This window comes from Canis lupus, chromosome 14 (genome assembly GCF_011100685.1).
Source record: "Canis lupus familiaris isolate Mischka breed German Shepherd chromosome 14, alternate assembly UU_Cfam_GSD_1.0, whole genome shotgun sequence".
Classification (NCBI taxonomy): domain Eukaryota; kingdom Metazoa; phylum Chordata; class Mammalia; order Carnivora; family Canidae; genus Canis; species Canis lupus.
This window is the reverse complement of record NC_049235.1, coordinates 28,497,608-28,641,786: the sequence shown is the minus strand read 5'-3', so window position 1 is coordinate 28,641,786 and position 144,179 is coordinate 28,497,608. Positions and strand designations below refer to the sequence as shown.

The 144,179-nt window shown below is 34.5% G+C and overlaps 1 long non-coding RNA gene across 1 annotated transcript; it reads right to left on the bottom strand.

The window, feature by feature from the left end:
- Window positions 1-61,798: 61,798 nt before the first annotated feature.
- LOC119867546 lies at window positions 61,799-129,850 on the bottom strand. The gene is made up of 7 exons (XR_005369183.1): window positions 129,556-129,850; window positions 113,465-113,547; window positions 76,912-77,107; window positions 75,730-75,794; window positions 63,031-63,273; window positions 62,531-62,603; window positions 61,799-61,931 (listed from the first exon to the last, which is right to left on the bottom strand). It is a non-coding gene; the product is annotated as an uncharacterized LOC119867546 (long non-coding RNA).
- Between the last annotated feature and the right edge of the window lie 14,329 nt (window positions 129,851-144,179).

Genomic DNA, 144,179 nt, shown 5'->3' with positions numbered 1-144,179 from the left:
GCACCTTTGTCAGACACCATTTAGTTGTTCTGCTCTATGTCTTTGCTCTCATTGTTAAGACGATTTTCTCCTTCTCCACCCTTGACCTAGCTAATTCTTATGAACTCACTTACGTGTCACTTTTCTTTCAGAAGCCTTTCACTGCAAACTATCTCCTGTTTTCCACAGGGTATAGCAAGTATTCAGTAAATGTTTGTTGAATGAATTACTCCACTTCGTTTTGTTGATCTAAGTATTGGACAATCTGAAAACATATCAACATAGTAATAGAACTACTGTTCGGGTCAATGTAAAATTTGTGTTCCTGTACTGATTTCTTCCATGGGGGCCTATAACAGTGAGTTTGAGCTCTTTTCTCCCTTTGGAATAATTGTTTTCCCAAAATTTGTGTAATTTGTCCCTCTTTATAGTTGTTGTAAGTTACCGTCATGTACTATTATGTGAGTAGGTGGAAAATATATAAAATTTCTAGAAAGGGTACAAATTAAATACACATATCTGTTTAAATTTGGGCAAAGATTAAATTCCTGCTGAAAGCTATAATCTAAACTGTTTTTTAGTCATGTTAGGCAAGGTAATAGCATTTTTAGTAGTCTCCATCTTGGAATGAAATTATGTGTTACTGAGATAGTGCAATAAAGTCACAGAGACACCAGTAACTCTTTTCATTTATTCCCAATTACATTGATTGGTCCAGAAGTTTATTTTCTTACTATATAAGTCAATATTGATGGGGCATTTGAGTTATAATTTACCTTATTTTATTTTGAAGTTTGCTATTTAGATTGTACCCTTAAAAGTCTCAAGTCTCACAGACTGAAAAGTTTATGGATTATGATTCTTCTAAGAAAAAAAAAAACCTTCTCCTTTATAGATACTATGTCCACTTCAGCTAGGAAAATTATTCTGAAGATATTCTCTTGATTTGTTTCTATCATTTTAATTAATTCAGTGAGTTAAAAGAGTCAAATCACTGCCTTTCAAAGTATATACTTTTTACATTTGCTTTTTTCCTTGCTTTTATTATGAAATACTTGATACATAAAAGAAGATATGTAATATATGTATGTAAGTCATGGAGCTTATTATTAAAGTGACTATCCATGATGGTAATTCTCAATGGCAACACAACTCCCTTAGTACCAGTCCTAATTCCACAGAGGCAGTACACGGAGCCACGTAGATTTTTATTGGACCTGCTGAAAAGGCTTAATGAGAGAAACAAGGAAGTTCACCATTTCTTCATTGATCTTTGATATTTTTGTTACTTAGCATGAGTTAATGCTAAACTGAGAGAGGGAAATGTATATACTATCAATGATGCAATTATTATTTAATTTTTTTTCTCCTTGTCCTACTGTACAAAAAATTTCTGTAGTATGAGATTGTTTTCAATATTTCCAACTAGTCATCCATCTGTCCATCATGATCTTTTTCTTCTGGGAGGAAAATGTCTTTTGTGTTGGGGAGAAGATTGGTTGTTGGCACTGAAGGCAGTTTACTCATTATCAGTGCAATACCGGAAAAGGACAGTAAGAAGAGGTATCCCTGTGTCTCATGGCCATCCCTTTAGCTCATTCTGATTTAAAATATAAAATAGGTAAAGTGCTGACCTGCTTCAGAATGAAGCATGAAGTGGCAGATGGTGGGATTGTATTGGAACCAGATTGTTCATGCCCAATCTCATGCCCTTGTGCATTTCAGCTGCTATTTTTCATTTGTTATAAAAATGCCATTATCTTGACCAGTAATGCAGTTTCTCAGATATTTTGAAATCCTTAAAGGCTTATTTTTTGGAGAGCTTGTGCTGGAACACCACCGACTGTGCCTCGTGTGCATCGTATTAGGCTAATGTAGGGTGGAAATAGCAAATTGACTTTGATAACGGATTTTCAAGTGCGCTCTTTGTGGATGAAATGCTGTTTCACTTATTATGATTTTTTCAGGCAGTAATTTATTTGTAAATGTCTTGACTGCACTTTAATGCCACTCTGTCTCTGGGGGTGAGTCTGCGTTACAACCAGTTACAGAGATAACAAGGTTAGGAATACATCCTCACATGGTCTTTGTCTAGAGCCTGAAACTTTTTTTGTTGTTGTGACAGCCTGACAGGAACAAATGATGCAACAAGATTTAGCAGCATAAGGGTAGAGGGGTTACAAATTAGCATATAGTTGCCCAAAGGCATTACATATATAGGTTCTTTTCATAAGGAAGTCAGAAGCTGACATTCAGCATAAAGAGGCCATCTTCATATCTTTTCTGCTAATGCTGATTAGAACTCTTGGTGGTGGTGGATGGGGGTATTGCTTCCAAATGACAGGGGATTTATATCTATGGGAACTGATTTCTTTCTAAAAGGTAAAGAAAATGAGTCAAATATGTAGGATACACTGATTGTAGAGGTTTTCATGGAATTCTTGGCTTGGGTGAAAGTTTATATTCAAATGTAGATCATAAGAGCAATTGTGTTCTACACTAGGGCTCAGCAAACCTTCCTTGTGTAGGGTCAGATAGTAAATATTTCAGGCTTTGTGGATCATAGACTCTCTGTCATAACTGCTCATTTCTGCTGATGTTGTGCAAAAGCAGCCATAGACAATGAACGATTACATGAGCACAGCTGTGTTCCAATAAAACTTTATTTAAAAAAAAAGGCAGGGTCTGCCGCATAGTCCTAACTTGCAATCCTTTTCTAGGTTAAGTGGAGAAGGGCTTTGCAGATGCTTGCCCCATTGCACTTGCCATCCTTTTAAAAGAGCAATGAGGATCCCTTAGTCCTTGTAATTCAAGTTCTTCTGCCCTAAGCCCCTTCTCCACAGTTTTGAGAAAGTTACAAATTGAACACACTTGTCACTGTCCTCCTCTATTATTGTCCCTTAACAGTGATTTGAATTTAAGGCATTTCTTGAAGGACATCAGAATAATCTTTCAGTGTTGACAGCAATCAGATCATGAAAGTTCTTCGGAGAGAAAGTTATTACAGTCTTGGGCTAAAGGTTTGGGGTGGAGGTTGAGAGTATTTTCAAATACTAGCCTTCAAGGGTTGAAGGTTTTATTTTCCTAGTAGGATATGACTTATTTTGCTCTCTCTCTCTTTGCCTTTTCCTCTCCTTGTCCCTCCCCCCCTTAATTTCTTGCTCTCCTCCTTTCTCCCTTCACCACTTGACTGTATCATACTGGGTTACTGGTTGCTGAGGCGCTGCGTCACCTTCTGCAATGTTGCTTGATCTTTGATTTCCTGTGAAGCACAATGAATCTTACATTAGACTCTTCTGAGTCAGGTGGTGCACCATCTGTTCCAGGCCTGAAAAACAGGAGCAACAGAAAGCAACAGCTATCCTAGTTTTCAGCAGAATATTCATATTCACACAGTGAGAGAGAGGCAGACAATTCTGATTTTAGACGGGGTAAAATTTTATTTTCCTCACAATCACCTAATCAGTTTGATGTAAAACCTTTATTAAAATCATTTGACACATTAGTTCAACTCGTGGAGGGGGATAGATTTGAACCGACTTGCCTTTGTTGTTCTGGGATAATGTTAGATTTAAGTAGTTGGGAATGGCTGTGTAATTGTACATAATAGCTGCGTTGCATGATGCTCCACAGAACACGTGAGAGCAGCTGGCAAACCTGGATATTGAAGCTGATAGCAGGTAGCATATAACAAATTGAAAGCATAGAGGCCAACCAGAGATCTCCTGGCTGCCAACTTTTGATAGCATTTAAAAGCCTGATCTAACCTTCTGTTAAGAAAATGAGAAACCCATTTCCCACACAGCTTTAAATCCCTCAGCTAAATAATTAACTACAGATAAAACTCTTCTAACTGTACATTGCTCTGGTAGTAATGTATTCAAATTAAAAGCAAATTGCTTTTATAATATACCCATCAGTTTAAAGGCACAGTCTATAGGAAAGTTGCTAAGACCTATGTCTGTAATGCATTAAAGGTCCACCCCCATTAAGGTACAGATGCCTTAAAAATGCTGTAACAACTTCCCTAAATATCATGTAGATTACAGAAGAAGAATAAAAAAAAAAAACAAACAGGATATTTTTAGAAACTATTTAAAAAAGTTCATTGATCGTCCTGTACTTTTTTCATTTTTACCAGGTATTTTTGAGAATTGGCATTCACTAGAAATCTAAAATACTGCCAAAAAATCCTGCTGAAAGTGAAGAACCTATAAAAATAAATGAGACAGAAAGCTACTTGGGCTAACTCTAAACACTGCTAGCCATCTCCCTCAAATTCTTGGAAAACAGAACAGAAAAGTTCTGGTATATTCAGTGGCTGGAGGTTCTTCCTTTCAGTATTGACCCTGGCACACCTGGTGTCATAGTTTAATACCAGACGCAACAGTTTCAGTTCCTATTGGAAAGGGGGTGGGGCGATGACAGTTTATCAAATTGCAGGAGATTATGATGGCGGGGGTGGGGGGGAGACTCTGTTTTAAATATAAGTAAATAGGCATCTGGTCATCAGAAACAGTTTTGCAAAGATTTTCTTGGCTGTAAGAAGAGATATTTTTTTATTCTATTTTTTTAAGAAGAGATATTTTGAGGCAAAAATGGTTCTGTTGGAGGCAGTGTGGGGATAACATGTGATGTCACATTAGGGAAAAGGGGCATGGGTAGTTAATGCAGCCTTGCTACCTTAAAAAATAATTTTAGTAGATCAGATTAGAACCTTACCATATTTTTCTACTTCATCTTTGCATAACTGGAATTGAAGCAGAGGCAGTCCCACCCCAGGAAAAAAAAGTCTGATAATGAGATCAGCTCTGCTTCTGGAGCCCCAAATGTTATCTTGACACATTTATAATCACCTTTAGAAAATAAAGAACAACAACTCGCTGTTGCTATAAGCAGTATGTTGTTTATTTTCAGAAGTAAAAGTTGAGTGTGGAAACTTTTATAATCTATTCTGCTTGCATTAAGGGTATTTTTAGATTTCCAAAATTCATGTTATAATTTTATGTGATTTAAAAAAAATCTGAGTACTTTCATTTCTACCTATTCACTAGTATGTGATCCTTGCGAGGGGTTTCCTAACTGAAAGCCTTTCACTTTTCTCTATGCGGCCTTTATGTCAAAATCTATGTGGTTCTTGGACCAGGAAATTTTTCACAACATTAAAATAAAAATAGGCATCCAACCTTTGATCTACACCCTGGTCTACACAGCTGCGTTTTACATGCATCCAAGATCCACATGGCCAGTTGGGGCAGCCTGTCAGGCAATTCCAAACCATTCCAGAGAACACACCGCAGGTTTCTCTTCCTGATTTCATTCCTGTTTCCATTTACTTGCCAGTAGTGGAATTCAAGGACTCTAAAATGTATATAAAATTCACAAAGCTTCTGCATATACATTAAGAAATGAAGAATTAAAGCAATTATACAAGCGGGTCAAACAGTGAGATCACTGTGGTCTCAAAATTTGTCCCCTGGCACATGCCACAATTGTTTTTTACTTTCCTTTTTGTATGTCCCTACTGGTTTTCTGAATTTCTTTTCATCTGCTTTAGTGTTGAGATGAAGAATCCACTATTTCCTCCTAATAAGTACCAAATGAACATACTGCAGAACTAGTACTTAACGTGCTGCTTTCCAGTCCATTTTCTCATTGATGACTTTGCTTTAAGCTCCGTTGCCTTATGTTGTGGAATCGCTCATTCCCTATCTGTATGTCTACACTTGGAGAACCAGAATTTTTTCTGCTGTGTGAAATTATCTTTAATGTCCTTTACGCATTCTCCTAGGGATTTATTGCTACTACTTGGATTTATTTATTTATTCATTTAATAATTTCCCAATTAGAATAATTGGACTAACTCACATAGTAGGTAGGAAATCTCTAATGCTACCTGGTCAGTGGCTCCTGCCTAGTGATGCCTCTGTCTCCCCACATTTGTAACCCTACCCCTTCTTCATTAACCCATGGTTGGGTTTGGAGTCTATCATCCACTCTCTTGTACCTTTGCCTTTTCATATCATCCAGCCAAATCATCAACTCTGGTTGAGCTTTACTGACCTCTTTCTCTATGCTAGTACAGCATAGATAAATACAATAATACAATATAGCAGACTACTATGGTATTGTTAAACCTCATTATATTCTTCATGGCATCCATCCACTGACATGTTCCGTCAGTTTAACATGGCAATTATCTCTCCGATCTACTTATGTTCACTTGTGTACACTCTCATTATTCTAGTTCAAACTACCATAATTTCCTTCTAGATTCCTACAATTATCACTTGAGTGGTATTCCAGTATCTACTCTTGACCATCTCTGGTTCTTTTTCTCCAGTGATCTTTTAAAACTTCAGTCCCTCCCCTGCATATAAACTTGGAAAGCTGCCAATGGCTCTTAGGACCAAAACCAACATTTTTGACACGTGCTGTATGGTTCTGTGATTGCCTGTCTGCTTCTCTGCACCATAGTGTCACCGTCTTCTTGTACTTGCCAATCACTGACCTCTTTCCTTACCTTGAACATTCTTGGTCCTTTTATTTTCCAGGGTAAATAACATACAACCTTCAGATCTCGACTTGGAGATTCCAAAAGAAGCGTGCCCCTGCCCATCACCCTGACTGTACCTGGCAGCCTTTTGCCAATGACAGACCAGGGTTACAAAGAGCATGCCTTCTCACCTTAATGTGAGACCATCTCATTGGAGCTGTTTATGCTCCAGAAATCTCTGTGGGCTCCAGTTCAAGCTAGTCTCCAGCTTAGCCCACATTTTTGCTTAATTGTCTTCACTGCTCATCCTGCTTCCCTCATTCCAGTTTTCCTGAGAGTACTCCCTCAATACTTGAACAAGAATCTTAATTTTGGGCTCTGTCTCTAGGGAACTCACCACATGACAACACTTTATATTTTTTCTTTATTACACTATGCAAGCCTTTATTTGTCTACTTGGGTCTTTAATTTTTGTCTTTGTCACTAGATCATAAGCTCGTAAAGGCAGGGATCATGTGTGTTTTGCCATCCATTGTATATACAGTACCTTGCAGAGTACTAGGCATGTAAATGTATTATGTATAATACTGATAAGTTTCTCAGATTTGGCAATTAACATTTGAAAATAAAGTTTTGTATTTTCCTTAAATCATATTCCTTGAATATAATCCTATTTAATTTTCTATGTATGATTCCATACGTAAAGGTGAGAACATTAAAGTTAGCCCTTTGTTAATATAAATAAATTTCTCTCAATAAGGGTTCTTTCTTTTCTTTTCTTTTCTTTTCTTTTCTTTTCTTTTCTTTTCTTTTCTTTCTTTTCTTTTCTTTCTTTCTTTCTATCTTTTTTTCTTTCTATTAGAGAAAGAGTTTGGGGGAAGGGGTACGGGGAGAGGGAGAAAGAGAATCTTAAGCAGGCTTCACACTGGGCACACTCCAGCTCTACAACCCTGAGATCATGACCTGAGCCAAAATTAAGAGTCCCATGCTTAACCTACTGAGCTACCCAGGCCCCCTAAGGACTTTTTAAAAAAGTATTAAATAAAGAACTGTGAGAGGAGTGTTATGTATTTTTTCTTTTAGTAAATTAGAGTTTCTGGATCACCATTCATAGTTCCCTGGTAAAGTTTCTTTTAACAGTGTAATTTCTCACTAGATTAAATTATTGGGTTTTGACTGAAGGACTGCTTGTCAGAAGTCATAATCTGGTACCTATGAAAAAAATTTACATGAGAAAATGTTTATAATAATTATATGAAAGATATTTTTTCTTAAATATGTCTCCAATCTTTGTTTTGGGCTTGGTTATACCATTGAAAACAAACAAACAAACAAACAAAGTTTCCAAAGGACCAGGGAATTTGGCAAATAAAATTGAGTAAATTTTAGATTCTGACGCATATGCATTACATTCAACCAGTGCTTCACCTCTACTTATCACTTTTAAAAGCTAATTATACATGGTTTTGGAAGGAAGATTTCATATTCAGCCGTTGAAAGGAAAGGAAAAATGCACTCTGAATGAATCTGTGTTTTAGAGGCTCCTAATTGCAGTTATCCTTATGTGATGGGTGCCACTGTGTGATAATTGATCTTTACTCCGCCCTTGCTCATGTCGTGATCAATTAGCAGCCAAAGGTGGAAGCTGCTGCTTAATTTCTGAAAAAAAACAAAACAAACAAAAAACAAAAAAACAAAAAAAAAAAACTTCATGAATTTCTGGGTTTTAATTATTAGAAGGTGGTTAGGACTAGTATAAATTTTAACCATCCTATAATCATTTGGAACTGCTTTTGCAAAATTAAGTATATTTTGTTAACAGGGAAAAGTAAATAGAAAAGTGTTATTAGGGAAAATTAGTAATATTTATTTTAAAAACCTAAAAGCTGCATTTGATTCAGCTTCAACTTTGAATAATTCTTAACTGAAATGTGATTGAGTAGTCATTAGGTGAACAAAATCTTATAAATATTCTCAGTAAATGGTCAATGGCTCTAATAGCTATTTTGTCTCATCATGCAAAATGAATAATAAATCACAAAACTGGTTTTAGTTATAGGGAGGAAAATATAGTTTTAACATTTTATCTCTAAAGATGAGCCACAAAAAGTTTCAAATATTACTTTTTAAAAAATATTTTATTTATTCATAAGACACACAGTGACAGAGATATAGGCAGAGGGAGAATCAGGCTCCCTATTGGAAGCCCGATGTGGGACTCGATCTCAGGACCCCGGGACCATGACCATGCTCAACCACTGAGCCACCCAGGTGGCCCTCAAATATGTTTTAATTAAAATGATACTAGAGAAGGAAGAGCTCTATTGTTGAAAAAGGACGAAACTTATTTAACACAGTGCACTGCTACATCTAGTACTTTATTAGGAAAATCATTATGTAAATAAAATGCTCACTCGTGTTGGTTAAATATAGAACTCATATCCTTTCTAGGAGCTAGTAGACCGTGGACTTGTCCTATCCATATTTTGTAATTGAATTTGTTTTTTTCCCCACTAGGTGGTAAAATTTCACTTCCATTCCTTTCCTACATTCTTTTCCTTTTCTTTTTGTTAGCATCTGTTATAAAATATTTTGACTTCATGCTTTTTATAAATTATTAGATGTAATATTCATAATTTTTAAACCATTAAACTTGAAGTTTTGAGGCACACTCATGAAACATAATTCTAAAAATAAGCATAACTAAATTAGAAGAGTTACAGGAAATTGCTTAAAAAATTGAAAACAATTCTTTAATAAGAACCTGAATTAATTTTAAATTAGTGCTGTTTTTACAAATAATTTTTACTAATTGACTATTTTTCTCTTTTCACTAAGGATTCAAAACAAAACAGTTTGTCCCTAAAGAAATGTATTGCACCCTGTCTCTATTCTAAATAGAGCTCAGAATCGATTATTTTAAAAGATTACTACATTGTTACATGATTGGGGCACTCACAATATCCTTGTCCTGTGTTTTTCTCTTGATGTTCTCCTGGATATGGAAGTGGAAGGTTATTATTGTAAAAGACCAAGCCTAGTAAGGGAGAAGGAGTACAGACCACAGAGGAACTTGAAAGCCAGGCAGAATGAGTTGTTGGGACTTGTGTTAAGGAATGAGGGTGGGCACTTGAGGACAGTAGAACAGTAGTGTGAAAAAGAACTTGGACAGAATGCGTGCCAAGAGACAGAGTAGCTACCATGAAACTGGATGTAACCTATGTAAGTAGTTTAGGTGTAAGGTGATAAATAGTTTGATAACAATAATGACTATTAGAATGAAGTCGAAGAAATACATGCAATTTTTTTGTTTGTTTTTTTAATTTTTTTTTTTTTTTTAATGAAAAAGTAATGTGACTTAGAAACACCTTTATATAACAGTGAAGACTCGAAGAAGGTTTTCCAGGTTTTTGGTTAAAAAGATTCATGGAAATGAAATGGTTGGAGCGGAGACACTTTGGTAAGAAGAGAAGATTAGACTTTGAATATATGGAACTTAAAATTGAAAAGGGATAACTGTTTGCTATTTTTTGTCTAATATCAGCTAATTTGTTGTAATATTTCCACAGTTAAGAAATTATAAAATTTAAGGATAGAATATTGACAAGGTGAAAAAAATAGTTGGAGATAATTCCCAGATAAAATGAATATTGAGCAATAGCTTTGTACCTATATTGTTTTATAATTTATATCTTGATAACTGAGAAACTTAAATTATTTTTATTATTTAAATATTTATTTATTCATTTATTCATGAGAGACACACACAGAGAGAGAGAGAGAGAGGCAGACACACAAGCAGAGGGAGAAGCAGGCTCCATGCAGGGAGCCCGATGTGGGACTTGATCCCAGGACCCCAGGATCATGCCCTGGGCCAAAGGCAGGCGCTCAACCACTGAGTCACCCAGGCATCCCCAGAAACTTTACATTATTACAGAAAGTTAAAATCATGCCATATCTTGATTCATTATTAAAATAATCAGTATCGATTACATTTCTGGCAAGATATCTTCCTTGGTACACTGAGATTTTACTTTGGTATTAGGGCATTCAGTTTCTTGGATGAAATCCTTGGGGCATAAGTAAGAATCAGCATGGTTCCATTTCAGAAAAATAGCTAGATTTGTCTAACTTATTTCATAAATCATAGCAAAAGTCATACCAGGTGATCATTTTATAAAGAACAACCAATGTGTATGTTAATCTATGGTGAAGAATAAGGCTTTTAGTATTGAACAGGGAAATGAAGCATAACATTTGTAGCAAATTCATTTGTCAGTGAATTAATTAGCATCAAAATAACAACTACAAACCTTTAAAACTGGCATAGGGGTACCTGGGTGGCTCAGTCCACTGAGCATCTGATTCTTGATTTTGGCTCAGGTCATGATCTCAGCGTCGTGGGATTGAGTCCTACATCAGGTCCATGCTCAGCATGGGGTTTGCTTGGGATTCTCCCCCTCTCCCTCTGCCCTTCCCTACCCTCAGCTCTTGAGCACACGCTCTCTCTCTTTTTCTCACACACACACAAAGTAAAATAAAAATAAAAACCATTTGGGGTATTAGATCTATTTTTTACTTTCTATTTTTAGGTCTTTCTTTCCAATAGTAAAAGAAGTATCTGCTGTTTACCATTAGTCAAGTGATGAGGTTCAGGACATGCTCCCCCAAAATACAATATCTTGGCATACTGGATATGAAAGTTTGAGAAAATGGCAGAAACAGGAAGATGACTCTACTCTGAGCTTCCCCCGGTCCTTCTACCTTTGACAGGTCATAAAACCCTCCTGAGAGAGGTGCTCTCCCTACACTTAGAGGACAGGACAGGGGCATCCTTATTTCCAAAGGCAAAGGAGATGCCAAGAAGAATCCTAGCAAAGAGGCCTTACTATTTTCCCCCAATTTATAGTCTTACCTGATACTCCTTAACCTATCATATGTCCATACAGCTGCCCACTCATCATCACATCACACCTAGCATAAATAGACTCAGATCTGACTGTTGCTTTGGGTTATTTCCTTATGAAGGTTCCTGTCTCACATAAAAGTAATATTAAATATTAAATACATTTGCATGCTTTCTTCTATTAATCTCTTTGTCAGTTTAATTTTCAGACCCAGCCAGGAAACGTAAAAGGGTCCAGAGTAAGTTTTTCTTCCTGTTCACAAAGGATGTACTAGAATGAAAGACCAAGAAACTCCTCTGAACTCAATTCTATTTGCCACCCTCTGTGACACCCAGGAGCTAATGATACTGTTATGAGTTAGTCTTTTCACAATTTGATTGAAGCTCATATGAACTTTAATGAACAAATATTTAAATATATTGCTTCCCTTCTTTTATTTTTATTTTTATTTTTTATTTTTATTTTTATTTTTATTTTTTTTTAAATTTTTATTTATTTATGATAGTTACAGAGAGAGAGAGAGAGGCAGAGACACAGGCAGAGGGAGAAGCAGGCTCCATGCACCGGGAGCCCGATGTGGGATTCGATCCCGGGTCTCCAGGATCGCGCCCTGGGCCAAAGGCAGGCGCCAAACCGCTGCGCCACCCAGGGATCCCTCCTTCTTTTATTTTTAATGCAATTATACTGCTACTTTTTCCCACCTAAACCCAAATATATGTATTTATCAATATATGTCAATCTAAGTAATTCTCTTAAAATAGCAAAAGAACCCTAAATATGTTACCCTAAAATAAGCTACTTTAGCATATTTATCAATTTTGAATTAAAGGCATTTAGATAACAGCAGGTACATGAAGGACACTTTGACTCCCTTTACTCCCTGAAAGCAAAGCTAGAGCTCCCATGTGAAAGGTGCCCTGCCTTTCAAGGAGGAAAGCATTATTATCACTAGAGATAAGAAATGTGGGGTTGAGAAATCACTACAAACAAACTTCGTTAAACTTACCCATATCTTCCTAGTTCCTTCTTCATCATTTACTACTGCTAGCACCAAACTCCTTTGTCTTGATTATTCACACATTCTTTGTCTCTTTGTCTAAAAGGTAGAAAAGTTTCCTACTCTGGTCATTTCTTTGGATCTCAATTCTCTTGTGAAAGCTCCCCTGTACATATAAGAAAAATTAATAAAAATTTGCATGCTTTTCTTCTCTAACCATATCTTATGTCAGTTTAATTCTTTGGCCCAGTCAGAGACCCGAAGACAGTAGAGGAGAATCTTTCCTCTCCTGTAAATAGCTTTCTGATATTCTATAGAATTAATGTACCAAAATGTGGTCAACTGTTTTGTTTGATGACTATCCTGTTTGTGTCTCTATTATTTTAAAAACGGTTGGGAAAATGAAAGAAATAATATACAACAGATACATGATATGACTAAAAAGAAAAGTATAAATCACTTATAAATTGGCATGTTTATGTCTGTGTGATAAATCCTCAAGAGGAGGTATATTTGTTAAAAGTATGTATCTTTGTAACTTAGCAGATTTTCAAAAAGTTGTGGAAATTTATAATCTTACCCCCAGACTACAAGTGCCTATTTTTACAGGTAGCCGATAGTGCTTTCTTTCTGTTACTGTAAATCAGATGTGTGCCAAGTAGTATGTCATTTCCCTGACAACTAGCTACAGTAAGCATCCTTTCATGTTTATTGGTCACTTGCCATTCCTCTTTTGTGCAATGACTGCTCATATCCTGTGTTTATTTTTCTGTTGGGTAATTTGTCTTTTCCTCATCTTATGAATATTAATTTTTTTTCAAAGTTTTGCAGAACAATTTTCTTCCAGTCTCTCTTGTCTTTTGACTTTAATAATTGTCTTTTTAAATACAATTTTTTAAAAGAGTTGTCAAATATGATTTTTTTCTATTTCGGTTTTGAGTTTGATGCCTAGTAAAAGTTTTACCATTGCCTGAAGTTTACAGGAATAGTTTCCAAAATTTTCTTAATTTTTCAATTAACTTTTTTTTTCAGCACTTAGAACTTCATTTCATATAGACTATGTTAGTATATATCATGAGGCAGTGATCTGTATAGTTTATATTGGGGTAGATAGCTACAGTACATGAACCAATTAGCAAGTTAAAGATCTTTTCTTTATTCAAATAAAATACCACATTTATAATGTATTAATATTTCAAATATATTTAAATCTATTTCTAGACCCTTGAATTTGTTTACTAATTTAGCTCTCTTTTCTTGGGTCAGTTTCATACAGCTTTGAATAAAGAATTTTAATAAACTTTATCTTACTATAGAGTTAATCTGTCATTGTTTTTTTCAAAACTTTTAAAGAGACACTTATTTGTAAGAATCTTAAAATCAATTTTAAAAATCCTCCCCTCCCCACCAAATCCTGTGAATTTTGTTTGGAAGTGCATTAAGTTTATGTAATAATTAGAAAACAACACATTTTACTTACCTTAAGTGGTCCCACCTAAGTGTCTTTATAAGTTTCTCTATGTATTGCACCTAGCTTATTAAGTTTAATCTTAAAAATTTCTGGTTTTGATCTTGAGACGCAAAACCACTAATAGTTACAGATTAACAGGATTAGGAATAGCAATCTACATCAAGATGACTATAGTATTTGATTATCTACATTAACAGAACATTAATATTCCAGGAAATTTTTGTTCAGGATAATAACATTGAACACAATTGCAGTGTTTGTTTCAGGATTTTCAAAAAATTCATTTGTTCAAAGAAAAGACTACTCAACTTGCTCTTAGCAGGATAAACATCCCCCTTCTCAGAAAAATTAGTTGGTTGCTTGAGGTTTCCTCTTTAAACATGCTTCAAAAATCCTCATTTTGCTATATCATCAATTCTAAACTATTATATTATCACTTTGTTCCATCAGTCAGGACTTGCACTCTGCATGGGAAGAACTACCTTAAATCAAAATCTTCAAACTTTATAAATACCTATCCTTTTGCTTTCTCCTGCTAAGATTCTACCCAGACTCTATAGAGGTGATGTTTTCCCATAATGGAAAACAATTAATTTGGCCTAGCTTGATAAACAGATTATTTTGATGGTCCTTTTAGAGAGTTGGTAGTCAGCAGTTGACTGCCCATGGAAATAATAAAAATGATTGAGTTTTGCAAATTTATTCAGCTACAGTGTAAGTTTCCTTTATTAAGTATAAACTTTTTCAGAAGGATCTTTTGGACTTTCTTTTCCAAAACCAATCATATAATCAAAAAGTGAAAATACTGATTTCTCTCAATTTCAGATATTTATGCTACTTAAAAAAATATTTCCCCTTATTTTATTAAAAGCAAGTTGAATAGGGGCACCTGAGTGCCTGGACTCAGTGGGTTAAATGTCTGCTCTGGACTCAGGTTCTGATTCCAGGGTCCTTGGATGGAATCCCATGTTAAGCTCCCTGACCAGTGGTGGTCTACTTCTTCTGCCTCTGTCCCTCCACTGCCTCTGTCTCTCCCCCAGCTTGTGCTCCCTCTCCCAAATAAATAAATAAAATCTTAAAAAAAAAAAGCAAATTGAATAAATATTGTGATAGTGGTCATCTTAATGTATTTCTGGTTTTCTTTGGACTGTGTTTAATATTTCATAATTTTAACAAATTTTTGATATTGAATTTTATAAATACTTTTTGTACCTTAGTGTTTTATTCCCCTAGTACTTTTTCTTAGAAGTTTTGTTAGAATTTTAGCAAACGTGTTTTGATATTACTAGTAAAATTTTATGCATTTTTTTCTTTTATCGAATTATATTAACTATTTCTCAATGTTGAAACATTTTTGCTTTACTAGAACTATAATGCAATGATGTGTGTGATTTACTTTTTAAAGATTTTTAGTAGTTACATGTTGACATTTTTGAAATTGCCAATATTTGACTATCCTTGACCTAAAAATGACAATCTTATGGGTTTAATCTAAATAGTGTGTGCAGTAACCATTAGGTATGATTAGTCTCTTTTCCTGCTTTTGTCTTTGAATTGTCCTCTGTCTCATATTAATTTAGCCACTCTGCTTTCTTTTTGTTTGTAATTCCATGATTTGCTCATTCCTTTGTTTGCAACTTGTGGATACTTTGTTTTATATGCATTATTTGGAAATGGCATCTCTGAATTTCCTTATTTTATTTGATATGATAGTATTTACCTTTGAGTAAATACATTCAACCCTTCATATTTATTGTGATTAAGAATATATTTTTAAAAATATTTTATTTATTCATGAGAGAGAGGCAGAGACATAGGCAGAGGGAGAAGCAGACTCCCTGTGGGGAGCCTAATGCAGGACACGATCCCAGGACCCTGGGATGATGCTCTGAGCTAAAGGCAGATGCTCAACCACTGAGCGACTCAGGTGTCCCTGATTAAAAATATTTTAAAATATTTTCACATTTTATGTTAATTATTGAGTACATTTCGTTTCCTCCCCCCCCCCAGTTCCTCCTTGTTTTTCCTAATCCGACTTGATTAAGTTTCTTTTGATTCTCTTCTGCTCCCTAGTTTAAATTGGAAATAGTCTAGTATTTCCTGTTGGATTACTGCTTACATTCCCACTGTAATCATCTTTGTAAGCATATAGCTATCATCAGAGCAATGTTAAATAATGACTAAATCTGTGTAAGACATTTCACATGACTAATTTCCCAAAATCTACTGAGGTGAGATGTTTGGAATGCATTTACTTCCCGAACTCCTGGGTTTAAGTAGTTTGGAATTGGAATTTCTATTTTGGACCTATAGTAGTATCTATGTTTTGAGAGTCATAACTCAATTCTTTTATTACAATTCCTAGTTACAGAAGTTCAAGTTTATGCATATTTACATATATTTAAAAACTCAATGTTCACCACTCATACTGAATTTTGTTTCCCCTTATTTTGTGAACTATGTTCTCATCAAGTTGTCTTTTGGTAGGAGTATGCCTAGTATTTTCTTCAAAGAGGATATAGATGAGGATAGAAGGTATACACATTATTTCCTGCATGACAGAAAATGTCTTTCTTTTGCTTCAGGAGGTACTGGGTAAAATAAACTGCTGTAAATAGGCTTTCAGTGTTGTGATGGTGAGGTGGAGGGGAAGGGGACGTGTTCTATAGTTTTATGATTAGGTGTCACTATTTTGTGAGCCGGTGTTTAGCGGTGAGCTTTGGTGCTTCTCAGCTTTCTTTTGTTTTTCTTTCTCTCCTTAGGATAGAAAGGCAAGAGTGGGCTGAGTTGGGTATTTCCCTTCTCCCTCTTGGAAGTCCAAAGGGGGCTGGCGTGAGATATTCCCTTCTCCTGAGTCAATTTGGTCCCATTATACTGCAGCAGGTTAGGCCCTGGTTCACTAGTTTCCCCTGAGTGCTGACTTGACCTTGTTCTGGCTTATTTAAAAGTGGTTTCTTGCCCCCTTCCTCCACTATTTCTCCCAACACAGGAGGGAAGTTTTCTCCGCTATTCAGTGACGGGACATGATGGAGTTTCTGGAGGTAAATTTGTCAATATTGGAGGTTCCCCCATGACTGGATCCTCCTGGAATTTTAACTCTCTGATTTGTCCACGTTGAGCCTCCAGCATTTCATCACTTACCATTGAGATTTTCCTTCCCTGGTACTGGTTCCCCCCGGGGTGATTTCTGCTCCTGAGTCTCTGGCCAGTAGACAGGGACTCCCTCCATTTCCCTGTCTTTCCGAACTTGTGGGCGATGCTTTATCCTGTGATCTCCTGTCTTTTACAAATCCAAGAAGAGCTTTTGATTCTTCCAGTTTGTTCAGCTTTTTACTTGTTAGGGCAGAGTGTCATTTTCTGAGCTCCTTATTTGTGGAACAGAAAACCAGAAGTCCATTGGCTTTCATTTGAGAATTTTATCTTTGCTAAGAGGAGGATTTTGAAACCACAGTTCTTTCCTTTTAATAGATTAGAAAGTTGAAGATTAGAAATCTGTTTCTAGTCTCTCTTTTTTTTTTTACTCTATTTTTTTCTGAAACCTTGTAAAATTTTGTCTTTACCTTTAGAATTCAATTATTTCATAATTTATATCTAGATGATCTTTTTTATTGTAAGTGGGATTTCATGATTTTTTTTCCCCCAAATTGCTGTTTGAGTTGTTATTCAGCTAACCTGAGGTCTTGTATATCCTCCTTACGTTAAATAACATTTTAGGCATGTAGAAATACAGAAAAAAAATCATCAAATATCTATGAGTTCACAACTGAAATTATAATTTTGCCTTATTTTCTTTTCCTTTTTTTTTTGGTTTGTTTTATGAATAAAACATTAGATTTGGTAGTGAATCTCTGAATTCACCAAGTTTTCTCCTCATGTTTTCTTTTCTCCTTTTACAGAAGTAATCAACCCTCAATTTGTTGTTATTCCTATGCAGATTTAAAAATCTCTGTATTTGCATAATTTAGTACTTTATGCTTTATAAAATTTATGTATGTAGTATCATAATGTATAATCCATGTACTTGTACTTTTTTCATGTAATTTTCAGTTTTGGATTTATTCATGTGTTTCTATTTAAATCATTGTAATTTAGTATTTACATGAAAAAATGATTTCAAAAAAGGATTCTCATTTTTTTTTCTTTAATTCTGAAATGCATATTTCTGTATAGGTCTCCCTGTATACATGTACAAGAATTTTCCCTGGTGCTTCTGTATTGCTTTTTCATATTCCTTGACACTGTTTTCTATTGGGTGATTTAACATTTTCTTTCTGATTTGCAAATGTTCTTTACATATTTTAGATACTAGATTTTTGTTATATAGGATGTAAATAATCTTTCAGTCAATGTCTTAATGGTGTCTATATTGATGGTTTGTAATTTTCTTTTTTTTCTGCTCATAGGTATCCATAACCAGAGTCCAGCACAGAGAGATCTAGGGACCGCTCACATTCTGTGACAATCCTGGAGAACCATGTACAGGATAGGTAAGGCAAAAACAACTGAGTAATCAACTGAGGAATAGGGAGAAGGTCCTATCAATTCAACGCTCTGGAGGACCAAGCAGAAGAAAAATGACCCCCTTTGACTAATGGACCATAAATAATTCCACTTAGGAGTGTATCTTCTTCCAGATATCTCTTATTAGCTAAATGGGCCACACCTTGAAGAACGCTAAGAAAGAAACCTCCTTCCCTAGCCCCAAAACAGAGTCTACCAGTATTTGCCACCAAACTCCTCTGTAGCCTTAACCCTAAGCTCTGTTGGTCCATTGATTCTCTCCTGGGCATTATTAAGAATGAAATATGTAACTTGTCTTTCCTTGGGATTTTTTACCATCACAGTTAATTATTTACGCCTCTTTAACAAGGAGATGAGAGGAGAACAAGGGGCCAGGAATGTAAGCTCAGGCAGCCATTTTCCCAGAATCTTCTTTCCATTGCAGATACTGATTTTAACTTCTTCAGAAATAAATATGTATTAAAGATGCTTAGAAATATATTATCTCATTATCTTCAAGCTCATTATCTGCCTTCCTCCGACTTCCTAGCTTTCCCAATTTGCGATAATGAGATGGAAATTAATCCCCAACTAGCCATCTTTGTTTTTTCTTCTCCACACCACCCCCCCAACCATTAAAAGGTTAGAATTTTAATAAGGTTGCCACACTTGACACATTCATATTTGATTTACCTGTGGATTCCTGTTACCTATAGTGACACTTAATCCCTTTGCCAGGCAGATTAAAAATGAACTCTAAAGAGATGTTTCTTAAAGAATGAGAGTAGGAAAACTTAAACTATTTCAGTGCCTCTCCAGTATTTAGTACACAGTAATCAGATACAAACTTTTTATCTCCAATAACCATTTGTTCAATGAATGAATGCATTTGTGTTGTAGATGTACCATTACATTGTAAAGGTGGTAGAGTACACTGGTGACAGAAACAAAGTATTTAACTCTGATATGGAATTGTTCAGCATTTGCTTGAACATTTTTGTGATGGGCATTCTGTTAATTTGTACACGTCTTTTTGACTAAGGATCATAATCATTATATTATGATACACTGAAAAATCCATGCAAAAATGGATTATTATTTACCAGTAGGAGAGTTTACCACTGGGCATCCATTGACAATGTAGTGACCAAACCTGAAATCTTGCAAATATCAGACAGCAGGATAATTCTGAACTATAGAATTGATGGAGGAGCATGATGTCACCCCCTGGTCAAGTTCTCAAATGGATTAATAAACAATCACCTTCGTGAATCCTTATGAAAAAATGCAGTGGTCATAGAATAAGTTTATAGGAAGTAATGCCAGACCAGAATGCTTTCCTTTTTAGGTAATGTTTGTTGGACTGGAAGATCTGGGGAATGCTCTATTACAGACCTATTATAGCCTGACTTTGGAATGAAAAGGCATTTGACAGTTTCTTATCTATATGTTTAAAGACAAGATGAAAGTAGGATTATGGGAAGGACAGTGACTTGTTAGCCCTTTGGTGGAGATCTATGATTTGGAATACTAAGTGTCTAAAATCTTTTCCATTTTGAATGACCTCATGGTTCTTTAGTATTTCTACAGTTAAACCTTAAATAAGTTCCTCCATCTCTGCTTCCTCCTTCTTCTCCTCCCTCTTTCATTCCCTTGTTCCCCTTCAAGTTCTTCTACTCAAACTTCCATGTAATCCTGTTTGGAATTACTTCTCTTCAGATCTTCTCCATTGGCTCACATTGGTTAAATACGGAATAGGAAAAATAGGATTCCCTCCTTGGTACATTGGAAATTAGAGCCTTTCAAAGGCATTCTAAGGTAAGTTCTGTAGTTTTGAAAAAGTTGAATTGAACAATTGCACTCAGTGCTCTTAAATTAGCCAAAATAAACAAAAAAAGGAAACATTTTTGAGGATTCTTTGTGATAACCAGTAAATTATTTGAACTAAAGTAAATACATAAAAATATATCAGCATATTAATTTTCACAATTATATTTCCACACAGAATTCTGTTCTCTTGCCCTCCATAAGCAGAGTTAACTGCACATACGTGATTTATAGTTCAAGAAAGCCTAATTTACCAGAAAGTTGGAGATTGCTAGTGTGAGAGTTCTATTCTTATACTACTAATGCATCTGAATTTCCATTTTTAATCTTTCTTTTTTATGTGTAAACCTTCAAGAATATTTTAACTTTGTGTTGTTGTAAGAAAGATACTTTGTACCATTTTAAATTAAAGTATAATCAACATATTACAAGTGTACATTAGTGTTATATCAGTTTCAGGTATACAATATAATGGTTTAACATTCTATACATTTACCAGTGCTCATCAAGGTAATTGTATTTTTAATTCCTTTTATTTTCCCCATTGCCCCAACCCACCTCCTCTGTGTCAAAGTTCTGTAAATTTAAGAGTCTCTTGGCCTCTTTCTTGTTTGTTCATTTGTTTCGTTTCTTAAATTCCATATATGAGTGAAATCATATGGTATTTGTCTTTTTCTGACTGGCTTATTTTGCTTAGTATTATACCCATTAGGTCCATCCATATTATTGAAAGTGGTGAGATTTCATTCTTTTTTATTGCCAAATAATATTCCTTCATGTATGTGCAGGCATCAAATATTTATCATATCAAATCACATATTTATTCATTCATCTATCAATGGATCCTTGGGTTGCTTCCATTCCTTGGCTATTGTAAATAGACAAAGGGCTGCATGTATCTTTTTGAATTAGTGTTTTTGCTTTCTTTGGATAAATTCTCAGTAGTAGAATTAGTGGATTGTATAGTAATTGCTTTTTCCATTTTTTTAAAAGGAACTTCTATGCTGTTTTCCACAGTGGCTGTACCAGTTTACATCCCCACAAACATTGCACAAAATTCCTTTTTCTCCATGAACACTTGGTGTTTCTTGTGTTTTTTATTTTAGTCATTCTGACAGGTGTAAAGTACTGTCTCATTGTGGTTTTATTTATTATTTTAAAGATTTTACTTATTCATGAGAGACACAGAGAGACAGACAGAGACATCAGCAGAGAGCAATACAGGGAACCCAATTCAGGATTTGATCCCAGGACCCCCAGATAACACCCTGAGCCAAAAGCAGATGCTCAACCACTGAGCCACCCAGGTGTCCCTGACTGTGGTTTTAATTTGCATTTCCCTAATAGTTAGCAATGTGGAGCAACTTTTCATGTTATGTCTGTTGACCATTTATATGTCTTTGGAAAAAAGTGGCTATTCAGGTCTTGCACACATTTTAATTGAATTGTTTGTGGCATTTTTGTTTTGTTTTGTTTTTCTTTTTTCTCTTTTTTTGGTTTTGAGTTATGTAAGTCCTTTGCATATCCTGGATACAAATCCCTTATTGGATATATCCTATGCAAATATCATCTCCCATTCAGCAGGTTGCCTTTTTATTTAGTTGACGATTTCCTTTGCTTTGGAAAACTTTTTACTTTGATGTAGTCTTTCCTTTAAGAAAGATACTTCATATCATTTTGAAAAGATAGCTAACAATCACTAGAACTAAAATAAAAATGGATTTTGAATTCATTCTTCTCTGTTTTGTCACTTCTCACTGATCATTTGACCTTAACCTATAATACCATGGACAGAGCTAGGCAGCTTCCCTTGTAGTTATACAAACATATTTGTTAACATCAACCGCCTGCTAACCTTTTCTTTGGTCCCCAGTAATTCATCCATATCTTGAGGCAGATCTATAACACTCTGGTTAAGCATTCTCACTAGAGCCCAACAGATCTGGAGTCATGCCTCATCTATATCACCTGCTATTTATTTGATTAAGGCAAGTAATTCTTCAGTTTTTTTTTTTTTTTTTTTTTTCACCAGTAAACACCTCGCATATCATCCAGGATCTGACTAGCACTCTGCTGATACTTTAGGACTAAAGCACCTGTGTCCCAACTCCTAGGGATGTTGGAGCTTATGACTCAGAGTTGAAAGCACTTCTGGAGCTTGCCCTCTACCCCTTTCCAAGGCTTCAACACTTCCAGTGACAGCTCACATCCAATGTCTGGTCACTGAGGGTATAAACATCTAACTTCTTTGCCCCAACTCATGGAACTCTACAGGGCTATCTGTGTTTCAGAGACTCTTGGGGAGTCTTGGGGGGAATGGTGAACCATATGTTGTGGCTGCACCACAGCACAACTCTTCCTATGCCTAATCTCATTGCCTTTCCTTTGCTTTAGAGGTCAGTCCAGAGGTGTTTTACCCAATAAACTTACTGCATTCTAATCTCTTTTTTGTCTACTTCTCAGGGAAACTGAATGGGTGACAGTACCTCCCTCAGAGGCATAATTGGGAGGTTTAAATGAAATAATTTCTTAATTAATGTTAGCTATCACTGTCCCTTTGAATAAGGATGTACTGAACCATACTTGACAGCCTAAATGCTTTTATAGTTATACCAAATCCTGGAAGGAGGAAGGTGGGATTTAAAATATGCCTCCATCATTTATTGGCCATGTGGCAGATTGCTTAGCTTCCCTGTGTCTATGTTTCCTTATTAGGAAATGAGTAAAAATAATCTCATATCATTTGTGGATTAAAATGAGATAAATATGTATAAAGGATTTAAATATGAATCATAATAAGCTCAATACATGTTAATAATTCTTAAAATTATAACTCATATGATCATTATTATCCACTTAACCTCAATGATGTGATGTCTCTATTACAGTACTTGTTACAGGAACACCTAGATTTTGAGACCAACATGGACACCAGAAACTACTCTAGGTAGATGATTCCTGATTGATAGTAAAATTCAATCTATAAGGAGAGATATGACTATGCAGGAAAAGTGAGAATTTGAGAAAAATAGAATTAGAGATTTCTCAATCCACCAGTTTCTAAGTTTTTTTTAAAAACCATTCATTTGATAATTTTAAGCAAGTAGTTTAACTTTTATTCCAGATAAATCTGACTTTAACTGAATGAATAATATGGATAAGATAGGGAAATTCAGTCTGAATGGATTATGAGGCTGAGGACAAAATGGTATCCTAGGGTGGTAACTAAGGAAATAGAACTAGAAGATGTAGGTTCCAAAGTTGACTTTGTCAGGCACCCATGTGTCTCCAGGAGTGTGTGTGTATACACACAACCATACATCTACACATCTAGGCTCATATATACATATATATAAATTATATATATTTACATATATATAAATTATTATAAATAAATATATATATAGTTCCCCTAAATCTGTTCCATCTGAGTGTTCACTACTTGCTGCATAGTGAAAGAGAAAAATGGAATGCACTCATTACTTGTGACCTAAGCAAACGCTATTGACCTACTCTTGGTTTGTAAAATGACTGGTGCTCGCTTATACTACTCAAACTGTACTTCAATGTGTAGGCAATCTAATATAATGATGCCTTATATTGAGGCAAAAGCTCCTATTCTTTCTGTTGGAGTAGATAAAAGCATGCACTCAATATTAAAAGCTATGTGTATGGAGTGTAAGGCTTGAAAGACTGATTTTTTTAAAAAGGGAATGGATTTTTTTTGTTTATATTAATAAATACAGTGGCTTGTGTGACCTAGTACTTTGTAAAAATGCTACCTCAGTCCTGCTGTTGTGTAACTTGTGGTTGGTTCCCCTTTCAAAGGGAAACATGCCTAAGATAAAACCTACATGCAGGGGACAATGACTGTGAAATAAATATTGACTGATTGAATTAAAAAAAAAAGCAAAGAACAGATGTTAAGACATTTCTTAGCCTACAGAACTAAAAGGCCATTGTTTTCCAAATTCTCAGGATGTTTTAGGAGGCAAAAAACCCAGCTGGGGTGGATAGAGTTTGGACTCATTCTCTCTCATTCCTACTCATCTAAACTTGAAGAAACTACTTTTTCTGGGTCTTGGCTTAATAATTATAATACAGTTGGACAAGATTAGTGATTTTCACAATTTCCTAAAATAAATTGTCAGGAGAGCTCTTTTTATGAAATAAAAACTTACCTGAAATAAAAGCCCTATATTTAACATATATGTGGTCCACTAGAAGTAGAGCAAAGTGTTGGACTTTCTTTTACGATAGCCTTCATAGCTTTTCCTGTAAACCAAGACACCCTCAAACAAGTTTTTAAACCACTGAAAGTAAAATTTACGAACAGCACATTCAGTTACAGAATTTTATCATCCGTCAACTAGGCTAGTAATAGGGGTTATGATCCTCTGCTGTGCTACGTCAGTTGGGTTACTGATCATATTTGTCAGCAAAAGAAAATTTAGCTGTTGAATCAGCTTCATAATCTCAGTTGGATTAATGCAATGTATATGTTCTCACTTGGTGCTTATCCAGCTATCCTAAAACTCAGTGGCTTACATATGCACTTGTTATTTCTCACAATTCTCTGAGTCAGCTGGGCAGTTAATATGGTCTGGAGAAATAAGGCTGATTTCTGCAGTGAGTTGGGTAAGAAGGTAAAAAACAGGATCCTCTATAAGAAGGACAAGACAAGACCATTAACATCAACATTACTTGTAAATTATTAATAGACAATGATTAGCAATTTGTCCTAAATGTTGGGATTCAGACATTCAGGCCTTCCCTAGCAGTCCATCTCCTTTTGGACTTCTTTTGTTTGTTTGGACTTCTGTTCTCTATTCTCTCTTTTCTTCTTTTTTCATTATATTTTAAAGACATTGGCCAGAGAAATGACCAAGAACTCCACTAGGAAAATATCAACTACATTGTTGAGAGTAATCATTGGACTTCATTTTAAGAGGTACAGAATTAACTGAGAAAAATTGACACAATTATTAAGTCAAACAAAGTACCAATCAGATTGGATCTCCTCGACTATAAGATCTAATTTTGAAGGTGGATAGGATTATCATTTTCAGTAAGTTCTAGAAAACATGACAGTATAATTATTTTTGAGATAGAGTTGTCATATAACATTGTGTCAGTTTAAGGCATAAAATGTATTGGTTTGATATATTTATTGCAAAATGACCACCACTGTAGCATTAGCCGACACCTCTATTACCTCACATATTCTCATTTCTTATAGTGAGAATAATTAAGATCTAGTCTCTCAGAACCTTTGAAATTATAATAGTATTGTTGACTATAATCACCTGTGCTATATGTTTTGTTTCCTGAACTTATTTATTAGTTGCAAGTTTGTACCCTTAAACAACATCTTCCAAATTCCTGCATCATCTAGCTTCTGGTAACCACTATTCTACATCATTGCTAGGTGTTTGACCTTTTTAGACTCTACATAAAAGTGATAAATTAGACAGAGAAAGACCAATACCATAAAGTTATCTCGCTTTGTAGAATGCCCTCCAGGCTCATCCTTGCTGTGGTAAATGGCATTTGTGGATCTTCTACAGGAAAAATGTCATTTCCAACATACCCACTTTTTAATTGCATTATTAGGGGTTTTCGTTTTTAGTGTTTAAGTTGTATGAATTCTTTATTTTGAATATTAATTATTTTAAAGTTGGTTTGCAAATACTTTATATTGACCTATAGGTTAAATTTTAATTTTGTTGATTGTTTATTGTGCAGAAGCTTTTCAGTCTGGTGTACTCCCACTTATTGATTTTGCTTTTGTTGCTTCTGCTTTTGGTATCATACAAAAAAAAAAAATTGCCAAGGCCATTGTGAAGGAAATTTTACCCTATGTTTTCCTTTAGGAGTTTTATGGTTGCAGATCTTATGTTTAACCCTAATCTATCTCAAGTTAATTTTTGTGAGTGGTATAAGATAACAGGTTCAATTTCAATTTTCTGTATGTGGTTATCCAGTTTCCCCAGCATGATTTATTGAAGGGACTCTCCTTACCCTATTGTATAGTCTTGGCTCTCTTGTCAAATAATAGTTGACCATATTTAGAGAGGTTTACTTCTGGACTATATTCTGTCCCATTAGTCTGTCTATTTTAATGCTGAAACTATACTGGGTTAATTACTATAGCTTTGTAGTATAGTTTGAAATCAGGAGGCTGATACCTCTGGCTTTGTCCTTCTTTCCAGAGTTGTTTCAATTCTTTGGGGTGTGTTGTGGTTCCATGCAAACTTCAAGATTTTTTTTTTTTAATTTCTGTGTAAAATAATCCAAGTTTACATAGGGATTACATTGGATCTATGGATGGCTTTGGGTACTATGCAATTTTTAATAATACAATTTTTCTAATTTATGAACATGGTATATCTTTCCATTTGTTTGCATCTTCTTCTTAGATAAAAGAGTTGTAGTATGCATTGTACAGATCTTTCACATCCTTGGTTAAATTTATTCCTAAGTATCTTACTGATCTTGATGCTACTGTGATTGGAATTGTTTTTTTTTCTTTTTCAGATATTTTATTGTTTGTATATAGAAACACAACTGATTTTTGCATGTTGAATAGATATCCTGCAACTTCATTGAATTTGCTGATTTTTTTTTCCAACAATTTTTTGATTGGCTTTAGGGTTTTCTCTATTTAAGATCATGTAATCTACAATAATTACAATTTTTCTTTTTTTACAGCCTGGATGCCTTTTATTTCTTTTGCTTTTCAGATTGATCCAGCTAGGACTTGCAAGTATATGTTGGAAAAAAGAATATTGAGTATGGGTAACCATGTCTTGGTCCTGATGTTAGAGGAAAAGATTTCAGTCTTTCACTATTGAATATTTTATTATTCAGTAGGATCTGGTGTATATGGCCTTTATTATGTTGATGTGTATTCATTCTTTAATTTGTTGAAGGTTGTTATGAAAGGATATTATGTTTTGCCAAATGCTTTTTCCTGCATCTCTTGAGAGGTTCATAAGACTTTTACTTTTCATTCTTTGAATGTGGTGTATCACACGTATTAATTTCCATATGTCGAACCACCCTTATATTCCAATATAAATCCTAGTTGATCAAGGAGTGTGATCTTTTTTTAAAAAAATATTTATTTGTTCATGAGAGATACAGAGTGAGACAGATAGAGACATAGGCAGAGGGAGAAGCAGGCTCCATGCAGGGAGCCTGATGTGGGACTCAATTCCAGAACTCTGAGATCACATCCTGAGCTGAAGGCAGATGCTCAACTGCTGAGCCATCCAGGTGTCCTAAGGTTGTGATCCTTTTAATATGCTGTTGAATTAGGTTGCTGGTGTTTTGCTGAGATTTTTTTCTTCTATACTAATCAGGGATATCCACCTGCAATTTTCTGGCTATGTCTTTATTTTGTTTTGGTATCAGGATAATGCTGACCTTGAAAAGTCAGTTTGGGAGTCTTCTATCCTCTTATTTTTTTTGGAAGAGGTTAAGAAAGATGGGTGTTAATTCTTCCTTACAAGTTTGGTGAAATTTATTAAAGCTCATTTGGCCCTGACCTCTGTGTTGATATGTTTTTACTGCTGATTTAATCTCCTCACTCATTGGTTTGTTTGGATTTTCTATTGCTTCATGATTCAGTCTTGGTAGATTGTATGTTTCTAGGCATTTATCCATTTATTCTAGGGTGTCCAAATTGTCAACATATTCATAGTAGTGTCTCACAGTCATTTGTATTTCTGTGGTAACAGTTATAATGTCTCCTTTCATTTCATTTGATTTTGAGTTGTCTTTGTTTAGCTAAACTTTTAATCAATTTTATCTTTTAAAACAATAGTTACTAATTTTGAACTTTTTTTATTTGATCAAAATTTCTGGTCTCTGTGTGACTTCTTTTTTTTTTAAGATTTTATTTATTTATTCTTGAGAAACAAACACAGAGAGGCAGAGACACAGGCGGAGGGAGAAGCAGGCTCCTTGCGAGGAGCCCAATGCAGGACTCAATCCTGGATCCTAGGATCACGCCCTGAGCTGAAGGCAGACACTCAAATGCTGAGCCACCCAGGTGTCCCTCTGTGTGACTTCTATCTCATTTATTTGTTATCACCTTCTCACTTTGGACTATGTTTCCTCTTTTTCTAGTTCTTAGAGGTGTAATGCTAGGTTTCTTATTTTAGAATTAGTTTCTTAGTGTAGATGTGTATAGCTATGAACTTCACTCTCAGAACTGCTTTTGCAGGATCATATAGGTTTTGTGTATTACTGCCCATTTTTGTTTTGAAACTTAAATTTTTTTTCTGTCTTCCTTGAGATCAAAAGGAAAATAAAAAGATTGTATTGGAACGTGTTTAATTTCTACATGCTTATAAATTTCCAGCTTTCTCTTGTTGAATTCTAGTTTAATACTATTGTGGGTGGAAAAAAAAAATACTTGTTAAGATTTCAATCTTTTTGAATTTGCAAATACTTGTTTTGTGGCCAGTCATATGATCTTTCCTGGATTATGTTCTGTGTGCATGTGAGAAGAATGTGTGCTCTACTGTTGGATGGAATGTTCAATAAATGTCTGTTAAGTCCATTTGATTTAATGTGTGATTTAAGTCCAGCGCTTTATTAATGATTTTGTTTTGGATCTATCCATTGCTAAAAGTAGGGTGTTAAAGTCTGCTACTATTCTTGTACTGTTGCCTATTTCTTCCTTTGGTCCTGCTAGTATTTGCTTACTATATTCACATGGTCAAATGCTGGGTGTGTATATATATATATATATATATATGATAAATAAATCATATTTATGATTCATACATATATAAATATAAAATAATATATTTATATATAAATATTATATAAAATATAAAACATATATTTATATATAAATATATAAATATAAATATATTTATATTATAAAATATACATATATATTTATATATAAATATTATATATAAATATAAAATATATATATTTATGATTGTTATATCTTCTTGATGAAGTGACTCCTTTATCATTCTATGAACTTCTCTGTCTCTTTAACATTTTTTGCTTTAAAGTTCATTTTGCCTGATATAAGTATAGCTAACTTTACTTTTTGGGTTTCCCTTGCATGGAGTCTTTTTCCATCCCTCTCCTTTAGAGCTGTTCTTAAAGAACACTCTTTAGAGTGTTCTTAAAGCTGAAGTGTCTCTAGTAAGCAGCATATAATTGAGTCGTGTTTTTTGTTTTTTTTTTTTAGAGTCGTGTTTTTTATTAATCCAGTCATTCTGTGCCTTTTGGTGGGTGAATTCAATCCATTTACTTTTAGAATAATTACTAATATATAAGGATTATTAATGTTGTCTTATAATTGCTTTCTGTTTTGTATTTTCAGTATTTTTCTTCCTCTTCCTACTCTTGTGAACTGATCATTTTCCATGAATGTATGCCCTAATTCCTCTGTTTTATCTTTTGTGACTCCACTCTAGGTTTTATTTTGCAGTTACTCTAAGGCTTAACTAAAAACATCTTGTAGATAAAACAGTCCATTTAAAGCTGATAGTGACTTGAATTGTATGTAAAACTCTTTATTACTTTTTTCCCTCCTTCGATGTATTTTTTTTTGTCACAACTTCCTGTTACTTTGTGTCTTCATTAACAAATTATAGTGGGTATAGTTTAAATCTTTTCCATGAACTTTTATACAAGGGTTAATGGTTAACATGCTTTCATTTTAAGAATTAGAGTTTTCTAAATATATATATTTACTTTAAATAGCTTATTATATTTTCATATTTATGGTGCTAATTAGGCTCTTTACATTTCTACTTGAACTCCTTTCAGCTTTTTTTGTAAGGCAGGTTTAGTGGTGATTAACCTACTCAGCTTTTGTTTGCCTAGGATATTCATGATTTTTTCTTGAAATATGAAGGATAACTTTGTTAGAGTATTCTCAGCTGATGGTGATTTTTTTCTTTCAACACTTTGAATAAGTCATCCTATTTTTTTCCTGCTGAGAAATTGCTCATAAATGAATGGGGACTGCTCCGTAAGTTACATTTCATTTTTCTTTTAGAATTCTTTTTGTCTTTGATTTCTGAGAGTTCCATTGTCATGTGTTTGGAGAAGGTTTTTGTTTGCATTGAGATGAGAGAGTGATTTATTAGCTTTATGAACTTGGATCTCCATGTCTCTCCTCAGATTTAGGATGTTCTCTGTTGCTACTTTTTTAAACAAACTTTGTGTCCCCTTCTCTGTCTTTTCTCCTTCTGGAACTCCAGTTAATCTAATATCTGTACAGTTGTTGGTGTCCCATAGATCACATAGACTGTCTGCTCCTTTTCATTATTATTATTTTTTTTTTGACTTCTTCTGACTTAGTTCCTGTCCTCTGATCAGTGACTCTGTCTTCTATTTGATCTCTCGTGGTATAAATGCTCACTACTAAATTTTTCTTTTTGTTGATTGAATTCTTCAGATATAGAATTTCTTTTCTTTTTTATGATTTCTATCTCTTTGTTAAATTTTTCATTTTGTTCATAAATCATTTTCCTGATTTGATTGAGTTCGTGTTTCCTTGTAGCTGAGTTTCCTTAAAACAGATATTTTGGATTCTTTATCACCAAAATCATAAAACTGCCTGCTCTTGAATTTAATTATTGGAGGATTATTGTTATCTTTTGGTGATATGTTTCCTTGATTCTTCATGTTCCTTGGAACTTTGCTTTGATGTTTACATGTATGAAGCAGCAGATACCACCTCACCTTTTTACTTGTCTCCTTGTGGGTTATACTCTTCTTTAGTTCTTCTATTTGGTACTTTACTCCAACCTTGTATGGATACATGACCATGCTTCTTGCTCCTTTTGGTGTCAGAATTTTTATCCCTGCAGGTTTTCTCTGGTTCTTACAACTCAACCAGTTGGGCTATTAGAAACTATTTTTTTTTTTTGCATTCCAGAAGGTGGCATTATAGGTAAAGGTGGTTGTTGGTGGTTTCTCCCTTGCCCACAGTCTCCAGACTTACTTTGGGAGTGGGGAAGGACACTATTACCTGGAGCTTGACCTTGGAGATCACTTGGGATTGCATACAAGGAGCCAGTTATTCAGTGGGGAGAAGTGTGAGTTTAATACTTGGTGCATTGGGGGTGCCCAAGGGGTAGCTGTGGTGATCTTTGGTGAGGTTCCCCAGTGGCTCATAGGTAAGATTCCTGCTGGAATCCTCAAAGAAGTCAGCAGGAATTGTATCTTTTTAATGTTCTTTATATTCTTATCTGCCTCCTTCCCATCTTTTCCCTCTGGCCATTCAAGGAGGTACTTAGTACAATGGATACCTCAGTTAGAAAAGGGTTTATTCAGCGGGGTCTTGCACAAGTTAGGTAGCTGGGCACTCACAGCTCTCTTTCCACTGCAGAAATGGTCTCTACCAGCTTGTTCAACCCCATGCTTGCCATGTTGGGTTGTGTGGGGCTAACAAATTTCCTCTTAGCCTCTCCAAAGCATCTAGACTTTTTTTATTTTTTATTTTCTTTTTTAAATGCTTAAACAGAGTGCTGGGATTTCTCCTTGGGAAGGCTGGACTTATACATAGTCACTCTTGTCCATGAGTGTCTGTCAACATCATTACTCTTCTGATTTTCCATGATGGAGGTCAAAAGAGGCTGTGATAGGTTTGTAAGCCTTTGCCAGTTCCACAGCCTATATTGTGCTCTGTCTTCCAATTACTCAATGCACACTTGGGCTCCTCTTGATTCCCTTCATATATGTTGCTAGATCCCACAACTCCTACAGAGATCTTTTTGTTCATGAATAGATGCCAAAGTAATTGAAGCATGGGAAAACAAAAAGGAGGAATCTCTTATGCCACCATGATGTGACCTCAGTCCCCAAATCTATTAAATAGGTTCGATGTGTACATGTGTATTCATGCACTTGTGTATATTAAGTGTAAAGTAGTGCTAACTTTTATTTTACAAGGTAATATTAGAAAGATTTCTAGGTCCTTCTGGTGAAGCCTAGATGCACACATACGTATGCATGTGTTCACTGAATACATACTATATAGTATATGCACTGAATACATACTAAATATCACATCCATATCTATATATTTTTAGTGTATATATTAAATAATACAAAATAAAATGAATATGTGTATTTATGTATTTTTTTATGCACACACATTTCTAGTAATTTTCATTGAAAAGACATTCATTGGTTATTTTGTGGAATAAAAGTTGGCTCCACTTTGCATTTGGAGAAATTTGAGTCATTATGTTAACCTTCCTCCTAAAAAAAAAAAAATAAAAAATAAAAAAATAAAAAAAAGTAGCTATGTAAGTTATACTTTTATTAAACTAAATTTCTTTAGAATAGAAACCATAAATGATTGGTATATTTTTAAGACCTTTTTTTCCCAATAACATGCCCTGCATTTCCCATGAAATCAGACTTTCGGGATTTTCCTATCATTGCTTCAGTTTTAAGAGGGGAACCATATACCTGACTGTTGCTCTTCCTGATTTCTGAAGTAGGAAAAATAAAACTAAAATATATTTTTGCTATTTTGTTGTGTGTTAGAATTGAGCACAGCAAAATTATCAAATTTTATGACTTCTCAAATGATAAAGTCTAGTTTCAGAAGGGAAGAAGAAACTACTCTGAAAGGATTCTTTCCCCATTTACTGAAAGAAAATTCAGAAGCTGAGGTTGAAAATCCTAGTGATAGGCAAAAATGCACAGGCTCATTTGATAGCCTTAATTAGTGATCTTGTAATTGGGTATCATGTCAGTTGTCATGTAGCTGGCCGTGTTCACTGAGAACACATCTAAATCCCTATTCTTTCACTCCCTCTCAAACGTTGTCATTCATTTGGGTGACAATTCATGCATAATATAATAGCCCTGGGGTGCAATTAATTTTAGCAGTTGCACAACTTAGTAAGAAAAAAAAAAAAAGAATCACTGGTATCATGTGTGCCATGAAGGTCAGATGATGCCACAATTTGCACCTTTGTTGCGAGACATGAAAATTAGCAATTAACATAAATATATTGATTAACATATGGATAGTTTAGCCTGATGTACTAATGAAGTTAATCATATTTCACCAGCTGTAAGCATTCTATCTTCTACAATGAGACATAGTATGATTATTTAAAAGTAAGAGTTGAGATAAATTTTGGGCTGAAGATAATTGTTGTTCAAGTGTATACAAGAGAAAAATGAGATGGATCCCTGCTCTATAAAGTTAAAAAAAAATGGTATAGTTTATTTGGTACTGCTCATGTCCCATCAGTGATAGGCTTGTGTAGTTTCTCTTTCACTTGTCTGTCTCATGCTTTACATAATAATTGTTACTCCCTGCATTTAGGCCCTGAATTTTTTTCTTTTGACTATTGACATAATTTCCTATCTGGAACAATTTCAATTCTTCCTTCAAATACTGCAAAAGGGATCTAATTGAATCACTGGAGTTGTGAATCTCTTTTGCAACTTAAGAATATAGGCATAAAATGTGGTTCTTGGTTAAGGTGGTACTAATGATTAAGTTGTTGATAAACACCAATCATTTAATAAATTACTCTTCTCTTACCCTAATTGATTACAGATATCTCTGGGTGACTACAGTACATGAAGTTTTTAAAGTAGTATTATTGAGGTATTAATAACCAACATGTATTGAGCACTTCCTGTATCCCAATCATTGTTTAAAGAACATTACATGTATTATTTAATTCTCCATAGTTCTCTTAGTAGATTACCATAGTTGTCATTTCCATCTTATAAAGAACTCGAGGAAAAAAGGACAATTTTGCCAAAGACTAAGAAGTTATTAAGTAATGGAGCTAAGTAATTTGTACTTACACATACCAAATAAAAAATGTATTACTTTTCCACTAAGTCTGAGAGAAGGAAAGCAAGTAATAGAAAAATCTCGAAGCCACCATTTGGTGCCTTGTTCTCTGTAAACATACGTAATGCCAGACATTTGTGGACTAACTCTTGCTTCAGTGTTTGGCTAATTTGGAAAATGTGGATTTTCCTTGTTGAATCAGAGTGTGTTTATTTTTCAGTGTTAGTTGAAAAGTGAAGGGCGTTATCTGATATAAACCAACATAAGTACAGGTCACTTTGTAGTCAAAGGGAATGACAAAGGTAATTTATGGGCTAACGTCAGTCACTGTTGTGTACTGTGTAACAGAGATGTTTATATGCACCATTTAACTTCTCTAAGTAAGTAGATACTGTAGACTTTGCCTTTTCAAGGTTATCTGTAAGAATATTGTCTCTGACAGTGAAATCTGCAGCTAAACTGAGTAGATATGGAAATATTCCTTTTAAAAACAGGATTGTCAAGTAGTATTCAGTAGTTAAAGGTTTCTTTTATCTATTTTTTTATTTATTTTTTATTTTTATTTTTTTTTTTGGTTTCTTTTAAAGTAGTGTACATTTCCAATTATTACCCTTGCTAATTGAAAGTCGCATGATGCTGCGTAGACCATGAATTTGGGTTGCATTTATTGTGTTCAGTTGATCTGTCCAGTGGTGATGTCAAAGAAAACATCTGGCTATTTAGAGAACTAATTGGAAGACATTAAAATTACACAATTTCTGTTGATGAGGCACAACTGCTGGGATTGGACTGTGCCAGGGGAGTAAGGTGACATCCCATGTATTAGCCTCATCTGGAAGTGGAGCGGAAGGGAAGAGTTGGGAGAAGAGTGGGAAAAGAATAAGAAAGGTGGAATAGATGTGTCAATAATGAATAGAATGTGGGAAGGTCATGCTGTTGCTGGTTATTAATCTTACTGAGCACTGTTTTAAGTGCTCTTACTCCTTACTCATAAAGAATGGGGCAAGAATTTGGGCTTACACAGTGAAATCCAAGGCTTGAGGTATTTATTATAATGCTCCTTTCTGGTTTCTGAGATAAATGCTAGGTGTTACACATGTATGATGTCATTTAACTCTTGTAACTGCATTTCAATTTTATTACCATTATATAGATGAGTAAATTAAAATGATACAGCCCTCAAGGATTTAACAGATTTGGTAACTTGCCCAATCTGTTGCAACTACATATTTTCAAAGCCAACAATAACGTTTCAAAGGTTTATCAAAGCTATGTCCTTATACTACTACTAGCAGGGTATTTGAAAGACTTCTATTTTAGATAATTGATTTGGTGGAATTCTGGACTCCAGAACCCTGGTATGGAAATCAGCCCAACTCCTATGTCCTAGAACATAGTTGAGTTCAACTCTGGCAACTTTTTTTGACTGTTAAATCTTTTACCATTGCCTACTGCCTGTGTCTAGATTATTAGGAAATTGAGAAGCAAAATAAAACAAAAGACCAAGAGCAAATAGCTTTTAGGTAGGCCCAAACTACTTAAAAATTTTAGTTTAGTCACTGAGTAACCAACACAAATATTGGAGATTTAAAAATGTTTTTCTTTGCACTTTATTTCAGTAATAGCAGATTATTTTATTACCTGTCTCCAAACATTTAGAACATCGTCTTACCTCTTTTAGTTGTAATTCTTGGTTGATTCTATCTAGGAAACACAACAGATCATATTCATTTGCTTCTTTAACCATGTTGTGAATAGTAAACTGATTTTACTGTATTTTAACCTTACAGTATCGATCAACAATAAAAAGACCGCATAAAGGACCGCAGTTACCTGAACAGAATGAATGTCCATAAATCCCAGGTGTTTCACATCAGCATATATATGGCATTAGATACTTCTGAAGCAGTATACACATTGGAAACCACTTTAATTTACATGCCATAATGCCATATATATTTTTTCTAACTATCTCCAGAAGTGTTCAGGCAATAGATGTGCCCCTATAAAAACCACTAAAGGTGAAATATTAACAGGGAAGATGGTAATTATGGAATGAAATACTTAAGTAAACACTGAGAACATTATGTACCCATTTAAGCATTTGGATAACACCTTTGACTGTGTACCTATGGTAGCTGCTTTATGGGGATGTTAGATTAGTACAAACAGTTGGGTAATTGGGAAAATATAACTTTGGCTTTGAACCAAAACTAGTTTCAATATTCCCTGTTAATCTTTAAAGTTTTTATTATTTTCTAATCTCAATAGATGTGTAATGTTTCCATTATGTTTTGTATATTACTTCAATGATTAAAACATTAATAGAGGAATTTCTTTGTATTATATGTTGAGTAAAAAGACAATGATGTGTTTAACTACATGAGTTCTGGAGTCAAAATGTCAATGAATCCTGGAACCACAAGGTAAGCGATGTGTCATCTTAGACGATTTGCTTTACCACAATGCCTCAGTTCATGGCCCAATCTGTAGGATGAAATAATATCAGTAGTTACTTAAAGGACTTTGTGAGGATTATATCATTATCTGTAAAATATATATTGCCTACTTAATACACGTAAACTTTAATATTAATAATAAAAATGAATTCTACTTTTCTGAACAATGAGGAACAAAGAAGTGGGCCGAATTTGAGCATTAGATATTATAAAAATATCTTCAACTTTTCAATTACACTTCTAAGAAATACATTAAACATGATTGAAAAGCACATGAAATTAATGTAATAAACAGAGGGAGAAGGCACAGATAGAACAGGAACAGAGTGCCTTGACAGTAGGGTGTTGCAAGAACGTTTCTCTCTCAATTTTTGGATCATGAGAAAATATTGTCAATCTGTGAATTGCCCTACATTGGGAAGGCTATGCTAATCCTGAGTGAGTGATAGGATCATGTTTTGTAACTACTGATTGGGAACGACTAATTGGATTATGACAAAATAGGCCAAGTTCAAAACATGGATATCATGAAGATTTTCAGAGGACATCGAGCATGTTCAGGGTGGTATGGCTGTAGACCATGTAGATTTTCAAAATGGCTTACAAGACATATTAAAAACAAAAGAAAATATTTGCAGAACACTTGAGACTAGAAAAGGTATCTTCAGCTAAAGTAATGTCTGCAGTTGCTATTAAATTGTTTGGGCACCAGTGAAAACAGTGTTTTTATTTTATTAAGGAAAACAGATGAAATCAAGGGAAGATTTATATAAAACAGAAGGAGAATCCATGTATCTTTAAGCCTTTAAATCTTTAATGCTGTATGTTATCAGTGTAGTCTGTTTTCCTGTTAGTTTTGACGTTATAATTTAAAAAGGATATAAATTGGTATGCTATTGACTCTCAGATCTAAAGTTTACTACTTACTGCTACTGCATCTATTTAATTTCAGTCAATTAACGTTTTAATCTTCAGTTTCTCTCTCAATCTTTCCCCACTAGAGCGCCTTCTCCCCCCCGGCACCTCCCAGTTTATCCTCCCCAGTAGGTAGTGGACAGTCATAGGCTTGGGCTCCAGGTAATGAGGGTTGAATATAGACTGCTCTACTTCCTACTTTAATAATCTTGGCTATATTATGTGATTTTTGGTAACTATTTTTTCAATTTTAAATGGAGCTAATGGTAGACCTTTGTAGGATTATTAGGTTTAAATGACTAAATTCATGTACAAGGTATCAACGTGTGCCTATAACAGAATGAAATGCTCGATATGTGTTATTTTTTTGCCACACCTATCCTCTGAGGCCCACCAAAAAGTGTTTTCATTTTGATCCAGAGGTTTATATGGAGACCTACAGTTCATTGAACTGAGAAGACTGAATTAGCTCTTTTGGGGGAGCAATATGCTTTCCCCTTGTTTGGTGATCGACTTTCCTAGCAGTCCTTGACACAGAGTAAGCCATGAATAGCACTGGCAGTTATTATTAACTCGGGTCCTATGTCCACATGGTGCTGAAATTTGAGTAAATTTTTTTTTCCTGCAAGCTATGTTGCCTACATATTTGTTAATATTTTTTCTTTTCTGTATCCTGTTTATAGGTCAGGAAAATTTCTGTGATCATTTCTTTGTTCTGCATTGCCACAATGCTTACATACTCATTTTAGGAATTTGCTATATTTTTTACTTTTAGACTTGTAAGCTTCTGAAGGGGAGGGCCAACTATTTTAGGTACATTTTATTTTTGTAGCACTTGAGAGAGAGAGAGTTGAGTAAAAAATTGGAGTTCAATAAAGATGGACTATATGCATAAACATAGACCAAAATACATTTTGTTAAAATAAATTCTCCCTGGTAACATTTTAAATATTTTAATTTACATAGGAAGATACTTGTTTGAATTTTTAATTTTTAATCAATACTGTTTCTTTTCACTATTAAGGAAGAGCAATAGTTGGCTATAAAAATTAAAGGTAATAACAGATTTCGTGGTATATACATGAAATCAATTACACAAGGAGATATTTTTTGGTCTTTTAGTATCCTTATATCTTAATTATTTTCTTACATATCTTACATATCTTTATAACGTATCTTATATATCAATGCCTAGGATCATTAAAGCAATTAATGGAAAACTGGAAAAAACTCATGATAAATTCTGGAGTTATTAGTAATGTCCCAGTGGCGTCTGGGTGGCTCAGTTGGTTAAGTGTCTGACTATTGATTTCAGCTCAGGTTGTGATCACAGGGTCCTGGCATAGAGCCCCACGTGGGGCTTGGCACCAGGCATAGAGCCTGCCTCAGATTATGTCTCCTCTTGCCCTCCCCACTTTTTATTTTTTGAAGAGAAACATACCAGTGCTGGTTTCTTAGTTTTGATTAAGGAATCTGGCAATGTAATATGATAATATTAGTAGAAACTGAAGTGTGTCATGAAGGGTATACAGGAGCTTTCTATACTATTTTGGCAACTTTTCTATGAATCTAAAATTATTCCCAAAGTTTACTTAAAAAAATGAGCAAGGAAATAACCAATTATTTACAAATGTGTTGTTAACTGAAAGTGAACAACTAGAAACAAGCTAACTGTTTAAAAAGAAGAAAAAAATTGTTTAATTTCCAGTGGCATACAATGAAGTCATTAAAAACTTTCACTATAAAAGCAGCTAGATGAAAATGTTTCTTATAGTATGTTAAGTAGAAAAAAAAGATGTAATCAAGTATGTGTGTGGTCTGATTACAACCATAAAAAATGTTAACGAAAGCAAGTATATAGAAGTGGCCAAGCTGGGACAATGAGATTCAGACTCATTCTTACTTACTTTTTTTAAATCACAGTTTAAAATATTTCTATAGATTTTACTATGCATAACCCTGGAAAGTGAAAGAGAAGCTTTAAATAATAGACTTTATTTACCAGAGATGTGAATTAAGCCATTTTAAAGGAAACAATATATTGGAGAATAACTTCCCAAATTTTAATGAAAACAGTTTTTATCAAACCGTTTTTAATAAATTTGATAATTTGAGGGGGGTGGGAAAAATGGGTGAAGGTAGTCTAGAGGCACAAAATTCCAGGTATAAAATAAGACTTGAGTAGTTCTTAAAGGTTCTCATCACAAGAAAAAAATTTTACTTATGTAGTGATTGATGTTTTGTTGTGGAGAGAATTCCACAGTGTATACAGATATCAAATTGCTATATTATATATCTGAAATGTATATAATATTGATGTTCACTTATATCTCAAATCATTGTAACAGATGTTTTATCTTAAGCATATACTTTATTCATCCAATACCTTATTCATTAGTCTTGGATACTGGATTCATTTGATTTTTCTTCCCAATTGCAGATATGATCAGTTTCTAAAAATCACCTCATACAAAATTGCCTAATTTTTAGTTAAACTGAATACTCTGAAAGCCTATTGAAAACTTAGTATCTGAACACATTCACCTAGAAGAAGTAGGGCCAGAAGTAATTTGTGAGAATTTAAAGTACCACTGTGACTGAAGAAACCAAAGGCCAGATTGCTGCCAACAAAGGGTAATCAAGTAAAAAAGACAATGTAGTTTTGGAAATGACCTTGAAAGAACATTGATGGCTTTACTTTGTCTTTGAGCTTATGTATTCTGGCCTTATTTTAATATCACTTGAGTCCATCTGAAGCCTGACTTCTCTCTTTATACACTCAGACCCCATGAAAGGAGATATCTCAAAATACTACCCCAAGTTTAACTTCTTACTCTGGGATTGTATTATTTGATTAATTTCATTTAAAATGAAGAAATAAGTAAAAATATAAAGTAGAAAGATTATAACAGGTTGTTGATAACATTCTGTGTATAGATAAACACTGTATAATTTATCATTATTTTAAAAATTCTTTAGCCTACCTGAAACTTAAATTTACTTCAAAATAAAAACAATGTAATTGAGAATTACTTTTCAGTAGCAAAACTTGTTCACAGCTTTAAGGATCCTAGTTGAAAATATTTCCATAGTAAAAAGAGGATCCATTTATAATGTATGCATAAGTATGAGGACATTTTTGTCTGAAAGAGACCTTGGAATACTTTAAGTTCTTGAGGCTGAAGGAAGATACACATTTAGAAGAAAATATAGAATTCAGTGGACACTTTCTACCACCAAACCATAGGCAAGACCTGTCCTTGGAATCATGGTGATGATTCTTCCTTGGAAATATTCCATCCTTAAAAATGGAATGAGATATATTGAACTCTCTATCAGTGCTTGGATAGAAGTTGGATGTGATTCAGAAAATGGAAATCATTCCAGAATCTCCTCTCAACCCTTTCAATGGAGACAATCTTTGATCGAAACTCACCACTTAAAAAGGGTGTGTGTGAAGGGATCCTTGGAAGATTTTCAACTTTTGATGAGATAGCTCCTTGGATGATTTTCAAGACCTGGAGGGGTCCATAATGAAGAATCATGCTGCTTCCATTAGTGTATTTTTCCTCTGCATGTTTGCAGACATAGCTGAGAATCTGTCCAATTTCTTCTTTGGCTAAGGTAGTCTTTATTTTAATAGAAAGGCTAGTCGACTTGGCACATTTGCAAATGAGAAGAGCAAATGAAAGCAAGTAACATTTAGATAATTCTCATAGCCAATGGGAGGTAACTTGTGTTTGCAACAGCTGCACTTTTTTTTCCACAGTAATTTACCAAACAGAGTAATATATTTGGAGAAAGATGAAAAAAATTATGTTTTGTAGCTATTAATCACCATGTGATCTTATGGTTCATGTTGTGAAAGAAATTTAGTTGGATATTTGTGTTTTAAATAGAAGAATTATGCCTACGTATGGTTCATACAACTTATACATTACTTTTCTAAATTCTGCAGTATATTTAATTACTGATTGGTTGATGTGAGAGATATTAGTCATGGGAGTTTTACCAATAATCATTGATTGGCTCTGAACTTAAAAACCAGAAGTCTCCATGTATCTTAGTATTGGATTTCATTTTCCCTTGAACTTACACGTAGTATTAAAACATGTACCAAGTATATTTAGTTTAAATTATTTCAATAGTTACAGCACTATTTTACTTAGCGTGATATGATAAATTTGTTTTACCTATGTTTATAGTGAGGATTATTTATTTTTCATTAACAATAGTAACATAAAAGAGAAAGGTGTAAGTTAAAAAATGCACAAATGAAGAAAGTCACATTTAAGGCTATTTTTGATTGGTGATGATGCGAAATTACAGTGCTCATTAGTATTCTGTGACCCCCACAGAAGTATCCAAGAGACTTTAATTTACTTTTTTATAAACGCTTAAATAAAAAAAATTTTTTTAAATTTTTTTATTTATTTATGATAGTCACAGAGAGAGAGAGAGAGAGAGAGAGAGAGACAGGCAGAGGGAGAAGCAGGCTCCATGCACTGGGAGCCCGATGTGGGACTCGATCCCGTGTCTCCGGGATCATGCCCTGGGCCAAAGGCAGGCGCCAAACCGCTGCGCCACCCAGGGATCCCCTTAAATAAAAATTTAAGAAGTGTCTTATTAACAATGATTAGGAAATATACGTTAATGATCTCTTAAAATAATTTAGAGAAAATAGTTCTTTTTCACATCTAGTGAAATTTGATAGACTTTCTACTGGCATAACTTGACTCATAATAGAAGCAAATACAAATATGACCAGTGCAAATTTTAAGATGAAATTGTTTTCAGGTCTAATTTAAACAATTATCTCTGAAATTGGTATTATCCTCCAAGTGTCCATTATTACCCAAGATCAAAACATTGAGTTTCAGCAGCATGATCAGAATTAATACCCATTACATATGGATGATTTACTGTGATATCAATGAAAGACTGCTTTGGTAGGTGTTAAGAAGTCCTAAAATCAAGGGAGACAGGAATCTAATATACAGAGGCTCCTAATTTCCATTCTTTTAGGGAATATCTGTCTTATATTCTAGTCCAAGCCAGAGTATATGAATATTCTTCTTTAATACTACAGTTGGTGAGTATCCTTGAATGAGTGGGTAAGTTCTGTGCAGCATGTTCAATAATGACTGTTGATAAAATCCTGCTTACTAGGGAGGACCGTTCCAGTGAAACTTTTATTCCAAATTTCAGATGAGTCTCTATAGCTTTCAAGAAGGGGGAAAAATACCTTCAAAGTCATAAAGGCAGAAAGAATCTTTTGAGTTCTATTTAACAAAAATTATATACTGGCTTCCACAACATGGTTTGGGTATTCAGGTAAGCCATTCAGTCAAAAAATGAAATGGGCCATAATAGCATTTTTGCTGCTTAAAATTTCATTGTCATGGCTCCTGTCCTAGTTTTCCCAGAGGAATGTGAATTCTTATATGAAAAGCCAAGAGCCAAAAACAACCAAACAAAACCACAAAAGAACCCCCATACAAAACACAATCTCACCAAAAACCCAGCAACAAAATTGTTTTGTGGCTTTAGAACTTACTGTTTTAAGTGATCTGGCTCTGAGGTGGAGTTGAAACAGAATATTCCTTTAGCCAGTGGCACAGACGGACATTTCTGGATGAAATTCTGCCCCCTTGTAGTGGAACGTGATGTACATTTTGATTCCCTGGCATGCCTACACTAACACCCATCTGTTAAGATGGCATCATTCCTATTAAAAAAAATAATGTTTTGCCAGGTTCCAGAAGTCCTAGGTGTCTGGCATATGTATACATTTCTAAAGGTATTTTCCAGAATTAAAAAAAAAAAATCAAGTGAGTTTAGCTTATGGTGTGTTCCCCTAGAGTATAGTTTCATTGGTGGACCATTATAGGCAGTTCTATCACTAATATGTAGTTTTAAGTCTAAATATCTTTGTTTGACATTGAGAAATTTGCATGTTGAAAATAATTCACTGAAAATGAACAAACATTAACTCATTTATATACAAACCTCATTACAGTTGCTCACTTTCACAAATACCTATATTTGTTATTCATGTTATTTTTTTTATCACTTCAATCAAGTATTCCGTAAGATGGTATGTGAGAAAGTGGAACATCTAAGAGGACTGTTGTGACCAATTTTAAGATGGAAATCCCTACCTCATAAACTTGACTAGGATAGAGTTGATTGTCTGAGGTGAAAAAGCCCAGAAAGAGTTCAAGTTAAAGACAAATGATGGAAATCCTATGGAGCCCTGGAGCCCACAGGGGATGTCTGGATAATCTGGTTACTGAAGAGAGGACATCCCATTGTTGCTTATTGACAAGATTCTGGGTGGCAGCTCCTTTCCCTCATATTTCCTGGTGTTTTACTTTTGTAAATGTAGTTTCTTGCAAATGAGAGTGTCTGCAGGCAGATGTCCATTCTGCAGTTGTTTTGATTTGTAAAATGAAGCAGTATTAGACAAAGAAAAAAGCTGGGATATGGAAAATTTGGAGAGTAAGTTCCTTCTTGAACTTCATTGCTTAAGTAGATTAAATCAAGTAATTAAACATAGTAGACACCTATAATTTTGGTATATGTTTTGTAATATGTAGCATTTTGAGTTATAGCACCAGAATCATTTATGTAATGTCTTTAAAACAAATGGTTATATACTAAAAACACAAACACCTATTGCATAAACATGTATTCAAAATAATAGATATCCAATCTACTTGGAGGGCATCAAAAAATTCATATATTCTGTATGTTCATTTATATATTTGTATATTTCATCTTTGACCACATTTTTTTTTCTTTGACCACATTTAAATTAAATTCTTGATCACTTTCTAACTTTGTATGCTGGTTCTTATATTAAGAAATTTAGAATTAAGATATACTAGAAGCTGCAAATAATATCCTGTAATTGTGAAACCATAGTGTACAAAGATCATCATCATAATTACATTAAATCATGTTTACTTAGTAGTGTAAAAGTGGATGAGATATTCAGGTTAAAATAATAAGGGATTTTTAGTATAGTTCCTTGGAAAAGATAGGTAATTACGCTTAGAAATTCGTTATTAAGAAAGTTGAGAAGTTAATTGAAAAATTTAAAAAAGACTTCAAATTCTGTAGGCTTAGTAAAGGAAGTGTCAGGAGAATAATTGGGCTGCTGTACCATTTAAATTTCCCTTATTTTGGGACAGACTAAAAACCTAATGCCTTTGGAAATGTTCTTTTTCTACTGTTAATTACATATGGCACTGGATAAAGAGCATTCAAACAACAGTGAAAGAAACTACTGTGAGTCTAAGAAAGCCATGCAGTCTTTGCATGATAGATATAAACTCGGAAATTTTCTTCCCTGTAAAATCATGTAAGGTAAACTTCACAATTGATTTGGCTGTGGAAAAAGAAAAGAAGAAAAAAAAAACACTTTACAAACTTAAATTTACAAGTAGTAATTAGACAATCATTATCTGGGCAAATAGACTTTAATTGTGGGATGAAAAAGGATAAAACAAGTTGGGGACCTAGAAAAGAAATTTGAAATTGGCATTCTGACAGCCACCTGGTGGAAGATGGTAGGTAGCCAGAAAGGTATCCTAGGTAGCGAGGACAAACTAAAAGAAAGGTTTTTGTTGTTGTTTTTTAAGATTTTGTTTATTTGAGAAGGCTTGAGCAAGAGAAGGAACAAGAGGAGGGAAGGAGCAAGAGGAAGAGGAGGGGGAGGGAGAAGCAGATTCCCCCTTGACCAGGGACCCCAGTGTGGGGCTCAATCCTGGGACTCTGGGATCATGACCCAAGCTGAAGGCAGATGCTTAACTGACTGAGCCATCCAGGTGCCCACTAAAAGAAAGTTTTTATTGAGAGTGTAAGTCTTGTCAGCACAAGACTGTAGACTTAGACAGAACATTAAAATTTGTGAAGGTGAAAAAAAAATAAATAAATAAAATTTGTGAAGGTGGACTCTTCAATAGGAAAAATAGTAGAAATACCATGAATTATTAAATAAATGCTCTATGACTTAAATTTTCTTTTGAATCATTAAAATATGCAATGACTTCATTGGGGATAAAGTTAATGAAAACAGTAAAGGTAAGTCACTAACTGTTTTGTTTTGTTTTAGATTCAGGGAGTCAAGTAGATAAAATGAAAGTAAACGTAATTGTGATTTATTTCTGTCAGGATCATAGGATTTCTTTTTTTGCTGTAAATTCTCTAAAATAAAGACTAGAACAAAATATACTAAAATCTTAGTAACTGTTAATTATGGATGAAGTGTCTATGAAACATTTTCTCTGTGGGACATTTTTTAGTTCTTCTGGTTATATTTTCTAAATGCCCAACAATTTGCAAATGCTACTTTTATATGAGAGGGGAAATCTACTTTTAAAATTTAAAAGGTAGGAGTCTTTTTTTTTTTTTTAAGACTTTATTCATGAGAGACACAGAAAGAGGGGCAGAAACATAAGCAGAGGGAGAAGCAGTCTCCTTGAAGGGAGCCTGATATGGAAATCATTCCAGGACCCCAGAATCATGTCCTGAGCAGATGCTCAACAACTGAGCAGCTCAGGCGTCCCAAAAGGTAGGAGTCTTTATCATAATGTATTTGGGGTTTTCCCCAGTAGTATAATATTCTTACCCGATATCATTGCCTTTGAGATAAAGGAAAGAAATCCCTCAGGCAAAGGGAAATAAGAAAAGCCATTTTATCACAATGAATTTTATAATAAGAGTTACAAATAAAATAAAGCACACTAATGGAGGACGTGAGTCTGCATGTCATGCTTATCTTGGATAGGAACCAAAGAGTCAGTGTTAGAGAAGTTCAGAGAAAGTAAGAAAACTGATTTGCCAATGAAATAATTTTGGCTGAAATTATGAAAGGAAAGGACAATAATTTGTAGACAATAATTTAACATGCCTTGGCTATAGCAATATGTATGGCATTATAAAAGCTCTCTTTTTAAATGAAAAAGTAAATATTTTGATTACAAAAGTTATATGTACATGTGTATATTTATGTATATATGCATGTATAGTAGGGATTTGGAAAGAATAATAAAAACATACGGAAATTTTCTGTTGATTCTCCATCCATAAATAACCGCTAGTAAGATTTTAGTCCAGACTCTTCTAGTCTTTGCTTTTTTAGTATACATTTTTTAGAAAAATAAGTATAAATTACTGTGTTTTCACTCACATATTTTCCTTGTCATCTGATATTCTAATAACAGTCTAAATCTTAAGGATGCCAATTATTTCTGAGTCCAGTGGTAGTAGTACTCTAAATATCCTCAGTGCCTTGTACCTTTGTTATTTTTCACCTTTAATGTTGTTATGTTTAGGTTCTATGAAGGTAGTGTCACCAGCATCTATATTTTGTTACAAAATAGCGACATTTCTATTTATTTGTGATTAAGAAGCATAGAAATGAAAAAAATTACTGTTTCAAATCCCTGGGTAATATTAAAAACATTCGTGGTTAATGAAAGCTTTTTTTTCTTTTTCATTTTACTTGGTAAATTTGCATAGCTAATGAAAGACCTACTGCTTACAACACAACTCCCTATACTCTAGGTACTTCTACAAATATCTTTGGGGCTGTTTATGTTGAATATTATTTATAATTTATGGATGCTTTTTTTTCCTCTCTTTCTTCCTCTCTCTAGCCAACATTTACACTGCAGGCACTGTTCAAATACCCTGAATACCCAATAAATGGTGTTGTGCAACAATTTATTAGAAAAGAACCAAACCTGGTGGGGAGATGACAGATGTTTTATTCGAGTTGCTTCCTTCAAACAGGAATATTAGGTACAAGGTTCCTTCCAGGGAGTCTCTGTGGACAGTCAAGGTTTTTATCTTTTGAGTTACTTTGATAACACCAAAAAGATATTGCAGAAACAAAAACAATAATTTCTATGCTATAAATTTGGTATCTTTTTCATCAATAGCCTAGAAAAATAATTATGCTTTTTAAGTTTTGAAATTTATAAAGTGTTTGAAAATTGCACATACGAAAAAAATCTATAAAAGTTTAATGTAGAGAGGTCATTGCTTTCAGTTTATAATTACAAAATACTTTATTTAGGGATCATTCATTACTGTAACATTTTAAAAAGTCAAGTTTATGGCATGACACATAAAAATGAGAGTCTCTTAAGCTAATTTTTCTATTTGTAGTCTATAATTACTATGAACCAAAATATACAAATCTACATTAAAAAAAATTAAGACTTAAGTGAGGGCAAAGTAGCCTTTATATTGAGAGGAAAAGGCTTTTTAAGTTTACTGATTCCCAACCTAAAGAGCCTTTAGCAGATGGAGGGATAATGAATAAACAGTATCTCTCTTTATCTCATAGCATTTGTTGCTGTTGTTGTTGTTGTTGGAAGGTATACATATTGTAGTCCTTGGAACTTTTCCATCCTTTAAAAATAACAAATAATATTTTCATTAGCATATTGGACTTTTTAAATGTAAAAATGTTCATCATTATAAAAAAGGTCTTTTTCCAAAAGGAATCCTTATTCTAAAACTTAAGATACAATGAGGTGGCTATAGCTGTTTAAGCTGGCTCAGCCAGTTGCGGCAGACACCACTTTGGTCGCAACTTATTGTAGCCCTGCTCTTTGACTAGAGCAGAAAACAAATTAAGAGGTTTTAATCAAGATGGAAAAGTTTTTCTTCCAAATCCACACAGCTGGTCTGAATAATTTATTCACTCTTTATTTAAACAATCTGCTTTCATTTTTTTCTCATGTATTGTTTCCATTCTAAAAAGTACAATGCCCTATCTCCAGGTTGGAAAAATATGAACCTTAATTCCTTAGTAGATGCAAGTGTGACATAAAATGAATATGCATTTATATGTAACAAATGAGAGGGAATTAAAGGTTATTAAGTTTAAGAGTAAAATTTAACATCCACTGAGAGCCTCAACACTACCATACTGTTCAGGCCACCCACGCAGTAAAAGGACTGAATGCTTGTTTTATTTGTAAATCAGCTGAAGGCTGTATATTTTTACTTATTGAGGTGCTTTGATAGGTGATAAGCAAAAACAAGATGACCCAAAGCTATGGACATAAATGCTTTACTTTGAGTTTGTCCAGGGGAAAAAAAAAAATCTAGAACTATTTCCATGACCAGGTACCATGTTGAATATAGCTCCCTCATCCATCTGTTGATTTTAAGTACCTGTTAGAATGGAGGTATAGTCTATGACAGTCTATCTACTCAAGTGACTTGTTTGCCTCCCTCACTATTATTTCAAGTGGATAATTTATTCTTCACTTTCCATCTGAAAACATTGATGAAGAGTTGAACAAAGAGGAGCAATGAGGCTGCTTTTTAATGATTTGGGGCTCTTTCAATATGTACAATGTGGGGCAAAATGCAATTAGATTTTTTCTTCTAAGACTGGTAAGCTGGCTTGGAGTCACCTGTCTGTCCAAAGCACTATTATCCTTGCAGATATAAGTGTTGAGACTTCCGTGGTGGTGATTGTGTAGGCTGTCGCCAGTGTGGATGAAGACATTTTGGCATCCACTGTTATCTTGCTCCCCCTAGTGACAGCCCCCCAACCCCACCCCCACCCCTCCAAGTTTATTTTATTTTATTTTTTTTTAAGATTTTATTTATTTATTCATGAGAGAGACAGAGAGAGAGAGAGAGAGAGGCAGAGACACAGGCAGAGGGATAAGCAGGCTCCATGCAGGGAGCCTGATGTGGGACTCGATCCCGGGACTCCAGGATCACACCCTGGGCCGAAGGCAGGCGCCAAACCACTGAGCCACCCAGGGATCCCCCCCTCCAAGTTTATAATGCGGCAGTAGAATGCATTAGGTACACAGTGTAACCAAGAGGTAATGTAGGACGGTAATGGGAAAGAGCACAGAGTTTGAATCAGGTCATTTTGGTTTGAATCTGGGATCCAGAACTTCTTAGTTGTGGGATCTTGGGCAAGTTAGTTACCTTCCCTAAGCCTCCATTGCCTCTTTAATGGAAGAAAAAAAGGTTAATAAGAGTGTCCAGAACAGAATTCAGTGAAATAAAGATGTATAGCCTGATCTTTTTTTTTTTTTTTAAGATTTTTTATTTATTCATGAGAGACAGGGAGAGAGAGAGGCAGAGACACAGGCAGAAGGAGAAGCAGGCTCCACGCAGGGATCCCGATGTGGGACTTGATCTGGAGACTCCAGAATCAAGCCCTGGGCTGAAGGCAGGCGCTAAACTGCTGAGCCACCCAGGGATCCCCTATTGCCTGATCTTGTACCTGCTATAGAAGAAGCCCTTAATCTTACTTTACCAAGATATATATATATATATATATATATATATATATATATATATATATATATATATTTTTTTTTTTTTTTTTTTACCAAGATATATTTTGGACAAATCAACCTCAGAACTTACAAGGACTCTCCTACAGAACTCCACGAGTGGTTTTCCCCAGTTTGAGCAGTTTGAGATTCAAACTTAGCCTGTTCCAGATTAATGTACCTATATATATAAAATTATAATATGCACATACACACAAACACAATTTCTTTTTGTCTCTTGCTGTGGATTTGCATACATACACTATCCATACACATACGTAAATGTAATGTGTGTGTGTGTGTGTGCCTATTAGTATTTCTTGACTGCCAGAGGAAATTGTGTGACTTCACAGTACTTGGCTTTATGAGATTGTTAAAGGAACCACAGGAATAATACTGAGGGAAGGAGAGAGGAGGAAGAAAAAGACTGGTGGGAAGTCAACTTGCCATATAATCACGACATTGGTGGTGCAGCAATGAAATAAGTATATGTAGCTTGTTGTTCTGTCTTCTTCCTGGAAAATGGTACTTTTCCTGTAAGAACTTGAATACCACCTAGGAAAATATTCTTCCCCCGTCTCCCTTGTTAGCACACTCCCTAGTTGCACATAGAGAGGTACAATAGTTCAGTGAAACAAAGAGTGACTTCACATTGCCAGCACTCAGTTGTTTGTGTTCACCTGTGACATTTACAAGTGAAGACATACAGAGCCTTCTTTTGTTTCCTGGATAATCGCTCAGGTGTTAAAGAAGAAGTTGATTCAATTTTAAATGGCATGATTTTCTCAAGCCTTGGGAAAGGAACTGATGGATTTTTTTTCTTTTTCCATAGTTCAAATATACACACTCTAAAGTCGTGTCTAACTGTTTAATTTTACAAGACTGAAAATATTGGATTTAAAGCTTAGGTTTTAGTTTAGGTTTATTCTTGGTGTCCAACCCTGTCTAAACTTTCACAGGCAAATCGGAAATGAAACACAATTGAAACTAAACTGAGCTTTCTCTGCCTGCAGAGGGGTCTTAATATTTCACTTTGTGTTTTCAGACTGAATCTAATGAAAACGTGATTTTATACAGATTCCTTGTGTCAATTATTCCCTGTATCCCTTCTAAACTGATCTGTGCATTCAACGTGAAGCTTCATTAAGGATCAAGCCAAGTAGTCTTTAAAAAGTACAGGGTTTTGGTGATAGACAGATGGTGGCTTTCATGATGTCAGGAAGTGTCAGATATTATGGTTGGCTGTGGAATGGTGGCTACTATCCAAACAGATTGGGAAACAGACAGAAAGAGCAAGAACACCATTTGTTTTATTTAGATACATTGTGAACAGAAGGAAGCAAGACAGAGCATACTTTTACACATCTTTTTTCCACTCCTTGTGAAAACAGTTTAGGATTTGTTATGTTATATTAGCCCTTTCATTATGCAAAAACATGTGAAAGCCAGAGATGCTGGTGAAAGAATTTGTCTCATTGTGATTTTCTATGAAGTTTGTTTATTTTTATTCTTACGGAATGTGGTTTTTAAAAACATTTCTTCTCATTGGAAGTATCAAATGCTTACAAGTGAGATGAGGCCCTTTAGCAGTGCTGTACTGTTATGAGAGTAGGAAGATAGTATTGACTTTCTGACCCAGATGAGCGACTCTCAGAAAATATTCTCAAAAAATCTCAATTCCTAAACTGAAGGTGGTTTTCTGTGAAGGACTGTGCCTCTGTTTCTGAAAGGATTTAATTTAGATTGGCAGCCAGAGGGCAGTGTGAGCTCCAGACATATATGTAGGGTCCAGTTACAGGATTAAAGTTTTCATCCAGCCCTTGACCTAGGTATCAAGGCACCATGATATATTGTTGGGGGTCTTCTTAATCTTCATAAAACAGGAAATATAAATTTTCTGGAATATTGAACAGAAAAATGCATTTAAACTGTTTTTTTTCTGCTTTTTACTTATATTCATTTATTATTTTTAATCTATCATAATCTTTTACTCCATCCCTTGTAAGGTAACCAGAGTTCTGGCATTTTTGATGGATTAGAGATCCAGTGCTACAATCTGCTTTACAGTTGTCCCCCAATCATGGTAAATGTGTTGGAAATATGATTCCTAATGTAACCCCTCATATATTTGAATATAATGGACCATATTAGAATCCTAAGTGACTAAGGAAGGATACAACATTATCCAGAGAAACTGATAGTTTTGGGTTATACCAAATCACAGGAGTTTTCCGACAAACCATTGTAGACCAATGGTTTTCACACTGTGCTTCATAAAGCTGGGAAATTTCAAGAGGTGCTTTAGGGGTTAGGGTGGAGAGTAAGTGCGGTCAGGGCTGCAGCCTGTTATCTCCACTTAATCTAAACAGCTGGGTAAATGGAGAGTCTTTCCAGCCTAGGGACAAACAGAGGCTGGAATTTTGGCTTAAGAAATGAACATTTCTTTAATAGAGACATGTAAGGCTTTGGCTAGGGCTGAGAGTTGGGTATAACAGCTTTTTAATTGCTCCTTAAGTTCATACTGTGGTCTGATTCCAGAGAAGGATATGGGATAACTATGATAACTATGATAAGGTAATTATAACTATAAGGTAGTTATAACTAACTTATAACTAAGCCTAACTTGCTCCCCACTTCCCTCTTCCTCTTGCACCACCATGATTTGAGCCCTGACATTACCAAAATCAGGCTTTAAAGAGACAGGAGATCCTGAAAATAAGAAATTTCTGCTACCTTCCCAGGATCACTCTTTCTACTCTGCCTCAAAACAAAACAAAACAGCCAAAAAAAAAAAAACAAACAAACAAACAAACAAAACAAAACAAAACAAAAAAAACCATGAAAAACATTTGAGACAACAAAAAATATCTAAAGCAGTAGAGGGATCTCTTTTGGAAATGAACTAATCCACATCCACAGCAGCAAGAGACATGCTGTGATTTCTGTACTCTTTACTGGGGACTTTTGCAATCACAATATACATGCTGAAAATAGTCAATCATTGTTAGTCACCTGTTCATTAAAAAGCAAAACAAAGCCCTTAAATACTTTGTTGAGACAAGCACACACATTAATGAGAGAAAATATTGAGATACCTATCTGGTGGAAAGCCCAACTTTAGATTGTTGGTAGGGACTGGAATAGACAGAAAGGAAGGTAAAACAGGTAATATAGAGCTAAGGGTTTATGCTAAGGGATGACTTAAGAGTTAAAGAATGAATCTCTTATAATTTCTACAAAATTTTGGTTTATGCAATAAATTTTATTGCCTTAAATAAAATTAATTCTTATTCTATCTTGGGGAGGATCTGAACCACTTGACAGGTTAAAATTATGTTTCTCTAGAGCATGATTTTAATATCAGTAGAGGTTAGGACTCATCAACTGTTGAAAGAATTGTTGTAAGGAGGAAGGTAACATTAGAATATTTGCTGAAGCCCTTAATTTATACCATGGAATTAAAATATCTGGGCGTCATCTTAAATCTCACTTGGACTTTCAAAGGTATGGTACACACTGAATCTATATTAAGATGTGAGCTATCAGAAGAGAAAGCTTTGGTATTTATTGCTCAAATGTCATTTCATTAAGTTCCACACAACTACGTGGAGTGTTATTTGTAAAATAAGATGCCACTGCTTAGCAAATCAACTTCTTATTCGGAAAGAAGATGAGGCTTTGTTTCAATGTAATTTTCTATGAAATATTTTAAAGAATATAATTTGTTTAAAAAATCCCTCTCATGAGAAATATTGAATGCTTGAAACAGAGTGAACTCATTCTGCAAAAAATCAGGTGTTTTCCTCCTGATATTGACAGTAAGAAGAATAAAAATAAAACCACCTTTATATATAGTGGACAAATTTCTTGCCCAATTTGGTTGGTGTTAGATTGACAGGCTAAACTCAGAGCTATAAACTTCTGATCCAGTATAATTTTAAGATTACATGGCTAGGTCTATATTACCACCCAAACTTTGATATATTTGGGCAGAGTAACTGGTTTAAATCAACCTTTTAAAACACACGGTCTAGAATTATACTTAACTCTTGTTGGATATTTCCAAATCCTACATGCTCACTTGGTAATGGCATAAAAAACTGATCAGTTGAATACTTCATACATATATAGTGTATTTGTTTTATTTTTATGACACCAACTTCTTCTTAAAGTCCATATGATTTCAACCACAGAAGTTATGCCTCTTTGGAAAGAAAGGGAGAATGACAGATGCTGATTGTTTCATTTCTGGATCCTGTAATCTCTGATAGGGAAAGCTTAGCCATGGTAAATTGGGAAGAAAAAAAAAAAGCCTAAAATGCCTTCATACTGAGGTAATATCCAGAAATGACCTGTTAACTCTCACAAGGAAATAAAGAATATCCATTTACAGTCTTCCCATTCAAAATAGCCTAAATTGACATTTTAACACCTTATGGCTTATTTCCATTTTTTGGTAGAAGAACTTTAGTTATATACATTTTTAAAATCCCATTTTATATCACTATTTTAACAGTTAATATCCTTAAATAGTGGGATTAGTGCTGAATTTACTGCTCTTCATTGTAGTTTCTCCAATATTCATTTTCCCATGATTTTATCTATCTTTTGCAGTCAGAAGAACATATTATATATAATGAAAAGTCAACCTGCAGCATTTTTCTAGGTAGATTTAAGTTTCTGAAAGTGAGGAAACATGGAACTATTTCAGACAGATTCTGTAGGAAGATGAGGGGAATGAACTTCAAGCTGTAACTGGCTTCTGAGTTCAAGGGATGTCAATAGGACCCCTATTCCTTGTCTGCCTTTGGATTGGTTCCCTTCTCAGGCTTTATGGAGGAAAGTTACATGGTTTAGCCTCACAGAATCACCAGATCAATTCAACAGAAGGATCTATTTCTCAAGTAACTCCAAATCCTATGGTTCATTTTTATTGATACTGACTAGATTTGAGGTGGGTGCCCACCCTGAATCCATCATTTTAGGCAGAAAGAGAATAGTCTGATTTCATGCTTATTCCATGCATTCACTCCCTGGATCCTAGGAATTAAATCTGAAGAACATGGCTGAGAATGGAATGAACAGTTTACCCAAATCAAAGTTAAGGTAGCTTTATGGTAAGAGGAGGCATAGACGCTGGGAATAAAATAAATTTCACTGGAGCTTTTATGACCACACATTCTCCTTAATGTTTTCCTGCCTCATCTACTGACCGATTTGTTTCTTTGTGTGCTTTCTGTCACTTCCCATCACCCAAATAGTTTCAAATACTTCGCTGATTCCTCATCTCATCTCTCTTCTTGTCGGCTCTCACTGTATCCCTTAGGCAATTTGATCTGCTTTGAATGTTTTTATCAGCATAACCATATGCTGATACTTAGTAAGTCTTTATTTCTGTCCCCGCTTTCTCTCCTTTGAGCAAGGCCTTCATGTCTAGATATTTAACAGACGTCTGCTTGCATGTCTCCTCAGCCTTCACTAGTCTTATAGTGAAAGTCTTATGCAGCCTTGTGAATCTGATTTTCCTTTTTTACCTTAGAGAATGCCACCTCCTCTCCTGTTCTTAAACATTCAGTCAATTTTCAGTCTTGTCCTTATTCCTTGACAATATCATTGTGCTTCTATTTTTCCTGCCACTATCATCCCTTGCCTGCATTGCAGGAGTGGTTTTCCATTGAACTCCACCAAGGCTGAGCTCCACTCTAATCCTCCCTTTTCTCTTTCTAAGGTAACTTTTCTGAAATAGGATAATGTCATTTTTTCACTCAAATCCCACAAATGTTTTTTCCCCATTGCATTTGGGATAAGATCTATTAATGTTGCTTATGAGGGATTTTATGCTCTAGCCTCCCCTTTGTTGTCTAGCCTCATCTCTCATCACCCAGGCCCTGAATTATTGGGTCATAACAACTCGCACTGGCTTGAATGGGTGGTTTTTTCTTGAATTTTCTTCAGGCATTTGGAGGTATTGTCATCCCTACATGGGAGATCAACATTTTATCTAATTATTTTCTTTGTCAATGACAAGTCACCTTTTTTTTTTAATTTATTTTTTATTGGTGCTCAATTTACTAACATACAGAATAACCCCCAGTGCCCGTCACCCATTCACTCCCACCCCCCGCCCTCCTCCCCTTCTACCACCCCTAGTTCGTTTCCCAGAGTTAGCAGTCTTTATGTTCTGTCTCCCTTTCTGATATTTCCCACACATTTCTTCTCCCTTCCCTTATATTCCCTTTCACTATTATTTATATTCCCCAAATGAATGAGAACATATAATGTTTGTCCTTCTCCGACTGACTTACTTCACTCAGCATAATATCCTCCAGTTCCATCCACGTTGAAGCAAATGGTGGGTATTTGTCGTTTCTAATGGCTGAGGAATATTCCATTGTATACATAAACCACATCTTCTTTATCCATTCATCTTTCGTTGGACACCGAGGCTCCTTCCACAGTTTGGCTATCGTGGCCATTGCTGCTATAAACATTGGGGTGCAGGTGTCCTGGCGTTTCACTGCATCTGTATCTTTGGGGTAAATCCCCAACAGTGCAATTGCTGGGTCGTAGGGCAGGTCTATTTTTAACTCTTTGAGGAACCTCCACACAGTTTTCCAGAGTGGCTGCACCAGTTCACATTCCCACCAACAGTGTAAGAGGGTTCCCTTTTCTCCGCATCCCCTCCAACATTTGTTGTTTCCTGCACAAGTCACCTTTTTGCTTGTTCTAAAACTGAGATATATGCCTCTCCTACCCATTCTAGAGTTTTATACTCTGGTTTGAAATTCCTTACTGGACTTTCTTGCCCAGTAGACTAAATAACTTTTGAGGATAGGGACTGTGTTTTAATCACAGTAGTATTTCTAGCCCCTAAGACAGTGCCTGGTGCTAAGCTGTCTCCCAAAATAATGTTTATTGAGTGTGTGAGAACAGTTGTTACCTCATGTTACAAAGAACCCTCATACCCACAGGGAAGTTGTGGCTTCTACAATCACTGCCTTAATGTAAAAGTGGTAGTAGGCAGGTATTTTAGCTTTATAGTCAGGTGGTTAGATTTATCTACAGGTTTTTGGGACAAAGTCAATCAGAGTGGTCTTGCTGGAGACGATCATGTTCCTTTATCTTCGGGAGTTTATTGGCATCAAATGAGATAGTTATCTCCCTCTCTCTCTCTCTTTTGAAGTGCCTATATAACATCTCAATAATGACAGATTGATTAGGTTTCATCTCTGAAGAGAGTTGATAGCCTACCTTGAGGGCAGGAATCATTACCTTTAGTTGATCATTAATCCCCATGAAATATCCTTCCCCCCTCAACAGTAATTGCTCTTATAAATTGAAAAGTGGAAATATATTTATGCAAGCCTGAGAATTTCTGTTTTCTGCCATTTCAGTTGTATGTACAAGGTATTTCTAGAGACTTAATGTTCTGTACTTAGGCTTCTCAGATTGCTTAATACAGGTTTCCACACTCAGCTTATATAGTGGATAAGATTTTCTCCATCACTTCTAACCCAATGATCAAAGCAACAATCAAAACCCATTTCATGTGAATGCTATTCTGAAGAACATTTGTACATTTTCCAACAGCCAATCTGCCTTATTACAACATAAGTCAGTTGATACTTCTGGTTGCCTGTTTATATCATAAGGTTTTCTTGTAAGAGGATTCTTTACTTTTACAGAGGCAAAGCTATATTAAGTGAGAAAGAAAGGGGGAAAAATAATCTCATTGGATACTAAACATTTGCTTCCTAGTGAAGGGTGTTTATGTTTTAAGGCCATTGTTTTTATTTGTTATGAAGACTAAAGGTGATTTATTTCTATGAGTATATATAGTGAAATTGACAGATAGATGTTTGAGACCATCCCATAATGAATAACTTAAATTATTAGGGTTTCTCTAGATGTGTTACTAGGTTTTCTTCTGTGTAATGGCAAAAAACTTGATGCTATATATTTTAACTTAGGTTTGTGGCTGATTAGACTCTCCTATCTGATCTCACCTGTAGTAGTAGCAAACATTGGTGTTATAGCTGGCCACATTTTGTGCTCTGCAAGAGAAAACAGTTCCTGGTTAAATTATTGTGTAATTAGTATCATTTGCAATGAGCTCTGAGCAACTGAGCCAGCATTCTTAGATCATATAACTTGAGCCATGTCATATAACCTGTGATGATGATCTGTGGGCAAGACCTAGTCAAAACTTGAAGTGGCATCCATTTCAAAAGGAAACACATTTCCTACAGGCTCTTTTTACTTCCTTCATACTTGAGTAGGAGAGTGAATGGAGTTGATGAATCTGGCACAAAGACAAATATTGTCATTTTTGAAGGTAATGGAAGTTCCTTTCTGTTTCACATTTAATACATTATTATACTTGGGGGGAATTGTGAGATTTTTCTGCTTTTCACATTATCTAAAATACATTAAAATTCAAATCATACAGAAATACTTTTGCCCATTTCCAAGGCCATCACAACAACTCACCTATCTTGGGAGCAAGATGAACTATTGCTCCCTTCCTATCAAGCCAAGTATGATTCATGACTCATTCATTAGTTCTTATTGCACTAAAAATCACTCTACATGCTACCCTTTTTCTTTCTTTTGCTTTTATATGGTTTCTAATTAGCTTCATAAATGTACAGAATGTTTTAGATTTCAGCCTTTGAGGGTAATTGTTTTAGATTTTTATAATCTTGCAAAAGCTGCTGGAGAAATAATACACCTTACAAAATGTTAGTGATGATGATAAGAAGAGCACTTAAAATGGTACTGGGTATGAAGTCCATCAGGTTGTGTTTTAATTTTGGCTCTCTCAGAGTTGAGCTACTTAATTTAATATAGATCACTTAATTATTCAGAGACTCAGGTTCTCAGAAATAATAGGAATTGCCTCAGAAGTCTACTGTAAATAATAAGTCTATGCTAAAGTCCTTATCATTCTGTCTGGCTGGGTAGGCAAGAAATGTTTTGTTTTGTTTTTTAAAGATTTATTTATTTTAGAGAAAAAGAGAGGCTGAACATGAGTGGGAGAAGGGGTAGAGGGAACAGGCCAAGCAGATTGCCTGCCGAGCCAGAGCCCGACAGGGGATTCCATCCCATATCCTATGACCCAGGCCCACTGAGATAATGACCTCAACTAAAACCAAGATTTGGACACTTAACTGACTGAGTTACCCAGGCACCCCAGAAATCAATGTTTTTAAATTAATAATACCTAAATTAAGGGTTATTTTAACAGATCAAACAAACAAAACATGTATCGAGGATTGAATTACAGTTGAAGCTAGTGTAAATATAGTGAAGTCTAATTTCAAAATAAGAACAAGTGAGACTGAATTCAAAAGGTTTTATCCCACTTCTTCTGCTAGGTTAATGTTTGCCTTCATAAGTTTTTGTATTACATCGAGGAAATGATCAGATTTTTAAATGGCCTTGACAAGTTGGACAAATACACTGTTGAATAAGCTGAATTTTTCAACAACAAACTTATTTGTAAAGCACATTTACCATAGAGATATCTAAGTAATAATAAGATAAAGAAGGCTAGAGATTACAGTATTCTTTCTGTAAATTAGCGATATATTTATAATGGCTTCAAAATGCCATGGAACTATTGCAGAAAGATATAAAGTATAAAGACAAGTAAAAAGTGAATTTATACTATAAATCACTAATCTGCTCATCATGGTTATGCATCAATTCATTTAATAAACGCTAAGAACCCACAGTGTGTTAGATCCTAAGCTAGGTTCTGTGAATACCAAAACCTAGAAAGTAGTTCCTTGCTCTTCCAGGACTATGATCCAGTGAAAAGCTATTAAAAACATTTATATATATAGAAAATTGTATGAAAGGCAGAGAGAACAACAGAGAGGTCAAGGGACCAGGAAAAGTTTCCCTGTAGTTTGATCAGTAACGAAAGAGCAGGAGTTGGCAATATTTTTGGGTGTGCATGTGTGTATGCACATGTCTATGCTCGTATTTGTATTTGTGTATGAGGACAGAGAAAGGGAAGGTTGCATGCAGTAAGTAAGCTTAACCTCCGAGACCTGAAAATGAGAGCCTATGTGTGTGGTCTATAGTGAAGAGAATGAGGGCTGGAGAGGAGATCAAGCTAAAAGAGTGGTCTAGAGGCAGATCTTAGACTCTTCTTTTAAGCCTTAAAAAGCATGAAAGATTTTGTTAAGAAGCCACTAAAGTGTTTTAAGCGGAAATGATGTGGTCAGGTGTTGTTGTTGTTAAACTCAGTTTTAATAATTTTACGGTTTATTGAAGTAATACTTAATTTGTGACCACATAAATAATAAATGGAATGCAGCACCAGGAGAAGATAGAGAGTATTGCCAAATTTTTAACAAGTTAAAAATAGTGGGGGTTTTTTTCTGTCTTTTTTTCTGTCTTTTTTTTTTTTTTTTTAAGAAAATATGTAATAGGGGATAGTGCTTCTCAAACTATCTGTGGTGGAAGACTAGTTTCTTTTTGTTATCTGCCACAGACTGATAGCTTTATTAAGTGCAATATGGATGAATTATTTAGAAAATAAACTTAAAAAATATACCATGTATGCCTCCACTTTTTATTAGATTCAGTAGCATAATTTTGCATTTCCATAAGTATAATCAGAACAAACATAGGGAAAGAGGAAAAAGTCACTGAGATTGTACACATTGCTCATTGAAAATGTGTGGGTGATTAACATTTTTATACTTACCTAATTGCAGGGCATTAAAAAAATTGGTCACAAACCACATTTGGAGAGAGTCTTGCATTAGCAATTAGTTTATATACTGATGATATCAAAAATTTGTTCCCTGGAGTTTTTTAAGGGTAAGAAAAATGAAACCAAATTAAGATCAGTGAGAGGCATTTGGTTACCATGTATAGGGAGACATAAAACTTAAACTTGCTTCATTAAAATCAAGGAATATTACAGTAATTTTTCTCTGGTTAAAAAAAAATGGCTTTGGTATCATTTTGCTTGTCACACCACCCTTATAATCCCAAAAGTATCACATTGACCTATTTGTGCAGGTTTTAAGAACCCATGAGTTTGACTTTATTTTCTAGAGCATTATTATAGTGGCCATGTTGAAATTCTAATGTTAGTCTGTTTATAGTTACTTTCTAAGAAACAGCATGGAAAAAAGGGATTGAACTATTCAATTAATACTTGATTTTAATATGTTAGATACTAGAAAGCAGGAGGGAAGTCTACAAATGAGCAGCTACATGGATATATAGATGCTAATGGAAGTTTAGAAATTAACTTGACATTCAGTTATCTATTTAAAACAATATAGACAAAATTCATTAATTTGAAAATTTTCCATTTTTCCTTAAGCATTTATTAACTCATTAATTTAACCCATCTTCACTGAGCGTCTATTATAAGTCTATGACTGTGTTAAGAGCTAGGATTATAGAAAATATGACTCCCTGTGTGAAAATTGCTTATCTAGGGAAAGGTGGGCAAAAACATAAGTAGCCACAATCGATGGTTTAATCATTGGAGTAGTAACCAGAACAGAAGTTTAGTTTTAGGAAAGACTAAAACTCTTCTACATCTTCCAGGAGTGGACAGATATCATTGTGATAAGTCTGAGGCTCTGCAATACAGAATGATCAACACATGTATTTGAGGACTCAGTGCAATTTCCCAAGTTCCATCATTTTCCCTAGCCAGTGTTCTTGATTTTTTTTTTTTCTATCTGACATTATCAAATGGCTCTTCCCAATTTTACTTTATTCCTTTTTTTTCCTATTGGGACTATGTCCTATCATTAGCATCTAACAATAATCAACTGGTTATGATTAACCAGTAACAATTGTAGTAAAATCAATAAATACAAAGTAACTCTTTTATTGTCTATTTTGAGCCAGTCACTTTGCAATTTTTATCTAATCCATTCAACAATTGAGAGAGGTGCCCATCTTACGGATGATGAAATTAAGGTAATTTGCCTAAGATTATTTATTTGTGTGGCAACCTGAGAAATCAAGCCTAGACAATACCACTATAGTGTTTTGCCACATTATTCCATCATTATTTTTCTAGATTTCCTCACTGCTGCCCAAATCCTTTGTTTTGGTACCTACCTGCATTCCAACTCTTCATCTCTGAAGAACAATCTAAATCAGTGACTTTACCAGGTCTTTATTTCTCTGGGTTGTCTGCTTCTCACAAAGAATTGATCTATTCACTTAGCTGATGAGCTAAGCTTCTCTCAATCTGAAAGTGTATTTTTAAATATCATAACCCATCTCAAATCTATTTTTGAAAGAAGTTAAGATCTAAATCTTCAGTATATCGGTTTTATTTAATCATTGAAAGAGCATAATAAATAAAATGGATCTGGTTCTACAGCAAAGTATTAGAGAAAAAGACTAAAAAACTGTTAGTTAAGCCCTATTCTGCTTACTATCATAAATTAGTATGAATACTTGCATTCTCTACCTTGTATTTGGCAAGCTTTGGGCATTTTAAATTAATGAATTTCTCAACCACTTAGAGAGGAGATTTAAAACAAAGTTTACTCTCAAGATGTAACTCGAGACTGAGTTATACCACTGTTTTATTATTCCTAATGGCACTGAGTCAATCCACAGATATTTCATCCTGCAATTTTCTGCTGTTATGAAAATGCATAATGTTAATCATTGTAATACTTTATAATCTGACCATAAACCAATGTTTATAGTCAGTTAATCATTGTATTACTTTGCTTTAGGTAATTTAGTACATTACCATAATGTAGCAATCTACTTAATATAAATTTTAAAGTGAACACAATAAAAGTTGTATAGCATTAATATATTATACATGCTAACCTGAAATTTTAAAATATAGCTGAAGTTTGGACAGAGTTCAGATGTTCTATGACTTTGGTTTCTTCTGCCTTTGCTGGGAAAAGAGGGAAGACTTAATGAAAGGCTGAGAAGTACACTGTTACTCTGCCCCCAGTTATTTATGCATCTGTCACAACCTGCTTCAGGTAAGAATATCTTTGGGTATCCACAGACTGCCTCTTAGGAATCTACAACTACTCATTTTTGAAAGACTGAACTTTAAGGGCAAAATACCCAAAATTAAAAAAAAATCAGTAAGTTTGGGAATGGTTGGCAGTAATTTGAACAAAGTGAAATATGCTTCACTTACAACAGACTTTCAGGAGTTTTTTTTTTTTTTTTTTTTTAATGAACGCTTTTAGAATTACCACTAAGATTCCAAGACAATGGAATTGGGTGTTATCTTGGTTTTGAAAACACATGTACTGAGCGGCTGCTAGATTCTAGACACAGTGTTAAGTGCTTTCTTTGTGCATCATTACCTTTAGTCCTCATTGTAAACCTGAGGTAGAGATTGCAGCCTTGGGATGGAAAACTTGAAAAGCTGGTAATGCCAAGCTGTGGTGGTAGTTGGGATTTTTAGAAAAGAGCCAAGAACTCTGTACACGGGGGCATTCCCTCTGTTCTTTCTATGATGATGAAGAATATGGATACTGTGGGCATGTTCATGGCTCCCAGCCACCAACGTCTCAGCATCAGCATCTGGCATGCCCACACCAATGGGACTAGGTGGTGGATTCAAGAAAGAGATAGAATATTGTTATGAATCTGAAAAGGGCTGAATATACGTAGCTCTGATGTGAACGAAAATCAGTCAATAGTTCCCAGCTATCAGCCTCTATGTTAACAAAACTTTGATCACATTGGCCAAAGAAAATTTTGGTGCATATTAAAATCACCTGGGAGTTCCTTTAAGATGGCTACAGTTATGTGGTTACTTGCATTTTAAAAGTATTCGGACTGTCTTCAAATGATGAAGTCCTTAGAGGACTCTTATTCCTGAGGAGACGTTCAGAATTACACTATCTTTATGTGGATTTGTTCTATCATGTGAACTATATTTTAAAAATGTTGACTTAATCTATGTCCTGTACTTGTTTTTCTTCTTTCATCCCTACCAGTGTGTGGTGAATAATGAAACACATTAATTTGATTAAATGATTGAAACAGTTTTTTGTTTTGTTTTGTTTCAGTGTCTTTTACAAAACAATTTTCTCTGCTGTATGCTTTGGATTTAGAGGAAAATAAATGAAACAGCTAAAACTGCATAAGCAGTGATAAGAGACACAGTGAGAAGGCTAGTTCCTAAAGGTGATACTCACTAGAATCACCAGGTGGTCTTTGAAAACTTTCAAAGGCTAGGCTACACCCCAAACAATTGAATGATAATCGGGTAGGCGAATGGGTAGTCAGTTACAGGTACCGGTACTTTTGCAAGTTTCCCAGAGATTGTAGTATGTCAAAAAAGTTAGGGAATCCCTCACCTATTTTATGTTGCATAATGGGCATGACTTTCTTTTCTTTTCTTTCTTTCTTTTCTTTTCTTTTCTTTCTTTTCTTTTCTTTTCTTTTCTTTTCTTTTCTTTTCTTTCTTTCTTTCTTTTCTTTCTTTCTTTTCTTTTCTTTTTTTCTTTCTTTTCTTTCTTTTCTTTTCTTTCTTTCTTTCTTCTTTCTTTCTTTCTTTCTTTCTTTCTTCTTCTTTCTCTTTTTTTTTTTTTAGAGATTTTATTTATTTATTCATGAGAGACACAGAGAGAGAGGCAGAGACACCGAGGGAGAAGCAGGCTCCCTGCAGTGAGCCCGATGTGGGACTGGATCCTGGACCCAGGGGTCACGCCCTGAGCCAAAGGCAGATGCTCAACTGCTGGGCCACCCAGGCGTGCCTGGGCATCACTTTCAAACTTGGCTTTATTCTGTTTGAAGTAAGTCTGCCTCAGATTAAATATTTTCATGCAGTAATTTTGTCTGAACATATACATAACAATGAGTAGAGATTATGTAATGCCCTCTGCATTTCATGAATGAATGTCATGGGGCTAGACTGTGAGGCTGTAAAATTCTTCTCACCGTATTTTAGAAAACAAGACAATGGAGTATTGGGAGAAATATCTTCATTTAAATAAAATTCACAGAAAATAAAGTCACAATAAAATATTTGTGTATTTGCAATAATGACAATACCATTAAATTTCAGCACTGTATTTTCCAACTATTAGTTTTGATTGTTAGTGCCTTTATAAGAAGCTTATTATGAATACTCAGAAAAAACAAAATTAGTAAATAAGAAATTAAACCTTTTTTTTCTTGGGCATGTGTTTTCATTGCTTTAATGAAAGTATATGCAGACTTAATACTGACATTTAAAAATGTCTATAACCAAAGCAACACCTGATGTTTACTGACTATCTCTTTTAGGTTCTTTTCTTTTTTTCTTTTTAGGTTCTTTTTAGGTTATTTCCATTCTTGAAACTGACTTTGGTATTCCACTCTCATATTGAAAAGGAAATGGACAGAGAGACCAACTTTCATAACTAATGAAGTGGCAAAACTGGGACATTAAGCTAGAGTGGTCCAACTGGAAAGCATAAGTTTTTTTGTTTATTGGATCTTGTGTTTCTCATTATGAGAATTAAATACATTCTGATTTCATTGAAATTTACACTCTTCTTTCCACTATGTCTGCCACTTAACTGTAGATGATGAAGATAGAGTTCAAAGAATTACTTCCTGGCCTGAACATAGTCAAAATCAGGAGGGGTGTGTGTATATTTTGTTAAGTGTGTAAATTTTGAAACTGGTTTTACACATATAAGGGTGAGATAAAAACAAAAATTACATGCTGGTGGGGATTAAAACTGTTGAGCTTTTGGAAATTGGCTCATTCCGATGTTTGCCGCAACCAGTCTGGTGCTTTGTGTCACACTTCCCTGCCATATGCAGGCACATTGGCTCTTTTCCTAGGGAAATTGTTTATTTTAAAACACACTCAGTAGACACTATTGGCTAAACAGTGGTTGTCCCTGTTTTCTGCCATACGGAACCTAATATTTTGTGATTGTAACTCTAATGGCTTCTTGTGTTCAAGTGACAAAAATCCAACTCATACTAGCTCAAGCCAAAACAAACAACAAAACAAAAACAACAGAAACAAAGCTCAACAAACAATGGCCACATATTTATTCAAAGGATTCTAGGGGCAGTTCAACCTCTGGAGGAACTTACGTAAGAATGATGCTCATTTAGGGCGTTTAGGCACAGAGTGGCAGTCTGTATTTTCATTAGGCCTTCTGTTTTATCTTATTTCTTGTATTTCTGTATGTGTTCACCTTGTTCTGTTCTGTTCTTTCAAGTACATAAGAGTGTGTAGGGGAGATGGCAAGGGGCCCAGGGCAGCAGTGCAGTTCATGCTTATATCATCTAAATTTCAGGATCTGATAGGTAGGAATTCTTATGATAATTCCCAGACTAAAGGTAAGAAAAACTGGCAGAAATGTCTCTGCCTGTTCTGGTTTGAGTCCCCTGCTTTCTCCTGAAAGGGTTGCTGTGACCAGGCCCGGATTGCATGCCTAATCCTCAGAGTACGGGGTTTAGCACCATCCCCTTAACTCTAGAGATGGAGTAGGGAGACAATTGAGTCTGAAGGGAAGGGAAAGAGTTTGTTCCAGAAGAGGATGAAGAAAGAGCATGTAATGGGCTAAAGTGATTGGTGACCATCACCCCAACATTCCTTTGAGTTCTTGTGTTAATTGGTTTCCCACATCACTTGGTAATGGACTAGGCTTATAAGGTTGATACCTTACCTATTACCAAAGCTAACTGGGGACACAGTTACATTTTTGAAAACATGGTGAAACTATGAGAAATTAGAGTATCTAGCTGTCATTTTGGTTTTGAATGATAGATAAACGTGTAGAATTCAGATGAAACCAAGGCCATTCATTCTAACAATTTCATTATTTTTCTGGACCTCTTATGCCTCCTTAGTTTCATGGGAGGTTAACAGTACTTGTGAAGTAGAATTTTACATGGATTCAAGGAGACCATTTAAAAAAGCTTTTAGTCAAGAACTTGCCATGTTAGTAAATACTCAGTGTGTGTTAACTAACAGTAAAAACAGTTAACAAATCTACTAAGAACAACAAAAACTCTATAGTTTAATTATGAGGTAGAGATCAGAATGAAATTGTCATGTAATAGTATTTTCACAATAGGCTTCATTTTATAATATATGTATTATATCATATGTATATGTATATGTATAATATGTATATTATATGTATTGTATGTATTTATGTAATATGCACATGTGTATATACATACTACCTTTTAAGGTAAACAGCTTTTTAAAAATTTGTATGAGCCAGGCATGTGGAATTTCAACCACTTCCTTATTAATGTCAGCTTTGTTTCAATGTTTTCCTTATCGCTGGCCAAACCTTGAACCTTTATAATTTTTTTTGACACTTGAATCTTTCCTTTTTAAATTCTATTCCACATCTGTATATCTTCATGGAATCCTAAACCTGGTTTCCAATGCCTCATCTTTATGAGGAATATTCTATAAAAATCACTTTTGATTTAGGAAGTATTAAAACCAACATATTATAAAGCTTTTAACAACATCTTTGTATTTTTCACAGCTCCTTGTGTAATTTTTGTCACTTCTCTGTAAATATGTGAAATATATAGAAACAACAGTCTATTTGATATTTATAACAAATAGGTGGCATGTCCAATGAAAACTGAGTATTTGGAAAGTTAGTTTCATATTGAGAATCCATTTAACTAGGCATATGTGGATGGAGAATTAGTATCTTTGTTAGAGCGCTTTACTGGGGAAAAAAAAAAAGGTACCAAACTTAAAAATAGAACAACACTTTATTTGCAAGACACACAAAATTGTTTTTAAGAAAAATATAATTGTTGACCACCAGATGGCTCTCATATTTTTAAAAATTCAGCAGAGTCGAAACTCTATTCAAAATAAATAGAATTAAAAAGGATTGTTTTTTTAAAAAGTGGCATAGACTTAAACATATGAAAATAATTGAAATCCTATAATATTTGGAGATTTCTCTTTAAAAAAATGTATGAAGTATATATGAATACCATGATACAAGGTACCTTTTGGGTTTTTATTCCAGTCTTTGAAAATACCATGCTGTTGATAAATCAAGGTGGAAGAATAAGTATTAGCAGACAAAAAACTGTCAGAGGATAGAGTGGCTTTACTATTTTCATATGATGTTTTAAAAAAAACCAAACATCATGTCTCATAACTAATATAAGGACAAATCCAGATGCACTTGGGCTTCTAGGTTTGGATACGGTATGACATATTATTGATTGCACATATTTTTCAATGACATGGCCTCTTTCTGGAAGTATCATTCCACAGGGCTTTTAGCAATCATGTCACATTAGAAATTAAGGTTCTCCATAGAAAGCAAAATAATTTTGACCTGGGTCAACGGTGGAGCTGATTCATAGCCTGGGATGCTTTCTGCGTCCCAGCTCAACTCTGGACATTGCTGGCGTCACAGCGTTTCGAAGGATGTCTTTTACTAGTCTTAATATGTAAGCTATTGAGATAAAAGACCCTACACTTGTTGCTCCGACCAGTTTTTTAAAGGCTAAGCTGCCTAATTTGCCTTTCATTAAAAGCTCCAGTGCAGTTTTATGATTTGTAGGCACTGAGCCGTTGAGCTATCAGAGCATACGATTCTATTTTGAGCATTTTTTCTGGTCAATAAAAAAGGCATATGCCTCCATGAGTCATCTTCGCCGAGCAAACTCACAAGGAGGAGTTGACCTGCGCTTCCGCCCTGCTACTGGCTTCCCCTACCTTGTCTTGTCAGCACAGAGCTTGCCCCTGTGCCTCCCACCACGGAGGAACCAGAAATGTGGAGACAAGGTCTCCTTAGCCCATATGGTTTTATTTGTGTTCCGCTGGCACAGTTATAGTCATACAGTAACCAACATAAATTTTTAGTTTTATTATCACCTCTAAAAAGAGACAGAAATGTGAAAATTGAAGCCAGAAGGTTTGTATCACAGGATTAATTAGGCAGGGCCAACTGGAGTCTCACTCCTCCTGGCAGCCAGTGCTTCAAGAAGGTGCCTGCCTTCAATTAGGGAGCGCACAAAGCAATTAAAAACCCTGTTTCTTTTTCCTGAGGTGTTACTTGTTACTTGATAAATCTCTTTTTTAAAATTCTCTGGGGATCTGAACTGGCTTGAGGTGCAATCTACTGGGGTAGATATTCATGAAAAATTGATTTAGCTCTAGCCTAAGTGCAATAGGTTTAAAATAAACCTGAAAGGAATGAACAGTGTGTTTCTTGGCTGACATTTTATTGGCCATTTTTTTAATGCACAAAAGACTAGATAATTAAGAATTGAGACATTATGGATCTCCACCAGGAGATATGAATCGAATTGGTCAGCCATCCAAGGCATTTTATCCTAAGTCACGCTACACATTTGATTAACCTTTTTCACAGGGCGATTTGTACAGTTCTATGGACAACACTGTGGTGTGCATAAGTCAGAATTAAGTGCATGCCTCCCAGAACCCACATCCCCTTTCTAATAGAGAATTGGCTCTCTCTGAAATTATATCTTTCTATCTGATTTATGTCTTTGTCCACTGAGATTTGAAACTTAGGTCTGTTGTTCTATTTCTCCAAAAGGGACTTTTGTTGCTTTTCACTGTTTCTGAAAAGTACCTTATTATCCTAATTCTGGAACTATGTAAATATTTGGAAGCGAGCTTTGTGTTCTGTGCAGTTAGTTTTGTGGACTGGGATTTTACCACTACTATGTAAATTACCTAGCTAACCCTTTCCTCTGAAATATAAATAATTTAAAATATGCAATAAGTACTGAGTATAACTGGTACAAAGAATAGTGCTCTATCAAGACATATGGGCTTAAGCTTTATCAGTGATCTCATACTTCCTGTTGAAAAGAGAAGCAAAATATCTTCTAAATCAATAGGCTAAAAACCATCATTGTAAATACAAGAAGGAGACTCTACTTTCACTTGAAAAGCATGTTATGTACAATTTAATGAAACAAAGGCAACAATGGACTCCTATCCATATTTTCTATGGTTTGTGCTTCTGAATTAAAAACATTTACTTCAAGTTAGCTATGATAAAATATTATTTTATCTCATCCCTACTTTTTCTATTATTTCTTCCTCTTAAATTTGAATATAATGTAAAGGTTAGGCATATTATTATAAAATAATTATTTAATGCTGAGATAGTAAAAATATTCTATATGGTGATTATGATCAGCAAAAACTTTGTAACATTTTAGTGAAGATAAATTTTGACGATATGACTCTTGAAATCTAGATTCTAGTCACTAGAAATTCTGATTTTTGAGGTTTTTATTATGGATTATTTAGTACGTGTATCTCCATCCTCACAAAAGCTGATAATTGGTTTTGTTATTGGCCGGGCTTGACCTGATGTGTTGTTCCTCCTTAATGGGTCTAAATGTTTAGAAGAAAATGCCCCAATGACACTAACTTAGAAAAAAAAGATGCCAGAAAATATTTTCTAATATTTTCTATTTCCTTGTATGCTCTCTTCATACAAGTTTCAGCAATATGTACTTAAACAGAAAATCTGTTTTGCCACTGGTCTTAGTAAAAGTAACTACTTTGTCATTTAAGTGAAGCAGTCTGAAGAATACAGTTTGTGACATTGTAATTATTTTGATTTGGACATTGGTGGTGGGTAGGCTTTCAGGAAATCAGCAAATTGTGGGTCTAAGAGCCTTTTATGATCCTGTCTTCTCTTTTGAGCTCTCTGCTATGTTTACTGCTATCCTTGAAGTTCCTCAGTAGGGTAGACTAGATCCCCAGATGGTCCCATGAGTCCTGCCTTCTGGTATTCAAGTCTTATTATACTACCCTGCCCTTCCGTCTGGGTAGGACCTATTGATATAAAGGATGCCACTCCAGTGAGAGATTATGTGACATGACAAAGCTGAAGAGATTTTGCAGGTGCAATTAAGGGTTCTAATCAATTGATTTAAGTTAATCAAAAGGGATAGGATTTTGGGTGGGCTTGAGCTGATCTTTAAAGGAGGGGCTAGAGGTCAGAGAGTTGAAAAACAGCAGCTTCTCTCTCCTACTAGCCCTGAGGAAGTATGCCACTGACAAGGAAGTGAATTATGAAAAAAGTGAATTATGAAAAAACAAAAAATACTTAGGTTTGAAAATAGATCCTGAGCTTCAAATCTGCCCCCAAGTCTGAGTCCACACTTGACTGCAACCTTAGGGGACCCTGAGCAGTAAACCCAGCCAAGCTGTTCCTTGACCCATGGAAATTAGGATATAATAGTTTGTTACATGGCAATGGATAACACACCCAACACTCTAGTTCATGTTCTAGACCACTTTTTCCCCAAATTTACTCAGTACATGAATGCCAAAGAATATTAATTGGTGTTACAGACTACAGTGGTTAACTGAGCAAAAACTCTGAAACCTGCTAGAGACAGGCAACTGGGTTTGTCAAAAGGTTTGCTCTCCTAATATGCAGTATGATTCTCAAAGAAGAATTAACATAAGCAGTATATCCCACATTTCTTAGGAACCAGTTTCTTTTTTCCAGTTGGCAACTTAGAAAGCAGTGTTCAAAGGAATCCCCTTTAAGGAAAGAACTTTTGGGTCAATTCACCATTTTAGTTTTAAAATCAGGACCCTTCTCTCTCTAAGTTAGGAAACTGCTACTAGATCAAGTAAATTAACTCACATTAACATTTCAGTGGTTGTTAGAACAGTATGTTGAACATTCTGGAGTGTTTTTACTTTAATATAACCTTGAAAATAATAGAGCTTTGACCAAAAGAAATGTATTTCTATTTATGGAGATTTTAGCAAATTCCAAAACAATGACTCCATCTGCAGTGGAGCTGTTACAATTCAAAATTATAAAGATAATGGGCATTTTATAATCTCATTACATTCTTGCTAAAGCCCTATCATTTCCATTCTTAAGGTAGATGTATGCATATGACAAAACAAAGGTCATAGACTGTGTTCCCAAGATTTTCAGCATGCCATTTCCTTTAAACGAAATTGTTGGAAAGTGAAAAATGCTACCAGGGAGGTTTTTCCCTCTCTTCAGTGACAAAGCCATTTTTCAAACTCTACCTCTTACCTGATAAAGTTCCCAAAGAGTCAATTTACTTTCTTTACCTCCTTAAATTTGCTTGTTCCCACTGGGCCTCTTGAGATCATTGCCACAGAATCATTGTGAATAATTTCTACAATCTTTTCTCTATTTTAGCTGTCTTTGGATATTAGTATATAGCTTTGAGTGACTGAGAAAATGAATTGAATGTAACTGGGTACCAATTAATAGCATTTCACTGAATTAATTTAAATTGTATCTCTTTTACTTTAATCTCCCTTTTTTCCTGAGAGCTTTCTTTCTTTAAGCGACTATTGTAATATTAGACTCATTCATAGAAATCTGGATTCACTTTGGATTGAAGTACCTTAGTGTCTTATTTGGCATTCCCATGAGAAAAGTAAAAGCTTAGAATATTCTAGAAAGTTTATTGTGAATTCAGAATACTGGAGAGTTTATCCATATTTAGAAGCATTCTTGAACTTCAAATAGACCTAAAAGTCCAAGTTATACAAAGATGCCTGTGCCTTGGACATTCCTTTTGCTTAAAATCTTAATGGCCTGCCCTTGTTTTCATATGTAGCAATGGTAATTCTCTTCATTTCCTGAAAATCATAATGGATTGGAAGATCTTTTTCTTCCTATATGCCTATGGTATGATTTTGTTACAAACTTGGAGGGGACTTCATAAATAAAGGAAAAGAAAGAAATCCAATTTCACGATTCTTACTCAGGGATATCCCAATCCTGGCACCATTGATGTTTTGAGCCAATATTTTTTTCTTGAAGGGTATTAGAAGGTGTTTATCAACATCCCTGGTCTCTAACCACTAGAGGCATTACAGTTGTGACAAACAAAAAAATGTCTTCAGATGATGTCCAGTGTCCCATGGGAGTCGAAGTCAAAATTGGAGAACCACTAACACTAGATGCCTTTTTTTATTTGGAAGTTGATTGGATTAATTTTAATTTGGGGGTGTTGATTAATATTTTGAAATTTTGTCTCATTGGTGATTTGAAGCTCAGCAAGTTGGAAAGCATTTTGATATTGCAACTGTGTTTTTATTTGTTGTGTTTGATCCATGTTACCAATTTGGACACAACACTAAAATCTTTCAGCACTTAGTGAAAAGTGTTCACGTATAGCTATCTGGTACATATTTTTTGATGCACATATTTTAACTTTGAAAGCACTTACAATTATTGTCAAAATATTGAGGATGCTTTAGTGAGTATGGTAATTGGCAGGAGTTGAGCCAACACAAAGGCGTATTTTGGAGACTCATGGAGCTTATGGAAAACTTCCTGATTTGCCGTTAAATTGGGCTAGGAATCAATGAATGGACATTTGATTGCTTGAATTACATTGTCCATGTTTCCTTTGTTTACTTTCTTCAGATGCAGTGGGTAGAATTGAGCAGGTATTGTTTATGTATTACCAAAATTCTGCTGTGGTTTGTGCTTGTGTCTCAAGAGATTATCCTGGAAACAAATTATCTTATATGTTCTTGTTAACTAGTCTTTAAATTTAAATCATTTTTTCTTTTAAAGATTTTATTTATTTATTCATGAGAGACAGAGAGAGAGAGAGAGAGAGAGAGGCAGAGACATAGACAGAGGGAGAAGCAGGCTCCATGCAGGAAGCCCAATGTGGGACTCGATCCCAGAACTCCAGGATCATGCCCCAAGCCAAAGGCAGATGCTCAACCACTGAACCACCCAGGCGTCCCTAAATTTAAATCATTCTTCATGGTTTTCTGAAAATTGAACGTTTCACATTTTGGAAGAGGAAAAGAGAATAGGATGAAAATCTGACATTTTGCTACTTTCCTATAAGACTAACTTGAAGAAGAAAATGCACCTGGGTGGTACCGTGGGTTAAGCATCTAACTCTTGATTTTGGCTCAGATCGTGATCTCAGTGTTGTGAAATAGAACCCTGTGTCAAACTAGGTGATGAGCATGGAGCCCAAGATTCTTTTCTTCTCCCTCTGCCCACCCCCATGCTCCCTGCTTGCATGCACACTCATGTACTCTCTCTCTTAGATGATAAAGACAATAATGACGAAGAAAGGAGGATTAGCAAAGAAAATTCTGGCCAAGGGAAATGAAAATCAGGCAGTAGACCAGAAGAGGGATATAGGGGGAAAAGCATCTGGGCTAGTAGCCTGACTCACCCGAGTTCAAGAATAGTAATTTTTTCAGACTGCAAGGAATCTCAAGGAGCAGGGGAAGATGAATCTCTTTTTTGTGAGGATTTCTCTAGGAAAACTGCTTTCATCCTGAAGAATGATTTACTGGTCTTTAGTTTAACATATTTTTTCCTTGATCCTCTTGCAGCACTTTCCCCAAGGTGTGCACCTATTATACTTGCATATTTGGATTAAGAGGGTTTCTTGCAAATGGTGTGTTCGGGAAGTTCTAATTACCCTACCTGATGTCAATCCCATCACTAGTAATGAGTCTTCCCTTCCTTGTATAGTCTTTCACTGACTTTTTTTTTTCTACTCCCTGATTTTAGCTGAGTGCAACAACTCATTCTATCAGACATGCTCTCATGTCTTTGAAACACCCAGAGAAAGAACCAGGGTATGAGCTATTCTGCTACCAGGAGGCTCTTCTGCATGTATGAAAATTCAGGGGTGAATAGAAGCACACTGAGAAGGGCAACATCTAACTTGACCCACAATCTTACATTCCAATAATCTTCCTCAGAAGTTTGTCTAGCAAAAATTTTGTATATGCTCTTTCACACTAGTAAATTGTTATTTTTCATGCTTCTGAATGTTATTCTAGCAATTTTTCCCTGAATAGGAGTAGTCTACTCAAAATATAATTTTCAGTGTTTACCTTAAAAGGAACCATTTGCCTAAAATTGAAAAAGATAGTCTTTTGAGCTATAAACTCCCAAGTCTCTACTGTAGACTCCAAGACATGCTTTTTAACAAGGTCATTTTGATATATTAGTAAATAATTTCCTTTGGATCCATGATTCAGCTAAGTTATTACAAAGTCTGCTTTGTAGCAAATGTTCTCTTGAGGTTATTGTGTGTTTGGACAATGGACATAGATAGTGCCTAAATGGATGTTCTGTGGTTTGAGGATCTCTTCTGGAAAGAGTAAAATATTACTCACTTATATTTTTCTCTTACTTTGACTTTTATATATTTTTTCCTACTCATCATTATTTAAAGGTAATTTAAATCTTTCTAAATTTCTCCCTCTCTCCTACCTCCCTCTGCCTATCTCTCTCTCTCTCTGTGTCTCTCTGTCTCTGTCTCTCTGTCTCTCACACACACACAGATTCTTTTTGTCATCCTTCCTGGATCTTGAACAAAGTCCTTACTTTGTCTCTCTCTATGCATTTGCTGTTCACTCTTCAACTACCTCAACCTCTGACAATCTGACTTCTTCCCTGTCAGTAGGCAAATCTATTTTTATTAAGGCCACCTTTCACATCCATGTCACTAAATGTAGCAGGCAATTATCAGCTATGTCCTATTTGATCTTTCATTAGAAATCACCTCTGCGGCCCCTCCCTCTTTCATTGGCTTACAGGTCACTTACAACCTCGTACACTTCCTTCTACTATATGAACATATTTCACAGACTTTTTGCTGGCATCTGGTCCTCTCTATGGCATTTTTAGAATTCCCAGAATTATGTTCTAAGCCTTTTTTTCTTTTGTGTCATATACTTGCCCATTAAGTTTCATCCATTCTTATCTCATGTCTTCATTATGTCCCATACATGGAACACTCCTGTTTAAGTACCTATTGTTGCATAACAAACCACTCCGAAATTTAGTGGCTTAAAATGGCAGTTATTTTGTTATTTTTCACTGGTCTTGTTGAGTGGGCTAAGCAGCACTGCTTTCTTATTTCATGTGACTTTGACTGTATCATCTGTGGGCTCAGTTATCCTGAACAGCTAAGATGACCTGTTCACATGGCTGGCCTTTCATGCAGCCTAGTGTGTAGGAGTTCACCTAAGAATGTCAAATGGAACGTCAGTATGTGTCCCTTACATGTGCCTTGTGGTTTGACCAGTATGTCGTCTGAGTTCCAAGAAGTGTTTCAAGTGTGAGAAATCCTAGAAGGAGAAAGTAGATGCTGTTAGTTCTCTTAAAAATGTACCTCTGTGATTTGGACACGGTCACTTCCACTACAGTCTATTTCTTAAATTATCATAGGAACAACCAAGATTCAAGGGGAGGGGTGGGGAATAAAACTCTTTTTTCTTTATAAAAGAGTTATAAAAAGTATTTGGCCATCTACAAAGTACATACATTTATCCTACATACATAATACCCACACTTTCCCCAGGACCCCCTACATCTCCTTCCATTATTGCATCAGGCTCAAGGTCCAACATTTCATTATCTAGATCAGGTTCAGATATGGATAGGCTCCTTTTGATATGAAGAATTATATAGAATGAGAAGACATTTAATCTGATTCCTAAAAAGTCAGTATGCAATACCGAAATGAGGATAGTAGAACATAATAGACATCCTCATTCAAAAATCAAAAAGGCAAATAGCAGTGACTCATTCACAGAAATCTTGAAATTTAGCTGAGCACATGTCAGCACCTTAATGAAGGCTCCTAGCTTTCTTGGATTGATTCCCTCTGCTTCTTGGCTTTACTCTCTGGCTGCTGGCTCTCCTAAATAGGTCATCTTTATCCCTATAAGATATCTTAGGTGACAGCTGGGTAACTTTCTCAGGCCATGTCCTACTTCTTAGAAGTTGTGGTATCTCAAAGGCCTCTATTATTGTTGAATTGTCAATGTTTCTTCTAGTACAAGTTGATTAATCCCTTTAAAAATGTGATCAGAATACAGTTCACATTTTAGACCAAAGAAACAGATATTTTTGAAAGAGGTCCCTCTCTACCTCAAACTAAGAATTAGAAATTTTGTTGTTCAGAAAAAAGTTTGAAAGAGGCATATTCTTAAATATTTCTAAGCTCTTTCTTTTAAGATTTTATTTATTTGACAGAGAGAAAGCACAAACAGGAGGAGTGGCCAGTGGCAGGCAGAGGCAGAAGGAGAAGCAGCCTCCCTAGTGAATAGGAAGCCTGATGTGGGACTCGATCCCAGGACCTTCGGATCATGACCTCAGCAGAAAACAGCTGCTTAACCAACTGAGCCACCCAGGAGCCCTAAATCTTTCTCAGTTCTTAACCAAGTTTTTATAACCACACACCTGAAGTCTTAATTCTGAGACAGCTTTCATTTTTTTTTTTCCATGGTAGTGTCTTGGAAGATCTTGCGGAATAAACCAATTTAGAAGATCATTTTAATAACAACTACTGTCCATTTACTTTTCTCTTTTGGCAAACATGAAAAGGTCTGAGATAGGTAACCCATTTTAATATGTAGTAACTGAGTGACAAAAATTTCTAGCTTAGAAAAAAGCAGAAAGAAATACAGAATTAGAATAATGCATTTTTACAGGTGGATTTTTCAGGGAATACAGTATAGCATTCCATTTAGAGGTTTCACACAAAAGATACCCTCCCCCAGTCTCCCAGCATCTACTAACAAATCAATGGGTGAAGTTTAAAGTATCTTATAATTTCAAGTATGAAACAGCTTTTTAAAATTTCTTCACATCATCTCTTTGAAAGGATATAATTAAATAAAATGATTAGCTATTTTACCAATTGCTAGATAAATCATTAGAGTAGAACTATATTTTATGACAATTACCATAGACTTAAATTTGTAAACAAGATATTAACCATTATTTCATCAAAATTTGGAAAGTGTCGACAAAATAACCTTAAGAAATGTGACAATGCTAATCAAGTTTCTTAGCATTGAGATTCTAAATGATCTGTTGAACTAAGTAACATCGTAAAAAATTAAGCAGGTTAAATGGAAATTAGAATGCATTTAATCTAAAGTTTTGAAGTTAAAAATGAGATAGACCTATGATAAAGGGGAGATATAAGTATATTCAAAGCTATTGTGATATGTGGCTTTAAAGAATATAATTTGCCTTCTAGAGTAATAAATCTTCATTATGCAAACACTTGAATTCTATGAAAAGTCTTAAATAATTGATCTGAGGTCTAATATTCTTTCTATATGTAACAGTTTCAATATTTTCTTCCTTAAAGTCTTTTAAGTTTTTGAAGTTTGGTTTTATGATAGGCCAGTAGTTTGTCAGGTAGCAGTGAGGTGCTAGAGTTGGCTCCTTGGATCAATCACAAGTGTCTCTTTGCAACATTTTGTACAATACATAGGCCATGATGAAAGTATTTAAACCACAGAAATAAGCAAACACTACAAAAAAAAGGGCTCCTTTTCTCAGAGAACCAATTATAGTATTTTTACTAGCATGTTAACTGGTTAATAGGTACAGTGAATACATAATCCATCACTGAAAGTAATCACAGTAACTTTGTTATACTTAAAATCTTCCAGTCTACTTTGATTGAAAGTACTCCACTTGAATCAGAATTATTCAATAGTATGACTATGGAAAAGATGAATGTAGTAGATTAAAGCTCTATGAAAACTTTAAACCAAGCTATGGACTTGTACCATGATTTAACAACATGGTTGGATCTTTCTCCCATGGTGATTCATTCCTTTATTTGTACAGTAGCTCTTTAAAATGTTGCTGTGCATTAATATTGTAATCAATAAAGTACTTTTAAACAGAAAAAATTATTTTTTTCAGAAAAAAATTATTTAAAAAATTGGTACAATATCATTATTCAGTGATAGCTAGAACAAACCAAACCAAAACATGAAGCAAAGCCACTATCCAAATGGACAGACTTCTTTTCTAAACTTTAAAAATACATTCTCAAAATGTTCACTCTAACAATTCTATAGTTCTTTCCCTGCAAATGCAAATAATTCCCTGTTTCAAAGTTTATAGATGAGAAATTATATGTTTCTTAAGTGTTCACACTGTAGGATTGAGATAAGGCTAACTTAAAATCTTAAACAGCTTAGTATACAAGTAGTTTCCAATAAAAACTGCATATAATGGAAATAAAGATTTAATATAGGAAATCTTTTAACTATCTAGTACTGAAACTATGTTTTCCTTATTCAGGAAAACACTTGAAATTTTTCTTAAATATTTTTTTATATTAATAGCAATTATATTTTCTTCTATGACTACATGTATGCCTCAGTCTTTCTTCAGATGCTTAAGTGAACTTCTTTACATGTGAATGTGTTTGCATGTGTGTCTGATTCAGTTCAGAGGTTTTTCTCTAGGGGTAGCTCTATGTAGTGCATTGATTCTATAAGGAAATAGTCTGTATTTGTGCTTAACTGGAAAACATATTAATGCATCCATGCCATTTGGCTAGAGGCAAATTGCTTACAGAAAATGGTGTAGTCTTGTATGGTAATTAATTTCTTTTTATTTATGATTATAAAAACATGGTTTAAAAAGTATACTGTAATTTTTAAATTAGTTTTGTCTGTTACAACTATTGCAAATGAGATATAATTGGCATAAGTTTAAAGTGTCACAACATGTTTATTTTGCAATAGCATTACCACCATAGTCTTGGCTAATACCTTTATCATCGCATAATTAGGATTTCTTTTTTGTGGTGGGAAAATTGAAGATTCACTCTCAGCAATGTTAAAGTTTTTTTTTTTAATTTTTAAAGATTTATTTATTTATTCATGAGAGACAACAGACTGAGAGAGAGAGAGGCAGAGACATGGCAGAGGGAGAAGTAGGTTCCTCGCAGGGAGCCCAATGTGGGACTGGATCCCGGATCCTGGGATCTCGACCTGCGCTGAAGGCAGGCTCACAACCGCTGAGCCACTCAGGAGTCCCAACTTTAAAGTCTAAAGTACATTATTGTTGTCTGTAATCATGCTATGCATTAGCTCTCCAAAACTTACTTATCCACTGGTTGCAAGTTTGTATCCTTAAACAAAATCTCCCCAATTTCCTCACCCTTCAGCCCCTGGAAACCACCATTCTACTCTCTGTAGTGTTTTAGATTTTCTAGATTCTACATGTAAGTGAAACTGTACAGAATTTGTCTTCCTTTTCTCTAACTTACTTCACTTAGCATAATGCATTCTCAGTCCATCCAGAGTGTTGCAGACACTGGATTGTCTTCTTTTCTCATGGCCAAATAAAAGCCATTGTACATGTATGCATGACATACTTTGCTTTTACTTTTAAAAAAGCTTTTACTTGGGGATCCCTGAGTGGCTCAGCAGTTTAGCCCCCGCCTTAGGCCCAGGGCATGATCCTGGAGTCCCAGGATGGAGTCCCACATCAGGCTCCCTGCATGGAGCCTGCTTTTCGCTCTGCCTGTGTCTCTGCCTCTGTGTGTGTGTGTGTGTGTGTGTGTCTCTCATGAATAAATAAATAAAATCTTAAAAAAAAAACAATTACATACTGTATAATGTGCCCACCATAAGTATATTTAACCATCTGTCATCACACAAAATTATTACAATATTACTGATTATATTTCCTATGCTATGCTTTTTATCTCAGTGACATTTATTCTATAACTAGAAGATTATATCTCTTAATATTCTTCACCTATTTTGTTTATCCCTCTGTCCTCCTTCTTGCAGACAACCAATACATTGTTCTCTGTGTTTATAATTCTGTATTTGTTTGTTTTTTAGATTCCATATGTAAGTGAAATCATAGGATATTTGTCTTTCTTGGTCTCATGTTACCAATTTCACTTAACATAGTACTCTCTAGGTCCATCCATGTTGTCTTGAGTAGCAGGATTTCATTCTTTTTTATGACTGGAATAATATTCCATTATGTACATTATTGTGTGCATATACATCTTTATCCATTCATTTATTTGATGGACACTTAGGTTGTTTCTAAATCTCGCTTTGTTGTAAATAATGCTGCAATAAACATAAGAACTGCATATCTTTTTTAAATCAGTGTTTCTGTTTTCTTTGGTTAAATATCCAGTAGAGGTATCACTGGATCATATGTTATATCTTTTTTTAACTTTTGTGGAACCTCCACAGTTTTCCAGATTGGCTGTATCAATTTACATTCCCTTCAATAATGTACTATACCTCCTTTTTCTATAAATCTTCAGCAACGTTTGTTACTTCTTGTCTTTTTGATACTAGGCATACTGATTGTGTGAGGTGATACCTCCTTGTAGTTTTGATAATTAGTGATATTGAGCATCTTTTTATGTGCCTGTTGACCATCTGTATGTTTTCTTTGGAAAAATGTATGTTTAGGTCATTTGCCCCTTTTTAATTGGATTATTAGGGTTTTTTGATATTGGATGATTTAAATATTTTGTATATTTTGATATTGGCCCCTTTTCAGATATACCATTTTTCTTAAATTTTATTTATTCATGAGAGACACAGAGAGAGGCAGAGACATAGGCAGAGGGAGAAGCAGGCTCCCTGTGAGGAGCCTGATGCGGGACTTGATTCCAGGATCCCAGGATCATGACTTGAGCCAAAGGCACTCACTCAACCACCGAGCAACCCAGGGCCCTCAGATATATCATTTGTAAAAATCTTTTCCCATTCAACAAATTGCCTTTTCATTTTGTTGATGGTTTCCTTTGTTGTCAGAAACTTTTTTTTTATTTTGGTGTACTCCCAATAGTCTATTTTTGCTTTTGTTTTCCTTGCCTGATGAGACAATATGTAGAAAAATGTTACTAAGGCCAGTGTAAACAAAAACTGCCTGCCTGTATTTTCTTTTAGTATTTTTATGGTTTTACGTTTCACATTTGGTGCTTTAATCTATTTTGAGTCTATCTTTGTGTATGGTATAAGAAAGAAGTCCATTTTTGTTCCTTTGTATGAAGTTGTCTAGTGTTCCCGACGTGATTTACTGAGGAGACCATCTTTTTCCCATAGTATGTTCTCACCTCCTTTGTTGTAGATTAGTAGACCTATAAGCATTGATTTATTTCTTGGCTTTCTATTCTGCTCGATTGATCTAGGTCTCCATTTTTGTGCCAGTATCATACTGTTTTGATTACTATAGCTCTGTAATATAGTTTGAAATCTGAAAATGTGATATCTCCAGCTTTATTGATCTTTCTCAAGATTACTTCCACAATTTAGGGTCTTTAGTTATTCTGTATAAATTTTAGTATTATTTTTTCTAATTTTGTGAAAAATACTACTGGTATTTTGATAGGGATTACAGTGAATCTGTAGATTGCTTTGGGTAGAATGGATATCTTAATAACATTAATTATTTTTTTTAAAGATTTTATTTGATTATTTGAGAGAGTCAGTGACCATGAGTGGGGGAGGGGCAGTGGGAGAAGTTGAGTGTTTGCTTAGCAAGGAACCTGAAACACGTCTTGATACCAGGATCCTGAGATCAGATACTTAACCAACTGAACCACCCAGGTACCCCAACAATACTGATTCTTCTAGTCCATGAGCATGGTATATATTTAGATCTATTTGTGTTGTCTTCAAGTTGTTTCAACAATGTCTTGTAGTTTTCAGAATACAAGTTTTTTAGTTCCCTGAAATGTGTTCCTAGGTACTTTATTCTTTTTGATGCAATGGTAAATGGAATTGTTTTCCTAATTTCTCTTCTAGTTCATCATTAGTGTATAGAAGCATAACAGATTATGTATATTAATTTTGTATTCTGGAGCTTTATTGAATTAATTCTAATAGTTTTTTTGGTGGACTTTTCAGTGTTTTCTCTATACGGTATCCTGTCATCTGCAAATAGTGCAAGTTTTACTTCTTCATTACCAATTCAGATGGCATTTTATAAAATTGTCTTATTGCTTTGGTTAGGACTTCCAGTACTATATGGAATATAAGTGGTAAGAATGGACATCCTTATCTTGTTCTTGATCTTAGATGAGCTTTCAGTTTCACCACTGAGTATGTTAGCTATGGGTTTTTCATATAGGACCTTTATTATGTTGAGATCTATATTTTTAAACCCACTTTGTTGAGAGTTTTTTTTATCATGAAAGGATACTCAATTTGTTAAATGGTTTTTGGTATCTATTGACATGATCATATCATTTTTATTCATTCTGCTAATGTGGTATATAACAGTGATTTGTGGACATTGAACCATTCTTGCATCCCTGGGATAAATCTCACTTGAGTGTGGTGAATGATCCTTTTAGGCTATTGTTGAATTTGGTTTGCTAATATTTTGTTGAAGATTTTTGCACTTATGTTCATCTGGGATATTGGCCTGTAATTTTTTGTGTGTGTGTACATTGTCTTTGGTTTTGGTATGAGAGCAATGTTGACCTGGTAAAATGAATTTGGAAGCATTCTTTCCTCTATTATTTTTTGTAAAAGTTTGAGAAAAAGGTAGTAGCTCTTCTTTAAATGTTTAACATAATTAAATTATGAAGCCATCTGGTTCTGATTTTTGTTTTTTGAGAGTTTTTTGAGTACTGACTCAAAATGATTATCAGAAGTCGGTCTGTTCAGATTTCTCTTTCTTCTTAATTCAATCTCAGAAGATTATATATTTATAGGAATTTATCTTTTTTTCCTAGTCTAATTTGTTGGCATATAATATTTCATAGTAGTCTTTTGTAATCGCTTGCATATCTGTTGTGTCAATTATAATTTCTTTCTCATTTCTGAATTTATTTAGGTGTCCTCTCTCTTTTTTTCTTGATAAGTCTGGCTAAGAGTATCAATTTTGTTTATCTTTCAGAAAACCAGCTTTTGGTTTCATTGATCTTTTCTATTTTTTTTTTTTTTCTGTTTCATCTCTTTCTGCTCTAATCTTATTTTCTTCACTCTACTCACTTATGTTTTTATTTCTTCCTCTTTTTATAATTCATTTAGGTGAATATTTAGATTGTTTCTTGAGGTACAGCTGTATTGCTATACGAATGTTTAAGAGTGTTTCTCTCTTAGAATAGCTTCAGCTGAATCCCAGAGATTTTTGATCATTGTGTTGCCATTTTCATTTGTATTCAATTATTTTTTGGTTTTCTCTTTGATTTTGGTTTTCTATTTGATTACTTAGTAGCATGTTGTTTAGTATCCATGTGTTTGTGGGTGTTTTCCAGTTTTTTCTGTAATTTCTTAGTTTTATTACACTGTATCAGAAAAGATGCTTGATATGATTTAATTCTTAATATTTTAAAGATTTTATTTATTTATCTATCTTTCTATCTATTTATTTGAGAGAGTGAGTGAGCACAAAAACCTGTGAGGGGAGGGAGAGAGACAAGCAGACTCCACACAGATCATAGAGCTCAATGTGGGGCTCAATCTTAGGACCCTGTGACCACAACCTGAGCTGAAACCAAGAGTCAGATGCTTAAGCAACTGAGCCACCCAGGTGTCCCTCAGTTGTCTTGAGTTTACTGAAACTTGTTCTGTGGCCCAAAATGTAATCTATTTTGGACAATGTACTGTGTGAACTTTAAAGAATGTGTATTTTGCTGTATTTTTGTGGAATATTCTATATTTGTTAAGGCCATCTGGTCTAATGTGTTTTTGAAGGCATTCCTTGCTGATTTTCTGTCGGCTTGATCTATCCATTGATATAAGTGGTGTGTTAGAGTCCCCTATCATTGATGCATTATTGTAAATTGCCTCATTTATGCCAGTTAATATACATTTTATACATTTAGGACATCTATATTGGGTGCAGAGGTATTTACAATTATTATATATTCTTGTTGGATTGATTCTTTATCATTATGTAATGCCATCCTTTGTTTCTGGTTATAATCTTGGAAGTTTATTTAGTTTGATATAAATGTTGTTGTTGTTGTTGTTGTTTTGCATTCATTTGCATGGAATACCATCTTCTGTCCTTTTACTTCCAGTCTGTATGTGTCTCAGCATCTGAAGTGAGTCTTTAGGCAATATATAGATGTGTCTTTTTTTTTTTTTTAATAGAGTCAGTACTGTATGTATTTTAATTAGAGCATTTAGACCATTTACATTTGAAGTAATTATGGATAGGTATGTATTTAGCCATTTTGTTAGGATTTTATGTTTTTTTTTTCTGGTTCTTCTCTGTTCCTCTCCTCTCTTGCTCTCTTCGAGATATAATTTTTTTAGTGTTATGCTTGGAATCCTTCAGTTTACTTTTTATTTCTCTATTGTAGGTTTGTGGTTTGTAGGCACCATGAGGAACATATATAACATCTTATGTATATAGTAGTCTATATTAAGTTGATGGATGCTCAAATTCAAACACATTCTGATAGCATTGATGCCATATTTTTTAACTTTCTATTTTGTGTGTCTCAACTAATTATTGTAGATATAACTTATTTTACTACTGTTTTCTTTTTACCTTCAAATTAGCTTTATGGTTGATTATTCTACTATCTTTATGTTTGCTTTTACCAGTGAAACTTTGTACTTTCATAGTCTTCCTTTCACTTATGGATTTTATTTCCTGCTAAAAAACACCTTTTAACATTTATTTTAAGGCCAGTTAATGGTGATAGACTCTTTAAATTTTGTTTGGGAAACTCTTCATCTCTTCTTCAATTCTGAATGATAGCCTCACTGGGTAGACTATTTTTAGTTGGGTGTTTTTTTCTTTCAGCACATTTAATATATCATGCCACTCTCTTCTGGCCTTCAGAATTTCTTCTGAAAAATCAGCTGATAGGCTTAATGAGTTTCTCTCCTACATAACTATTTCCTTTTGCTGCTAATATTCTCGATGTTTAATTCTTGACATTTTAATTATTCTGTATTTTGATGTGGACCTCCTTGGATTCATACTTTTGGAGATGTCTGTGCTTCCTAACCCCAATGTCTCTTTCCTTCCACAGATTAGGGAATTTTTCAGGTATTATTTTGTCAGAAAAGCTTTCTACTGTCTTCTCTCCCTCTCTCTCTTCCCCTTTGGGACCCATACAAGGTGAATGTTATTATACTTGATGTCCATTGGTCCCTTAACCTATTCTTATTTTTAGAAATTCTTTTATTAAAAAAAAATCTTTTTTTTCTTTTTGATGTTCAGCTTGGGGTGCTTTTCATTACCTACCTTGTCTTCTAGATTTCTTATCCATTTTTCATCTTAGAATCTGCTATTTTTACCATCTAGTGTATTTTTGTTTTAGTTATATTTTTCAGCTCTGATTGGTTCTTTTTAAAAGTTTGTATCTCTGTCAAAATTCTTATTTCATCCAATCTTTTCTCAAATCCAGTGCACATCTTTATGACCATTACTTTGAAATCTTTATCAGGTAAATTGCCATCTCCATTTTGTTTAGCTCTTTTTTTTCTGAAATTTTATCTTATATTTCACTGGAATATATCCATTTGTCTCTTCATGTTGCAAGATTATTTGTTTCTATGTATTAGGTCAGATAGGTCTTCTTGTCTTGAAAGTAGAGGCCTTATGTAGAAAGAATACTATGGAGTTCAGTGATGCAATGCCTCCAGTCACCAGAACCAGGGTGTCCAGATGTTTGCACTATGTGATTTGTATGCATCCTTCTTTTGTGATTGGGCTGCATCTGTTGTAGACATGCTGGTGGGTAGTTGTCACTTTTGGGGGATGTCAGTTCCAAAAAATGCTGTCTGATAGGTGTGGAGGGGCTGGAGGGGCTTAGGAGGGGTGTCTGTTGGGGCAGGCAGGTTGGTTTTGGTGGGTCTGCAGGGGAAAGCTAAGGTAAGGAAGTGGTGCTAGCAAGGTAGATGGAGAGTTTCAGATTGGATCCTGCAAGCATCAGGCCAGCTGGGCAAAAATATATATATATTGGTGTCTTCTCTTCCTAGAGAAAGCTCCTGCACGTCTCTTCCCATCTGGCATTTGCCTTAAAAGTAATCAAATCTTTTCACATATAATGCAAGTGCTTTTCAAAGGGCTATTTTTGTGTGATTTGGTTTTTATTGCTCTCCAGCTTTCCTGAAGTTAAGCTCTGCCGATTTTCAAAGACTGACATAGTCTTGTCTTCCTGTGCTCATTGCCAGAACCAGGGGTGCCCAAAGTGGGTCTTGATCTCTACTCCTTGAGGATGACCTTTTTGCCTATGATACCCCTCCTGCTTGTGGGCTGTTATGCCAAGAATTTGGTTCTAGACCACATCTCTGCTCCTCCTACCTTTCTTTATATAGCTTTACCTTTATGTCTTTAACGGTGAAAGATCCATTCTGCATATTTTCAGATCATTTTCAAAATGAGTTGTGATATATACAGTTGTTCCTTGTTGTGACTGGGGAGGTGAGCTCAGGATCCTCCTACTCTGACTTCTTCATAGAACTCTTACAACATCTTCCTTATCCATAATTCATATGTTGATAAACACACATTGTGTTCATATGTTGGCTTTTGTGAATAATACTGCAGTGAACATGTAAGTGCATATATCTCTTAGATATCCTGTTTTCATATCTTTAGGGTATTTGCACATGTGTGGAATCACTTGAACATATGGTAGTTCCATTTTTGATTTCTGAGAAACTTCCATACTCTTTTCCACAATGGCTGCCCCAATTTACTATCCCACCAACAGAGCATAGGGGTTTCTTTTTTCCATATCCTCATTTACATTTATCTTTTACTTATCTGATAACAGCCATTCTAGCGGTCATAAGGTGATGTCTCATGCCTTTGGTTTATGTATCCCTGATGATTAGTAATATTGAACACTTTTTCATGTATCTTTTGGCTTTTTGGATGATTTCTTTGGAAAAATAACTATTTAGTTCCTTGCCCAAATCTTTATTGGATTTTTTTGTTATTGAGCTGTATGACTTTATTATTTATTTTGGATAATAGTCTCTATCTAATAGATGGTTTGAAAATATTTTATCCTATCTGATAGATTGCCCTTTAATTTTCTTGATTCTTTTATAATGCAGAAGTTTTCAATTTGTTTTAGTACCATTTGTTGATTTTGGGTTTTGTTTCATTTGTTTTTGGTGTCATATCTGAAAAATCATTTCCAAAATCATTGTCAAAGGAATTTTTTCCTATGTTTTCTTCTAGAATATTTATAGTAGGAAGTCTTATGTTGAAGTGCTTAATCCACTTGGACTTAATTTTTGTGAATGGTGTGTAATAGGGATCCAACTTCATTTTTCTGTATTTGGTGATCAGATTGCCCAACATAATTTTCTGAAAATTTTATCCTTTCCCTGTTCAGTATTCTTTGCTCCCTTGTCGAATATTAGTTGATTGCAAATGTTTATTTCTGTGATCTCTATTGTGTTCCATTGCAGTGAGTCTATTTTTATGCCAGTACCATCCTATTTCAGTTACTATAGGTTTGCAGTGCAATTGGAAATCAGGACTGTGCTGACTTTAGCTAATGTTTTTCTCAGTTTACTTTAGCAATTTGTTTTTATTTGTCTGTTTTGTGGTTCCATAAAAATATTAGGTTTGTTTTTCCTATGTCTGTGAAAAGCACCAATAGAATTTTGTTAGGATTGTATTGAATCTATAGATGACTTTGCGTAGTATAGCCATTTTCACAATATTCTTGTGATCCATAAATATGGTACATTTTTCCATGTGTTTGTGTCTTCTTAAATTTCTTTCATGAATGTCTTGTAATTTTCATTATATAGATCTTTCACTTTCTTGCTTAAATATATTTTAAGTGTATTATTATCATGCTATTGTGAATGAGATAGTTTTTCTTTAAATGTTTTATTGTTAGTGCATAGAAATGCAGCTGATTTCTGCATGTTGATTTTATATTTTGCAACTTCAGTGAATTTATTGGTTAATTCAAATAATGTTTTCATTGATTCAGTAAGGTTTTCTGTATATAAAAGCATATCATATGCAAATAACAACTATTTTACTTCTTTCTTTCCGATTTGGATGCCTTTTATTTCTTGAGTGTGCCTAATTGCTCTAACTAGGACTTGCAGTACTATATTGAATAAAAGCGGTGAGAGTGGGCGTGCTTATCTTTTCCTTTCAGCAGGAACAAGACATCAATTTGTACAGTTAAGTATAATGCTAACAGTTAGTCTGTCCTTCATTATGTTGAGGTATGTTCTTTTTACACCTATTTTGGTCAAAGTTCTTATCATAAAAGTTGTATTTTGTTAAATGCTTTTTCTGTATTTCCTGAGAGAATCGTATTTTTCTCCATTTTTATTGAGATATAATTGATATGCACCATTGTATAAGCTTAGGGAGTATATCATAATGTTGAATCTTAATATATCATGAAGTGATTAACATGACTAGTTTAATTAACATCCATTATGTATGCATAATACTATTTTCCATTGTGATAAGAACATTTAGAAACATTTAGGATATATATATATATATTTACTGATATGTATATTTATATATATATTTACTGATAATAGTTTAAATAGTGTAAATATAGGATTATAGTATACATAATTTATATATATATATATACATATATATATATAAAATACAGCAGTGTTAACTGTAGTCAAGTTTTATATTATATCCCTAGTACATATTTATCTTGAACACATTCATCCAATTATTCCCACTCCTGACCCCCACAACTGGCAAACACTAATTTCTTTGTTGTAGTTGTTGTTTTTAGATTATACACATAATTGAGATTACAGTATTTGTTTTTCTCTGCCTTATTTCACTTAACATAAGACCCTCAAGTCCATTCATGTTATTGCAAGTGGCACAGATTTATTGTTTCGTTTTATGATATATGTATATTACAATTCCAGGCACAACTTCTTTATCTATTCATATGCTGATGGACACTTAGTTTGTTTCCATGTCTTGGCTTTTGTAAATAATGCTGTTATGAACTTGGGGGTGCAGATACCCTTTTGTATAGTGTTTTTATTTCCTTCAGCTATGTTCCAAGAAGAGGAATTGCTAGATTATGTGGTGGTTGTATTTTTAATTTTTTGAAGACCTTCCATATTGTTTTCCATAGTAGCTGTGCCAATTTATAAAGCCCACCAGCAGTGCACAAGGGTTCCCCTTTATTCATACCCACACATTTGTTCTCTCTTGTTTTTTTAATGCTAGCCATTCTAATGGGGCATGATATAGCTGTCATGGTTTTGATTTGCCTTTCGGTGACAATTGTGATGCTGAGCACTTTTTCATATACCTTTTGGCCAGTCAGATAGCATCTTGGGAAAACATGTATTTCAGATTCATTGCCTAACTTACAGGAATTTGCTGTATATTTTAGATATTAACACCTTATCAGATTTGTGGTTTACAAGTATTTTCTCCCATTCTGTAGGTTGTATTTTAATTTTGTTGGTTGATTGTTTTCCTGTGCACAAGCTTTTTAGTTTGATATCATTTCACTTATTTATGTATGTAGTTGCTTGTGCTTTAGGTGTCATATCCAAAAAATCATTGCCAAGACCCATGTCAAAGAACTTTTTCCCAGGTTTTCATTGAAGTCTTTTATAGTTTTAGACCTATTTTTAAGCTTTTAGATCATTTTGTGAATGATATATGATAAAGGTCTAGTTTCATTCTTTAATGTGTGAATATACACTTTTCCCAACACCATTTATTGATGAGACTGCCTTTTCTCCATAGAATATTCTTGACTCCTTTGTCATATACTGGTGGACCATATTGCTTGGGCTAATTTCTGGGCTCTTGATTCCATTATATTGGTTTTTATGTCTGTTTTTATGCTCATAATATACTATTTTATAACTATGTCTTGATAGTAGAGCTTGAAGTCAAGAAGTGTGAAGATTCTCACAGTGTTCTTTCTCTGGATTGCTTTGGCTATTTGGGGTTGTTTCTTCATATACATTTTAGGATTATTGTTTCTACTTCTGTAAAAAATGCTTTTTGAATGAATCTGGATTGAACGAATAGATGCTTCAGGGTAGTGTAGACACTTTAACAGTATTAATTCTTGAAAGCCATAAACTTTGGATGTCTATATTTATTTGGGTCCCCGCATTTTCTTTCATAAATGTCTTACAGTTTTCAAAGTAAAGATCTTCTTTTTTGGTTTATTATTAACAATTTTACTATTTTTGATTCTATCAATAATGGGATCATTTTCTCTTTTCTTTTCTTTTTTTCTTTATTCATGAGAGACACAGAGAGAGAGGCAGAGACATAGGCAGAGGGAGAAGCAGGCTCCCTGTGGGAGCCCAGGACCTTGGGCTGGGAGGTCAAGGTCCTTCAATCTCAGGACCTTGAGATCACAACCTAAGCTGAAGGCGGATGCTCAACCACTGAGCCATCCAGGTGCCTCAGGATCAATTTCTTCATTTCAAAATATATAAAGAACTTACATCTCTAAATATAACCACATCTTCTTTATTCATTCATCTATGAGTTAACATTTGGATGGCTTCCGTAACCTGGCTGTTGTAAATAATGCTACAGTTATTATTGAGATTCATATATCTTTCCACATTAGTGTTTTCTCTTTTTTTGTGGGTAAATACCGTGTATTGGAATTACTGAATCATATGGTATTTCTAATTTTGATTTTTTGAGAAACTACTTTACTATTTTCCACAGTTGGTGCACCAATTTACATTTCCACCAGCAATGAACAAAGGTTCCGTTTTCTCCACATCCTTGCTAACACTTGTTCTTTTTGATGTTAGCCATTATGACACATGTTAAGCAATATCTCATTGTGGTTTTGATTTGCACTTCCCTAATTAGTGATGCTGAACATTTTAACATGTGTCTATAGACCCTCTGTATGTCTTCTTTGGAAACAATCTATTCACATCCTCTGGCCATTTTAAAATCATACTGTTTAGTTTTTTGGTGTTAATTTATCTAAGTTCTTTATATATTTTGAACTATTAACTCTATTAAATATATCATTTTTCAATAGATTTTCCAATTCACTAGGCTGCTTTTTCATTTTCTTGATGGTATTTCTGTGCAAAAGCTATTCATTTTGGTGTAGTCCAAATAGTTCATTTTTGCTACTGTTGCCCTTTCCTAAGACTACATATTTAGAAAAATTTTGCTAAGACCAATATAAAAACATAATTGCCTATATTTTCTTCCAGGAATTTTATGGTTTCAAGTCCTATATTTAGGGCTTTAATCCATTTTGAGTTTATTATGTGTATTGCATAAAAAAAGCAATCCAGTTTTATACTCATACACGTAACTGTCCAGTGTTCCCAGCATGACATACTAAAAAGGTGGTCTGTTCCCCCATTGCATAATTCTTACTACCTCTGTCAAAGAGTAATTGGCCATGTAAGTGATACTATTTCTGGGCTCTCAGTTCTGTTCCAGTGATCTATGTGACTATTTTCTGCCAGTAGAATACTCTTTTCATTTATAGAGCTTTGTAATATAATTTAAAACCTGGGATTGTGGTACCTCCAGCTTTGTTGTTCTTTCTCAAGATTTCTTTGGCTATTCTAGGTCTTTGGTTCCCTACAAATTTTAGGTTTGTTTGTTTGTTCTAGGTGTGTGAAAAATGCTATTGGTATTTTCTTAAGGAACACTGATTAAAATGAATCTTTAACAATATTAAATTTTCCAATCCATAAACATGGAGTATCTTTCCATTTGTGTCATCTTCATTTGCTCATATCAGTGTTTCATAGTTTTTAGAATACAGGTCTTTTACCTCCTCAGTTAAGTTTATTCCTAGGCATGTTATTCTTTTTAAATGTGCCACCATAAATGGAATTGTTTTCTTAATTTCGCTTTCTGGTATTTTGTTATTAGTGAAACACAGCTGGTTTCTGTGTATTAATTTGTGTCCTGCAATTTTATTGATTTCATTTATCTAACAGCTTTTTGGTAGAGTCTTTGTGGTTTTCTATGTATAGTATCATGTCATCTGCAAATAACAATTTCTCTTCCTCCTTACTAATTTGGATGATTTGTATTTATCTTTCTTATCTGATTTCTGGCTAGGACTTGCAGTATTATACTGAGTATTAGTGATGAGAGTAGACCTCTTTGCCTTATTTTCCTAAACTTAGAGGAATAGCTCTTGGGTTTTCACCATTGAGTATGATGTCAGCTGTAGATTTTTCATATATGGCCTTTGTTATGTTGGGGTGTTTTCTTTAAATGCACTTTGGTGAGAGTATTTATCATGAAAAGATGTTGAATTTTGTAAAATGATTTTTCTGTATCTTTTGAGATAATCATATGTTTTGTATCCTCATTTTGTTGATGAGGTATATTTGTGAATATTAAATCATCCTTGCATCCCTGGAGTAAATCCTACTTGATAATGGTGAATGATAGATCCTTTCAATGTGTTGTTGAATGTGGTTTGCTAATATCTTGTCAAAAATTTTTCCATCTATATTCAGCAGGAATGTTGGCCTGTAGCTTTCTTTCTTGGTAATATCTTTGTCTGGTTTTTCATATCAGGAAATGGTGGTCTTGCAGAATGTATTTGGAAGTTTTCCTTTCTTTCTAACTTTTGGAATACTTTCAGAATAGATATTAACTATTCTATAAATGTTTGGTAGAATTGACCTGTGAATTCATCTGGTACTGGGCTTTTGTTTCTTGGGAGATTTTTGATTACCATTTCAATTGTTACTAATAATTGGTCTGTTCAGGTTGTCTATTTCTTCCTGAGTCAGTTTTGAAAGATTGTATGTTTCTCAGAATTTTTTTAAAGATTTTATTTATTTATTCATGAAAGACACAGAGAGAGAGGCAGGCTCCTCACAGGGAGCCTGATGTGGGGCTTGTTCCCAGGATCCTGGGATCATGACCTGGGACAAAGACAGATACTCAACACTGAGCCACCCAGGTGCCCCCACCTCTTAAAGATGTTTCCAAGAATTTATCCATTTCTTCTACTTTGTTCAATTTGTTAGCATATATTTTTTTGTAGTTGTCTTTTATAATCCTTTGTAGTTCTGTGGTGTCAGTTTCTGCTTCTTTTCTGACTTTGTGTCCTCTTTTTTTTTCTTTCTCGAATAGTCTGGGCTTTGTGTGTTCCTTTTTTTCTAGTTCCTTTAGGCATAAAGTCGAATTGACATTTTTCTTGTTCCTAGAGGTTGATTTATATCACTATAAACTTCCCTTTCAGAATTGCCTTTTGCTGTGTCTCAAAGATTTTGTACTGTTATGTGTGCATTTTCATTTGTCTTCCTATATTTTAAATTTTTCTCTTTGATTTCTTTGTTAACCCATTGGCTGTTTAGAGGCATGTAGTTTAGACACCATTTATTTGTGTTTTTCTCAGTTTTTTTCTTCTTGTAGTTCTAGTTTTAAACCATTGTGGTTAGGAAAGATGCATGATATGATTTTAATGTTCCTAAATTTATTGAGATTTCTTTTGTGTCATAACATTAGGTTGATCCTGGAGCCTGTTTCCTGTGCACTGAACATACTGTGTATTTTTGTTTGTTTGTTTTGGATGGAATGTTCCATATGTATCTGTTAATTACATCTCATCTAATGTGTTATTCATACATTGTTTCCTTATTGATTTTCTGTCTGGATGATCTATCCATTGATGTAAATGTGTTAAAGTCCCCTAATATTACTCTGTTACTGTCAATTTCTTTCTTTATGTCTGCTAATACCTGCCTTAAGTACTTAGGTGCTCCAAAGTTTGGGTCCATCAACATTCACAATTTTTATAACCTCTTGATAGGTCCATTTATCATTAGGTAATGCCCTCCTCTATCTCTTGATACAGTCTCTTAAAAAGTCTGTTTTGTTTGATATAAGTATTGCTGCCTCAGTTTTTTCCCCCCTTTCTTCCATTTGTTTTGAAGTTTTTCAACCTTTCACTTTGAATCTCTATGTGTCAGAAATCTTTTTTTTTTTTTTTTTTTTTTTAATGTGTCAAATCTGAAGTGAGTGTCTTGTGGGCAGTAAATAAATGGGTTGTGTTTTTTTTTTTTCCACTTTGCTACTTTATATCTTTTTATTGGAGCATTTAGACCATTTACATTTATAGTAATAATGAAGGGGCACTTGGGTGGTTTAGTCGGTTATGTGTCCAACTCTTGGTTTTGGTTCAGATTATGATCTCATGGTCATGCAATTAAGCCCTGACTTGGAATCCATGCTCCATGGGGAGTCTGCTTGAAGACTCTCTCCCTCTGTCCCTCACCCACCCTCCTCAAATAAATAAATCTTTAAAAAACAAATAATTGATAAGTATGTGTTTATTGCCATTTGTTACTTGTTTTCCAGCTGTTTGATAGTTCTTCTGTTTCCTTCTTGATCTCTTTGTGATTGATGACTTTCTATAGTGCTATACTTGGCTTTTTTGCATTAGGTTTTTAGTTGGTGGTTACTGTAAGATTCATATATAGCATGGTAAGTCCATTGCAGTCTATGTTAAATTGATGGTCACTTAAGTTTAAACACTTTCCAAAAGAACTTCCTTTCTTACTCCCCATTCTTCCCCATTTTATGCATATGTTGTAATAGTTTCTCTTTTTATTCAGAATTTTCTTATGCTTAATTATGGTCTTTTCCACTTAAAAAAGACCCTTTAACATGTCCTGTAAGATTTACTGATGATGAACTATTTTAATTTTTGTCTGTCTGAGTAAACCCATCGTCTCTCCCTCAATTCTGAATAATGACTTTTCCAAATTGAGTATGCTTGGTACAGGCATTTTCTTTTTGGCTTTTTGCATAGTATCAAGCCACTCCTTTCTGGCCTGCAAAGTTACTACTGAAAAAATCAGCTAGTAGCCTTTGGCATTTCCTTTCTAAGTAACTTCTTGCTTTTAACTTTAACCCTTGACATTTTAAATATTAGGTGTCATGGGGTGGTCTTAAGTTTATCTCTGTGGAGCTCTTTGTGATTCTTGAACCTAGATGTCTGTTTTCTTTTCCGGGTTACAGAAGTTTTCTGCCCCTTTCTGTCTTTCAAAAATTTAAAATGTTTGTTCAGAGATCCTTAAGCTATCCTCATTTTTAAAATTCTTTTTTTTTTTCTTCCTAAGGTTAAACTTGGGTAATGTTTATATCCTGACTTCAAATCTGTTCTTCGGCATTCATCCATTTGTTGATTCCCTCTAGTGTATTTTTCATTTCATTTTTGTTTTCTTCAATTCTGATTGGTTCTTCTTATATTTTTTACTTCTTGGTTTAAGTTATCACTGAGTTCTTCCATTCTTTTCTCCATTCTGGTGAGCATGTTTATGATCATTACTTTAAACTTTTTATGAGACTTGTTGTTTATTTTCATTTAGTTCTTTTATTGAGGTTTGTCTTGTTCTCTCATTTGGAACATATTCTTCTTTCTTACCAATTTGGCAAGTTTCTAGGACTAGTTCCCATCTTCTTAATGCTTTTTAAAGCCAGAGCTTTTCCCCTGTGCCCCAGAGCATCTGGGCTAGTGTGGGTTAGGGGCCTGGTGATGGCTGAGGCAACAATACGTTTCCTGAAACTCCACTATGGTCTGCACTGTCAAGGCTGGGTTTAGGGACTGTCAACTATTGTACTTACTAGCCTCTCTGCCCTGGAGAGACTTACTGCAGGTCCCCTGCCATTTGGTGGAGTTTTAGGGCTAGATCTTTTATACACAAGTTGCTCTTCTAAAACATGGCTTTTTTCCTGTTCTTCAGGGCAGATTAATCTGCTCACTTTCCTTAATACCATTCTTCCCACTGTAGTTCATAGTGTTGGAGGTTGGTGGTTTCCCTTTATCACTATGTCTCTGTCTCTCTCAAAGTTATCTATGTGGTCTTTGATTGTGAAGAAGCTGTTCAATAAGGCTTCAATTCTTCAGGAGGAATTTCTCTATAAATAGGTATAGATTTGATGTGTCTGTGAGGGAGATTAGTTCACAGTCTTCCTAGGTCATTGTGTCAGACCAGAGCTATCATGTACATTCCTTCTATGCCTCATTTGTTAAGAGTTTTATTATGAGTGGGTGTTTGTCAAATGCTTTTCCTGAATTTGTTGAAATGATAATGTGAAGGGTTTTTTCCTTTCATTCTATTACCCTGCTTATGATATTGTTTTGCATATGTTGAAACATACTTGCAATCTAGTATATTTCTCATTTGTTAATGGTGTATGATCCATTTAATATGCTATTGAATTTGGTTTGCTAGTACTTTATTAGGAGGTTTTATATTTCTATTTATTAGAGATTTTAGCCTGTAATTTTGTTTTTGGTAGTATCATAGTGTCTTTTTCTGGCTTTGGTATCCAGGTAATGCTTGCCTTGTAAAATAAGCTGGGAAGTTTTTAATTTTCCTTAATTTTCTTGGTAAGAGTTTGAGGTGAATTGGTATTAGTTACTCTTTAAATGTTTGGTAAAATTCACCAGTAAACCTATCTGGTTCTGGTTTTCTCTTTGTTGGGAGATTTCTGATTACTGATTCAATTTCCTTGAGGTTTTTTATTTCTTCCTGATTCATAGTTATTAAATTATATTGTTTCTAAGATCTTTCCATTTCTTCTCAGTTGTCTAGGATGTGGGCATATAGTTGTTCATAGTAGCCTCTTATGGTTATTTTGTAAATCTGTGGTATCCTTTATAATGTCTCATTTTTCATTTATTATTTGGTTGATTTGGGTCTTTTCTCTCTTTTCCTTGGTTAGTCTAGCTAAACGTTTGTCAATTTTGACAGTCTTTCAAAGAACCAACTCTGAGTTTTTAAAAATTCTTTGTTTTTCTCTTCTATCATTTATATCTGCTCTAATATTCATTATTTCCATTCATCTGCTATCTTTGGGCTTAGTTTCTTTTCCTAGTTCTTTTAGGTGTAGAGTTAGGATTTTATTTGAGATTTTTCTTCTTGGCATTTGTTGCTATGAATTTCCCTTTTAAATCTGCATTTGCTACATCCTATAAGTTTGGTTTGTTGTATTTCCATTTTTGTTTGTCTATAGGTATTTTTATTTCTTCTTTAATTTCTTCTTTGACCTATTGGTTGCCCAGAAAAGTATTAATTCCCATATATTCATGAATTTTAGTGCTTTCTTGTTGTTATTGATGTCTAGATTCATATCATTAGGATCAGAGAATATACTTGTTATGATTTCAGTCTTCTTGAATTTACCAAGATTTGTGTCAGTGCCTAACATATGATGCATTCTAGGAAATGTCCCCATATATACTTGAAAAGGATGTGTATTCTGCTATTGTCTGATAGAACATTCTTTTTTATATCTTAGATCTCTTTCATTTATAGTATTGTTCAAATTTATTCTTTCCTTATTGATTTTTCTGTCTGGATGATCTCACCATTGTTAAGAGTGGATTATTGAGATCTCCACCTGTTACTGTATTGCTTTTATAATTTGTCCTTTTGTCTATCTCTTTGCTTTATGTATTTGGGTGCTCAATATTAGGTTCATTAATATTTGTATTTGTTCTATCTCCTTAATGGATTCACCTTTTACTATATAATGACCAATATCCACTTTTCCTTTTCTAATTTTACAGTTTTTTCAGACATAAATATGACTAACCATAGTGTTTTGTTTTGTGTTTCTGTTTACAACTTGTTTGAAATATCCTTTCCCATCCCATTGCTCTCTATGTTTATTTCTTGTAGGTGAGTCTCTTATAGGCAGAATGTCATAGGATTAGGGTTTTTATCCATTTAGCCATTGATTACATATATTTTGCTGAGAGAATTTAAAGTAATTACTAATAAGGATTAACTATTGCCATTTTGTGTATTGTTTTCTATTTTGTAGATCCATTGTTCTTTTACTGCTCTTGTTTTTTGTGTTGTTTTTTTCCTTTTAGTATAAGTATACTTGGACTCTTTTATCATGACCTGTTGTGTAATTACTATACCTTTTTTTCTCATAGATACCACGAGGCTTACATAAATTATTAAACAATTATAGCACCCTATATTAAACTGCTAAATTCAATCAAATGCCTAAACTTTACACATTAGCTTCTGCTTCTCATGTTTTGGCTATTGGTGTTACAGTGTATATGTTTTGTGGAACTAATAACAGATCATTGTAGTTATGGTTACTTTTACTATGTTCATTTTTTAAACTTTTAAATCAGAGTTATAAGTGAACTGTAAACTACCATTACTGTATTACAGAATTTAATTTTATATTTACCACTACCAGTAAGTTTTAACCTACCTTATATTCTTATGATATTACTGTGTTGATTAGCATCCTATTACTTCTATGCAAAGAACCTCATTTAGCATTTTGTAAGATAGGACTAATAGTGATGAATACCCTCAGTTTTTGTTTCTGAGGCAAGTTTTCATTTTTCCTTTATTGTGGAAAGACAACTTTGCCATGTATAAAAATTTTGGTTGATAGCTTTATTCTTTGAGCATTTTGGATGTATTATCCCACTATCTCCAGGCCTGAGGAATTTATGTTGAGAATTCCTCTAGTAGTCTTATGGAAATTATCTTCCATGCTACTTCTATTTTTTCTCTTGCTGCTTTCAACTTTGTTTTATATTTGACATAATAATTATAATGTCTCAGTGTAGTCCTATTTCAGTTTGAATATTTGAGGTCTTTTAAGCTTTATATATCTATTTCTCTCCTCAAAAGCTTGGGAAGTTTTTAGGGAGTAGTATTTTTAATATACTTTCTGTTCTTTTGTCTTTCTCTTGTCCTTCTGGAATTCTCGTAATCCAGATATTCTTTGTGTCCCATTGATTCTGTAGCCTTTCTTCACTCTTTTTCACTCTTATTCCACCTGTATGATTTTATACATTCTTTTAGGTCCTTGATTTTTTCCTTGAATACGATCAAGTTTGCTTTTGAAGCTTGCTATTGAATTCTTCAGTTTTTGTGTGTGTTTTATGTTTGAAGGTTTCAATTTGATGTTGAACTGATTTTGATTTTGTTCATGCATTATTTCCCTAATTTTGTTTAGTTGTCTGTATGTGTGCTCTTGTACTTTATGAAACTTCTTAGAGTATTATTCTGAATTCTCTGATTATTCACAGATCTCTATTTCTTGATGGTCATTTATTAGAATTTTACTAGTTTCCTTTGCTGGCATAACATTTACATTATTTTCATCATTCTTTATTCCTTACATTGGTGCTTGCACATTTGAATAAGTGCTTTCTTCTTCCAGACTTTTCAGGCTTGTTTTGACAGACACTCTTCTTTACCAGTGAGCTCAGTTTGAATTAATGGCTGTGTCTGCTTATAATGTCCTTGGGCAAATAGGACTTGCTATAGGTTGTATTTTAAGGTAAGGCCACTACCTGAGGTCTGAAGTTGTGGTTGAGTGGGGTAGGGTCGGGGAGCTACTGATTGAGAAAAGTTGGATAGGGCTGCTAACTTGGTTTCTTGTTCAAGCAAAGCTGTAGGGTGGTTTCCATGGTTTCCTCAGTTTTCTGTCCAGTTTTCCCATATGTCCAGGACTGGGTACTTGACTGAGGAGTAGGTGGGGCTATGAATTATCTTTCCTGTCCTGGTGGGGCAGTAGGAAGGGGGCTAAGGCCTAAACAGCTTGTTGTTTGGGGACATGAATCAGACAAGAGTGTGCATTGAATTCTCTGGCCAGATGAGGCCTCAAGTTTTGCTCTACAACTGGGGAAAACTATGGAGTATGGTCTCTGTTCAAGTACCACTGTAAACAATGCTGTTGAATGGGCTATGCAGTTTCCTGCATGCCTTGTTTAGGTTTCCTTGTTGGACAGGCTGAAGCCTATATTTAGCAGTGTATTGGGCTACAAACTGGTTTCCCTACTGGGAAATGACAAACAAACCAGTTCTAAGGTCAGTAAGGCTCTTTGTTTGTGGTCTTCACTCAAAGTTAATTTTGTCCCAAGTTCCTTGGCTGAAAAGGACCCCAGCTTTGCTCTGCAGACTATCAACTCTGCTTAAAGACTCTTTTCAAAAGTTGCTTGGTAGAAGACCTTTTTAGGTGTTCTGGCCAGCCTTTCTGATTGGGCAGGGCTGAGGGCTTCATTTTGCAGTAGCAGGGTTATAGTTCAGCTTTCCTGCCTGGGCAGAATGGGAGAGCCAGCTCCAAGCACCTCCAAATTTTCCAACTCAGGCTTTCTGGCTGGGAGGGGCAAGGAGCTACTCTCAGTGATAAGTAGGGCTATGATTTAGGCATAGCAGGGGACCCCCTACACACACACACACACACACACACACACACACATCTGTAACTGGCTTGCTCTGTGGGTGATCAACTCTGCTGGACTCTCTCCTCCACTGTTTTTGTGCAATGTGGTTTCCAGGTGTTCTTGTCAGTCCTTCTATTCAGACAGGGTCAGGGGCTACACTGAATATTGTGCTGGGCTATCGTTTTCTGGTCAGACTGTGTTATTAACTAGATTCTGCAGCTGAGCAGAAGCCACTGGTTGACATTACTGTTTAGGACTACAGGTAGGAACTGCCAAGATCTGAGTGCTGGATGTGCAAGTCCCCCCTCCCCTCTGTCACAGCCAGATTTCCTAAGCAAGCCATGTTGATTCCTTTGCAATCCCCGTGGAGCAAGTTAAGAATGCTATCTCCTGAGAACTGACCCATAATGCTGGGGGAGCTAGATGTTTCCCTCGGCATTTTTTTTTTCCAAATTGGAGAAAACATAGCCCCAGGGGAGACCTGTCCATTTGGTGCCACACTGGTAGGGGGAAGGCGACTTGGTCAGCATGCAGCATCTTAGCCTTCTAATGTGACCTGTCCTGGTCTCTGTTGTACGGCAGGGTGCATTAGTCTATTCTCTGTGTTCTAGGGGTGTCTTGTCCATGATTACTTTATTTGTTCTTCCTATGAGTGGGTGTGAAGTGAGAAGTGACCCGTGTTGCTATCAGGATGACCAAAAATCAGACTATAGGACTTTTATCATTCATCTTATTAATGTAGTATATTAAATTTATTAATTTCCATGTTTTGAACCATCCCTGCATTTCAGGGGTAAATCCTACTTGGTCATGATGTACAGTTTTTTAAAATATTTTGTTGAATTTTATTTGCTGATAATTTTTACATGTACATTCACCAAGAATATTGGTCTGCAGTTTTCTTACAGTATCCTTATCAGGCTTGAATGTCAGGGGATGCTGACATCATAAAACAAATTTCAGAGAATCTCCTCATTAATTTTTTGGTAAGTATGAGAGGTATTGGCATTAAGAGTAAAAAAATTTGGTATAATTAGTTGAACCATCTGGTCCTTTATTTGTGTCCTTTATTTGTGTGTGTGTGTGTGTGTGTGTGTGTGTGTGTGTGTGTGTGTTGAGAGGTTTTTAATTAATAATTCAATCTCCTTAGTCATTATAAATCTGTTCAGATATTCTTTCTTCCTGATTCAGACTTGGTAGTTGTAGGTTTCTTGAAAATAATTCATTTTTCCAGGTTGTCCAACTTATTGACATATAATTGTTCTTATTAGTGGGTTGTGATCAGTTTTATTTCTGTAGTATCAGTTGTAATGTCTCCATTTTCTTTTATTTGACTTCTCTCTTGTTTACTTGGTTAGTCTAGCTAAAAGTGGATTAATTTTGTTATCTTTTTGAAAAAGTAGCTCTATTTCTATTTCATTTTTCTCCACTCTGACCTTTGTTATTTCCTTCCTTCTAACTTTGGGTTTATTTTGGTCTTATTTTTCTAGTTCCTTGAGGTATAATGTTAGTTCTTCTTTTTTTAAATATACGCATTTATCATAATAAACTTCTAAGAACTGCTTTTGCAACATCACAGAAGTTTGGATAGGCTGTGCTTTATTTTTGCATTGGTTCCAATATTTTTTTTGATAACTCTCTTTTCTTTTTTGACCCAGGGGTTGTTCAAAACTTTAATTTTCACCTATTTGTAGATTTTCCAGCAATCTTTTTTGTTGTTGTTTCTATCTAGCTTCGCACCATTGTAGTTGAAAAGAGATTTTGGTGTGATTTCAGTGTTCTTAAATTTGCTGAGACCTGTCTGTTGTCCTATCATAGGGTCTGTCCTAGAGAAGATACTTAGTGTACTTCAGAAGGAATGTGTATTCTTCTATTGCATGGTATGTTCTAGAAATGATTTTAGGTCCGTTTAATCTAATGTATGGTACCCATCCAATGTGTCCTTGTTGAAATTCTGTCTGGATGATATATCCATTAAGGAAAGTATTGAGCTTCCTTCCTATTATTTTATTGGTATCTACTTTTCAGATATGTTATTTTCTTATTCTATTTAGACACTATGATTTTGGTAGATATGTTTATGAATGTTACATCTTCTCAATAAACTGACTTCTTTATTACTTTATAATCTTGTTTCTTATTATTGCTTTTGGGTTAAAGTCAATTTTGTCCTATGTAAGTGTCAGTACCTTCAGTTTCTTCAGGTTTCTACATGGATGGAATAGCTTTTTCCATTCCTTCTTTCTGAGTCTATGTGTCCTGAAGCTGAATGCATCTCTTATAGGCAGCAAATTGTTGGGTCTTGTTTATTTTGTTTTTTTAAATCCATCCAGATACACTGTGCCTTTTGATTGGTAAGTTTATGTGTTTACAGTTAGAGTTGTTATTGCTATGTAAATACTTTCTAATGCCATATTATAGTTGTTTGTTTGTATTTCTATTCTTTCTTTTACTCTGTTTCTGCCTACTATTGTAAAGTATTCATTTTCCCTAGTACTATGGTCTGTTTACCCTTTATTTTTTGTTCCTACTCTAGAGGTTTGCTCTGTAGTTACTGTGAGGCTTGTATAAGACATCTCATAGATAAAACAGTCCATTTAAAGCTGAGAGCACCTTAACTTTAATTGTTCACAAAAGTTTTACCCTTTTACTCCCTTCTTCTAGTTATTTGGTGTCATTATCTACTTTTAAAATATTTTGTCTTACTTAAAAAATAACTAATTACTTTTAACTCTTTTTCATTGACTTTTATATTATAGTTATGTGTTTAACTTATCATCATATTGCAGAGTTTGTTTATTGACCTTTAGCAGCATGTTGTATACTCTTCCATGCTTTAATGTCACTGATTTGTTTCTTTTCATTTCCACTAGGAGAACTCCTTTGAGCCTTTCTTATAAAGTACATCTAGTGATGAACTCCCTCAGATTTTCTCTGGAAAAGTCCATTTCTTCATATCTGAAACATACTTTCCTGCATAGAGTATACTTAGCTGGTATTTTTTTTTTCTTAGAATTTATAATTTCTTTTCCTCCTGGCCTATGGAGTTTCTGTTGAGATATCCACTGATGGTCCAGTGGGGGCTCCTCTATATCCTATGATCTTCTCCCTGGCTGTTCTTAGAATTCTTTCTCTATCCATGATGATCATTATACTGTGTCTCTGAGAAAGAACTTTTGTATTTAGGTAACAGGGCATTCTATTAGCTTTGTGAACTTGGATGTCCAAGTCTCTATTCAGGTTTGGGATGTTCTCAGCTACTATTTCTTTAAACTTTGTGTCCCCTTCTCCGCTCTCCTCCTTCTGGAACTTGAGTTATTTTAATATTTGTACATTTGATAATGCCCTGTAGGTCATGTAGGCATTCTTCACCTACCCTTTTTCATTATTTTTTCTTTTTGTTTTTTTAAATGCATTTTATTTTATTTTATTTTATTTTATTTTAATTTTTTATTGGTGTTCAATTTACTAACATACAGAATAACCCCCAGTGCCCGTCACCCATTCACTCCCACCCCCCGCCCTCCTCCCCTTCTACCACCCCTAGTTTGTTTCCCAGAGTTAGCAGTCTTTACGTTCTGTCTCCCTTTCTGATATTTCCCACACATTTCTTCTCCCTTCCCTTATATTCCCTTTCACTATTATTTATATTCCCCAAATGAATGAGAACATATAATGTTTGTCCTTCTCCGACTGACTTACTTCACTCAGCATAATACCCTCCAGTTCCATCCACGTTGAAGCAAATGGTGGGTATTTGTCATTTATAATAGCTGAGTAATATTCCATTGTATACATAAACCACATCTTCTTTATCCATTCATCTTTCATTGGACACCGAGGCTCCTTCCACAGTTTGGCTATCGTGGCCATTGCTGCTATAAACATAGGGGTGCAGGTGTCCCGGCGTTTCACTGCATCTGTATCTTTGGGGTAAATCCCCAATAGTGCAATTGCTGGGTCGTAGGGCAGGTCTATTTTTAACTCTTTGAGGAACCTCCACACAGTTTTCCAGAGTGGCTGCACCAGGTCACATTCCCACCAACAGTGTATGAGGGTTCCCTTTTCTTCGCATCCCCTCCAATATTTGTTGTTTCCTGCCTTGTTAATTTGCCCCATTCTCACCGGTGTGAGGTGATATCTCATTGTGGTTTTGATTTGTATTTCCCTGATGGCAAGTGATGCAGAGCATTTTCTCATATGCATGTTGGCCATGTCTATGCCTTCCTCTGTGAGATTTCTGTTCATGTCTTTTGCCCATTTCATGATTGGATTGTTTGTTTCTTTGCTGTTGAGTTTAAGAAGTTCTTTATAGATCTTGGAAACTAGCCCTTTATCTGATATGTCATTTGCAAATATCTTCTCCCATTCTGTAGGTTGTCTTTGAGTTTTGTTGACTGTATCCTTTGCTGTGCAAAAGCTTCTTATCTTGATGAAGTCCCAATAGTTCATTTTTGCTTTGGTTTCTTTTGCCTTCATGGATGTATCTTGCAAGAGGTTACTGTGGCCGAGTTCAAAAAGGGTGTTGCCTGTGTTCTTCTCTAGGATTTTGATGGAATCTTGTCTCACATTTAGATCTTTCATCCATTTTGAGTTTATCTTTGTGTATGGTGAAAGAGAGTGGTCTAGTTTCATTCTTCTGCATGTGGATGTCCAATTTTCCCAGCACCATTTATTGAAGAGACTGTCTTTCTTCCAATGGATAGTCTTTCCTCCTTTATCAAATATTAGTTGATCATTATTTTTTCTTTGTTCTTCTCTGACTGGGTTATATCAAAGTTCCTATTCTGATTACTAATTCTGTCTTTTGTTCTACTCTACTCTAGGTGTTCTATATTACATTTTTCATCTTGTTTATAAAATTCTTCAGCTCCAGAATTTGGTTCTTTTTTATGATTGCTTGGTCATTGTTAAATTTCTAATTTTGTTTGTGAATTATGTATCTAGTTTTGTTGATTTGTCTGTGTTTTCTTATAGCTCATTGAATTACCTCAAAACAGCTATTTTGAATTCTTTATTAGCTAAATCACAAATTTGCATGCTTTTGAATTGGGTTACTTAAGAATTATTATCATCTTTTGATCCTCATCACATTTCTTTGATTTCTCAAGTTCCTTGGAGCTTTGGTTTTTGTTGTTGTTGTTGTTGTTGTTTGTTTGTTTTTTGTTTTTTGCATTTGAAGCAGTAGACTCCTCAAATCTTTACTTACCATCTTCTGGCAAGAAATATTCTGTATTTGTCCTGATTATGCCTGGTTCTTTCCCAACCTTGTATGGATACATATTCTCTATACTTCTCATGGCAAGGTGCTTAAGCTTTTCCATCTTCCCTGGTTCTTACAACTCATCAAGCTGGTTATTTCAAACCTGTCTTCTTTTTCCAGAAGGTGGCATTATAGTTCAAGTCTGTGGTTTTGTACTTGCCCACAGATCCTTGCCTCTTTTCTGAGCTACATCCCTGTCTACCAGAGCTTGCTCTCACAGCAGCACTTGCAAGTACACACAAGGAGCTTACCACAGAGTGGGAACCGAATTGGTTCAGCATTTGGACTGTTGGGGTGTTCATTTATCCAGAAGAAAGATTCCTGGATGTGCTACTACTAGATGCTCATGTGTGGACTTCCTACTCGGTGAAGTTAGCAGAAACTCTGTTCCTTTAATGCCCTTTGATACTCTTACGTTTCCCTTTCCAGATTTTCCTCTTCCTAGTCATGGAGGTCTGATAGAGATATCAGTTTTTCCAGCTTGTGTGGTACCATGGAAGTCACAGGATAATTAATCCCTGCTCTCCTTTTTCTCTGTGAGAGACATTGCAGTCTCATGGTAGTTCCACCCCAGATAGTGCTACCTTGTGGAGATGGCTCTAGCAATGTTCTTTTCACTGTGTCTACTATTCCAAATTTGTGCACGTGCATGTGTTTTTCTCCAGTGGTTGCTTGAATTCCCCTTTGGGAAAGCTGGACTTTTATTTCTCTCCAGTCTGTGGTTTTCATCCCAGGTCAGCAGTCTACATTTTCTCTTAACTCTGGCAAGAGGGATTGGGGCAGTTTGGCACCTCTGTTTTTTCTCCAGCCCAACCAAAGTCTGCCTGCCTATTACCAGATGCATAAAAAGGCAAGACAGTTTCTGGTTTCCTGGGTGTGTAATGCTAGATCCCATAGGTCTCACATGGGTGTTTTGTTTTGTTTTGTTTTTGATAGATGTCTAATTCTTTGTTGAAAAGGTGGCATAAATAGAAGCAGTATCTTAGGTCACATGATACTGACTCTGCGTTCAAAACATTGTTGATTTGAATAAATAGGCACAAGTTTTCAGGCCAGAGTTTTGTATCATGCAGAATTTTCAATATAAAATTTGTGATGAAAGTAAAAATTATTGAACAAACTATTCAAATAATAATTTATGCATAAAATGTTACAAACTTTTAATTGTCCCCTAATGATTCTACAAGGGAGCTACATCTCCAAGAATCAAAAGTGGTTAACCAAATATAGATTTTTGTGATGAAAATTGTGCAGCAATTTTTTTTTAAGTGATGGAAATAGCTTTAGGATTTGGGACAAACCTATGTTTGAATTCCAATGCTATTATCTGATGCTTTGATTTTCAGTAGTCAGTTGAGCACCCTAAGCATTAAATCCCTCAACTACAAAAGAGATTATTCATATAAATAAATGATAAAACATACATCAAGCTTTTAGCTGGTTCCTCTCACATGAGCATTCAGTGAACAAATGTTATAATACTTATTAATATCAACATATATAACTAAATCACTTAATAGGTAAATATAAATAAAAACAGTATGTAAAATTAGGTCAGCAAGAATCAAATTCTATATCATTTTTAATGTATGCATACAATTTATTTCTGAATATATAGTATTTAAATGTTTTATAGCATATTTTCAAGAGTAATAAGGTGATTAAAATTTTTATGCACTTATATTTGTTGAAAAAGTAGGAAATGTTTTATATAATGAGAAAATAAAAATCTAGAAGAAAAAGTATTTTGTGATGTATGTATTTTCTTTCTCTTGGTAGATTTTCTGGAGGAGGGTATGATTTGGATATATAAGCAAAAAAGTGATTAATAAGAATTTGAATATATACAAAACATTTATTGTCAAATAAATTCTTAAGATGTGACTTTCAAGAGCCTCTAAATCATAGAAACTTTATGAAAAAAAACTCTTTGATATGTTATATTTAAACAGGTTTTAGCTTGGCTAAAATTATAACTATTGCTTGTCATATATTTTAAAGAGTTTCCCTTTTTATAAAGATTTGTCATTTTGTTTTACAAGTTCTTGGTACATTCACCCTTCCCAATCTAAACTGCAATGTTGGGGAAAGGAATTGAGAGATTTTTAGAGAAAGCTCAATTGTGTGTCCACTAATGGCTTACAAGTCTGAGCAATTTGTTTACTGCAGTCAGATTTGCCTTCATCAAGTGATGATTTAACATTAGATAAAAATGATTTCATAAATCTTCGAGGACAATAATTTCCTTCTTATTGCAGTTAAGATGTAACCTGGAAAACACCATCTACACTGTACATTTTACATTTGAAAATTAGAAAAGGGTTTCTGAAGAGTGGTTATCAGAATAATGTACATGTTTTTATTTTAATGGTAGAGGAGGAACATTTTTCATAGTGACAACTCTGCTATATTCCTCTGAGTCACTGAATTTTATAACTGGAAACAATATTAGCAATTAAATCCAAATGTTTCACTTTACAGATGAGTAAATGGGACCCTTAGTGATGAAGTAACTTGTCCAATGATACACAGTTATGGCAGAGTCCTGGTAAAGACCTCAGAAGCTTAATCCTGTTTTGTCCCTCAACCCTAGAGTGTCACACACTGCCCTAAATACTCATATTTTAAGTGCAGGTGTCTACCAACAAATTGCATGGATATCAAAGACATTCAAACTATAAACTTAAGAGTTTTTGCACATGCAATCTTAAAATAAATACCAGTGCAAAACTTAGAGATGTATTCACACTTGCACTTAATTCATTTGGCTTAACTTCTGTGAGTGAATTTTGCACATGTAGATCCTTGGTCCAGGGCAACCACCTCACTCCTCAAATATTAGCTATCTGAGCTTTTTACTGAAGATCATATTTAAAACTAATTGTATTTTTTTTAATATCTGCTTAATGATAGTTTTGGATCCCGGCTACCACTAGATGTCCTGTTATCTAACTTGGATCAATTGATTTTTAATGCAAACCATGTGTCCATAATTATATATTCTTTGGATATTTCATTCTGCCAAATCCAAGTTCTATACTTTGGGGCACCTCAGTAGCTCAGTCAGTTGAGCACCAGACTCTTGATTTCAGCTCAAGTCATGATTTCTGGAGCATGAGATCAAGCCCTGCAGTGAGCCCTGTGCTCAGTGGGGAGTCTGTTTGGGATGTTGTCCCTCCCCTCTGCTTCTGCCCCTTCCACTGCTCTACTCTCTCTCTAAAATAAATAATTGAATCTATAAAAAATAATAAATTGGGACACTTTATGCACTAATGACAAAATTAAAAGAAGGTATAAATCTTAAAACTTCACGAACAGTTGTGTCCCAACAATTTTTGTTTTGATATATTAACTAATGTTTTTTTTTAAAAAGTGGCTGGTGAACATTTGAAACCTGTTATGTGCATTAAAATATAACACATTTTGTTATAAAGTAATGTATTTCCTGCATGAGATAATTAGAAGAGAGAGGTAAGCAAAAAAAAAAAAAAAAAAAAAGGAAAAAAGATATTTCTTTTCAATTATCTTGAAATTGTAGTGTTAATGTACTTCATATAGAAGTCTTAAAATATTTATGTATTTATGTATATATTTGCATACTATGTATTCATATACTATACACATTATATATACATATATACTATAAGAACTATATTAATTATAGTATTATATTTTTCCTCATTTAAAAATATCTAAAAATTTTCCACTTTTTTGTAAATAATCCAATCTATTTCTACATTTTAACTTTCAGACCTATTTTGTTATTTAACTTTTAGTCTTTAAATTGTTGTACTTTCTTGACAATGAAGACTACTATTTCCAGTACTGTATTTTCTAACCATCTTGTTTAAGTTATATATTGTAACTATTAAGTAAATGAGGGTCAACTCTGTAAACATGATACTCAAATATAGAAAGCAATGCTCTATCAATGTGCTTATCAGTATACCCTTTAACTTATTTTTAGGGTAAGCCTTTTTCCTTACTTTTGATTTTATGTGCTAAATATTAAAAGCTAGCTTTTGAAAAGTGGTAAAAACCAAGAAGTCATGAATGGATCACCTGTAAAATTAAGTTATCTCAGTACTGTGTTAAGCACTAACCAATTGATGTTATAAATACCATAACAATGCTCAAATAAAGTCTCTATAGAAGAAGGCTAAAAAAAAATAAAATTGAACTATAATTTACATACAATGTCATATTAGGTTCAGGTATACAATATTAATTCAGGGATTCTGAACATTATACAGTGCTCACCTCCATAAGTATAGTCACCATCTGCCACCATACAATATTAATATCATATTATTGACTATAATTCCTATGCTGTATGTTTCACATTGAAAATTTATGTCTCTTAATACCCTTTATTTTGCCCATCTACCTGCCCACCTCTCCTCTGGCAATCAAGTTCCTATATTTGAGTCTGTTTTTAAGTTCAACATATAAGTGAAATCATACAGTATTTGTCTTTTTCTTATTTCACTTAGCATAACACATTCTAGTTGTGTCACAATATCACAAATGGCATGATCTTATTTTTCTGTGGCTGAATAATATTCCATTGATTATGTATATCTACATAAAACATACACACTCTGTGATATATATATATATATATATACTTACAAGTACTTATGCATTTTTATCACTCCATGATATATAAGTACTTATATAAGTATGTATATATATCATAATTTCTTTATTCACGTATCAACGGACATTTAGTTTGCCTCTATATTTTGGCTACTCTAAATAATGCTGCAGTAAACATAAGAATATATATATATCTTTTTAAATTAGTATTTTTATTTTGGGTGGGTGGGTAAATATCCTATAGTGGGCTTACTAGATCACATGGTATTTCTATTTTTAATTTTTGAGAAACCTCCACACCATTTTTCTTAGTGGTTATACCAATTTACGTTTCTACCAACATCACATGAGGATTTCCTTTTCTTCATATACTTGTCATCACTTGTCATTTGTCTTTTTTGATACTAGCCATTCTTACTGGTATAAAGTTATATCTCATTGTGGTTTTGATTTGCATTTTACTGATAATTTGTGATGTTGATCATCTTAACATGTGCTCTTAGGCCATCTGTAAGTATTAGTTGGAAAAAATATTTTCAGGTCCTCTGCTTATTTTTTGATCATATTTTTTTTTTTTTTGGTGTTGAGCTATACAAATTTGTAATGTATTTTAGATACTAATTTGCAAATATCTAATCTCATTTGCTAGGTTGTCTTTTTGTTTTGTTTGCTGAGCAAAAGCTTTTTATTTTGGTGTAGCCCCAATAGTTTAGTTTTGCTTTTGTTTCCCTTGCCTAAAAAGACCTCCATGGATATAATGCTAAGGATGATGTCTAAGAGATTACTATCTATGCTTTCTTTTAGCAGTATTATGGTTTCAGTTTTCACATTTAGGTCTTTATTCTATTTTGAGTTTATTTTTGTTTATGGTGTAGTAAAATGGTCCAGTTTCATTCTTTTGCATGTAGTTGTTCAGTTTTTGCATCACTGTCTTCTCCTCATTGTATATTATTGCCTCCTTTGTCATAGATTACTTGACCAGATAGGTGTGAGTATTTTTTCTAGGTTTTCTATCCAATTCCATTGATTTATGTGTTTACCTTTGTGTCAGTATCATACTGTTTGTATTACTACAGCTTGTAGTGTATTTTGATATCCTGAATTGGTGTATGTCCAGCTTTGTTCTTTCTCAAGATTGCTTTGACTATTCTTATTCTTCTATAGTTCCATACAAATTTTAGGATTGTTTGTTCTTGTTCTGTGAAAAATGCTACTTTTATTTTGATAGGAATTACACTGAATATGTAGCCTGGCTTAGGTAGCATGGCCAAAAAATAAATACTTTAACAGAAGTATCTATCATACCCATTAGAGCCCAGTCTTGTAAATAAAATTGTAAAATCACTTTTGGAGTCGTTAGGAAGCATATGCTATGAAAGATGAAATGCAATTTTAATCAAACATATTTAAGTCCTTTTTCAAAAGTAATTCCTGCTTCAATCCTTTACTTATAACTTAGTGGTATATTTATAATATTAAAAATTATTCATAACTGCAAAAGTACTTAAAATCTCCCTGTTTGCTAACTAAACACTAAAATATCAATATGCTTCTTCAAATAGTCTCATTTAATTCTTGCTACAAGGAAAAAAGTAAAACACTAGTTAGTTTCTTTCAAATATTTCCATCCTATTGAAAAAGTCTGTTCAAATTGTGTATCAACTTAGTTATTTAGAAAAGTACATATTAACTCTTATACCTAATTAGTGTTCTAAATCCAAAAAATGACCTATTGCTTTTCGCATAGTTGTAGTCCTTCTCTAATGCCATGACTGATCTTTTTTTTTAAAAGAACTTCTACTTCTGTAAATAAATTAGAACATATTTATGTAAGTTTCATTTCCTCTGATATCCTGCTTTACTATTTTATTACTCTTTCATTTATCAAAATTTCATCAAAAATTTTATCAGGAAATTGCTATATGTAAGAATGCATGAGAAACAAGAATAAATATTTAAGACCCTTTTTCCAAATGAGAATGCATTTCAGTAGTGAAGATACAATATGTAGCCAACACACATTTTTTTATAGATGCAATAAATATCAAGAGTATTTAAAATTGGGCAGCCCAGGTGGCTCAGCGGTTTAACACCACCTTCAGCCCAGGGCATGATCCTGGAGACCCGGAATTGAGTTCCACGTCGGGTTCCCTACATGGAGCCTACTTCTCCCTCTGCCTGTCTCTGCCTCTCTCTCTCTGTGTGTGTCTCCAATGAATAAATAAATAAAATCTTAAAAAAGAGTATTTAAAATTTTACCCTAAGGTGACTAACTTAGCTCATTGATACCACTTATTATTTTAGTTTTCTTAAATATCTTATGTATTTATTTGAGAAAGAGAGAGAGAGAGAGCGTACATACAAGCAGAGGGAACAGGAGCAGGAGAGAGAGAAGCAGAAGCAGACACCAGCCTCCCCCTGCCCCAGATCAGGGAGTCCTAGGTAGGGCTTGCCCTGGGATCACAACCTGCTCTGAAGGCAGACACTTAACTGGCTGAGCCACCCAGATGCCCTCACTTATTCTTACTTTTTTTTTTTTTAAGATTTTGTTTATTTATTCATGAGACACAAAGAGAGACTAAGGCAGAGACACAGACTGAGGGAGAAACAGGCTCCATGCAGGGAGCCCAATGTGGGACTCGATCCGGGGATTCCAGGATCTCACCTTGGGCCAAAGGCAGGTGCTAAACTGCTGAGCCACCCAGAGATCCTCTTGATTACCTATTTGAAAGCCTGCTATGTTTTGTTCTTTCCTTATATTAGCATGGGTTTTTTCATCTTCCTTACTTTTGTTAAGAACTTGACAAAAACCAAACATACTTATGGAGATAGGAATGCAACTCAATGAACAGAATACACATCACCATTGTAACCCCAAAGAATTATACAAAAAAAAAAGAACACTGTCAGTGGGGATGTGAGATAAATGTAGATACAAAGAAAAAGTTTTCCTGGAACACAAGGATACAAAGAAAAAGTTTTACCGGTCCATTAGTTTGCATGATGTCTATGGCTGCTATTGCACTTGAATAGAAAGGGTTGAGTATTTTCAATTGAACTCTATATCCTGAAAAACCAAAGTTATTTGTTACTTGGGTCTTTCCAGAAAAGATTTGTTGATTCTTTACTTAAGTATCACATATTATGGTTATATATTAATTTTGGTTGATAAAATGTGCATATCTACATGTATATATAATATTAATCTGGTTTCAATTTGTTATTTGGGATGAGGGTAAATTAATGAGTTGAAAACATACTGGCTAAGGTGATGCATAGATATAACAATATGAATAATAATGAATTCAGTAATCTGAAGAACAAACATTCTGCAGTGCAAATTCTATTTTATATTTGTTTAAAAGCTTGGTAGCAGACAACAGTAAAAATAGAATGATTTGAAGACAGATGTGTCTATAGCCACAGGAAATCTGATGGTTGAACTGTCCATTTGAGATACACACATGCAAACATGAATGAATAGACCCAAAAATACATACAAAGACTAAAGGACGCACATAGTCATAGAAGTAAACAATTGTACTTGCCACTTATATAGGAAAATTATTTTGTATAAGAAAATATTTCTCCTTAACACATATAATTTTAACATTGATATTTTAATGAATATTCTATATTCTCAACTCCATTCTTTGTGCAATGTAACATTTTAAAGATGCTGCTTGGGGAAGAAGAGCTTTCAAAGGAAAAGTAAAATATATCCAAAGTTTTGATTAAACTGTCTATATTTAGCTGTAAAAGACTATGAGTCAGACTTAATCTTATTTTTATCCCATGAAAAAATTCAAAAACACTCAGAAATGCATCAGAAGTATGGGAATATTTTGAGTTCAATAAACTTGGCCTCTGAACACTGTCATTGTTCTTTGAATAAGTAGGACTGAGGAAAGGGATTGTATCCCTTATTCAGTTTTCCCAGCACCTAATACAGTGCCTAGCATATAATAGCATTTAGGTAATTCATTGAATGGATACATTAGGAAACATACATTTTTCTTGCCTTAATTTCCCCCTTTTTGGGAGAATTTTAAAATATAGAATGCCAGTTTTTTCTAGATCTCAAAGTTTATTATGAGCAAATTGGTTAATGGCTTTTCAAAGATTCATTGGAAATATAGGGTGATAGTTCATGGAATATTAATGTTTAAGCTCTTTCAAAATAAGAATTATAGACATGGCTAATAAAAAAATGTCAAAAGTGACCTACAAAACTATATAATTTGAGGTTTGGCTGATACAGTAACATCATTCTATTCTTTCTCAACTGGTTCAGCCCTCTCTGCTCTTCCAGGTTGTTGGAGCAAATGCATCCTTGACCCAAAATGAAATGTTTCATCTACTAGTTTAAAGGCTGTTTAAAAAATAACGACTTTGCTTTTAGCAGTCAGTGCTCTCCTCTGAAATACTCTGCTGATTCACAAAGCTGTCTGAGAAATTCATGATGTCGCTGCAATATCAGCCTGAATGAGGATAAAGTACCCATTTGGAGATCAGAAAATTTACTTTATTGGCTAAAGGGCTACTCCCCTTTGATATAAAGAAAGGCATTAGAAAATCTATTAAGACTGAGTTATATTCTGCAGCCACCATCTTTTCTTGTTACAATTAGTATTTCATTTTAATTGTGCTGCTATATAATTTCTGATGAAAAGATACTCAGTGTGAACTCTGAACAAAATTATTTTTTACTACAATAGACCATTTGTTCATGGAAGATTTCCCTAATCTTCTTTTGGTTATTAAAGGAGGTACAGAAATTTTTACATGGTCAAGAAAGGGCATATTTTCAGTGTTTTCCTCTTATGTATACCTCTTTCGTTGTCCTTACTGCTATAAACAGAAAATGGATATATGCACCTTTTTCAGTCAAATTATACTTGTGATGCCTAGGAAATTAGAGTCTGGCATCTCTCATTTATGGGGCTATTCTGTATAAGTTGTCACAGAAAGAATGGCCTAGTTTCTTTTTATAAAATGAAGACGATGATTTTCTTAAACTTTCTTATTAGAGATTTCTACTAACTATTCTATATAGCCTCTCCCATTCTTCATGATTTCTTCAGTGAGCAATTATTTAGCACTTACTATACAATAGGGGTGTGTGTGTGTGTGTGTTTTCAAAGCTGTGCTCATTAAAATATGAATAAAACAGTCTCTGCCTTAATAAGCTCAGAGTATTTTGGGAAGGACATGGAATTAAGTAACATATATTCAAAGAATTGTGGGAGTGATCTCTTCTCAGTGAGAATAAGACAGACTTTGCTGAAGCTCTGAGATTTAAAAGTGAGCCTGAATAGCAAAGACATTCCAGGCTGAGGAAACAGTGCTAGTAAAGGCATAGTGTCATAAAATATAGATAAATAAAAAGCACAAAAGTCAGGGAAAAATGAATAGTCCTCTGTGTCTGAAAGGATAAAGTGGTTAATGAGGCTGAGGATGTTGGATATGTTGGATATGTTGGAGCCAGACTTTTGAGAGATGAACAAATAGTTGAAATGTTAGAATTTATTCATTAAGCAGTGGGGAATCATTGAAGATTTTTGAAGAGTAACGAAGGTCTGATTTAAATTTTAGGAAGGTAAAAAAAAATTAAAAATTTTAGGAAGGTAACTCTTAGCTCTATTGAGGATAGGCTGAAAAGTCAACAACAGAAAATATTTCAGTAGCAGGAAAATAGATACTAGTTTTAAATTGTTTCCTTCTCAGAGAAATATTTTTATTAATTCAAAATTATCTTAACTGAACCACTAGGGTATCCCAAAATTATCTTGTAACTGATGTCCTGGATGTTGGGTAAGAGCAATGTTCATCACTCATTAGTCATTGTATGCCCTTAGTGATCTCGGTCATGTTATCTCCCCCACCACCAAATTTGTATGTTGAAGCCCTAACTCCCAATGTCACTGTTTTTCGAAATAGGTTTTTTTAGGGAGGTAATTAACATTAAATGGGATCATAAGAATGGAGCCCTAATCCAATAGGACTTTTGTCCATATAAGAAGAGTTAGACACAGCAGAGATCTTATCTATCTGAGCTCACAGAAGAAAGGCATGTGATGACACAGCAAAAAGCAGCTATCAGCAAAGAAAAGAGGGCTCACCAGAAACTAACCCTCATGGTAGTGTGATTTTGGCCTTGGAGACTCCAACACTGGGAGAAAATACATTTCTGCTATTTAAGATAGCTTGTGGGTGTATTATTATGCAGCTAGAGAAGACTAATATAAGCGTAGAGTAAAATTTTCAAGTTCCATCTTGCTTCTTTCTCTGTCTGTAGGGAGATGGCTCCCTAGGCTGAGGCATGAGAAACCAGAAAGAGTTTATTGCAACATAACTTCTCTCATAGTCTCAGGGTAATTGAAAGGAAAGAGGTTGTAGATTAAAATGGTATCGATTCAGATAGAAACAAGTGGTTTAACTAATTGATTGGATTTAGAGAGAAAGGAGAGAGATTTAGTTATAACAACATTCTTTATTCTACTCGAAGTTCTTAACCTTTCTTGAGGATTCTTATACCAAAAACAAAGTTGTATATAAAGAAACACCTACTTATTTGTCAGTGAGGTATGCGGTTTTTCCATCATGGATCCAACCTCAGTCAGGTCCATGACTGCCCTGTCCTATTTCTCCTTTATATCATGAAAATTGAGGTAGCATCCAACTGATTTCTTTTTCTTGTGATTATTCATATTAGTCTAAGATGCTCTCTTTGGCAGCTTCTTTTCTTCCTTTTTTTTTTTTCTAGGAAAAGTCCATTGCTAGTGAAATTACCAGCAAAATTCTTTTGCTTTTTAACTGAACTTTAGAGACCTATAGTTTTGTACCCTCACACTCCATGTACATGAATGCCTTCTGGATATTTCTAATGAAATGTCTTGAAGCAGTATAATTCATATGTGTAACTTTGTGAAGTTGACAAAGCAGTTTCATATATACTTAGGTATGTACCTGCTTTTTCTCTTCAAAATATTTATTTCAGATGCTGACTCTCAAACAGTTTAATTTTCCAAGTCATGAAACAAATCAGATAAATAAAGAATATTCAGATAGCAAGCACAGAGATGTTTAAACAATTACAAAGCTGGGCAAAGAACTTCTAAAATGGAACTTCCAAAGTTACCATTATTTCCAAATGGTCTCCCTTTCTCAAATACCTTAGTTAACACCACTGTCTTTCTTTAATCAGGCTGTCATGAAGTCCAACACCTAGAACTCAATCCGTATTTGTAGAAATTACAGGGAAATGACTACTTTAACGCCTATATGAAATCACTTAAAGTTGTTAATCACTCCATATTCTCCATTCCCACTGCATTCACTCTGGATATTGTAAAGAACAAACAAGAAAATAAGCATGAGGAAACAGATTTTTGTAACTATTTTCTTTAAGAAATAGTTTATTTATTTGAAAGCCAGTGGGAAATTGTCACAAGTATGGAAAATTATCTTCATTTTTACATAGTAAAAATATATTCTTGATTTTTAGTTTTGTACTGTTTCCTACTTACAACCTACATAATTACTACCAAGAATAAGAATAATACTGGTGATGTGGTCTCTCATATTATTATTATTGGTCTTTCCACCAATTAAACTTTGATTAAAAAAAACAATGGTCTAAAATATTATAATACATTGCCTCATGGAGTCTTAAAAATTTAGGAAGTAATGTTGGTGACTAGTGACAATAATAGAAGGAAGACTAAACATTTCTTAATCAAAATAAATGTTTATTCTGGTCTGGAGACTATTTCTTATTTGATCATCCTTGGAGAATATAAAATGTCAGAGCCATTATTTTTTATTAACTGGATCTGGCATGGGCATAAATAGCAAATTGAACTATCTCTCTCTCTCTCTCTCTCTCTCTCTCTCTCTCTTTTTTGGTGGCAGTGGGCATTAAGGAAAATTGGCTGAAAAAATATTAAAACTTAAAAGATACATCACAGATAGGTACTCAAAGCTGAGTGAAACCAAGTGTTAGTGTAACTTTTATAAATAAATATCTCAGATAATTTTGGTAAAATATAAATAACCTAGCTTGTCATACAAGGAATAGTTTGTAGGTCTGGCTCATCACAATTTTAATTGTAAACCTCAGGAAATGCAGAATATGACAATTAAGTTAGGAAGTGCTCAATGGATTGCAGAGTAGTAAATTTTATTAAATTTCTTCATAAAATAACATTGACAAATAATCTAATACAGAGCTGCTTGTGTATTACTAGGTATTGCTGAAGGAACAAATAGGCAGCTCCAAATTCACTCAGAGTTTCTTCTCACTAATTTACATGTTGTTTTGTGATAAAATTTTACATTATTTGGTTCTCTACAAGGAAGCAGAACTTTGAAAGAAGCAACATATCTATTAGTAGAAAACTATTTTATTCAGTTTGTTGTAGAAAATCAAATATACATCCATGTATATGGATTATTAACTTAAAATAAATTTGAATGGAGCAATATTGATAAGCAACATGGGAATAATTTGACATAAGCTATTAGATTTGGGGAAATTTTATTTAGTTTTGGGGATTTCTCTCCTTTTCCTTTAGGTGACTTGATATTTGATGTTGTCAAAAGGCTCAAATACCATCTGTTCTGTATGATACGCTAGAAGATAACTATGGTACATGTACTTGTGTATGCATATGAGTTGGCAATGTCCAACCTCACTCTCACTAATAACAGGTATAATATCCTATGTTAGATTTGATATTTCAGTTCCAATAATCTATGTATTATGCTATAGCATCTCTAAAAGTTGAACTGAAAATGACTGAGCTTTCTTTAAAATCACCTCTCATTAGATATCCATAAAGTAGGAAAAATCACTTTGATATGGTTATTCTGGTATTAAGACAGCAATAATGTACTGGGTTTTTCTTTTTTTTTAAATTTATTTATGATAGTCACACAGAGAGAGAAAGAGAGAGAGAGAGGCAGAGACACAGGCAGAGGGAGAAGCAGGCTCCATGCACCGGGAGCCCGATGTGGGATTCGATCCCAAGTCTCCAGGATCGCACCCTGGGCCAAAGGCAGGCACCAAACTGCTGTGCCACCCAGGGATCCCCATACTGGTTTTTTTCTGAGACTCACCTGTATAACACTCTGAGGTATCTATCACAGCTTTAAGAATGCTATGGCACTTACTTGCTACATGAGCTTAAAGGTTGGAAAGAATAAATGCAAATCTAAAATATAGCTACATATCTGCCATTTGTATCAGACTCATTTTTTTTATTAAATTGGCACAGATATGATCATGTATATTTTCCTCACAGAAAGCATACAGGCTGTGCTTCTGAATTTTTGATCACTACCCTAGTCAGCCAAAATGAAAAATGTATTTGAATCTTATGTTTTCCTTGAAATCATCTTGCAAGTGTAAACATTTAAGTGTCATGAGAATGCCTCTTGAGGATTTCTAAAGTACTATAACATAGTATGGTATAATAATATAATGAACTAAATGTTTATATCCCTTAAATTCATATTTTGGAGTTCTAACCCCTCAATATGAGAATATGTGGAAATTGGGCTCAAGGGTGGAAGAATGTGCCACCCCAACATCTGCCACTTTGGCACATTGATAATCTTGGACTGGAAGGACTTAGAAAACAGTGGATTCAGGGAGAGATTTTCTCTGAACTCTCCTTACCTTCCTGAGGACAGATCCTCCAAAAGAAATTTAACTGTCATAAATCTATCTGGGAGCTTCATCAACTATTGAAGATTGACACATATCACAGAAAAGGAAACTAGAAGTTGACACCATGCACCAACAAAATGTCACAAACTTATTGCTGATCATCTTTCCTAAAACTCCTATACTCTTACCTAGAGGGCTATATCTTCTCTCCCCTGTACATATTATTGATGATATTTGAATCTGAACTTTAAGCCACGTTGGAGAGTTACTAATTTTTCCCCTGAGTTTCTTCCATGTATACATGAGGTAAACATGTTATTTTTTTGCTCTTATAAATGGGCTTCATCCAAGAACTCAAAGTTAGAGGGGAGAAAACTGTTTTCCTCCCTTACCTAATCTTTGAGAAGTAATTAGGTTTACATAAAGTCGGGAAACAAGGAGAGAGAGAAAGTTTACTTCTTCCCCCTCTTTCTAATACCTGAAGATACAGCCAGAGGCAGCTGCCTACAAGCCAGAAAGAGAGCCCTCACTTGGGGACTGAATTGGCCAGCACTGTAATCTTGGACTTCTCAGCCTCCAGAACATGAGAAGTAACTTCCCACTATTTAAGCCACCTAAAGTTTACCAGTAAGCTTAATCACAGCTTTGGGTTATTTATGATTTTCCTTTGTGCTTGACATAGGGCCATGCATATAGTAGATCTCAGTAAATAGTTAATTTCTCTAAATATTTTAATTTAAAAAGTTGGAAACTGGCTCATTAGCTTTCCATTCTTTCTTGCCTAAAGGAAACAAAATAGGTGAAGAAAGAGTAAAATTAGAAATAAGAGAAATAAAATCAGGCTACTAGAAGAGCAGAGAAGGCCAAAAAAGGATAATGTCTCAGAAGTACTGATATATATTGGCTATATTTTTGACTTTGGATATTCACAGTTAAACTTTGTATATATTTTATTTTTCTTATTCATCAATCACAGAGAAAAATGTTTTTGTGGTCTTTATGGAACATTTTAGTCATAAAATGCACAGCAATTTATGAAGAATATTTCATCCTATAGTTTTGTTCTTTCCAATTAATTTCCCCTTGGCTGAATAGCCCTGAAGAATAATTAAGTTATTTCTGTGTTTCCAGAAACTTTCCTTACCCCTCTGGTTACTCCCATTACCTCAAATTCTTTGATCCTTTATCTTGTAGGACCATTTAGTTCCTACATAACAGAAATCCAGAAGGACCAAGGATCTTCAGGTAGTGGAAACCACCCCATGTAAAGCTGTTTCTTCTGATTTATTAGTCTTTCTCCGTTAACTCACTTTTACCTGGGTCTCTTGACTTTACATCCATGACAACATTTGTTGTTAGTATATGGTCTCCTCGTGACTAATCCTCATACAAATATTAGGGGCCTTTCCCAAGTGCATCTCACATTATTTAACATTTCCAGAAGGATGCAATTTTTAGATAAATCTCAATCATCCAGACAAACTAGATTTAAACTAATACCTCTGAATATGTGAAATGCCATATCTTACTCCATTATCCATGAAAAGCTTAGAAATATGAAATGAGAAGGTGGGGGAAAAGAAAGATGTAGGGAAGGATGACAAGGACCTCACAATTTTATCTGTGTATCTTCAGTTCACAGTAAGTTTGGTTTCAAACTTTTAAGTGCAATGTTTGAAATTTGGACACCTTTCTCCATTAAAGTAGTGATAAAAGTACGGGACAAAGGTAACAAACCTATTCAGATTAGGGTGGGGTCTTTTGGCAGTGAAGAAATAAGATTTTTAGGAGCAGTGGCTTTGACAGAAGTTCTTTCCAGATTTAAGAGGAAGGAATACAAGGAGAGGGGAGTTCTGTTTGGGTTGGAGGGTATATTTTCTATTACAGGGTAGAAATGTTAAATCTTAAGATAGCATATTTAGAGCATCTGGAATGGTTTTCAGTAATGTGTTTGAGGTGCCAGTGAATTAGAAAGAGCAGATCAATATTGAGAACAAGTACTGTATTGGTTAACTGGGATTAGTTTCTATTTACTTGACAAGTAGCATTTTTGTAGTATAAAATCTAAGGTCTTTAAAGTCCACCAGATCTTTTAGTTCTGGATTGTATTAGCAAATCACTTAAACTCTCTAAGCTTTTGGTTGCCTTATCAATACATTTGGGTAAATACTAAATTTGTCAAATGACCAGTTGATTATGATTATTTAGCACCTGATATTTGTCTGGTACCTATTAGGTAGTCTTTACATTACTATTTGCCTGAAAGCATAATTTTTAAAATTTACATATTTTGTGTACTTTGAACAAACTAGTTCTCTAGTTCCTATAAATGTTAATAGTTTTAATTAAAGATAAAAACTTTTTAAAAAAGATTTTATTTATTTATTCATGAGAGACACACACACACACAGAGGCAGAGACACAGGCAGAGAGAAAAGCAAGCTCCATGCAGGGAACCTGATGTGGGACTCGATCCGGGGACTCCAGGATCATGCCCTGAACCAAAGGCAGATGCTTAACCACTGAGCCACCCAGGCATCCCCAAAATAAAAACTTTTATTCTCTTTATTCAATTAGGATATATTTTCTTTTTAAAAATCATCATATTTACCTTTCTTATGGGTGTGGAGGGATGGTCATCTGGGTATTAGAGTATATATTCAGATGCTACATTCATTAATTTAATTCCAAGGGAAAAAAACCCCAAAAGTCTGCAACTCAAATCCTGGAACTTATCAGATCATTTTCTGGATGGCCAACCCTTAACCACTCCCAACTCCATTTTTCTAACTCTAAAAGGAGGGTATTTACCATCCTTGTAGGCAGGATATAAAGATTAATTTGTTAAGATTGCAAAGTGCTTTAAGCATGAAATGCTGTATGAGATAATAGAATAAATATTAATAATATCCTGTTAGAAGTATACAGATAGCCATAGTAAGGTAACTAAGAAAAATAAATTGCAGTGCTTGGTATGAAATTGAAAATCACTAATGGAATGAAAGTTTGTTCATACTGCGAGTGGTGTTGGATCATGTATAATGTAATACGAGGTCATTTTCAATTGTTTTAATTGCCATGAGCAACAACTGATCTTTAGAGCTGTTACTGACAAGCTCTTGCATAGCCCTAATGATCGTAAAATGGTGCCAAAGACCAGCATTATCCCCTATTGAACATTAAATGGTATCGACCCCTTCACTGGGCCCATCACTCAACAGACTCCTTAAAGTAATTCATGACACAATTAACATTAATTAACTTTACAAAAACCCCTCCAAACTCTTCGCTGTTTTAAGACTTCAGACTTTGAAGAAAGTAAAGAGCAACTAACAAAAAAGTTCTGAATCCTCCTGTGAAAGCCATCAATTAAAGTTAGTAAAAGATTCCTAAATTTTTATAATCCTCATTTATCATTTACCACTCCTGATAATTTTATCCTGTGTAAAGATATCTAAAGCCATTCAGTACTAAAAGTACCATTCATCTCTGTACTTCACATCCACTTTACAACTGAGAGTGGCAGCTTCCAAATTCATGTCAGAGTAAACCTGAGTCACAAGTCATTACTGAGCCCTACAACAATATAAACAAAATATTTATCAGTATGCAAGAAAAGAACCTGCCCTTGTCCTTTTCATCTCCATTTCTTGGAAACTCTTCTACAGAAATTGCATCTCTGCTTTAAGTTTCAAGTAATTAACACAAGCCTTCTCTAAAATGTCAACAATAGCAAGAATTTACTGTTCATAATGTACATGAATTTTTACATATATTAACCATTTAATCTTATCTATTTAATAAACATCCCAATAATTTTAAACTTATTAACAATATATTTGCTTTTACTCCAGCTACCTGAAACTAATTGCTCAGTAGTGACCCAACTCAGTGCTCAAATACAAGTCAAATTTTATTAAACAAGTTACATAAATGAATATCCATGTATACAAAGCATCAGAGTAACATCTAACAGGGGGTTGGCTGAAGTATATCACAGAATACTAACCCTTAAGGAGAAAACCTTTTTGCTATAATTGTTACAAGAGCCTGAGGGTATAGGGGCCAGAAAGAACTGATATAAAATGTCTAATGAGTACAGGTTAACTGCCAGGTAGCAGGTAACCCAAAAATATCCCTCTAAAAAAGACAAGAAAGGATCAGAGAAAATATTCAGATACAACCACAAAACAATACAATGGCAACAAATACATATATATCAATAATTACTTTAAATATAAATGGACTAAATGCTCCACTCAAAAGACATAAAGTGTTTTAAAAAAAAAAGACCATCTATATACTATAAGAGACCTCTTCCAGACCTAAAAACACCTGCAGATTAAAATGAGAGGATAGAACACATCTATGATGCAGATCTATGTCAAAAGAAAGCTGGAATAGCAATATTTATATTAAAGAAATTAGACTTTAAAACACAGACTGTAACAAGAGAAAAAGAAGGGCCACATATAATAATAAAGGGGACAATCTAATAATAAGATATAACAATTGTAAATATATACCCAACTGAGGAGCACCCATATGTAAAGAACAGTAAATAACAAACATAAAGGAACTAATTGATAGTAATCCAATAATAATAGGGGACTTAAACAATCCACTTACATCCATAGAGGGATCCAAGGAAACAATGGCTTTGAATGATACATTAGAATAGATAAATTCAGAATATTCCATCTTAGAAGAGCAGAATCACATTGTTTTCAAGTGCACAAGGGACATTCTCCAGAATAAATCACATATTAGTGTACAAAACAAATAACAAATTCAAGATTGAAATCCTGCAATGCTTATTTTCTGACCACAATGTGATGAAACTAGATGTCAACCATAAGAAAGCAAATCTGCAAAGCTCATAAATACATGGAAGTTAAGTAACATGCCATTAAACAATAAATGGTTCAACAAAGAAATCAAAGAAGATATTTAAAAAGTACATGGAGGGCTGCCTGGGTGGCATAGTCCGTTAAGCATCCAACTCTTGGTTTTGGCTCACGTCATGATCTCAAGGTCCTGGGATCAAGCTACCCCCACTCTCTACCACTCGCCCCATCTAAAATAAATGATAGATAGATAGGTAGATAGATAGATAGATAGATAGATAGATAGATAGATAGATAGATAGATGAAAGATAGAACATGGAAACAAAATGAAACCACGATGTTCTAAAATCTCTGGGATGCAGCGAAAGTGGGCTCTAAGAGGGAAGTTTATAGGAATATAGGCCTACCTCAGGAAGCAAGAAAAATCTCGAACAACCTAACCTTCCACCTAAAGGGCCTAGAAAAAGAATAACAAAACCTGAAACCAGTGGAAGGAAGGAAAAAATATAGAACAACAATAAAAAGACTTATGGAAAAAAAAAAAACCAAACCAGGAGCTTGTTCTGTGAAAAAGAATAAATGAATAAACCTCTAGCCAGACTTATCGAGGAAAAAAAAAGAAATGACTCAAATAACAAATGATAAAAGAAACATAACCAACAACACAGAAATACAATTGTTAGAGAATATTATGAAAATATTATATGCTAACAAATTGATCTAGAAGAAATGGATAAATCCCTAGAAACTACCAAAATTGAAATAGAAAGAAATACAAATTTAAACATACCTATGACCAGCAGAGAAATTGTGTCCGCAAACAAAAAACTCCCCACAAACAAAGTCCAGGGCCAGAGAAGTTCACAGGGGAATTCTACTACACGTTTAAAGAAGAGTTAATACCTGTTCTTCTCAAACTGCTCCAGAAAATAGAAAAGAAAGGAAAACTTCCAAAGTTTCCCTTTTCTAAAGTGAAACCAGCATTTCCCTGATGCCAAAACTAGATTAAGGTAACTTTAAAGGAGAGAACTATGGACTAATATCCCTGATGAACATGGATGCAAACATCCTCAATAAAATACTAGCAAGGAGAAATCAACAATATATTAAAAAATTATTTACGATCAAATGAGATATTTTTTCCTGGACTGCAAGCATGATTCTACATTCACAAATTAATCAATGTGAAACATCACATCAGTAAGAGAAAGAATAAAAGTCATGTGATCATTTCAATAGACCTAAAACAAGCATCCGACAAAATTCAACATCCATTTAGGACTCAAAGAGAAGATACCTCAACATAAGAAAGGCCATCTATGAAAAACCCACAGCTGATATCTCCATGGTAAAAAAGCAGAGTGTTTCCTATCAGATCAGCAAGAAAAGGCTATCCATTCTCGCCACTATTATTTAACACAGTAATGGAGGTCCTAGACGCAACAAAGAATCCAAATTGGTAAGGAGGAAGTAAAATGGCACTATTTGCAGACGACATGATATACTACATATAGAAAATTAAGACTCCACTGAAAAACTGTTAGAACTAATCAATGAATTCAGTAAAGTTGCAGGATATAAAATCAATGTACAGAAGTCTGTTATATTTCTATATGCCAAGAATGAAGTAGAAGAAAGAGAAATTAAGAAAACAGTCCTATTTATAAATGCACCCAAAATAAGATACCTAGGAATAACCCTAACCAAAGAGGTGAAAGACCTAGTGTGCTCTGAAAACTATCAAGCATTAATGAAAGAAATTCAAGACAATACAAAGAAGTAGATACTCCATGCTCAAGCACTTGAAGAAAAATATTGCTAAAATATCTGTACTACCCAAAGCAATCTACAGATTTAATGCACTCCCTATCAAAATACCAACAGCATTTTTCACAGAATTAGCACAAAGAATTTTAAGATCTCTATGGAACCCAAAAGACTCCTAAATAGCCAATGCAACCTTAAGAAAAGCAAAGCAAAGCTGGAGGCATCATAATTCCAGACTTTGAGTTAAATTATAAAGCTGTAGTAATTCAAATAGTATGCTACTGTCACAAAATTAAACATATAGATCAATAGAACAGAAAATACACAGATGAACCCACAACTATATGATCAATTAATCTCCAACAAATCAGGAAAGATTATCCAATGGGCAAAAGACAGTCTCTTTAACAAATGTTGGGAAACTGGACAGCATCATGTAAAACAATAAAAACCTAAATGTGGGACCTGAAACCATAAGAGAACCTTAAATAAACCTAGAAGAGAACTGAGGCGGTAACTTTTTTGACATGGGTGGTAGCAACTTCTTTCTAGATAGATCTCCTGAGGCAAAGAAAAGAAAGCAAAAATAAACTACTGGGACTACATCAAAATAAAAAGCTTCTGCACAGTGAAAGAAATAATTAATAAAACTAAAAGTCATCACATGGAATGGGAGAATATATTTATAAATGACGTACCTGATAAAAGACTAGCATCCAAAATATAGGAAGAGCTTATACAACTCAACACCCCAAAAATGAATAATCCAATTTAAAAATGAGCGGAAGATATGAACAGATATTCTCCAAAGAAGACATCCAGATGGTCAACGGGCACATGAAAAGATGCTCAACATTACTCAGGGAAATGCAAAATTACAATAAGCTATCACTTCACACCTATCAGAATGGCTCAAATCAACAACACAAGAAACAACAGGTGTTGGTAAGGATGTGGAAAAAGAGGAAAACTCTTACATTGTTGGTGGGAATGGAAACTGGTGCTGCCACTCTGGAAGACAGGATGGAAGTTTCTCAAGAAGTTAAAAATAGAACTACCCTGTGGTCCAGCAATCACACTAGTAGGTGTTTACCTCAAAAATAAAAGAACATTAACTTGAAGGGATACACACACCCTGATGTTTATATCAGCCTTACTTACCAGTGGAAGGAAAGTGGCTCAAGAGTCGATTGATTGATAAATGGGCAAAAAAGAAGCAATATTAATATGACTCAGCCATCAAAAAGAATGAAATATTGCCAATGTGCAACAACATACATGAAGCTAAAGAGTATAATACTAAGCAAAATAAGATATTCAGAGAAAGACAAACAACATATGATTTCATTCATCATATGAATTTAAGAAAACAAATTTAAGAAAACAAATGAGCCAAGAGAAAAAAGTAATAAGACAAAGCAAGAAACAGACTCTTAAAGATTTTTTTATTTTTTTTATTTATTTTTTTACTTATGATAGTCACAGAGAGAGAGAGAGAGAGAGGCAGAGACACAGGTAGAGGGAGAAGCAGGCTCCATACACCGGGAGCCCGATGTGGGATTCGATCCCGGGTCTCCAGGATCATGCCCTGGGCCAAAGGCAGGCGCCAAACCGCTGCGTCACCCAGGGATCCCAGACTCTTAATTATAGAGAACAAACTGTATGTTACCAGAGGAGTGGAGAGTAAGAGGATGGATTAAGTAGGTGATTAGAATTAAGGAGTGCACTCCTCATGATGAGCATGGTCATGTATGTAACTTTTGAATCACTTGTAGTGTACACCTGAAACTAAAAGAGAGTGTCCCTCTAAATATCCTTCAGTATTCTTCCTAGATTTGAAAGTTTTAAACAAGGCAGCTCCTCATTCTGTACATCCTAATCAACAAGAACTTTGGATTCTAGATTCCCACTTAGTATGTTTCAACAGGATGATACAAAAACAAATTTCCTTCATTTTTTTGAGTCTACCCAAAATAACTGGTATTAAATCCATGATTATTTAATTCTTTGAAGGACATTTAAGGTTAAAAAATGTATATTTCTAAGTGTCATTCATAGAAACTGCTTATCTATTTTAAGATTGTTATTCTCAAAGTAATTTTAGTCTCTCTGTTGTAGCAAAATTTCTCTATAAACTCCAAATGTGGTATGAACAGCTCCAAAAGATTATTCTAATTGTCATACATAAGTGTAAAAAAAAAAACCCACTTAGAAATAAAAATAGAAGCTAAAATAGGCATCAAATATTCAAATAAAGATGTAACAAGCTTTAAAAATATTTCTGGGAGAAAAATATTTCTGGGTTGGAGACTTTGTGTTAGCTTTTGAAGAGAGTGTGGTTTATACAGTGTTTTTTGTGTCCCCCCCATGCATTGTTATTTTGAATATTTTCTTTGCTTAAAAGAGCATATCTTAATCCTATTTAAGTACTCTAGCCAATGCATACAGGCAATAAATAATAGGCTTATGTAGGGTTGGAGATATATATTTTAACTATTACTTTTAGGAATTCTCATTTTTTAATGTTTCTTATCCTAGATTTTCATGAAGATTTAATCTGCTAGGTAGATTTTATAATCCTTGATCTATGAACTTAAATTTTATAGTACTAATTGATGTTTTAATTTAACACATATTAATGAATGCTAATATTTTGCCTGGAGCTGTGTTAGAAAGTAGTAATAAATGATAAGACTCAGCTTCTCTGGAGAAAGTCACACCATTGAAGCACAGTAATTTCAATGTGAATGGACTATAATGATTACATGGTGACATGAGATCACTTACCTCAGCCCAGAGTATGCAAACGAAGCTCTACCCTGGGGTTAATGGTTAAGGACCAACAAATTCTCTCCTGCTCCAAGAATAAGGGGATTGTGAGAATACTTGACAGCCGATATTCTTCTACATAATTTTTTTGTCCACATAGTATTGATAATCTTGGCTAGCTTTAATAATTCACTAGAAAAGCCTACTTCCAATATATTTACTTCCCTCCAAACCAAAAGATATATGTTTAGGAAGTCATGGTCTGATGTTAACCATTATCCATCTTTCTGTTATAACTTGTATGTTCCTGACTTGACAAGTAATGAGTGTTTCATAAAGCTTCTCCTCAGTGGGCAGTGGACCTCACGTAGCTTCTGTTCTTTTACATCATGGAATTATGATGGAATGAGAAGCCAAGTCATACTTTCTTATAAAGTCCAAAGCATAACAGTTAATGTGAACCATTCATTAAGCATGCTTGAGTGGTTAGACAAAATATAATGAGCCACACTTTAATACAGTCAGAGCTTAGTGGAACACACAGATACATAAACAGATAATACTGCATTACAAACTTTTAGTGCAGCTATATTTACAAAGGGCTATGAGAATAGAAGACTTTTTATGAGATTATGGAGGATTCCTCTGAAGAGAGAATATTCCAATTGGGCATTTAAGGAAGGTAAGATATTAAAAATGAAAGATAGGAAGAGAATTTTGGGAATACAAACAGCCAGTGAAGAAGCCAGAACTTGGATTATAATGTACATAGGAGGTTTGCCATGGGAGACAAGGCTGTAAGATTTTCTGTGATTAAGCTTTAAAGGATCTTTTATGTCATCATAAAAATATTAGATATTATCTTGAGGGCATGAAGAGATATTAAAGGAGGAAGTGATATTATCAGGTGTCTTTTAAAAAATGTCATGGAAAGACTATAGAGGTGGGAGGGACAGGCCACTGTAAATTCTATTGCACAGGAGTTCTACAAATTCTAAAATTCTAATTAAACATAGGACTTACAGTTCCACATGTAAGGAGCTTGGAAGTTGACACTCATAGTAACAACTAAAAAAGAACAGAATGAAAGACTCTAATTCTTCTTGGGTCCATAAGAGAGGGAGAGGCATTAAGGCAAGCCACTACCACTAAGATAGGAGAGACAGACAAATGAATATGGGCAGTGGTGGCATACAGAACAGAGACCAATAATGAAAACCTCCCTGGGAACCAGTGCCAATGTAGTAAAACCTGAATGGCAAATTAATTGATGGGCAGTCAGTACAGACAAGTCTGAGAGTTAAAAATCCCAGAGGCCTACCTTCAAGAGCACAACTTGATACTCATAGAAAATATCTGAAATAAATCCCTTCATTCTTCTAGCAGTGGGAAGGGAAAAGGAAATATATATATATATATATATATATATATATATATATTCATATTCAGATATATAGGAAACATATATATATGTTCATATTCATATATATATTCATATTCAGAAATATTCAGATATATATATTTGAAGTCAAGGCCTGACTTCAGAAGAAACTAGTTAACCAAAGCCTAACCTGCTAGGGTATTTCAGACCCTAACTGACTGGGAGAAGAAAAATACCCAACTCTAGTCAGTTCTAGCCTTCAACATTGGAGAAGGAAGATACCCAGCTCCTGCCTACTCTAGCTATTGAATCCTCTGTGAGGAGGGAAATAACTGAAAAATTCTTGTGAAGTTCACAATCTAGAGACATAGGTTTACTGAAAGACCAATCATAGGACTATAAATACTTGTTCTTTCCTCACAGTCTACCACATTACTTAAGGCCTACTTTTAGCAGTTCCTTTAACCCAGTACATCATGTTTGGCTATTGAGAAACATATAAGGGATACCAAAAAGTCAAAAAGAAAACAAAACCCAAGAACACAAAATTTGAAGAGAGAGCCAGGATCAGAAGCAGACATGGACAGTGTGTTAGAATTATCAAAGACTTTAAAACTATTATTATTATTATCCATTAGAGACCTTAGTATACTAGTATACTAAAGTAGGCAGCATGCAAAGATAGATGGGCAACATAAGTAGAGTGATGGAAATCCTGGAAGAGAAACCCAAAGAAAATGTTAGAGAAAATGAAGAATACCTTGACAGATATGTTAGACCAGATAACTAAGCAAAGATTCTCTGAGATTGAAGATATATCAATAAAAACTTCCAAAGCTGAAAAGCAAAGATAATTGACAATGAAGGAAAAAAAAACCCCACACATCAGAATATCTAGGAACTGTGGGATAACTACAAAAGGTATAACACACAATGTGGAAGAAAAAGGAAACAAATTTGATACAGTAACTGAGAATTTCTCCAAATTAATGTCAGACATTAAACTACAGCACAGAGAACACTAAGGAAGATAAGTGACACATAGAAAAAAAAAGCCCAAACCTATATCCAGCCATATCATTTTCAAACTAGAGAAAACCAAAGTAAAAAGTGCTGAAGAAGTCGGTGTTGAAAGGGGGCACACCTTCACTGTAGAAGAACAAAATAGGAATTACACCAGACTTGTCAGAAACCATGCAAGCAAAAATAGAGTTGGAAAAGCATTTAACAAAATTCAACACCTATTTATGAAAAAAAAGTCTGACTAAAGTGGGTATAGAAATAATGTACTTCAACATAATAAATGCCAGATATGACAAGTCCACAACTAATGTCTTACTCAATGGAGAAAATCTAAGAGCTTTTCCTCTAAGACCAGAAAAAGGTGAGGGTACCCACAGTTGTCACTTTTGTTCAACATAGTGTTAGAAGTCCTAGCTAGAACAATTAGGCAATAAAAATAAAAAGCACTTAAATTATAAAGAGGTAAGCTGTCACTAATTGCAGATGGCATATTATATAGAGCAAACAATTAAGACTACACACACACACACCCCTTTTAGAACTAATAAAAAATTCAGTACAGTTGAAGAATACAAAAATCAATACATCAGAATCAGTTGTGTTTCTATACTGTAATAATGAGTTTTCAGCAAGGGAAATTAAAGCTTTCCAATTTTTAATTGTATCAAAATAATACAATAACACATAAGAATAAATTTAACCAAGGGGGTGAAAGATCTGTATACTGAAAACTTTAAGACATATGACAACACAAATAAATGGAAAGATATCCATGGATTAGAAGAATTAATATTGCTAAATAGTCCATACTACCCTGAACAATCTACAGATTCAATATAATTCTTTCCAAAATTTTAAAGATAGCTTTTACAGAAATAAAACAAACATTCCTACAATTTATATGGACCCACAGAAGTCCCCCAAATAGGCAAAAGTAATCCAGAGTAAGAAAGTAAAAAAAGTAATCCAGAGGAAGAAAAACAGAGCTGCTCCCTGATTTCAAACTATATTACAAAGCTATAGCAATCAAAACAGTACGGTATTCCAAACACACACACTCACATCAAACAGAATAGAGAGCCCAGAAATAAACCCACGATTTATATGTACTTATGATAAATGATAAAAGTTTATACAATAGGCAATACATAGTCTCTAAAACAAATGATGTGGGGAAAACCAGACAGTCACATGCAAAAGAGCAAGTGTAGATCACTATCTTGCATGATCCACATCTATTAAAATGAATTAAAGACGTTAATGTAACACCTGAAACCATAAAACTCCCCGAAGGAAACATGATAAGCTACTTGACATCAGCCTTGTCAACAAAGGCAAAAATAAACAAATGGGACTACATCAAATAAAAAGCTTCTTCTCAGTGAAGGAAACCAATAAAATCAAAAGACAACCTACTGAATGAGAGAGAATATTTGCAAGCCATGTATCTGATAAGAGCTTATTATTCAAAATATATACAGAACTCATACAGTTCAATACAAAAAGACAATCTAATAAAAAAAATGGGCACAGAATTTGGAAAACATTTTTCCAAAGAAAACAAACATACAACTAACAGGAACATGAAAATGATGTGCAGCATCACTAATCACTGAGGAAATAAAATTCAAAACCAGGAACTACCAGAGTTGTCACTTCACACATGTTAAAATGACAATAATCAAAAAAACAAGAAATAACAGGTGTTGGCAAGGGCATGGAGGAAAGTGAACTTTTTGTGTACTGTTGCTAGGAATGTAAACTGGTACAGCCAGAATGGAAAACAGATCAAGATTCCTCAAAAAATTAAAAATAGAACTAACATATTATCTAGAAATTCCATTTCTGGGTATTTATCCCAAGAAATGAAAATACTAATTCAAAAAGATGTATGCATCCCCATGTTCTTTGTAGCATTATATAAAATATCCAAGGCATCCAAACCTAATGTCCTCAAATGGATAAAGAGGATATGGTATGTGTATAAACATACAGCCACACAAAATGGAATATTAATCCTTAAAAAAAAAACAATTTTGCCATTTGCAACAACATGAATGGACCTTGAGGGCATTATGGTAAGTGAAATAAGTCACACATTAAAAAATACCATATGATCTCACTTATATTTTGAATCTACTAAAAAGAAAAACACATACAGAACCTTCCCAAGCTCACAAAGAACAATTTGGTGGTTACCAGAAATGGGATATGGGGGACATGGGTGAAAAGATGAGGTACAAGTTTCCAGGTATAAAATGAATGTCATGTGTATTTAATGTAAAGCATGGTGACTATAATTAATAATATGTTTTGTATTTGAAAGTGACTACAAGAGTTGATTTGAAAGTTTTCATCACAAGAAAATATTTAAGTGTGGTGATGGATATTGTGATGATCACTTTTCAATATATACAAACATTGAATAACTATGTTGTACGCCTATAACTAATATATCAATTATACCTCAATAAAAAAGAGACACTTGATATAAAAGAATTGCATTTTCATTGGTTCTGAAAATGTTTATTAAAAAACAGCATGTTCTTTAGTTTTCCAATTTCCTATTACATGATCATCTTTTAACAACTACTCTAAACAATTTTCAAAGATGTGTTTTCTTTCTTAGAGGAGGCAAATACTCCTTTACACTGACCCATCAACATGTGTAAGCAGAAAAATAATTAATTCCAACCTGTAAACGTACTGAGACAAAAGTTTTCAAATTTAAAAGGAAAGAAAATTTGCTGCTTTTGAATTTTTCTCTATTATAAATAATTTGTCTTAAATTTTAGCTATCATACAACACTGATACCATTCACCTTGAAAATGTAAAGGATCAAAAAGAAAAAAAATGCAAAGGATCATATAACCGAGAGACAAGGCAAATGAGCAGAAATGAAAATAATTCACAAAAAAGTGTCTCATCTTTTTTTCATATTTGGATCGAAAATATTAATAGTGTAAAAGATTCTATAATGTGTGAATTCTTTCTCTGAACAATAGTGTCTTACATAGAATTTGGTTTTATTATTATCTCTAACCCATATGAATTTAGTTCACACTGATTCTTATACTCTCATCCTGGGCTCTAGTCCAGTTTCCATATAGAGTTAAAATATCACTACAATCTCAAATCCCCTCTTTCATATTCATTTTCAGGGCCTAACAAAATGTAATTGGGTTTAGATCTCTATTAGTCTAGATTCTTTTTGAATTTTCAATTCTGCTTCCCTACTTGTAGGGCTTCTTCAAAAGCCAATAGAAGTTTTGAAATCATTGTTTTTTTTCACTCTATCCTCTAATTTCCTATGTGAATTTACCTGTCTTTTCAAAAAATGTCTTAGCTTCATGAAACAACCAGTTTTTTCATAGTCATCATGTCTCCTGTGCCACCTAAAAATAAATCAATTAATAAATATTTTCTGCATCTAAGAAAAGTAAATGAAGGAATATGCTATACTGACACTCTTCAATAGAAATCAAATAGTTATATTGCAGACACAGCAGATTTCAGCAAGAAATGTTATTAAGGGTAAATAGTGCAATAAATGATACAAATATCAATTCTCCAAGAAGACTTAATAATTCTAAACATGTATGCACCAAACCAAAGAGCATGAAAACACACGAGGCAGAACCTGATAGAAAAGAAAAATAAATAAATAAATAAATAAATAAACAAACAAACAAATAAATAATAATAAAGGATATTTCCATGGTCATAGTTAGGAGCTTAAATATCCCTTTGTCCTAAATGGAGAGATCCAGTAGGCAGAAAATCAGTAAGAACAGTGTTAGATTCACATCTCCATCAATTGTCTGGATAAAATTGGCATATATAGACTAATATATCTATATATAAATTAACAGAACCATACATTCTTCTTAAGCTCACATAGAATATTCTTCAAGATAGACCACATTCTGGTTATACGCATACCTTAACAATTAAAAACGAGAAATCATATAATGTCTGCTCTCAGACCAGTGTGGACTTTAACTAGAAGTCACTAACAAATATTACTGGAAAATCCTAAAATATATGTAGATTAGACAACACATTTCTAAATAAGTCATGGGTCAGAAATAAACCTCAACTATAGTTTGAACTTAATGAAAATATAACACTGAAATTTGTGAGATATTGTGAAAGCAGTGCATAGAGGGGGATTTGTAGCATTAAATACACAGGTTTGGAGGCTCAAAATAGGATCATGTGCCTCAGAGAGAAATGCCTGGTCACAGGCTGGGTGAACACAGGAGTGTGGCGGGGGACCCAGGAGACAAGAATGATTGACTGTTTTTTCCCTGAGGGCACACTGAGGACTGGGAGACGTGAGCTTTCAGCTCTGGGGCTGGAGACTGGGCAGCTGCTATTTTCATCCTCTAAAGCTGCACAGAAAGCCTTTAAAGGAACAAAAGCCATCTAGAACAATCTGGAGCAGCCTAGCTGCTGCCTAGCTCTCTGGCAAGGTTGGAACAATTCCACCCAGAGCAAAGACAACTGAGAATCAGCACAACAGGCCCCTCTCCAAAAGATCAGCAAAAAATATCTGGCTGCGACTAATTTAACTACCACTCAGATCTGCAAAATTCCAGCCCTAGGGGAATGTGGCATATAGAATTCATGGGGTTCTCCCCCCATAATTCTTTAGTCTTTCAATTTTAATTTTTTTCTTTCCTTTTCAACCAATCTCTTATCAACTTTTTAAAAGTCTTTTTAAAAAATATTTATTTATTCATTCATGAGCAACAGAGAGAGAGACAGAGACACAGGCGGAGGAAGAAGCAGGCTGCATGCAGGGAGCCTGACGTGGGACTCAATCCTGGGTTTCCAGGATCACGCCCTCGGCTGAAGGTGGCGCTAAACCGATGAGCCACCTGGGCTGCCCTTTTAAAGTCTTTTTTAATTTTCATTTTTACAGTTACATTCTTTCCTTTTATTGTATTTAACTTTATTTGTGTACATTTATAAGTCTTCTTTACAATTTTGGGATATAGTTTCCCACAGACCAAATTACACACAGGATCCAGTGTACTGCTCTGTTCTGTTCACCTATTTGATTATATGTTTTTTTTTAAATTAATTTGTATTTTGGGGTCTTTCTCATTTGTTTAGTGTATATTTCTCCGAGGTCATTGTTGCCATTTTAGTATTTTGTTCTCTCATTCATCTATTCCTATCTGGCCAGAATGACAAGACAGAAAAACTCACCTCAAAAAAGAGAACAAGAGGCAGTGCAGGCTGCTAAGGACCTTATCAGTAGAGATTAGGTAAGATGTTGGAACTAGAGCTCAGAATTACAATTATAAATATACTAGCTGGGCTGGAAAAAAAATAGAAGGCACTAGAGAATCCTTTCTGGAGAAATAAGAGAACTAAAATTTAATCATGTTGAAGTAAAAAAGGCTCTTCATGAGACATAATAAAAAATGGAGGTTCTAACACGAAGAAAAATAAGGCAGAAGAAAGGATTAGTAACATAGACAAAATGATGGAGAATAAAGAAACTGAGAAAAAGAGACATAAACAACTAATGGATCATGAGGGGAGAATTCAAGAGATAAGTGATATCATAGAGCAAATCAGCATTAGAATAATTGGGATCCCAGAAGAAGAGGAGAGAGACAGAGAGAGAGAGAGAGAGAAGCAGAAGGTATATAGGAGCAAATGATAGCAGAGAACTTCCCTAATCTGAGGAATGAAACAGGCATTCAAGTCCAGGAGACACAGAGAAAGCCCCTCAAAATCAATGAAAATAGGTCAACATCTCTACATAAAATAGTGAAGCTTGCAGATCTCAGAGACAAAGAGAAAATCCTAAAAACAGCTTAGGACACTTGGGACAAGAGGTTCATAACCTACAAGGATAGAAACACCACACTGGCAACAAACTTACTCACAGTTACCTGGCTGGTCATAGAGGACTAGCATGATATAGTCAGGGGGCTAAATGAGAAAAATATGCAGCCAAGAATACTTTATCCAGCAAGGCTGTCATTCAAAATAGAGAGATAAAAAGCTTCCAGGACAAACAGAAATTAAAAGAATTTGTGATCATGAAACCAGCCCTGCAAGAAATATCAAAGGGGGTCCTTTAAATGAAGAGAGAGCCTGAAAGGAACAGAGACAATATACAGAAACAGTGAGTGACTTTACAAGTAATACAATGGCACTAAATTCATACCTTTCAGTAGTGACTCTGAATGTAAATGGGTTAAATGCCCCAATCAAAAGACTCATGGATTCAGATTGGATAAAAAAACTGAGTTCCATTTATATGCTGTCTGTCATAGACACATTTTAGACCCAGAGACACCTCTGATTGAAAGTAAGGGGGTGGAAAACCATTTATCATGCTAATGGACATCAAAAGAAAGCTTGGCTGGTGATTCTATATCAGACAAATTAGATTTTAAACCAAAGACTGTAATAAGAGATGAGGAAGGACTCTATATCATAATTAAAATATCTATTCAACAGGACAATCTAACAATTGTAAATATTTGTCCCTGTAACATGGGAGCAGCAAATTATATAAGCCAATTAATAACAAAATTAAAGAAGCACATTGATAATCATATAATAATAGTAAGGGACTTTAACACCCCACCACTGCAATGGAAAGATCATCTAAGCAGAAGATAACAAGGAAACAAGGGTTTTGAATGACACACTGGACCAGATGGACTTCATGGGTCTATTCAGAGCATTCCATCTTAAAACAACAGAATACACATTCTTCTTGGTGCACATGCAATATTCTCCAGAATAGATCACATACTGGGTCACAAATCAGGTCTCAACCAGTACCAAAAGAATGGGATCATTCCCTGCATATTTTCAGACCACAGTGCTTTGAAATTGGAACTCAACAACAGGGGGAAATTTGTAAAGAACTTAAATACATGGAAGTTAAAGAGCATCCTACTAAAGAATGAATGGGTCAACCAGAAGATTAAAAAAGAATTTTAAAAAATCATGAAAACAAATGAAAATGAAAACATAACTAACTGTTCAGAAACTTTGGGATGCAACAAAGGCAGTGCTAAGAGTGAAGTATATGGCAATATGAGCCTTTCTCAAGAAACAAGAAAGGTTTCAAATATACAATCTAAACCTACACATCAAGGAGCTAGAGAAAGAACAAATAAAACCTAAACCCAACAGGACAAGGGAAATTAATAAAGATTAGAGCTGAAATCAATGAAATAGAAACCAAAAGATCAGAAGAACAGATCAACAAAACTACGAACTGGTACTTTGAAAGAATTAATATGATGGAGGGCACCTGGATGGCTTAGTCAGTTAAGTGGGATTGGGTCATGATCCTGGGGTCCTGGGATTGAGCCCCACAATGGGTTCTCTGTTTAGCTGAGAGTCCATTTCTCCTCTCTCTCTGCCTCTCCTCTTCACTCATGCTCTCTCTCTTACCTTCTCAAATAAATAAGAAATGGATGCATTCCTAGAAACATACAATCTACCAAAACTGAAACACAAAGAAATAGAAAACCTGAATAGATCTAGAACAAGCAAGGTGATTGAAGTAATAATCAAAAATCTCCTAACAAACAAAAGCCCAGGGCTGGATGGATTTCCAGGAGAATTCTACCAAACATTTAAAGAACGAGTATCTATTTTTTTGTAGCTGTCCCTAAAAATAAAATTGTAAGGAAAAATTTCAAACTCTTACTATGAGGCCAGCATTACTTTGATCTCAAAACTAGGTGAATACCAGAAAGGAGAATTATAGAGCAGTATCTCTGATGAACATGCATGCAGAATTTCTCACCAAGATACTAGCCAAAAAGATCCACCAGTACATTAAAAGGATTATTCACCACAACCAAGTGGGATTTATTCCTGGTCTGCAAGGGTGGTTCAATATCTGCAAATCATTCAATGTGATACACTATATTAATAAAAAAGAGGATTGGAACCATATGACATTCTCAATAGATGCAGAAAAAGCATTTGGAAAATACGGCATCTTTTTTTTTTTTAAGATTTTATTTGTCTATTCATGAGACACACATACACACACACAGAGGCAGAGACACAGGCAGAGGGAGAAGCAGGGTCCATGCAGGGAGCCCAATGTGGGGCTCGATCCTGGGTCTCCGGAACACACTCTGGGCAGAAGGTGGTACTAAACCACTGAACCACCCAGGCTGTCCGACATCCTTTTTTATTAAAAGTCTTCACAGTGTAGGGATAGAGGAAATATACCTCAATGTCATAAATGCCATATATGAAAAGTCCACAGTGAATATCATTCTCAATGGGGAAATGGGGAAAAACTAAGAGCTTTTCCCTAAAGCCAGGAACATGACAGGGATGTCCACCATAATCACTGTTATTCAACATAGTACTAGAAGTCCTAGCCTCAGCAGTAAGACAGCAAAAAGAAATAAAAAGTGTCTGACTTGGCAAAGAAGAAGTCAAACTCTCGCTCTTCACAGATGACATGATGTGGAAAACCCAAAAGATTCCACCTAAAAATTGCTAGAACTCATACAGGAATTCAGTAAAGTAGCAGGATATAAAAATCAATGCACCAGAAACCAGTTGCATTTCTATACACTAACAATGAGACAGAAGAAAGAGAAATTAAAGAGTTGATTCCATTTACAAGTGCACCAAAAACCATAAGTTACCTAGGAATAAATCTAACCAAAGAGGCAAAGGATCTGTACTCAGAAAACTATAGAACACTCACGAATGAAATTGAGGAAGACCCAAAGAAATGGAATAACATTTCATGCTCATGGATTGGTAGAAAACTATTGTTAAAATGTCTATGCTAGTGAGAGTGATCTATACATTTAAAGCAATTCCTTTCAAAACACCACCAATTTATTTTGCAGAGATGGAACAAATAATCCTAAAATTTGCATGGAAACAGAAAAGACCCCGAATAGTCAAAGGAATGTTGAAGAAAGGAAACCAAATCTGATGGCATCACAGTGCTGGTCTTTAAGGTATATTACAAAGCTATAATCATCAAGGCAGGATGGTACTGGCACAAAAACAGACATATAGATCAATGGAACAAAATAGTGAATCCAGAAATGGACCCTCAATGCTATGGTCAACTAATCTTTGACAAAGCAGGAAAGGATATCTAATGGAAGAAAGTCTCTCTTCAACAAATGGTGCTGGGAAAATTGGACAGCCACATGCAGAAGAATGAAACTGGACCATTTTCTTATACCATACAGAAAAGTGGATTCAAATGTGATGAATAAATGAAAAACCTAACTGTGAGACAGGAATTACTCAAATATGAGTAATATTCTATATATATATTACTAAGCCATCATAAAAACGAAATCTTGCCATTTGCAATTACGTTGGATGAAATTAGAGGGTATTACGCTAAGCAAAATAAGTCCATCAGAGAAAGACAATTATCATATGATCTTACTCATATTTGTAATTTAAGAATCAAAACAGGATCATAGGGGAAGGGAGGGAAAAATAAAATGAAATCAGAGAGGGGAGACAAGCCATAAGAAACTCTTAATCATAGGAAACAAACTGATGGTTGCTGGATGGGAAAGGGGTGGAGAGATGGAATAACTGAGTGATAGACATTAAGGAGGGCATATGATATAATGAGCACTGGGTATTACATAAGACTGATGAATCAATGACCTCTGCCTCTGAAACTAATAATACGCTGCATGGTAATTGAATTTTAAATTTAAAAATTATTTATTTTTTCCCTGATTTTATTTATATTTTCTTTTTTTCTTTTTTTTTTTAAATTGGAGTTCAATTTGCCAAAATATAGCATAACACCCAGTGCTCATTCTGTCAAGTGCCCCCCTCAGTGCCCATCACTCAGTCACCCCATCCTCCTACCCACCTCCCTTTCCACCACCCCTGTTCATTTCCCAGAGTTAGGTGTCTCTCATGTTCTGTCACCCTCATTGGTATTTCCCAATAATTTTCTTTCCTTTCCCCCTTATTCCCTTTCACAATTTTTTATATTCCCCAAGTGAAGGAGACCATATAATGTTTGTTCTTCTCCTATTGACTTATTTCACTCAGCATAATACCCTCCAGTTCCACCCACGTTGAAGCAAATAGTGGGTATTTGTCGTTTCTAATGGCTGAGTAATATTCCATTGTATATATAGACCACAGCTTCTTTATCCATTCATCTTTCGAGGCTCCTTCCACAGTTTGGCTATTGTGGACATTGCTGCTCAAAGAGTTAAAAATAGACCTGCCCTACAACCCAGCAATTGCACTGCTGGGGATTTACCCCAAAGATACAGATGCAGTGAAACTCCGGGACACCTGCACCCTCCCAAAAATTTTAAAAAGCACAAAACAAGCACAGATTGGGAAGAAATATTTGTAAGAGACAAGTGTTATAAACAAATGTTATACAAAATACCTAAATGACCCTTCAAACTGAATGATAAGAAAACAACACAATTTAAAAATAAGCAAAGACATCACTGAAGATATACAGATGACAAGTGGATGAAAAGATATTCTATATCATACGTCATCAGAGAAATGCAAATTCAAATAGAAATGAAATATGTCCAAACACCTACTACAATAGGCCAAAATCCAGAATACTGGCAACACTAAATGCTGACAAGAATGTGGAGCAATAGAAAATCTCATTCATTGCTAGTGGGAATACAAAATTATATAGCCACTTTAGAAGACAGTTTCAAAATTAAGCATACTATTACAGTGTCACCTAGCAATTATACCTCTTGGTACAGACAGTAAGGAATTAAAAACATGTCCACACAAACACTGCACATGGATGTTTATAGCAGCTTTATTTTTAGTTGCCAAAAATTGGGAGCAACCAAGATGTCCTTGGTAAGTGAATGGACATATAATCTGTAGTACATTCAGACACTTTAATTTTACTCATTACTAAACAGAGATGATATAAAAGGTATGAAAATACATGGAGAAACTTTAAGTGCATATTATTAAGTGAAAGTGTTTGATCTGAAAACGGTAAATACTACATGATTCCAAGTATATAACATTCTGGGAAAAGGTAAACTTTGGAGAGAAGGTGATCAGTTATTGCTTAGGGCTGAATAGATAGAGCACAGAGGTATTTTTAGGTAATGAAAATCTTCTGTATGATACTATAATGGTGAAAACATGTCATTATTCATTTGTCCAAAACCACAGAATGCATAGCATCAAGAGTGAACCCTAATTTAAACCATGGACTACAATGCTTGTGATATATAATATACAAGTGGGAGATTTACCTTCACTGAACAGAAGCCAATTAAAAATATAATTAAATTTACACAGTAAAGGAAGGCATTAACAAAATGAAGAGGCATCCTACTGATGGAAGAAGATATTTTCAAGTGATATATCCAATAAGAGGTTAATATTCAGAGTAAATAAATAACTTGTGCAACTCAACACCAAAAAACTCAATAATCTGATTTAAAAATGTCCAGAGGACCTGAATACACATGTTTCCAAAGTAGACATACAGATAGCCAACAGGCACATTAAAACATGCTCAACATCACTAGTTGTCAGGGAAATACAAATAAAAGTCACAATGAGTTATCATCTTACACAAGTCAAAATGACTAGCATCATAAACACAAGAAACAACAAGTATTGATGAAGATGTGGAGGAAAAGGACCTCTCCTGCATGGTGGATAGAAATGTAAATTATTACATTCACTGTTGAAAAAAATAAGGAGGTTCCTCGAGAAATTAAAATAGAAATACCATATGATCCAATAGTTCTAATATATCAATGTGATACATATTAACAAGAGAAAAGATAAAATTGATGTAATAACTTTACTAGAGGCAGAAAAGAAATCTGACAAAATATAGGATCCACTGATGATAAAAAACCCTCAACAAAGTAGGTTTGGGGGAACATACCTCAACACAATAAAGGCCTTAATGAAAAACCCACAGCTAACATCATACCCACTGGAGAAAAACTGAGAGCTTTCTCCCTAAGGCCGGCAATGTGATAAGGATGTCTACTTCTACCACTTTTATTCAACATAGTACTACTGGAAGGTCTGACAACAAAAGGAAATAAAAGGATTCCAAATTGGTAAGGAAGAAGTAAAACCTGCAGTATTTGCAGATGACATGACACTATAAGTAGAAAATCCTAAACAGGATTGCCTTGGTAGTTCAGTCAGTTAAGTGTCTGCTTAATACTCAGGTCATGATCCCACAGTCCTGGAATTGAG